The sequence below is a fragment of the Hakea prostrata genome, chromosome 7 (genome assembly GCF_041222555.1).
Source record: "Hakea prostrata isolate BN-2017 chromosome 7, UWA_Hpros_2, whole genome shotgun sequence".
Classification (NCBI taxonomy): Eukaryota; Viridiplantae; Streptophyta; class Magnoliopsida; order Proteales; family Proteaceae; genus Hakea; species Hakea prostrata.
The window spans coordinates 543,668-647,980 of record NC_142606.1 but is presented as its reverse complement, the minus strand read 5'-3'; the positions used below and the strand labels follow the sequence as shown (position 1 = coordinate 647,980).

Genomic DNA, 104,313 nt, shown 5'->3' with positions numbered 1-104,313 from the left:
TCCAGGTGAAGAAGCTTCGATGTGCAAGCGTGTCAACTACAATCTTCCCTCGTTAGCCAAACTGTCCCTAGCTAGTGTCAGATAGAACACGCTGCAGAACTTCCTTTGCTCTCAAAGGCTTATCTTGGAAGAGAAGATGATTTTTGACTTCCCAGATCCGGTATACGACAATTGTAAAACTGAACTTTGGAATTTTAGCCACAATGGTGTCTCTCATGAAATTATCTTGGAGCAAATAATAAAAGCAGAAACTCAAGCATCTATAGAGTGCGAATGGTGATTTATGGAGACTGGTGCTTACAATTTGTAATGACATGATTCTACAAATTTATAAATTCTAAAAACCCTTTGATGTAAGTAAAAAAATTTGTATTTGCAAGTACATCCGGTCTTATTACTGGAAATGCTATCTATAAGGGTCAAAACTATGACCTCTGTATTGAGAAATATGGATCTTACAATTCAATCAACCCTGCATTGGCAAAGCAGCCATCTTAGTGTGGATCATCTCCCCTGACGAGGGGCAATGTTCCTCGCTGGCATTACAATTACAAATTATGTGGGGTCTACAAGTAAAAAATAATAAAATATTTTAAAAGATAAATCACACCACCATAACCCTGTGGGCCCTTTATAATTTGTGCTCAACAGATGACGGGGAGATGATCTGCATTCCAGCCATCTAAGTCTAACACATCACGGCAAGTTCTGACAAAAAAAAAAAAGTGTAGCATGGGCTCCGAATAATGAAAAATGAAAAATCCAGCCCAGCCCAATATAACAAATATCCTCTCTGTTTTCCGGCCCAAATTAGAACGCCAACCGATACCAGCCCAATAACAAATATCCTCACTGTTTTCCGGCCCAAATTAGAACGCCAACCATATCGGTTTCAGTGTTGAATATAGTTTGAGCAGAAAAAAGGCCAAACCAAAATTTTGACCTGAAGTTCCTGAACGGGGAACTAAAGAAACAGACAACCACTTTAGAAAGCTAAACCCTCCCTAAATGCAGGTGAGAGGAATTTCTTGTTGCTATGCTAACCAACAAGTCTCAGCCCTAGTTACTATGGTTTGAATCATTCAAGTCCAAGTATTTCTCAGGTTTAATTTCTTGGATTTCAAATGTAATGATATCTTAGGTTAATGAAACCATCACAAGAAAACTTTGTTGGCTTCTTGTGGTTAGTTAGGTTCTTAACTGTTATGAATGTAACTTGCTAGTCTCTCAACTCTATAAGGAGACTAACAGAGAGGGAGAGTTAGAATTTAATTTCTTGTAAAACTCTTACTCTTTTCTATTTAAAGATAATGAAACTTCACCCCAGAAGGAAGTTGATTGGGGTTTTCTTGCCGTGGATGTAGGCTTCACAATGAATGCCGAACCACGTTAATTGTTGAATTCTTGTGTGAATATTTATAATATATTCAACATTAACAGTTTACATCGCAAACTAGCTTCATGAATCATTCCAGCAAACACAAAGGATGACTGCCGGGAAACGAAATGGTTTATTACAAAACCTAGTGATTAAGGACCTAACTCTTATGTCTCCATCAATAGCTAGCTACCATCCAACTCCAAACAAGATCTGTTTCATCGTCTAGAATCTATCAAGTTGATTAACATGACCAAACTAAAATAAATAAGAATCTCTCATCTTTGAACAAGATTGAAAACGACTTACAAACTTAAGAAAATACCTAGAGCTTTTCGCTTTTCCTATGATTAATTATAGAGTTTACACTTCATTGGCTGCAATCAAGACTTTTTCTTCTCTTTTTCTTCTCCTTCTCCTTTTTCACTTTTCCGTGTTGTGATCTAACAATGGCAAAGAAGTCTAACTAGAGTTACTAATTAAACCTAGAACGATAAGCCACAACTTCTTTAGTCTTTATTATAGTATTTCTTGAAGATTTGATTCCTGTACTTCTGTATCTAAATGCTTTTAGAGACAGAATGCGGTTGGGTTCATAACCCATCTCCACCAAACTAAGACTGACAACAATATGATCAACGATGGAACTTTTCATTATAAAACTCATTTGTTTAGTATACAGGGATGAGTTCTTTTCGTTCACTTGCTGCAACTGGGGCCGCAAAGTGAGCAAAAGAACAGTTTTCAAGTCTTTATGGAAGGTAGAGTGGTAGACTAAAATCTGTCACTTATTGGTTACAGCCTACAAAAGAAACAATGATAGAGAAGTTTAAGCTTCAATTTTAGCCAATGAAATTGAAGAACACATCTGATTAGCTATTCCACTTAGATTCTCAAATTTTCAGATCTTTTGATAGATTAAATTTTTCTTTCATTTCATCTTGTTCTTTTCAGCTGGTTCCACTTGATCGGTAGTGGTCCTAAACAGGAAAAAGAGTCTGCATGCAATTGGGTTCATGGTTCAAGAAATCCAAACCTGGTTCGGGTGTGGTCTGAACCATAGGATGTAAATGGCAGGAGAAGAAAAAAAACCTATTTCTGTTATCCTGGAACAGATTAATTTCTCAACACTAATTCAGAACAAAAATGAAGTTTTTGGGTTTGGAAGAAAAGAAATGACTGTCAAGAAGCAGTATTCCCAGAACAAAAACAATGCCAAACACAGGATTTGTAGTTAAACCTAACACGAGAAGACGCAACTTGTATTTGATTTGGTGCTCATGTTTCTTTTTCTACAACTTTAGAAATATTAATTTTTCATACACAGGTGAGGTTGGGTTAGTATATGAGTGTATTCCATCGGATCTCCACTATGTTAAGACTGGTAAAAGATTGACATCTTCATTAAAATATCTGGCTCGTATCAAGAATCAACTAAACTGAATCTAATAATTGGTGCAGAATAATAATCATTTCGTGCAACTTACCTTCAAGATCATTTGTTTAGCATAAAGATAGTTCTTTTTCTTATTCACTGGCTGCAACTGGGGCCGCAAAGTGCACAGAGGAAGAACAGTTCAAAGACCTTCTGGTGGGTAGATGGCAATCCCACCTGTGACTTGTTTTTTTTTTCTTTTTTCAAGCCTTTAATCTGATTATTTTCGTGGGTTCACACTGATCTCATAATCGCATGGATCGGATCATATCAAAATTAAATAACATTAAACACCCCGTGTAAGTAATTCAAAAGATATGAAGAATCACTTCATACTTCCATGGATAATCATCTCTTACCAACTTTGTTACCAATTAAACCTACAACAATAAGCTGCAAGTTGTTGATGCTTTATCTTGCATTCTGCTCTAAAATAGATTGTATAGATAGATTTGTTGCTAGCTTGTGGTAGCTACTGTATCCAACAAAGACAGAACAAGGGAAGGGGAAGGTGGATATATCCGACCGTTTCTTGTCTCAACTTGCCAAGACTGACCAAATAATCAAAGATACCAGAGCTGTTAATCCTCATTAAAATACAAACCCAAGAATAAATTTAAACAGAACCTGATCCTGAACCCTAATTCGGAATCAAATACCTTATAAAGTATTTGTAATGCTGGGGTTTTCATGGTTACAGCTTACATTAATGCCAAACAACAGGAATGGAGATGAGGCTTATTCTTCAATTTGCTGTTATTATATATAATTAGCTAAAGCACTTGTCGACTTTTATACTGTCTTTATGAAGATCGAATCTTTTACTACCAAAGAAATCAAATAAATACAAGAAGACCGTATCTTTACTAATTTAGACAAATTCAAATCTCAACCAATCATTAGTTTAATATATGTTCATAACAACATACTTGGCTAATTTTGAGAAGAGCTCTTCTCTTTCATTTCAGTTTTTTTTTCTTCTGATATTTCACATAAAATATCTAGATTATAACCTTTATCTTTTGTACCCTTTGCCATTCCCTTTTCTTGTAGATGATTTAGATGTTAGGTGATCTTATCGATCTTTATCTTCTGTGCTTTATGGTTCCCTTGTCTTCCTTTTCATCATTACCTTGTTTGTTTCCTGCTTCTAACAATTGAAGTAATGACAAGTCCCACAATGTTATCATGATTGTAAATATTATTATCAATTGATTTGCTAAAATAAATGACTAAAATTTCAATCCTGCATCTCTTGATACAGTTCTTCTCATCAATTTTGTGTGAATTTCACTGCTATTGATTCTAAATCAATTATTTATAGATGAAAATGAATAGCATTCCTTCACCCTTGATGGGAAGAAATTTTCTGATATCAGTGTTTATGTCACATAAAATTAACACAAATGTGGAAGAGTGGGACTACCCATGCACTCAATTTAGGTACCACTGTAGGTGGAAGCTTTTTGATTCTCCATTCTAAATGCATTAATTTCTTTTAAGATCCTCCAAATAAAACTCCACTAACAGTATATTAGTGGCACGTGCTTAAATTCACCTCTTGAAATTTTCCATATTACACTTTATTTATATGATATTATTAAAGAGGACGTACCACTCTAAGTAAGAGGACTAGTCACTTTATTCCAAGAAGCTTGCAAAACTAGTTGATATTTCATTGTGCAATAAAGTCACAGACCACCACAGTGATGGGTTTTCACTCTTTTGTTGCAGCTAATTTAGAAACTATCTTCACACCATGGATGTGTGGCTTTGTTCCCTTCCTCTTCTGTTTCAACACATTCATTGAATTCAAAACCCAAAAGAGAAAAAGTGTCACAACAGTTTATTAGGTGCTTCTATACAAAGGATTCATGAAGCCACTTCCTATGAGATGTTTAGTTTCACCAAAGGAGGCATGAAGCTTTATCATGACTCACAGAGCAAGTAGAAATGCTATCATTAAGAGGATATGAATGGATTGAATTTAGCAAGTGATATGTCTATTTTAAGCTTAGCTAGCCTATCTCCAAAGCCCCTAGTTGTGAATTATTATTCGGAAATTAGAGGGAAAAGGTCCACATACACTTTACCTTGCCCACTACCAAGTTGATTGATAATTAATGTTATCTGCATCTCACTGAAAATGAAATTAAGGAACCATGTTTTTTACTCTGGAGTGATTACTATGATCAACTTAATGCTTTCCACCATTCACATATTGACTTTAATATGTTTTTCCTTCCTCAGAGATCTTTTGAATATCTTATGTATAAAGTGTAGTGGGTTAAATTTCGAAGAGTTACCATTCACATATTGACTTTAATATGTTTTTCCTTTCTCAGAGATGTTTTGAATATCTTTTATATATTGTCTAGGGGGTTAAATTTCGAAGAGTTACCATTCACATATTGACTTTAATATGTTTTTCCTTTCTCAGAGATCTTTTGAATATCTTATGTATAAAGTCTAGACTCTAGAGGGTTAAATTTAAGAGTTATCATTCACATATTGACTTCACTATGTTTTTCCTTTCTAGATCTTTTGAATATCTTATGTAAAAAGTCTAGAGGGTTAGATTTCCAAGAGTTATTTAGTTGGTAAAAGAACAACTTCGCATAGTATGAGATCAAGGATTTGAATCCCCCTTCAAGGCCAGAGACAAAATTTTGTCTTATATTTAAATTATATGTAATACCTACCTCTAAGAATATACTCAAGATGTGTGTAAATCAGTGTCCTAAATTTTGGCAAAATATGATCAGATTTCGACACCCCATTTCGAGGGGTATTTTAAGTCATTTTGAGCCTACATTTGGTATTTAGCCTAATTTGATGTCAATACTTAATAATTTTGAATTATTTCCTACAAATTCTCATTTTTAGCCATATTTAACATGTTATTTTCTGAGGCCTCAATCATTGAAACATAATTGGGAAGACTACCCGTTGACCTTGAAGATTCCATTATAAAATCCTTTTATAATTTAAATTGTTTCCATAAATTCTTTCATGTTGATCATGTCGCTAACCAATCAAAAATAAAATCTTATACTAATCTAGCAAGTAGAAAGTACGGGATCGAACTATGGGGAACTAAAAGGCTAAGTCACTAAGATTGAATTCAACAAAACTAAATTTAAACTAAATTTACTAATTAATGCAAAAACGTTAACTATGAATACGTGAAGATCTTTGGGATTTCGGATCCCCAATGTTTTTCTCTAACCGATATAACTCTACACTTCAAAGTAGATTAAGGATGGTCTTCCTAGTATGCCCTATCTTCGCAAGACTATCGTCCTTCGCCGAAGCTTGGCACGCTTAGTTCGTTGAGTTATAGAACATCTTTGGCCAAACTCAAACACCATCAACTAGAAGATATAGAACAATCAAATTAATGAAATAAGCATGGTTCATCTACATCCCAAAAAAAGTGAACTAGCTACTCATTATCACAAAGTTTATAAGAAAAATAAAGATGAAACATAGGAAGAGAGAGAGATACTCTTCCCTAACCACATTTGGCACGTTGCTTTTTGAGACCTAAATCAGTAGGATATAATTGATAATATTGCTCATTGATCTTGAAGATTTTGCTACAAAATGTCTTCTTAATTTGAATTTTTTTTCAAAAATTATTCTATGTAGATTATCATCCCTAACGACATTTGGCACATTGTCTTTTAAGGCTTGAATCATTGGGACAGAATTGGTAAGATTGTCTATTCATCTTGAAGATTTTGTATAATCGCAAGAGAAATTGCCAAAATATCACAAAAATCAAGATTTTGACAATATATCGGTTGGTTCGACGATATATCGCTGAATTTTCGGTGATTTTCGGACAAACTTAGTTTTGTCTCCGAAATTTAGTTCGCTCACTATCAAAACGGCCAAATTTCAGCAAAATATTGCACTTTGATGTAAATGGCCCATGCACAAACCTCCATGTCCAAAAAGTCCAGACGGCTTTGTGTTTCTCAATTTTGTAATCATTTAGTGTGAAAATTATTGGAAGCATGTAAGCTATCTCTGTCTCTCTATCACAGTATGGCTGAAAGATAATATAGTCTTAACTCTTAAGCATTAACCTAGACAAAACTTAGAATAACCCAGAAACAACAAAAGGGGAAAACTTATCAGAGACAAGGATTACTCTTATAACAAGGAAAACAACCTAAATTTGAACCACTTCTTCAGTCAAGTAAAGCATAGATCCCCTTGGCCCTTATTATGTGAGGCAAGTAAGAAACAAACTAGGTTTTTTCCTATGAAAACCGAGTTAGTAGGGGAAATGGGCAAATCAAACTCAGTGACATGACAGATGAGTCTCCAACGATTTGAGTGAAGAGTGACAAGATTTTAACGTGTGACTCATGACTACATGTCCTCTCTTCTCTTGTCTGATAAAAAGTGTAACAAAGCCCACTTGGCATGTCTCACCAAAACCATCTTTTCCATGTCATAATGACTAAGCCCATTATTCTTATTTGAAGTGGGTCCCAAGCAGTAACTTCAGCCTTCAGGGTCCAACTTTGAAGAAAAGTTTAATCTTACGTGGCAGTTGTTACGGCGTCGAAAGTGGCAAGGGCCATGTTGATTAGAAAGGCCCATAGAAAAAACATAAGAACCTAGTGGTAGTTCCAGGTGGCGGAAATTTATTTTCTCAAACCGCTATCGAATAATTGAATAAAGCCAAGCTTTTATTCCCTACAAATTAGCTTCTAATGTTTTGAATATTCTAAATTTTATTTTCCCGCAACGTTTGTAATCTTTCTTAATTTTCTAATCTCGAAAAGCTTAACCATTGCAATCTATATATTCTTCCCCTTCTCCGAGAGTAAATTCATCTCCCTTGGATATCCATCCACAGCTGATCAAGACTTCAAAGATGTCTCCTTCTGCTTCTTCTTCTTCTTCTTCTTCTTCTTTCTCATCTTCTCCATTGTTGCTTCAAAATCTTCTGCGAAATGATCACTCAAGGAAATTGTTACTGCACACTCCGCTAAACCATCCGCCTCCGGCTACCGCAGCTCCGCCGAGTAATTGGCTTCATGGTTCATCATCTGAAATCTATCCCTCCGAAAACAGCTTCGATTCGAACGTGGTGATGATTCTGTCAGTCCTCTTATGTGCTCTAATTTGTGCATTAGGGCTTAATTCAATCGTGAGATGTGCGCTGGGTTGCTCGAGCCGGGTGAACTCGGCATCCATTAATAATAACACAGCGAATCGGCCAAAGCTAACTGGAGTCAAGAAGAAAGCTTTAAAGATGTTTCCAGTGGTAACTTATTCTGATGGTATAAAGCTACCTGGGTTAGACACTGAGTGTGTTATATGCTTATCTGAGTTCTCACCTGGGCAGCGTGTGAGAATCTTGCCATCTTGTCACCATGGTTTTCATATTCGCTGTATTGACAAATGGCTTTCTGCCCACACATCATGTCCCACTTGTAGGCACTGCCTGACTGACACTTGTCAAAAGATCGTTGGCCAAGCTAATTCGTCTGCACCGCCGCCTCCACCCCCGCCACCTCCACCTCCACCACCACCACCAACATTGCAAGTGGTCATTGTAACTCATGAAGGACTCCAAACGTCCGAGACGCAACTACCAGAGCAATAGCTTAGCTGATAGATTAGTTTTCTATTGTAATCAAGGGTTGGTGGGACCCCAGCCTCCCCCACAAAGGGGGAAAAGTGTTCGAGTAATTGTACAAATTTCAAATGCGGGATTTCCTTAATTGCCAATAATTTTGTTGTTCCCTAAGTTTGGACAAGGAGAGTGAAATTAAATGTTGCGCATTAAATGCATAGAACTCTCAAGCGACAATTTAGATTAAATCTCTACCGCCCATTTCGCAGGTAAAGAATTTGAAACAGATGACCAAGATCAAAATTTCGATCTCGACCATAGACAGCACTAAAGTTAAACCCCAGATAAAGTTCCAAAGAGAGAGCGATATCTAATGAAATTCAACTATGATTTTATCAAAATAAAAAGATAACAAGACAAATAAAAAGAGGGCTCAACGTTGGATGGAAGGGTGAGATGGAAAGCACTCTAGAGCTTCAATTCAAAAGGACTTTAGGTGGGCTCAGACCTCACTGTAAGAACATTATTAGATGCTAAGCACACAATGTCATCACATTGTGATATTCTTTGTTGTGAATAGGGTGGAAAAAGTAACAATGAATCTTGGTTCACCAACGGTGAAATTCGAGTTCCGTTGTCACATAGCTCTTAACTTTTTTCTTCAGCAAGAGAAAGAGTACTTTTAGAAAGAAAAACAGAGTATTTTTTGGATACTTTATGATAGCATAAGAGTCTAATTATAAAGTCCCATAATTAGTGGTCTAAATTATTATTCCTTCTCCATGGTTGAAGAATAATAATTCACCAAAAAAAAGAATGATTATAAAAAATTAAAAGGTACCATTATACCTACTAATCCTTTAGAAACAATCTCAAAATTTATGTTCACCGGCTGCATAAAAAGAAATCTCATCATCTGATTAGTATGAAAAAAGGTACTTTCAGCGAAGTACAATTACAGGTGAGAGTTGGTCATGACATAAAGAGACCAATTATTAGGTCACATTTCTACTTTCCCACGAGAGAAGGAAAGCTTTAACAAAAATAAATATCAAGTACCATTGTATTCCAAGGAAATAATATCTTAGACATTGGTACAGGGACCAACTTTAGTACCTTTTTTTTTTTTTAGAGGTGATCAATATTTAAATTTTGAGTGCCTATGAATCTTTTACCCAAAAATAGTCACCTACGAATCCTCGTTAGCATGCTTGCTGGGCTGAAAAGTGAAACAGGGGCAGAAAAATCTATAGATTCACCACTCATGACTACCTCTGCCTACCATTTCAAGCTCATGAACCTTACGAAGTTCACCAGCTTCATGGATGTTGCATTTATGATAATAGTCCAGCATTAATTTCTGTATAACTACTGCCATACAAAACGTCCAACACAAACACATAAAATGAACATCAAATTAGCTGACAAAGTCAACTCTTAACACCCTCAATTATATGTCTAAACTCGAGGTTTCAGCTGTTAAGTACCATACAGGAATGGCTAATCCTCTGGATGTAGTTATTACAGATTGCAAATGAGATGGAGTACAGAAAAGGCAATGCTCTAGGAACATCATCTTCATTATTTCAGTCCTGAAAACAGCTTTGGCGCAACCTGTATTCAAAAAAAATGAATTCAGCAGAAGTTTTCTTCTTTTTTTTTTGGGGGGGGGGGGGGTTGAAAATTTGTGTATCAACTATGTCAATGATGAAAGTAAAGCTTACACATGTATCAACACAAGACCAGTAATCGAAGTATTGCCCTGTACAGTGTTTGTGACCAGTTTCATCACTTTGGATCCTCTTAACACAAGCCTGTAACAAACCACACCCACACACCCCAAAAAAAATCCACAATTCATAGCGGCACTCACATAATAATCAAAGAATTTTTTTCAGAAAGGTCAATATAATGTCAATAACCAACGAAGAGACCTCAACTTGTATAAAAGAACCACACAATTTATAAAAACAAAAACCTTTGTGGTAAAGTTAAGGATGCATTCAGCATCTCATTCTATATTATAAACCAAAGATGCCATAATCCCAGAAACTAAGAAACTGCAGACACATTTCCCGGCCCGCAAGGAACCAATTCACACAAATCAAGCATAACCACATCTGTGAATTAGCCACACTGGCACAGTCAAAGGAACCACTTCTGCAAGCTCAGCGTCTACGCATCTTTCACAAAGGGCAACAAAAAGAAAAACTTCATAACAGAAAAATGTCAAAGGAGATCTCTCCTTTGAAATTCTGCCGCTGCTACAGTCTGGTGTGGCCAGAGGCACCATCTCAGCAAGCTACTTATCTATGCTTCTTTCCCAGAGGGCAAAGATATAGTACATAATACAGAAATGGAGAACAATTACCAAATTGTCCAACATTATCCATGAACGACAGAATAGTAGATCCTTTCAATTCCAATTGCTTCATTGTTATGGATACCGTTATGAAATTTCTGGTATATTACCAGTTTGCCACTTGGTTATTAGATTTCAGCAATCTAAGCAATCCGAAACGGGTTTTCATTCCCAAATCACATCAAATTATTTCCAAAGGTGCATCTGATATTATGATACTTTTTATTCTTCAATTATGGGCACTTCTACTTCACTGTGATCTGCCAACTCTTATCTTCTAATTACTAGTGACCATTGCTGATTAGAAACCCATCAAATAAGCCAAAAATAAATTCCAACTCAAAGTGAGCCAGAAAGACAAATTCAACAAATTACCTAGCCAAGAAATGTTGTATCTCCATCGGAGGCCATCTTCTACAATAGGAAGACAGGTTTTGCTGACAGCTACTCTAAGTTTTGACTCATAGAATTAAGGGTTTTGCCAATAACTTAGTCTTTTTTTCCTGAATGACAAATGACTTCATTGATCACTTTCTTTTCTCTTCATTTTCATGTACATTCAACACTTTCATCCATATTTGCATTGTTAAACAATAATTATGCCCCCAAATTTAATTGTTGGGAGAATTAGTATGTAGGACTTCATGGACTAGGCTATTTTTAGCGTTATGAGTTACTTATTGAACCTTCTTTTAAAAAGAGCAAATTACATATACACCGTTGGGTTTGCAACCAATCATGTTTACACCCTCCATGGAATTTAGTCTATTACAAACATCCTCATATGCCTAATACTGTTAGTTTAAATTAAAGTATAAAAAACACATTTGCCCTTACTGAATGTTAGCAAAGAATTTCACATCCCCATAATACCCCAAATGATATTCATCTTTCCAAACCCAACCTAACCTAACCCCTTCTTCTTCTTCTTCTTCTTCCTCCTTGACCTCCTTCACCCATGACCTCGCTGCCCCCATCCTCTACAACCCACCCACCCTGCCCCCTCTATCTCCTTCCACACCAATCTGCAACCCCACCTCTCAAGTAGGAGCTTTTAATTCACACCCATTTTAGTAATTGAGAGGTTTAAACTTTGCTGTTCCGACAGTAAGACGTGTTTTGGCTGGAATAATCCAACCGGAGAGAGGATCAGATCTCTTCAGCAATCCTCCGCTATCCTTTAAAGCGAAAAGTGGAGAAATTTTTCAAAACAAATTAGTTGCTAATGTTCTGCCCAAGTGGCTATCGATTCAGAATTACTCCAAAATTTCATAGAGTTTCATCTGCATACATCTACCTTCTGCTATTTTTCTTCACCTTCACTCCTCCACCTTCTCTTCTTTCTCCTCCGTTTTTCTTCTTACCTGAGTCTCCAAGACACTGGCACCTGCAAACTCCAGCTTTGGTTTCAGTTTTCAATATCTTCTGACTTTGATTTGGCCTTAACCCTGCAACAGGAATAAAACCAGCCAAAGAGTACTGGAACCTACCTGAAACTTTAGTGAATTTAATAATTTTAACAATGGCAGAGGTGGAATCAGGGAGAAAGGAGAGCATTGGGGTCAGGCCAACGGCGTGAGGTGCTTAGTAGCAATGGAGGGCGCATAGTGGGGATTCAATGTGGAGGCAGCGTTTGAGGCAGCAGTGCTCTGCTGCTGCCTCCTTAAGGAGGAAAAGGCAAAATAAAGAGTGAAAGGAGCCCAGTGGGTGATTCTACTGAGATGGAGAGCAGAATTAATTGGTGCAGGTGGACGTTGAAGAGTAAGAAGCAGCAATGGTGGGAGAAAGAGGGGATGATCGTTGGAGGGATCTAAATGAAACAAAGAGCAATACGAACTTTAATAATTGGAACAGTGATATTATCTGATACTTATGAAAATGGAATTAGAGCCAAATTTACCTAGATCAGGAACGAGATAAGCACTAGCCGATTTGTTGATAAATCGTCAAAAGAGTGAATAAAGCATTAATGTTTAACTGGACTTTGTAATGATTACGGGGGGATAGAGAGAGAGATGGCTCCATGTCATAACGATGACGTTGAAGCTCCATGTAAAATCAAGAAAGAAGGAACCTGTGAGCCCCCTGAATAAGTGGAAGAACTTGTAACCCTGAAAGAATGGAAGACTGAAGAAACACCATGAAGGGGAAAGTATCTGCAGAACCCAAACTTTCAGGCTACAGGAGGAGGCTGTTCTTCATTGTTCTTTTCTTTTCTTTCTTTTTTTTTTTTTTAAGGGTTTGTCATAAAGAAAGGAAATATGGGATTTTCAAAAATGAAGTAGATGCTGACTCATCACTTAACCTTATTATTCTAACAGTAGGTGATGTAAACCCCAATTTAGGTAAGGGTAGGATAGGAATTTCCCTGGTATCTAAGGACTTCCCAGGAAATTCTAGCAAAAATAAAGGGCATCCTAGGGTTTATAGGGTGTTTTATCACTCTCAAACTCTGCTGTACTGTGAACACAGATCTGGACTTTTAACAAAAGTCAGAAACTAGGGTTTGGGGGGTTTAGCTAGGGTAAGATAGGTTCTGTCCTTGCTGTTTCTGCCACTTCAGAACTGAATTTCAATGATTCAGGGGCTTGGGAAGGTCTGAATTACATAAACTTAGGGATTTCAGAAGTTTAAAATCTGCAGAATCTTCTAATGGAAGAAGATGAAGTGCAGGAGATTTCAGACTTTAGAGAAATAGGTTAATTGGGTAATTAACAATAGGACTACCGTCTAGGGGTAGGTGTAATCCTAGGGAAGGAAAAGGAAGCTAAAGGAGCTGGGGAAGAGGGGTTGGCAGAGAGGTGGGGTCTGCGGCTATCGCAGGGAAGAAAAGGGAGGAGAGGGGCCCACCAAAGCAAGGGGAGGGGGTTGGAGGTTTTGCTAGAACAGAGAGGGAAGGGAGAGAGAGTGTCTTCGATGGGGTGAGGGTGCTTCCTAAGGGCTGCGTAGAAGAGGAAAGGGGCAGGGAAGGGTGTGATTGAAAGAGGAGGCAGGAGATGGGTGGGTCAGCTTACTTAGCTGCTGCTGGAATAAGATTTGACTGCTTGTGGAATACTTGAAGCTTGCTGGAATGAAGGAGAAGAAGCTCTTAATTGATGGTGCATGTCTTGACCTTCTACAATCTTTACTCAACCAAGGCCCCATCAACTAGGAAACCCTGATCCCAAACTCAATAATTTTATTCAATCATCAAAACTGAAGAATTACAGAGAATACTTGGTTATTTATAGCCTTTACAAAGAAAGAAGAACTTGACACAAAAATAACTAAGACTTAGACAACATTTACTCCATTTAAATAAAAGACTTCTTCTTGGAATAAAGACCGCCTTATCTAGTGGAGTCCTCTTTAGGAAAAGACTCCTCACTTAAGTAACTCACAAATTCTAAACAAAGCAAACTCCTAAAAGATAAGAACCCTCTTTGCTAAAGATTCTTATCTTATTCACAACCTAACCAATTCAAAAAAAAAAAAAAAAAAAAAAAGATAGATCCATTACCCTTGGAGTGAGGGGATTCCAACAAGACCCATCTTAAGCCCTAAAAGGGCTCAAAAATGACCAAAATACCCCTCAAATGGGGTTTGGCCAGAATTTTTGGTGGTTCTTGGGGCCCACTTTGGGGTTTGGGCAAAGGGGGGTGTCCATGTTCACACCAGTAGGTGTATAGTTGACACATAATTTGGAACATAAGGGGTGAATTTGTAAATGTGGTAGAATAAATTCCAGGGGCTGTAAACTAATTGTTTGCAAAGCCATGGGGTGTATATGTAATTTTCTCCTTTGAAAATTATTCTCACAACAAGGTAGGAGGTTTTGTTTGGGAAGTAAGAAGTCCCATACTCAACAAAGAGGGGGGTTAATAGTAATATGTGATGATGGAGCTCGAATTATTATATGTTAGATGCCTCTAAACATTGCCACAAAAACAAAAAGATACCTTTAATCGTCTATAGCTATATGAAGTCAGAAATTTTCCAGTTTCTAGAGCAATGTACATCAATACATAAGCATCCATCATACACTAGAAAACTTGGTCCAAACCACGAAGTATCACATAGGGTGCTTTTTTGTGAAATTAATTCTTGGAACAGGTGTAGAAAATGTTAAAAATTGGCAACACAAAAACTTTACATCAAACAATCATTTTCTGGGAGTCAAAACCTAGGTTTTGAAGCTGGCCCAGTTGTGGCACATCCTGATTCAGGCAAAGGTTGAAACCAGACTCAAAAACCAACATTTAGAACCTTCATATAAAGAACGTTTAAGAGGAATAATTTTTCTAGGTCCTCAAGCTTCAAGAGTTGGAAAGTACCTGATAATCAAGAAGAGGTTTCACGCACTTTGGCTTGCAAGACTCTTCAAGATGTCTCTTTGGATCAACAGGTTCATCGTCCGCCCTATTTGAAACAACATACATTAGCTCCAAATTTGTTGATTTTAGGAATGAATAGAATTAAATCCCATAAAGGACTTTGGGAGACATTGATGCAGATCATCTAGCTGGTCCAAGTCAGCCCACCACCAAAGAAGCCAGATCAATACTTTACTAAAATAAAAATTCTCAAATGAAATGCCCAGCCCAAGTTCAAGCTCACAATCCAACCCAAGTTAATGGCCCTGCCCTGTTAAGGGTATTAGGGGTAGTATGTGACATTGTATTAGGAATTGGGTTATTACTATTGTAACCTTTTCATTATGTACCATACATTGATAAACTTCAGATTTATTGATCTGAAGAAATCAAAACATGGTATCATACTGATCTGAAAAATCATAACAAGCCCAAGTAATGAATTGGCCTAGACCCTTGACAAAGGTCCAATGCTACCCCAATTGATGGACTTGATCCAAGTTGCACTTTTGTGTGTGTTGCTATTATCAAGCATGTGCTATGTATGGGTACTAGGTAGTTAGTTGGTGAGAGTTTGTCAATAAAAGAGACTCCATTTTCAAAGGGGCAACTCACTGTAAAAGGTTAGGTGAAGTCAGGAGGTAATTGAGTAAATGTTATGGACTGTGTAGTAGTTTGTTGTCCAGTGGATTAGCCTATAAATAAGATGGGGTTCTATCAAGAACCGCAAACAAAGCTTGCTTCTCTTGTGAGAGTGATAACTCACCTATGCTAACGCAACTAGTGGGACTCTAAGCTGCCATCTATCCTATTCTCTCTACAAATCTATCATCCACTGGCTTATCATCAAGTTTATCAAGAAAATCAGCAACCACTCATGTTCTCCTTATCCCACTTCAGTAACCTTTTTCTGATGTGAAACAGACCCAGGCCCACTCAAGGGGCCAAAATAGGGCCTAGGGTGGCAGCCCAGCACCCTACGGCCCTGAAGAAAAATTTGCACAAAGGGCATTTTGGTAATCTGGACCGTCGTCAACAGGACCAATTAGTCCTAGTTGGATTCAACATATTAGTAGGAGTCCAACTCTACTTTTATTTTCGGTATTTGATTTGGTTTTGGTCAAGTTATGGAACAGTCCTAGTCAAGTTAGGAGTCCTACTTAGAGAAGGATAAGTAGAAATCGTAGTTTAAATTACTCTCTAACTTTGAGTCCTAGGCTCCTAACATGAATCCTTCATATAAGGCTATAAATATAACCTTTTAATTGAAACAAGACAGCTTATGAATTATTGAATAAACTTGGTTTGAAGGAGAATTGATTGAGTCATTAGTTTCCAAGGAGAAGGCCTGTGGCTGCTGGTGTTCTTATTTTCTGCAAGTTTTCAACTTCCCTCACCTCTACAAGTATCCAAACCCCCACCTCTGCCCCTACCCTTCCTCTCCTATTAGCCCATCATGGACTTCATTCTCTCCCTTCCCTTTCCTGACTTTCTATCCCCATTCCCATTCATAGTTTCTCCTCAAAACCCCAAGAAATTCTGCACTTAATCCTCCCTGAAACCCTAATAACTCTAACCTCCTGTCTCCCAGTTCTCTCAAACCCTTCACCGAATCCTATTTGCTTTTGGGCTCATCAATTCATCACCCCTATCGCTTTTCTACCTTCGGCCCGAACCCTAACCCTAGCCACCTCCTAGAAACCCTAGAATTAGAAAACCCTGATTTCTAGGTCCCCAAAACCCTAAGAGCTTGAATCTGAATTTTAAAACAACTCAATACAGATTTAGATATCCTTAAACCCTAGCTCCTAACCCCTAGCTAAACCTTGCCTACCCATTCCCAAACTCTAGATCCATCAAAAGAGCCATTATACCATAATCACTGGGTTCAAAGAACCCTAATTCTACTTCTGATTCAATTTAATTGATCTTGAAGATGGCCCTTCATTTGGGGGTTACATCTTTTTCCCTCTCTATTTGCTACCATGGTACATTTAGGTTCTCTTCACCCTTCATTATACCAGATTCAATCTTGGCTGGCAGCCTTGTCTTTCTGCACCAGATATATTACTAGACAAACATGCAAATTGGTATCACTCTAAGTCCTTATCTTTTCAAAAGGAAAAGGGGTAAATTTGATAAGCATCCAACCATATAGTATACTAGCATTCCATAATTCTAAATTGGAACAGAACATAGAAATAAAAAGCCATCGTTGTTTTCAAAGGAGACACTTGAGGGTTTATCTTGTCCTGGAAAATTAAAAAGTAAAACTAAATGTGAAGTTGGTTCAGCCATGTAATACAATGCTGTATCTAGTATGGACCAGCAAATGTCACTAACTATGAGTACACCTATGTCACCAAAGAGACTGAATAAAGCTCATAAAAGTGTCAGGCAGATTTTTGAACTTCTTGGAACCAAAAGCACATTGTAACCAACATATCCAACAAAAAGGTCTTCATTTCCACTCTAAAAATTATTTTGTTACTTTCATGGTCCATGCACAATGAAAAGGATGATCCCTATAGTATACACCCACTAATCCCTTGAGGACCTACTATAAAAGCATCCTAGGCAGACCTCAGCATGACAGTAAGGTAGCTCCACAACAACCCAATAGGTGAGGGTCAGGTGGGCCCCCATACATTATGAGACACTCCATACCCCATAGATGCAGAAGCCTCGATCAAGGATGGACTCCCCCCCCCCCCCAAAAAAAAAATAGAAATTACTTCCTCATGAGACAACCGAACTGAGTGTGACCAGTCAAGCGTTTGTGCATTTCAACCCATGAAACTGCCTTTTTAAGGATTCTTCTCCCCCCCCCCCCCCCTCTTCCTTTACAGAATTAGATTTCAATGATGAGGTAAGTTTTTTTGTAACAACAAGCCTAAAACATCTTACCATAATTATGGCTGCTTCTAATCAACCCAAAAGAAGTGAAAGATAAAGGACAGCATCACATCATTAAAGTGCGGCTAAAAGGGGGTCAACCAAGTTGTTTGATCTAAGATCAGCTCTATTTACATGCCTATGATATTGAGAAATACCTTGAAAATGTGTATGACATGAATGTATAAACACAAGCAAGCAAAGAAGTATGAAGCATGCCATTATTCCATGATTGCAACAAACTTGCCATCACATTTTAAGTGCCATCTAACTTAGCCAATCATTCAGGCATTCCTCACTTAGCTACTGTATGAATTAAAGTTGAACAGTGATGGATGACAATCTAATAGACAGTTTATGATAGTTCACCAATAAGATGAAAAGGAATTAGAAACCATGTCGACATGGACAGGAGCACAATACAATGTCCGTGAAGAACATAGTAAGCAATAAACTACAAGGACAATTGAAGAATGTTATTTTTTTATGTTTTTTGGTAAACAAGAATGTTATTTCATGAACTTCAAACTATAGCAAAACGATAATATAGCAACAGAAGTAGAGGCAGCCGTCTAATTCATCATATACTATAGGAATATCATTTCTTTACTTTGGTAAAAGAAAAAAATACTATCAGACAATGGATATGTTGATAAAAATGAATTACAGGAGAAATTACAGGACAGAACAGCATGCAATAATTTGTAGATCACATTTCCACAGTAAATGGGGAAAAAAAGCACATCTAAAAACTTAAATAAAAGTACCCACATTGTTAATGCTGGTGGAATATCAAACCAAACCAACGTTCTTACTAGTCTTGCCTGCACAAAAGATAAAATATATACGATGAGAAACAAAAAGACATCAGCAGACTACCAGAGATCCTTAACTTTTGAGCTAAAACGGCGGCAAAAACTCTCAGGTGCAGAATCTACGTCCGGTAGTTCAAATATACTTTTTTTCCAGGCTGAATTTGATCACAATTACACGAAAATAAATTAATTAATCGACAAAAGACGAAACAATATATGTAATATAGTTTGCATAGATTGTGATAAATAGCTCATCGAGTTTTCCAACGATTAAACATGCGTTGTACAAATTTCCTGCCAAAAAGAATGTAATACTTTTAGATGAATTTCGGAAGTTGAGTTATCAATCTTCCCAGAACGCGGTCCTCTTCTTGTAAACTAAAACACCAATCAATTTGCCAGTCAAATCTCAAACCCCTAATTCATGGATCGATTTAGTTAAAGAAAATATTTAGCAGTAAATAGAAACAGCCGGACAAATCATTGTCTTGAACCTTAGATCTAAAACATTAACAATACAAAATACATTTTAATTTCAAATTAGATGACGCTCCTACCTTCTGAGACGAAAAAGCGTTTGCTGTAAGACCTTGCCGGGAAGGACTTGCGGAAATATGAATCTAATTTGCCAAGTTATTGATTAGTAATTTAGAATCGTTAAGTCCGATTTCTATCGTACGCTCTCCGAGTTGAAGTGTAACGTACGCCCATTGAGGCGATCCAATGACGGTAAAAATAATCTAAGATTCTAAGGTCAGAGGCGCAAAAGTCATCTGTTATGTTGTGTTTGGTTCCTAAGAAAATAAAACTTCCAAAACAAAATTTGAAAAAGTGAGGAGAGAGACCCATCATCATTGCCCTTATCTCTTTTTTTTTCTCTTTTTTTCTTTAATTCTTTTTTCTTTTCTTCTTTTCTTGACCTCACTATGAACATGAATAACTGCCTTTTACAAAATTGCTCTATTTTTTCTTTTACGTTTACAAAATTTCTCTCTTATCATGTATTTAAGTTAGAACTGGGTTCTAATAATGAAAGAAAAACGACCTCCAAAAACCATATGCATCCCTTATTTGATTGCATTTTATCTTAATAAATTTGGTTGGCTATTTTATCTTTGAATGGTTATCATGGCCTCATGGGCACTCTGTTCTCACTTGAAAGGAGGATCTTAGATGGGTTTCTAACCATTTCCCTGGTGGTTCCCTTGTTGGCAAAGTAAAGTGTTTTTAGCTCCAATGTAGCAAACGGCGGTCAAGATGGTTGCTAGAAAAATGCATGCTTCTTGGTTTACATGGGATATTCTGGATGATATTTGCACATTAACTCAAGAATTTGGACAATTTGGCATCGCTCATCGGGTTCAAGAGACGAACCGTTGTGTAGACTTTCTTGCATCATTTGTGTTTGATTGCCGAAATATTAGTTTTGATCAAGGGGGCTTACCGGCGGAGCTCGAGGCCTTGGTGCGTGAGGAAGCCCAGGGTCACCGGTTTTATCCTATGTAATATTTATTTGTATCATTTTCTACGTGTCTAATATATATATCTCACACAATTCTGAAAAAAAAAATAATAATAATATATCATTTACCTCCTATTAAATTATCAAATACCTCCTTTTATTATTATTTTTTTTTTTTAGTTATAGCTTTATCATTAACCCCAACTTACCTTTAACTACAAAGATTTTTAGTTTAAAATCCCAAAATTGTTCTCAATTACTCTATTTGTTAAAATCTTAAATTATGTTCAATTAATATTATTATTAAAATCCCAAAATTAGTTTAATAGTTGAAACCTTAAATTACACTCGGTTAGTTTTATTCTAAGAAGCTAAAATTCTCACTATGTCTTATCTAGACATCTTTCTTTCGTTAGTCGTGGTGTGCAAAGCTGGCCCGAATGAACCTCAAATCCAAAAAAAAAAAAAAAAAAAAAAAAAATTAAACCTAATAAGACATTATATTTTTTGATTGATCTCTTTTTACTTTATTTTAATTATAAAAAAAAAAAACATTTAGATTAAAGAACACAGGGAGTATTTTGAGATTTTAATAATAAATTAATTTAATGGTAATTTAGGTTTTAAATAGTAATTTAAGGTAATTTAGGATTTTAACTCCTATGGTAATTGAGTGTAATTTTTGTTTTAAATTAAAACATAATTTTAAGTCATGAAAATTTGGAGTTTAAAAAAAAAAAAACCGAAAATTTTAACAGAATGAAGATGTTGGATAACTTTGCCAACTAAAAAGGGAGATGAACGATATTATCTAACTAAAAGATGGTCCAAGTGCTATTTGGTCAATTGTAAGGGGAGGTAAATGGTATTGATCCTTTTTTTATTTGGTAAATCCTACCTCCCCTCTTAGGCAACACACCCCTCTTATTATATATCCTTCCTCCCCTCTTACCTGCCTTCGCCCTCCCCCCTCTTCGTTATTACTTTCGATTTTTTCACCCCAAATTCCTTGGTTATTTTTTTTTTCCCTTTCGTCTCCTGTTTTTTCCTTCTTTTTGTTTCCCCTTTTTTTTCTTTTTTTCCCCTCCCCTTTTTTTTTATTTATCACATTAAACCCTGTGTTGTGTTTTTTATCTTCCCTTTTTTGCTTTTTTTTCTTGTTCTTCGTTTTTTTTTGTTTCTTTTTTTTTTTTTGGGTTGTTGGGTTTTTTTGTTTTGGTTTTCTTGGTGTTTTGTTTTTTTTTTTTTTTGGTATTTGTGTTTCTTTTGCCGGGTTCTTGGGGTTTTGTTTTCTGTGTTTTTCTTGCGAGGGGGGTGTTTGTTTTTGCTGGTGGGGGGGTGTGTTTTCCCTGGGGGTGTGTGCTTTTGTCCCTGGGGGGTGTGTTTTCCTATTTTTATTTTTTATCTAGGAGACATAGATTTTTGTCTCCCATGCCAAGCAATAAAAGAAGGCCTTTGGAATTAACTTAGGGCCTGTTTGGTTACATGAATCCAGAGACTTCAAATCTCTAGATTCATGAATCTGATAATTAATACCCGTTTGGTTGTAAAAATCTCTAGTTCATGAAATCTAGAGATTCACCTTTTTACGCTAAAAACGTGAATATGTAGATTTATGGGTAAGGGGTGAAATCTAAAGATTTCAAAAAATATATACATTTGCACATTCACAAAAATCATGTCGATCAAATAGTTTTTTAGGATGAATCCACATATTTCATTTCACAACTAAACATTTAATTTTATAAATTATGACTCCACATATTTGAAATCTCTAGATATTTGAAATCTCCAGACTCATGTAACCAAACATGCCTTTACACAATTTCAACAAGTTGCAAAATGTTGGTGATTTATTGGAGAAAAAAAATGTAGATGATCAAATATGAACAATGTATTTAGATATGGCATTATCAAAGAGTTGATCAGTTGGTAATGACTAGTGTTTTTTCGATAAATCAATATTCAATTGCCACTTTAAGAATGTAGTCAAAGTGTGTGTTAGATAGTTGGAAAGAATCATATAGAAGCAAAGGGGAAAAAAAGTCCAATCGTATCCAACCATGACTTAATGACCCATACAATTACGGACACAATCGTATCCAACCGTGACTCAATGACCTATAGAATTACGTACCCATATGTGTTCAGCCATGATCTAGTGACTTGTACAATCAATTGTGGATTTTTTATTGACGGAATTTTATCAGGTTCATAAAGATCCATCAATTTCCCTCTAGATGAAAGACATTTATCTATCAGTGACATCTAAATGTTGAAATTAAATTAAATTAAAAAATGTATATTTTTAAATATTACTTCAATCTTTAGATGTGATAGATAAATATATGGCAAATGGATGATTCATTTGCATTGGAAGTGAACTTTGATAAAATTCCCTTCGACTGCGTTTGTTTGTTGAAATAAAGGTGGGGTGAGAAAATTATTGAAAAAATTAATTAATTTTTTATACTTTTCATAAAAGTGTATATTGTTTGGGGGTGGGAAAGCGAGTGACGTGGCATCCCAAAATTTTCACCCTAAGACTTTTTAAAATCCCACAAATTTAGTGGAATTTTGTGGAAAAGTTTGGAAAATAAAAAAATGAAACCCATTACTATCATTTTTTCACAAAACTTGTTTTCTTTCATTTCTTTATCTCTCACGGCCTCACCCAACTACACATGGGCCCACATATTTTTTTTTTATTCCCACTCTTTTTTTTTTTTTTTGTACAAAAGTTTTTTTTTATATATAGGGATAGGGATATTACATATGTCCACGATAGGATTTTTTTTTTTTTTTTTTTTTTTGAAATGAGGTTCATCCGGGCTAGGTTGCGTGCACCACGACTACATCCTCAAGACGCTTCGAACTCTGACCTCCTACGTTGAAGCGTTGGGTTTTACCAACTGAGCCACCTCTGGCCCGGTAGGAGTTGAACGCATGACTTCATCCGACTTTCCGTAAAGAAACGTAATCTCCATGATCGCCGAGCGTTCGCACTTTAACATCCAAAATCAGCCACGTGTAGGAGTAGGACCATTCCAAATGCCGAGTGGATCTTGGGAAAGGAGTAAAGACTCGGTGAGATTCCTCCCTTACGATCACGGATCAGGAGTGATGTCGTGTCACAATCAATTACTTCCTTCACAGGGTCCCAGATCCCAACTCCCAAACAATTCAAAATTCAAGATTCGACAAACGCCTTATGTTTTCAACCCAGCTTTAAAAAACACAGATGCCTCATGTGAGGGTGTCCGCCTGGTGGGTATGAGCCTCGCGAATGAGCCACCCAGCCATCACCGTTCAAACGGCATCCATTAAAATTACCTCCGATAAAAAAATGAAGAAAATTAGAAAACGCAATTCCTTCTTATTAATATATTACGATTTACGACCAGATTCCAATCTGACAACTATCACCACATCCGCATGTAGGCTAGTGCTTTATAAAGGAATCACTCATCGGCAAAATAAATCATTGAATCCCGATCGCAACGGCTTTTACGCTACAGTTGGGAGGAGTTAAAGAGTATTTTTATTTATTTATATATTTTTTTAATAGTAATCCTAAAAGTTATTAAAATAGAAAATGAAAAGTCGAGCCGAGCCGAGCAGAAAATCCCGGCTCCAACGGCGACAGCGAACGGTTGGAGAACATGGGATGGCAACGCCGACGCACGTCCAGTTCGGGCCGCCCAAACCAACGTGGCAGAAGTCCAGAGGACCGAAAGGCAAATCGGACGGTCCATACCAACGAGAGAAATGAATCGGACGGCCAAAAAGAAGTGATGGCTGTCAGCCAGGTCAAGCCTTCTTTTCTCGTTGTGGAAATGATTCCTCTTGACTTTAATTTATTTGGCTTTCATTTCATTTGCATTTCACCCTCGATTTGTTAGGTTAGTATATATCACTCCTTAGCCTCTTCTCTTCGCACTTTCAGTGTTTCTGGCTGGTGGCAGAGGACTGGTAGACCTGTTTTTGCGATTTGCGTCTTGGAAGCGAAGGGAAAGGTGTAGCTGCGATCCTTTCTCTTCGATCTCGTCGTCTTCGTTTTCTTACACAAGGTAAGCCAGATCTCTTAAATCATCTGAGTTTGCTATTATACTGGTTTGTGTTGAACTCGATTAAGACTTCCCATGCGTAAAATTTAGAGATCGATTCCAAAAATCAGTTACCTGGCGTTTCTTAAAATCACTGTTTCATGAACTCTACCGGAAATTAACTGAACTTTTCGGTATTTTTATTAGATTTCGCCCTCGATTTGATTGCAAAAACTATTTGGCTTTTGTCTAGATCCGATCTAGGGTTTTGCCATAGCTTCTGCTCAGGTTTTGTGGTTGGAGGTTAGATCTCACTGACGATCTGCTTAGTTTCGGTGATTTTTTCAGACTTGAAATCCGACTGTCCGTAACCTCTTACTACAATCGCCATATCTTTTACTGTATCCGTGGCTTTCAGTTGTTCGCCTGGTTTAATTTAATTGAATCGGTAATTAACTGGTTTGGTTGATCGATTTGATATGATCTTCTCCGGTACTAATTTCATCGGCAGGAATAGTTTTATTTGATTCCACTGTCTTACTGTCCTAGTCTGTTGAGTAGTTGCTACTTTACCTTTTTCGATCATTAGGTTCTCAATTCTTAAGAGTTTATTTTCATGTTCTGCTTAAGTCTCACAGCTTGATTCTGCAGGTCTGTAAAATATGGCTGATGCAGAGGATATTCAACCCCTCGTCTGCGACAATGGAACTGGAATGGTCAAGGTAAGTCAATGGTTGATGTCCTTTTGCTGGGTGACTGGTTTACTTCTTGGTTATTTATCAACATTCTTCTGCCTATTAATTCTTATGTTATACTCTTGTAAATTGCAGGCTGGATTTGCCGGTGATGATGCTCCGAGGGCAGTGTTCCCCAGTATTGTTGGCCGTCCACGACACACTGGTGTCATGGTTGGAATGGGACAAAAAGATGCTTATGTTGGAGATGAAGCACAGTCCAAAAGAGGTATCCTTACTTTGAAGTACCCCATTGAGCATGGTATTGTTAGCAACTGGGACGACATGGAGAAGATTTGGCATCATACCTTCTACAATGAACTTCGTGTTGCCCCCGAAGAGCATCCAGTGCTTCTCACAGAGGCACCCCTCAACCCAAAGGCAAACAGGGAGAAGATGACCCAAATCATGTTTGAGACCTTCAATGTTCCCGCTATGTATGTGGCTATCCAAGCCGTCCTTTCTCTCTATGCTAGTGGTCGTACAACGGGTACGTAATTATGGTTGCATGTGAGATTTCATAATTTTGGTTGTTCCCAGCGTTCTCATTTTATTATTTGATTGATGTTTTCCTGCTGTCATCAGGTATTGTGTTGGATTCCGGTGATGGTGTTAGTCACACTGTGCCAATTTATGAAGGTTATGCTCTCCCACATGCCATCCTTAGGTTGGACCTTGCAGGTCGTGATCTCACAGATGCCCTCATGAAGATCCTCACCGAAAGGGGTTACTCTTTCACCACAACTGCTGAACGGGAAATTGTCCGTGACATGAAGGAGAAACTTGCCTATGTTGCTCTTGATTACGAGCAGGAGCTGGAAACTGCCAAGAGCAGCTCTTCGGTTGAGAAGAGCTATGAGCTGCCTGATGGGCAAGTCATTACAATTGGTGCTGAGAGGTTCCGTTGCCCAGAGGTCCTTTTCCAGCCATCCCTGATTGGAATGGAAGCTGCAGGAATTCATGAGACTACCTACAACTCTATCATGAAGTGTGATGTGGATATCAGAAAGGATCTCTACGGAAACATTGTTCTTAGTGGTGGATCGACAATGTTCCCTGGAATTGCTGACCGTATGAGCAAAGAGATCACAGCGCTTGCTCCTAGCAGCATGAAGATCAAGGTGGTTGCTCCTCCCGAAAGAAAGTACAGTGTCTGGATAGGTGGATCAATCCTTGCTTCCCTCAGCACATTCCAACAGGTAAAGTGGTTTGTTTCATTTCATTATGGGGTAATGTTTTTATCTGTGCTTGGAGTTTATGCCTATTTACTGTTGCATCATTTCAGATGTGGATTTCGAAATCCGAGTACGATGAGTCTGGTCCATCAATTGTCCACAGGAAGTGCTTCTAACTTCTAAGCTATGTGAGTGGCATTTCTGTGGTGAGTACTTTTATTTTCTGCAGTTGGCTTTCCGTGTCGTGTCAAGTGAACTCAATTTGGTTGAGCCAGGTGGAGGTGTGGTTATATACCATAAAAAATTTGCAGCTTTTCATGGTTTTTTTTTCCTTCCCTCTACCCAAATCTTGTTCGAGGGGTTGATGAGCCAAATGGTTACATACCGTGGTGGTAACCTTTTGTGGAGCTTAAATTGTACGCCTGTGTATTAGCATCACCTTGTCACCTGTGATTCAGCCATTGTTGTAGAATGTAGGAGGGAGACTTATGTTTTCTAGTCTTGCATGATCTCTCAGTTTTTCTTTTTTCCCTTTTGGAATCGGGGTTTTGGCAGTTCTGTTTATATTTATTGTATGAGAAATCTGATTTTTAGTGTCAGTTTGCGGTTATGAACTATATATCTTAAACGATTATATATATGATGGTATTGTAAGCTTTCCTTCACATGCTGTAGCATACATAATTCTTTCTTTTTCTGGGAGGTTTGATGTATTGGTGTATCTTGAGGGTTATTTTGTTGTTACCAGACGGTGAGGCAGGCAGGTTAGATTGTGTGGTGAAAGGTTTTAAACGACTTACTATTTCGTTTTGGTGAATTAGATAGTTTGTTTTTTTGGGTAGATTTTGGTGAATTAGATTGCAGAATTAGAAACCATGTGTTTAATGACTTTAATCTGCATGGTTCTAGATATGGGCGCCTTTTTTATATTTTTAATCTTTTGTGGCTTCTTTTTTGCCCTTCCGTTTCTTTCCTGAAGTCTTAACGAAAGCCAAAGGACTGATCTTGCAACAAACAAGATCTACACCGTTTTTCCGATCAAAATGTCTATGAAGTTATATAGCAGTCTATGAAGATATTAGCTGCTTCATTCTGATTCCGATTTCTGGGGTTTTGTTCAGACTTTGAAATTTGGGTTGGAGGAGATTGATCTGGGATTAATTATTAAAGAGTTTCTTACATGCATCTCTGCCCAACACCTATTTTTGCAATGAAATAGGTATTCTATTCAACTTTGCAAACCTTATTAAGAGGTCCAAATCGTTAGGGCATCGTTTAAGACACTGTTTAATATTTATTCCAGTTAATGATTGAGATTTAGACATTGCTCTCGAGAAGATTGAAATGTTCCTTACGTGTTAAAACTTAAAATGGTTTACATGCTCTGAGCAGTGGTCTCGATGTAACTTGTGGAATATGCAAGTAGTGGTAAACTGGTAATACACTAAAATTTGATCGATTCCCAAGAGGAAACAGCTGTTAAATTGACAGGAATATAATTGAAAGAACGCATTGTGAAAGTGTTCTAAGAGCTGAATATAGTCTCTTTACAATTAAAAGACTGTGAAAGAGTTCTAGAGTAGAGTATTATTTCTTCACTTTTCATTGTCAAGTTATTACTGAATTGAATCTCTTCAATCAGCCTACACAGTAATCCGGTGGAAACCATGCTTGGCAATTGGAATCAAACCTTCATTAAGAGCGATGGCTTCTCCAATGAATGCCAAGTCACATTGAATACGCTTTGTTGAATATGCTATAATAAGATTACCAAATTCTTTTGAAGAATAATACCAATATATGACTTGGGTACCAATTAGTATTATAATTACTTTTAGTAATATTCAGAGGATGAGGAGACCAACGATATTGGTAATTATCAATGTGATCATTAGTTTCTGCGGGGACTTGCAATGAAATTAAATATAGGTTTTTATGCGTGGGTTTCTATCAGACTAACAACGTTATAATATTTTGAAATTTTAAATTTAGAGCGACCAAAATACCCATCAGCTTATCTAATACAATGTGTCATGGGCCATATGGCTAAAATATTATTTGCTAATTGACAATATATATATATATATATATATATATATATATATATATATATATATATATATATATATATATATATATTTTTTTTTTAAACCATATGTTGATTAATGCTTAGGGACGAAAATTATCTATTTTAAAAATCATAAATATGTATATAATTGAGCGCTAATTAATATACAATTATAAAAAAGCGTGAATAAGTAAACGAGGGGTAATTTGGTCCCTCTAAATTTAAAATTTAAAAATGCTTAATGGTGGCTAATAGTATTAGTATGGTTGGAACTCACGAAGCGAAATACGACAAACGAAAGAGGAAGATTCGGGGAAAATTTGATATGATAATAAGTGTTTGTTGAGGACATTGAACCTTGAATTGAAAATTGGTTTTGACACTGGATTAAGCTTTTAGAAGGTCGTTATCTAACTCTTGATTTCACAAAGTTCGGGTTGTCCCTGACGCCCTAACGATTGTTGGCCACAAATTACAAGGGGGCCCATAGGGTTAGTGATGGATTTTTTTAATATTTTATTATTTTTTACTTGTGGGCCCATATAATATGTCGTTGTAAAACTGTAAAGGGACATGATCCACACTCGATTTCTTGGTGTTTATATTTCATGTCAAATTGTAACAACGCAATTTCTCAATAAATTTGTTATTAAGAAAATGGATTGAATGTGTTATTTGCATCCGTTGTCATCAAGGTTTAATGTATCCAATGATACCATATGATACTAGCTGATACATATTCATATTTGGCCCAACCGATATGAATCATACGATACATTTCAATGCGTCTCTCCATGAATTGCACTAAAATACACTTCAATGCGTCTCTCCATGAATTGCACTAAAATACACTAGTCAAAGCGTTACTATAGTGGGTTTCGATCAGACTAACGGCGTTAACCAATCTAAAATTTTAAATCCTATACTAATCTAGCAGCGTATCTAACACAATGTGTCATGGGCCTGAAGGCTAAGTCACTAAGATTGAATTTAACAAACTAAATTTAAATATAAATCTACTAATTATATGCAAAAACGTCATATATGAATATGTGTAGTTCTTTGGGTATTTCGAACCCCCATATTGCTTAATCCTAGGACCAATATAACTCTATACTTCAAAATCGTAAATGGGATGGTCTTCCTAGGTTGAGCCCTATATTAATATACAATTCTACGGGAAGCGTGAACGCTAAGTTCGCTGAGTTATAAAACATCTTTGGCCAAACTCAAACACAATCAACTAGAATAGATAGAACAATCAAATTAATGAAATAAGCATGGTTCATCTACATCCCAAAGAAAAAGGAACTAGCTACTCATTATCACAGGAAGATTCCTAAGGAAAATTAAGATGAAACATAGCGGGGAGAGAGAGAGAGAGATGTGGTTTTCTTCTTCAGCAATGGAGTGTTGAGAGCCGGATTCAGCTTTTTTAAGGTCGTTGGCTTCTCTTTTATGTCCCGCATACAAGTCTGAATCCCCTCTCTTTACCTGTTGATTTGACATTTATTATTTCGGAATTTGGAAAAACTCAAAACTGAAAAGTTGTAGATATTTTCAATATCGTTCCATAGAATATTGAATCGTGGGCTACAAGCTCATACGAGAGATATGCCCAAAATACTGAAGGAGGTGATCCACACCGATTTTCGGTGTTTAAATTCATGCCAATTTGTTCCTTAGAACTCCACCTATTTCAATATTTGGCTATAGATCTCACTGATTTCATGATTTCTTGAGCAGCAAGATTGAATGCCATGATTTAAAGTCCACCAATGATCCCATATGATTTGCCAACTTTACTCCATATTATATCTAATATCCAAAATCTCTTTATTCCTGAAAAATGGAAAAAAGTACTCAATTAGCTATCTTTAATTAAATAAGTATGGGGAATTAAATCAAATAAATGATGGTAAATGCATGCTTATCAATACCGGACGATACGTCTCTTAAAATCACCATAGCCGATACGATACTTGAAACCTTGGTTGTCAACTTAGCATTTCCTAAAATCAATTATCAATCATTGTGAATTAAATCTTTTTGTTGTTGGTTTATTTGTGGTTGAATATATATTTTTTAAAAATGGTGGAATTAAAAAAAAATTGGTTAGAATTAATTACCCTTCGGTGGGAAGTTGTGAATTTGTGATTTCTATGTGGGAAATTTATGCAAGAGGTAGACTTACGCCAGCAGACTGAAGCGGCAACAACGAATGTCCAAAATTCAAATGAAAACTTTACCCCAAAAAAAAATTCAAATAAAAAGTGCCACGGAGGGAAATCCCAATTGAGCCACGGATTTCGATCCGCGTGCTTTCACAAAATAAATCCTGAACGTTGATAGACATTATATCCGACGTCCATAATCCGCTCGCGCCATATTCACCAAAAAATTCAAGCAAATCCTCGCCCATCCTGCGCTTTAAATAGCCGCCTTGTGGTTGTAGCAAATCATACGATCTTCGTTCTTTCGAGCTCTCCAGAGTCTGATTCGGCTGTGGCAAAATCTCCTCCGTAACTGATTCCAAGTTCCTTTGTGATGGCGAGAACAAAGCAAACCGCGAGGAAGTCCACCGGCGGCAAGGCTCCGAGGAAGCAGCTTGCAACCAAAGCAGCTAGGAAGTCTGCACCGGCAACCGGAGGAGTGAAGAAGCCTCACAGGTTCAGGCCAGGAACCGTGGCGCTCAGGGAGATCCGAAAGTACCAGAAGAGTACAGAGCTCTTGATCCGAAAGCTTCCATTTCAGAGGCTTGTTCGTGAGATTGCTCAAGACTTCAAGACGGATCTGAGGTTTCAAAGCAGCGCCGTCTCAGCTTTGCAAGAGGCAGCGGAGGCTTATCTGGTTGGATTATTTGAGGATACGAATCTCTGCGCAATCCATGCTAAGAGAGTAACCATCATGCCTAAGGATATTCAGTTGGCACGAAGAATCAGAGGAGAGAGGGCTTAGGTCTTGTACTCATCATTCTAATTGTTCAGCTTCGTTGTTTCACCTTTAGTTCTGCTAGATTAGATTCACGTGCTTCTTTAGTTTTGTTTGTTTACTATGATGGAATCTATTGTATTTAATCACTGAGTCAAGAAGCGTTGTTTCGATTAATTCTGTTTTTTCTTTGTCTCTGTTTGAACTCGCTGAATTGAATTATGTGACCACACCAACAAGATCATATTAACTTTTGTGGTATCGATTTGTTTTCTTCAAATTTAGGTTCGTCCTTCCTTTTTCAATCCGAGGAAATAAAATAAAATTCCCCATATATACCTGTATGTGGATTAATGATTTTTGAATTGGCTTATTACCTTGCACTGAAACCATGATTACTTTTAATTTTAGTTTTATTAAAAAAGAATATATATTTCTTTTTAGTCTGATTTCGATATGTATACTTGAAAGAACAACTATACACTCGTACACAGCCGAATCTGGATATCATTTCCTTTCTAACCATTTGCTACCTCATCTCACCAGAATGATTCTAATTAAATTCAGGACTTGGAAGGTGGTTCGGAAATTTGAAATCTATCCTAAAGTGGAAACATCCCGCCTGGTAATTCCATCAATGACTCCCTCGGTAATTATCCTGTTACACCTCCCCATTCACTTCCTTTTTTTGATTTCTTTTGTCGATGCCAACGTAGAGATATAAAATCCATCAAACCCGATCAAGTAAAAACCTGATTTAATTTTGTTTTGTTTAAAATATTATTGGTGCTATAAGATTGTTGCCATCTTTGAAATTCGTGGTTGAAGGGTTTAGATTTTAGATGTTCCTTTACTTTTTCTTCTTACCTTTCCAATTTGGCTTTCCAGTCGTCTATCTCTGTTCTTTGCAACATTTTGGGGGAGGCCTTTTTTGGGTGCAGGTAGAAGAAGAAATTAGGTGGGTGAAGATTGAAAAAAAGAAAGGCTTCGGTCGAGTGGACCTTGTCTTTCTAAATCACACATTAAATCCAATTTACTCTAGACTTTGGATCTTTTAAGCGTGTTTTCATTCTCAAATCAACCAGAAACAATAACAGTAACAGGGATTTGTTCTTCTTCCATGTTTCCTAAGATCAAGATCTTAAATTCTCAATGTGTGGGACTATTGAGTTGGAAAAAAGCTTGTAGAAATAGGCCACTCAATTGTTCGTTATCAACATTCCAACCCGCCTTCGTACCCTCCCCCTACCCGTTCACCTACTTTTCCTGGAGTTTTTTTTTGTCGGTGCCAATGTAGAGATATAAAATCCATCAAACCAAAGATTAAGGAAAACCCTGTTATATAGTTTTCTTTAGTACCAGTTTATTATATTATTGATGCTATAAGATTGCGGACATCTCTCAAAATTCGTGGTTGAAGGGTTTGGATTTAGGTATTTCTTCGCTTTTTCTTCTTATTGTTCCAATCGTATATTTCTGATCCTTGCAACATTTTGGTGAGACATTTTGCGATTCCAGGCAGAAGAAGAAATCGGACGGGTGAAGAGAGAGGCTATGGTAGAAACTAGAAAGCGGATCTTGTCTTTTTAATTTGCCCCTACACTTTGGGTGATTTAAGCATATCACTAAGTTCGCTGCATAATTAATGAACCAAATATTGTTTCTGCTTAGAATTCATAATAGGCAAAAAAAAAAAAAAAAAAACTATTATTGAATTTTCTTTTTTCAAAATTTTAAATAAAAATAAGATTTGAAATGAATACCAAATATATACATTGTTTGGTTCACGTCAAAGCAGAGTCATGATTCGGTCCTGTGTTAGGATAGGGTGAGTGTAGATGTATGACCGTATGACTAGGCTAGGTGGTGAACATCAAAATTCGGTTTATCATCATAATCACTATGTGTGAGAGAGAGATCCATCCATGGAGTCACCATGCACCCTCAACCCAACCCATGGAGTCATCATAATCACCATACACCCTCAACCCACCACTTAAAGGCTAGAGCAAGTGGCGCCGCTACCTTCCTCGTTTCTTGTGGCCCAAAGATGGATGGGTTGGATTTCTTATTATAGAGAGTAGGGGAGCAGTACCAGCAGTTGTTTTGGATCCAATCTCCTCTCCTGTACTTCAAAGCGAATCCATCACTGTAAGGGAAGGTTTACTTCAAAGTTCAAACAAGCTTAGAGGTGATGCTCTACATGCTGCTAGACTATCTATCCCATTTTGCAAGACATTTTCTGCTTGTCAACTCATTCTCATGGTTTCTTGGAGAATCATAATGCTGTTGACTCCTGGCATGAACTGCCGTTCTTGTAATGTGACGACAAAGTGAGGTGTCCAAATTCTCCGCTCCCAACTGTCTCTACATCCCTGCTCCCATCCTCACAAGGGACCATTATCATGTCTATTTCTTACGGAAATGATTGTCCTTCTTGTGTCGTGCGTGCGATTTTTCAGGTGGGTCCTTCAGTCGCTCTTAAGGTTGTATAACATATGGTTTCTTTGTGGATGTTGGCCTGTCTCTACAAAGAAATGGATGGTCCATTTTTTACAAAAAAATGAATGGTCCATTTTTAACAAGAAAATGAACTGGATAAAATTCCCCCTAACAAGGGTGGGGTGTTGCTCGACTTGAAGCTGGTAGGCTTGATACAATGAGGGCCCCACCTTCTTATGAGGGTGGTAGCAAGAATGTAGGGGGCAGGGATAATATGGAATTTTATGGAATTTTATCAAGTTCATTTTTGACAAATGGTCCATTTCCTTCTAGAGGAAGTCATGTCCAAAGGTTTAGATTAAATTAAAATAAAAATATTTTATATGCTAAATTTTACCTTAACCTTTGAATATAATTGATGGACATGTGTCCTTCATCTAAAGGAAAATCGATGATTCATTTTCTTTGACTTGATAAAATTTTAGATAATATGGGTGGACGAATTATATAATCCTCATACCAAAAATAAATAAAATTATGTAATCCACTTCCTCCTTTCCCGTTTGATAATATGGTTCTTTTTTTGTAGGACCTGATAATATGGGTTCTGCACTCGTATAAGTGTGGGGTTTTGTTTGGAAGCAATGTCTACATGGCATTGCTCCAAGCAGCCAACGGTTGGATTTTAAGTTTGGTATTTAAATTAAATCTCCATTGTCTATTATGAACATGTACATTAAACATCAACTTAAATGAGAATAAACCGTTATTGTTTGAAGCGAATAGAACCATCTGAAGTTCAACTCAAACAAATTTCTTTAATTTTGAGAGGCCTGAGACGCATAAACAGTGGCAAGTTCGGAATCTTAGGGCTGGACTTAAGCAGCTTCTTTTGAACCCAGAATTGATGAAGAAGGCCAAGGACAGGGCCAAGCATGGATTGAGTGAAAAACATGCCAGGTGGACAGAATTTCCACTAAAATTGTTGTTCCACATAATGAGGGCGGACAGGCAGAGAGGCGGCCAGGCGGGTAATTTAAGGGTGCAATTGACCGAAGGGTCGGAGAAGGTAAAAGTGTAAAACGTGGGGGAACTGGGAAGTCGGATGACTGAAATTGCCCAAAAACATCTGACCTGTGGAGAGGGTGTTTTGGGAAGTGAAATTTTAAAGGATTAAGAGATTTGTAGGGTTTTAGGGTTTCTCTACGAGTAGAGAAACGTGACTGACTGTCTAAGACTGTCAGCTTGGGGGAGTCGGATAAAGAAGGCAGGAAGAGCTCTTCTTTGTTTGCCGTCTACCCTAATCGCAACAATGGTGATTACTTTTCTTGATAATGTTTGTGTTTTTTTTTTTCTTCTTCTTCAGTTAATGTTGTCTTCCGTGCTCATCTTCTCTGGCTTTCTTTGCAGATTATTCCAGAGAAGAATCGCAGAGAAATTTCTAAGTACCTCTTTCAAGGTTACCTTTTCTACCTGTTTGTTTGATTGTTAATTCTCACCATGTTACATTTCTCAGATTTGTTTTTTCTGCTTATTTTCAGAAGGAGTTTGTTATGCGAAGAAGGATTTTAATCTGGCTAAACATCCCGATATCGATGTTCCAAATCTACAGGTCATTAAGTTAATGCAGAGCTTCAAGTCGAAGGAATATGTCCGTGAGACTTTTGCTTGGATGCACTACTACTGGTACCTCACAAACGACGGTATTGAATTTCTTAGAACATACCTCAACCTCCCATCTGAGATCGTTCCGGCCACCTTGAAGAAATCCCTTAAGCCACCCAGTAGACCAATGGGTGGCCCTCCTGGTGATCGACCCCGGTAATTACTTGTTTGTTATACTGGTCTTTTACATGAATTGTGTTTACTAGTTGAAAAAGAAATTAGGGGAAAAAAATTGGAAAACTAAGATATTATAAGTTTGTAATCCGATTTGTGAATTGCAGCGGGCCGCCTCGCTTTGAGGGAGATAGGCCTAGATTTGGTGACCGTGATGGGTATAGAGGAGGACCTCGAGGACCTCCAGGAGAGTTTGGAGACAAGGGAGGAGCTCCAGCCGAATATCAGCCGGCATTTAGGGTAAAATTATTGTCACTCTTTTGTTGCATTCATAATGAATGTCATATAGTCTGTGTTTTTCAATTGTAGCAATATGCTTCTTTTTTGTGGCTTCATACATTTTAGTAGGGGTTTTGTGCAAGGATTCATTGTTTGAGAGAATGTATACAATTATTCTGTTGTCCCTCTTAATTCCTTTGCAACTTAAATGTAGGGTTCCTAACCATAGTGTAGATTGATATGTAGCGATACTACACCTATATAATCAGTTTCTACTGAATGAATCTATACAATATATGGTACGGAAAGTAGGAAGATCATTTTACTGTAGATGTGCAGAATTTATGTGACCTATGCATTTTTTTTTTGTGAACATTCCCCAATTTCTTGTTTGTGTTTAACTTGTATCAGCAAATCCTAATTGTCTTTTTTGCACAAGAACAGTAAATAACTTTATGTGAACTAACAGTTTGAAAAGTTAGCTTGTTTCAAATGTTATTGATTGTCTTCTTTTCATTTTGAGAACAATAAATAGTTTTTGTGAACTCAAAGTTATGAACGGTTAACTTATTTCAAAGGTTTGGTCTCTTTGTTTTATGAAATAGTTTTTCACCACACTAATTTATAAGCAAAAGGAAGCAAATAAAACCAAAATAAAAAAAAAGGTAGCACCAGAGTTATAGTTGAATCATAAGAAATTGTGCCTTTAAAGGTTTTGTTTTGCGTCTTCCTGAAAAATTTATTCGCTAGATTAAGATTTTTCTGAATCACTAGTCTTAGTTTGTGAATCATAAGATTCAAATTGTGGACCTTGAAAGTACTCTTAACCATTGACTTGCTCGCTTGATAGAAATAAGTTTTAAGATATGATTGAGGGAAACTTGAAAGTGCTATATTGTTGCACTTGCTGTTTTCCATGTTTTATCCCCTCGAGGTTTTCTAATGCTACTTTTGATGGAGTAATTTTACATTAGCCTTCATTTCCAAGCCACATCTTACTATGATGGTTTTAAACCTATGATGATAGGGACCCATTCTTATGAATTGACTAACATGACATCTTATTTTTTATCTTTTGTTCTTTGACTAGTTCTGCAATATTTATTTTTCAGGCAATTTCTGATATACTTCTATCTCATTTTTCCTGAGGGTGTTTAATGTTTACATGACTCATTATAGAATTGATACCCAGTGTTTGACCCTTACGAATGATTTGATACACTTCATTTGCTTGTGTTTGAGTGGGGAACATCTGGTTTCATTCTATCCTTTAATTTGTGCCTTCTGGAAAGTGCTTGGTGTCATAGCACTGGTAAAAGAAAAAAGGTGGCAGTGCATAAGGTCCTGCATTTAGCATTTTCTGGGGATAGTCAGATGAACTAGTCCTTTTCCTTTAAGAAGGCATTTAGGTATGATTGGTTAATATGGCAATGCTTCAGAAAGACATGGATGTAGGTGCACTAACATGTATTGGCTTATCCATTTGGAAACCCAGATCAAAGATGTGTTTAGTCTGGTGGCATTTTAGGAATTTACTTCATTTAGGAGGATAAAATCATTTTTCTCAGAAATGATTCAGGTGTTAGTATTTACTTTTGGTTAGAGATCTTATTTTCTTTCTAGTTTTGTAACCAATGTATTAGAGACAGGTTGAGAATGAGTTGATGTTGAAGTTGTGCGGTATGATGCAATTGTGTTAGGTTTTTCACACACACACTTACTATTTTGTGGGATGATACTATTGTCTTTCCTCCCATGCGGATAGCAATCCTTGTCTTCAATGAGCGTTTAGGAACGGCAAAGGGAATTGCAGACCTCCAATATATATGAAGGGAGGACAATTATGTTGGTTGATTCATGGGTGAAGTAGAGACTTTTTGCATTATTGTTACACTGTTGTTTTTATGTTCTGTAAATTCATTTGGTGATTTGTATGTTCAAATTTCATCATCAGCCAGGAATATTACATACATCAGCTTAAAAAAAATCCCTTCATCAATTTTCTGACAGTCGCACTGAATGTGCAGGGCCCTGGTGGAAGACCTGGTTTTGGCCGTGGAGGTGGCGGTTATGGCGCGGGTCCTGCTAGCTCAAGTCTTGATTAGAAAGCAAATTTCTTTTTTTGTGATAATCGGTCAAATTGACCTGATATTACCAACTGCTTGTTACTTTTTAGGTGTCTAGACAAATCCGTAATGGTAAATGATTGATTTGTGTTTCTATCTTTCAAATTCCAAATTTCGTTGTTCCCGGCCCTGACCAAATCTTATAACTGTAGACAGAACCTTACGTACAAGCACTAAATTGGTGAAAGAAAGTAACAATTCTCAAATTCTGACATTCTTATTCGTATAATCATGATCAGTGCTCAATGTGTTCTATATGTTTGTCTTTTCCTCAATGGTTAAGATGTATCACAAAATTGAACACATGTTTCCTTAGCCTGGTCAACACATTCAATAACCAATTTTTATACGCAAGCGGAGAAAAAGGAGCATGAAAGGAACATCACAAGCTCAATAGCCTAGGGGCGGAAGAATGGGTGCGAAACTGATGTCACAATAACTAAACAATAACCTGACCAATCTAGAACATGCAGAAACATCAATGAAAACAGGGAAGAGGCCGGAATCAATAAAATTTTATACCTCTAGTTTCACTATGACACCTATAGGAATAGACTAAATAGTTAAATGGAAGTTACAACAATACACGGTACAAATGACATACAACAGATGTTCCTTGGATCACTCACGGTAGCGATGAAATTCAGTCTGATCGGTGATATCCTCAAGGCAGATAAGCAAATCCCACATCTGCAACATGTTCCACATCTTGCTTTTCCATTTGTGCATTGTATTGAGTCTAATCAAAGGCAAATCCACAGCTACTCATATTGTGATCTAGCAGAGAATTATCCAACCGCTCAGACTATACTTGGCGGATCACCATCCCAATTGCAAACAGCCCGTGGCCAGCGGGTTCTGATGCAGTCCACTAATGGAGCATGCTGAGGAGTTTCCGGGCAAGTTACTTCAACCACCGTATCTTTATCAGCTGGTTTTTCACTGCCTGCATTAGAGGTCGCCCCTACATTTGCCATGTATTCCTCAGGTGTCCAACGTGGAGGAACTGAAACTCTCAATTTTGAGAGCCTCGGTCTCTGCACTGAAATTACACTTCCAGAGTTTGATTGATTGCCATTCAGAACAGACTTTGCAATCCCGTTGAAATGGTAAAGATCAAACAGTTTCTTGCCCATCGATCCTGATGAATCCTTCAAACCTCCCAGGCTCTTATCCAATGCAAGCAAAACCTGCCAGAATTCACTCCATACAATAAAGCCAGAGCTACATAGGTGATTAAGCTTCTCAGCAGGGAGGTTCACATTAATTTCCCTAAGAACTTGATGAAGCCCGTCCACACTGATGAAACCTCCTCCCCCACTTTCGTCTTGGGCATCAAATGCTCTCCGAATCTGTGATTCCCTCTCCTCCAGTTCATTTTCATTCTGAACTCGAGTATCAAAAGCAAATAGGACAGTGTAATGGGATTCACTCCCAACTACCCAAATTGGCCATTTTGGGCATTTGAGATGCTGACCGACCTTGCAGAAATTAAAAGATTCCAGAAGTGAGAGGAATCCAACATCCACACTCGTCGGAATGCCCTTGAGAAACATGCCACCCCCAAGATCCATCCTTCCATCAAAGACGTTAGGAACAGCCTGGCCGCAAAGCAATAGGTTTACAATTTCCTGTTCCACAAAAATCCGGAATTTCAAGAGGGTGGGCCAACAGCTGCAATTGGAAGTGCAAAAATCCAACAGACAAGTGTTAAAGCAAACTGGAAGTACCTGTGAGGCATGTCCAAATGGAGCAGTGACTAATGGAAAAGAAGTATCATCTCTGTCTGCTTGGACAGACTCCTGCAACCAGACAAGTTTCTTAACGGTTCAACAACAAATAATAAAGCTGGAAAATAATCACAAAAACAATTTAATTACTTAAGAAGAAGAATTCCAAGGTGTATGCATCAACCAACAGAAGAAAACATAACATGTTGCTTCACCATAATAATAGCTATTAGAATCCTATATACAACGAATCCTTAAATGATAAAAGGTGGAAGATAAACAAAATGAATAGCTAACAGAAATAAATGAACTATTCAATGAAATAAGGGTCATCCACCTTATATAGTGTTCTGCATCTAGTCCTTAACCTCTTAGATGTCCAATTCAGTCATCATAAGTAGACATGGAGATTTGAAAAGGAAAAAGGGGCTTAGGATGGGGAGGGGGGTATAAGACAAAAAGTTGAGGCCTGTTAAAGAGTAAATTCCAACAATACACATATGAACAAAGATACATGCATTAAGACATGATAAAAGATCCTTCAACCAGCTTGGAAATCATTACGAGGGGCATAGTAAACCAATATCATGGCACTAGCTAGAAAGCATTTAACTGGTGCATATCTTAATTTCTTAAATAAACCTCACAATTTCTCAGGTCCAATTTCTTCAGTGTAGTTGTCTCCATGAGTGTATGGCTAATGGTCTAAAAGGAGGACCAAAACTGCAGGCTTAGTAGTTAAAATCTGTAATTAGTGCCCCTCTCAATTAATCATTCAGGAATTTTCGGTTAGCTGAATTACACATTTGCGACTGCTTCAAGCTTACTCTACAGTTGCTTATTCTTCTAACACTGTTTTTTGAAGTTTAAAGCCCATCACTCTATTTTTGGGTTTAACAGATCATTATTTATGACGAAATAAGTATGAAAATCTTAAGTTTTGAGCCCATCAAGAACGAGGGCAGGAAGACAAATTGAAATAATAGACTAAAAAAATGAAAAGTAACAAGCAAACCAAATGGAATGAAAGCGCACAGAGAGAGAGAGAGAGAGAGAAATACCAGTCCTCGAGAAAGTAATGCAGAAACTAAGAATAGCATTGCCCCCATACGACTTTGAAAAACAGGAAGCATTCTCTGGAGCGAATGAAAAGCACTCATCTCAGAAGTGTGTGTGTTCACTCGTAAAACCTTCTGCATGTCTGAAGCTGATTCAATTGAAAGACCTTCCAACGCTTTTGCAATAATCTTTCAAAAAGGAGAAACAACATAACCATAAGCATAGTCAAAGGAGGAGGACGGAATTTCAAAGGAGAAGCAGACAAATGCTTCCAAGTTTCAATTCTACAGCAAAGAACAGATAAGAAGTCAGTAGAACCCACCTCATCTTTCTCACCAAAATCAGACCCCTCCTCAGAGGGCTGGCCAAGAATACTTAATGTAGCAATTGTAGCCTGTTTCTTACTTCCACACAAAAATAATATCTCCACCATACTTTGAACCAATGCCCTGCAGAAATGCAGAAAAAATGTACTGTCATAAATCAATGCAGCATCTCCATTATGAAAGTACCATAATGAACTCCAAACAAAGGAAAATGTAATTGAGTATTTCCATTAAAGAAATGGTGATAATTTCTTCTAATTATTGATCTACTGGAGGGGGAAAAAAAAAGAAACAGCATCACAATCAAAAAGAAAATCTCACACCAATAAGAAAACTTGAACAGAAATGAGAACCATGATCAACAGACAAAATTCTTATTTTTCCAACTCCACCACTCCTCTTCTCTGTTAAACAACAGCTGCTTTGAAGAGTGAATTTGCTTTTGACTTGCGAAATTAGATTGCAGGTTGCCAATTGATGGAGGATGTGGAATCCTTCGCCAATTCAGTGGCCATGGATCTTAGGTTCCCCGATTGGTCATATTGCTATCTTGGACAACTCGACCAGACCATCCTTTTGAGAACTGATTAAAGGTTTGATCCAAAAGGACCACAAGCCAGTATCCTAGAAAATGTCTCCCCCCCCCCCCTTTTTTTCACATCATAGACATAGGGTTCCATTCTTTTTATTAGAGTTTTTACGTGTAGGTGCTCTTAGTAGAGCATAAACTAATGTTGGGTCCTCTTAATGCAATAAATTACGTCTGGGTCCCAAAGCAACCAACACCGTCTCCCACCGTTAAGTTTTTTCAAATTTCAAATCTAGAAGGACAAAAATACCCCTCAAATTTTTTAATGACCAAAATAGCCCCTCTACCTATCCTATTTTCATTCTTATGCCACCGATCCTAATACCAATTTCGCAAACCTTTTCGCCCATAAGAAACCCAACAACATTGTCTTATACCTCAATCCCAACCAAACAGTCCATGACACTTTCCGGGTGCGAGTGTCTTGGAAAAATGAAACGAAAACTGATGGAAAAAACCCTTATAGGACATTCATCCTGAAGATCAAGAAGCGAGACAGGTGTCGGATCCTCCGTCCTACCTCCAACACATCCATTCCGTCACTAATGTGATCGAACTGAGGAAGAAAAGGTTAAACTCTATATGAATGCCGAAACAGAATATCGCTGGAAATCCGTCCCATTCATGCACCCATCCACACTTGACACTGTCGCCATGGAATCCGACCTGAAGAACAAGTTAAAGTCTGATTCTGAGTTGTTCCATCCACACTTCCCTCTCTACAATTTCTCTGCTTTCAAAACTCTGGTCAGCAGTTACTTGGGGCTCAAAGATCACAAGCTCTTCCCTCAACTGGAGGAGATATTCCAGGGTGGAGCAACTCTGAGCCAAGCAGAGATCGGAGAGATAATAATTGTAAAATCTCTCTCTTTACAGAGGTCATGAATTGTACCCATATAAAAGAGTTACATGGGATTACAAGGATTTGATATTGTATTGGTTAAATATTCTTAGCTCCTTGAAGAACGCACCTGCAAGTTCTAGGTTGAGCGAGTGAGGAAGGTTCACTCTGACTAGCCGGTATAGGCATGAACTCCTTAAGAAGATATTGCTCGAAAACTCAAGAAATCCTCCCCCCCCCCCCCCCCACAGCCCCCTCTCAATAGAAATTTTACAGTATTTTTAAAAGGAACTTCAATCAAACCTAGGTATTGCCTGAGAATCAAAAGCCATGATTTTGCTTAGGTATTAGGATCAGTGGCATAAGAATGGAAATAGGATAGGTGGAGGGGGTTATTTTGTCATTAAACAACATAAGGGGTATTTTGGTCCCTCCAGGTTTAAAATCTGAAAAAAACTTAATGGTGGGAGACGGTGTTTGTTACTTTGAGACAATGATGTAGTTTAATGCATCAAGGGGACCCAAAATTAGTTTATGCTCTACTACGAGGACCCACACAAAGAAAACTTGATACCAACTCCAAGTAGTGCTCCCTAATTTCTTTTTAAAATATTTAACGAAAAACCTACTGATTTCTAAGGTTCCAAATAAGAAGCTAGCCAGAGAGTGACATTCTCACAAATTGGCCATAAGCCCATAACTTCCCCAACATGCCTCTGGTTTACGAAATCTTGTTCTCATCAGAAAGATATTGAATAAGCTTTCAGATGGCAGCCACATCATGGGAAATAGATAAGTTTTGAGCTTCCAAATGTAAAACCTATTAACTTGTGAGAACACAACTCATAATGACTGAGAGAAGCCATCCCCACAACCTGAAACAGATTTCCATGAGGAACAGAAAGGAAGTGCCATCTTCAACTGTCCAGGTGAGGGAAACAGAAGCAAAAAGCAAACCCACTGGGAAAGGAAGCGGATGAAAGTCAGAGAAGGGAGCAACTGTCCTCTGTCCTCTGATAATGAGATATTGCAACTTTCCATGTTAGTGCCCTGTCCCCCCACCTTGTATCATACCTTTGCACTATGAATCTAAATCATTAAATGGTACCATATTTTAATAAGAAAAAAAATGCAGTGGTGCTATCAGGGCTGAACAGGCAGGACCCAGTCTAGAAACCCAAACCAAGACTAACCAATCCCAAGAATGCGTTTTTCTCCAACAAGGAAGACTTGAGTTTGCTGGAACTACTTGATACAACTCAGAGTGATCAGATATTTCACAGGATAGGTTGAATTTCTAAGCAGCTCACGCCCTAAATCCATGCCTCCTGTTTCTCTATCATAAGATTATTCAACAGAACATTTGCACCTAAACCTGTAACTTCTAACTAGTTTGCTTCCAATGGATAGATCTCCTTTAGCCACTATGCATTCGGGTGCCTGATAGCCAATTATTAGAAGCCTAGGCACAAGAACCTAAAATCAGGAATTTCAGACAAAACTATGGCCGTGTGAAGGAGTTTGAACACCTTAACTGGGATCCATTTTCCACTTCTGATTCTCGTTCAAAAGAAAAAGCTGACTTCATGTTGTTATTATCTTCTTTAGGATACCTCTCCCCTTCATTTTAAATCACCTGCCTATCCTTCATTTATGTTAATGCCTAGTCCATCCATCCTTTTACTTAAGAATTCTGTGTCCTAATCCTTAGAGATCCACCAAGCAGCCCTTAATCTTCTGTTCATTCATAATCCTGCCCTCTATAGACTTTGAAATGGTTATAAAATTGCCATTGTCTTCAATTTGTTTGCTATTATGTCCTTCATGGTGAACAGTCCGTGGAGGAATACTAGCAATCCAAACTGGCTAAACAAAGTCCGTGGAGAAATACTAGCAATCCAAACTGGCTAAACACCCCAATTTGCAGAAATATTTGAAAAAACAGTATAATACTTGCAACACTGGAAACCTGATGACACAAACTAAAATAGTAACGAACTAGCTCATTGGTTTAGAAGAGATCCACAACTGACTCAGCCAGCCAAGCTATAAATCCGTCAGTCTTGATTGTACACCTTAGTGAAGGAATGAGTCAGCCAGTCAGGAAACCTGGAGCCCAATCATGGGTTATATGGACCAACTGACTAATCTGGAAGAGAAGAAAAAATGGAATTCCTGAAGGGGCTTTGAAGCTAAAATCCTTGACACTAAGCAATAGATTTCTATGGCTTAATCCTCAATAAATGATAAATCAAAGATTCTTTAAAGATTATATTAATCAAGTAGGATCGGGAAGTTACTGAAGGAAAAATAATCACCTTGTCTTTCTATTGTCAGTCAGAGACAATAAATTATCCACTGTGGTGGGATCACCCTGAGACAAACTCCCTGAACCCAAATTTTGTTGTGGCATGCTGGGTGAAGGTTCACCTATTTCATCTGGGCAAAACATAAGGTATTTGAGAACAAAGGCCTGCATAACCACAGAAAGAATATTATAAGAAAAAAGGCCTTCAGATGCGATATGAGAAGGTACTGAAATAACGGATCACATGACTTGAAAGACAACTAATAAAAGAAAAACGTAGAACATTTACACATAGGATTGAGGTGAACCTCACAAGCAGACATATATATACGGAAGCATAATAATGCACATATAAAGCTGCATGATAACAATGTGCATATAAAGGGACTCTTCCCATTCATCCAAATCCTGAAAGCACTCACCTTCCACAAACCCAAGCTGACCAAATGAGCTAAACCAACGTCACCATCCCATAGTTGTGACACTGCTATGGATTAGTTTGGTTGCAAGGGGAAGTAAAGGGAAGGGAAGTGAAAATTTTGTAATCATGACCCCATGTGAGTACATAAGCTACACATATTTTATACCATATTTAGTAATGAGATACTTTAACATGTAATCTTTATTTACTTTATAAAATCAAAGGGAAATGGATACAAAGTAAAATGAATTTTTATGACCAAATATGGAATGATGTGGAGTTAGCTATGTAATCACATAAAGTATTAATACAAGTGATTATCAAAGTTTCTATTTTGAGTATAAAAATTTCCATTCCCTTCCCTTAAGTTCCCCTTGCAATGAAACAAACCCTACCTGGAAAGCAATAGGAAAAAGCAGAGACAAATGACAAGATATGTTTCAACATTGTGGGGCACTACAATTAAAGACCACCTTTGTTTTACCCCATAGCTGTATAAATGGAGATACAACTACACAGCTACACTAGACTAAAAATTGAGTAGAAAGGTAGTTAACAGGAAGATACAGAAGAATACTACATTATCTAATTTGAAGAAACATTTAACTTGGATAGTTAAAACGGGGGCCTAGTACAAAAGGACTGTTGCACACTTGCACCTATACACATTAAATTTACTTTCCTTTTTTACTTCTTCTTTCTTCTTCTTCTTCTTTTTTTTTTTTTGGGGGGGGGGGGGGAAGGGGGGGACATTTAAGATTATATTTACATATTATCCAGGAAAACTTTAAATTACTTAATGTTCATCAAAATTACCTAAATATCCAAAACCTTAAACCAAAATTTGTTTGAGCTGTTTTTGAACAGACCATTTGAAACAGTAATGAACCCTTTGAGCTTCTTAACCAGCAACTTTCTAATAACTACTTCCCCAGCAGCTGCTTTACAACATTAGTACATAAAAGTTCTGGGCCAAAATTAAAAATCACAAAAATAATAAAAAGAACTACATATAATAACAGTCATTTGTCCATAATGAAATGACATGTGACTGCATAAATCCTTTAGTCATGTCCTCATCAGTTCTCCCTGGGTGGGAGAATTCACCAGTGGCAAAATTATGCTTTAACATCTTTCTAAAAATCAGGTTTAATGCGTTGAAGCCCGTCGTCAATGAACCCTGTACAAATTGTAATATACTGGCACTGATACCAAAATTTGACATAGTACAAGTGCAGGAATCCACATCAGAGCACAAACCAGTCTTATTATAGCCTCAAAGTATGATTATTGGGATTTACAAACTTCTGTATCTGAAGGAACAAACGGAAGGCTCTTGAGAAATGAAAATGTAGATAAGGAAAAATATGATGGAATAAACAACCATGGATTTGGGGGAATAAAACAAGGATAATTTGTTAAAGATATAGAGTCTAAAAAGAGAAGTGGATAGAAGATCGGTTTTACACCATCTAGGATTCCTTCCATGAATAAACCCATAAAATAACTTATACTTACATCCCTTGCTTGCTTGTCTTCCATAACTAATAAACATTAAACCAAAAAATAAAGTAAAAGAAGAAGAAAGAACTCCCTAGCCACTATTTTTCCGGCAATAGCTATTCTCTGTTCTTTAATAACCAATTTTCCAGCCATAATCCCCAAATAATTCCTTTACAACATTAGTACTCGAAATGTTGGCTCCAAATAAAAAGAACTACACATATTGCTGTCATTATCTATATTCAGCAGACCAAGTGATTGCATAAATCCTTCAGTGATGTCCTCATCCCCTATTCCATTATTATTAAATGCTAATAGAGAGTTTCAGTAGCTGAATTAGGTCTCTATGAGTCTAGCCTTAGTTCAAGTAGTTTTTTACATTATCTTATTCTTATAGTTTCCTAGTTAATTAAGACCACCTCCAAGGTAAGCTATTGGCTGTAGAAATTGTAGGCCTAGTTTGAGTCCTTCATATAAGTCTGTCATGGTGGACCACCACCATGCACACGAATTTGAAGAAATAAAAAAATTAGCTTCTGCCTTTGGTTGCATGTGATACAAAGTGTCTCCATGCTTTAGTGATTCAGCACGCTCTTTGGCAATGATTCCAGCTTAGCAGATCAAATGGAGATTTTGGATCATGTACTTTCTACTTGGTGTCAATTTTAGTCTCAGTTTTAAAAACCTAAAGAATCCTCTCATTTTCAAGACTTTTGTTTGTTTCTGCCCCTTCAAAATCAGGTTGACCTTTAAACTCTGATTTCTAATATCAGCCAAGGACTCCGTTTACAAAAATGAGGTGGAGAAATTTTATGATAAGGAATTCCTCAAAAGTGATTTATTTAGGTACCTTGGTTTGGTCATAAATAAAAAAGGTGATATAGAGGATGATGTTTCTCAAAGAATTAAAATAGGGGGATGAAATGGAAAGTGCGTCCGAGATCTTGTGTGATCAATGTATTCTTTTAAAGCTCAAAGGAAAATTTTATAGGACCATCATTCGACTAGCTATGATCTATGGTGCAAAGTGTTGGCCTATTAAAAGCATCATATTGATAAACTTAGTGTGGCAGAATTAAAAATGAGGACTCTAAGATGGATGATTGCCAAAACTATTAAAGATAAGATAAGGAATGATCATATTAGAGTTGGTCTAGGAGTAGCTCCAATAAGTGATAAGCTACAAGAAAGGTGTTGGAGGCAGCATGGCCATATTCAACAGAGGCTTGTAAAGATATGATAATTCAAATTGAAGGAATTAGATGAGCTAGGGGCAAACCTTAGTGGACCTTAGTGGTGAGAAAATATATGCATAGCTCGGGCCCTATATCTAGCATGGCCTTAAACAAGGCTGCTTGGAAAGCAAGAATCCATGTAGCCGACCCCATTTAGTTGGAATAAAGCTTCTTGTTATTGTTGTACTACATTTACAGGTTAATCAACACACCGATACCGTAACTGATTCTGTTCTAAACTCCTTAATTTCTGTCGTCAAATTTAGGTTCCTATCAGAAATTTCAGTTTCATATCTTAAGAAGGATTCCGATTGAAATCTCACCGTTGGATTGTTTTATAATTTTCATGGTTTGTCCCATATACCTTGTTAAGAGTTAGACCAGTATATTGAGCAGACCATATCCTTTAATATTATGATATTTAAATTCTTTCAGTTCTGCTTATCCTTATTCCCTGCAATCCTGTCACAAGCTGATCTACCACTGCCCACTCCTGGTTCAGGGTTAGCAATGCAATATGCTTCCTTCAAACATTCTGTAGGTTCGAGAGCTAGTTTAGGTCCCCAACAGCTCTTTGTTTCTCAAATTGTGTAGAGTTAGTAAAGGCTCTAGTCTCCATCAAGAAATTCATCTATTAGAATTCTATTAAATTACACAAGGCACTAAAAAAATGAAGTTTGATGAGTAGTTCAGCCTTTTCAATATGAAAGAGAAGTTGAACCGGTTTATGTTCTTGCAGTTGCAGTGTATCATTTGAGTTTTCCCTATTCTATGAGGTTGAAATAGATATTTTGTACTGTACTCTCCCATTTTGACCCAAAGGGAGGGGGCGGGGGGAGAGAGGGAAACGGAAGTGTTCAACATACTAATGCTGAGTTATAAATACACAGCCAAGCCGTGATCTTTTCCAGTTATATATACAAAGTCAGCAGACAAGTAGCTTATTTATTTTAGTTAATACCACATGGTGCAGTAAATTTATTTTTACTTTTGGAAGACACAGGAAGCATACTTAAAAACAAAAAGACCAAAAAAATGAAAGAATGGGCTATCAATATAAAAGTAGAAGTAAGAGACATAATATTTACCTGAATGGTTGCTAAAACACCACAGGGCCCCCCTTCATGTTGCACTAGACCCATACACGTTTCTGGATCAGCGCTAAACCTATAATAAAGTTTTTTATATGATAAGCCAATAGAGGAATTAAAAAGGAAGACACTCATATTTAATGAATTAACCATAAGAAGAAACTTGTACAAAACCAGTACCAAAAAAATAAAGGCAAATCAAGACCCAATGGGAGATTTATTTAAGGCATGGTTGTCAAAACATCCGCTTAGGCACCTAGGCCCATATTTGGGCCAAGGCAACCTGGTGTCACCTTGGTTTTCGTTGCCCTGTATCGCTTTGTCGCCTTGACAACCATGATTTAAGGTATAATATATCTGCAAAACAAGCATTCTAACGACTATTAATATCTGTATTTCTCCATTGTTGTCCCCATTGGCAAATCAATCACATCACCTTTCGTAGAATGTAGTTAGATGGGGTCCAAGTTAGGCCCCAATGTCCTGAACCCGTCCTAAGCCCAAACAAGGTCTGGGTTTAATTCTGGCCCTGAAACGGGTCAGAGCTGGTTCAACATGGCTGTGGATTAAGGATAGGGTTGGATGTTTGACCTAGGCCAGCCTGACCCTGCCACCTTGTTGGATATTTGTAGTAGAAGTAGGGGAACAATATGTAATTATGCATCATTTTATTGTGTCATGATTAGAATTTGGGAAAGGTCCAGGTCAAGGTCGAGTTATAACCGGGGCTAGCATGGCCGTGCCCTGTAGGGTAGGAGTCCAGCTATGGTATTCAGGGTGAGGGTCATGGTTATCAGAAGCCTGGCCCAAACAACCTGTTGCAGGCCCTAGTAGTTTGTAACATAGTAATGCAATAAAGAAAAACGAATGAGGATAAAATGACAGAAAGAATTCCCCTTGAGCACCAGGAAAAGGTGGTCTCAAGCCCCAACATATCAGAAGTAGAAGCACAAATGGGGTCTCAATGGGATCAGAAACAGTAATCTCTGAAGAAAGGAATAAGGAAAAGATCAACAGATAAAGAAGAGGTATAAAAAATTGTTGTAACAGCACCAGGAACTAATTGTAACCTTATTGCTCTCCAGACATATGATATCACAGTGACTCTAGTTATGCAGTTCCAGATGTCCTCTCCATTTCTAATAACAACTTTAGTCTTGCCAACGCATTATGTATTTTGTTCAGAATCTCTTGCAAAACTTTACCAAGAAGCCACAATAACTGAAGACAAGGTACGAAGTACATCAGTTCATTCTAATTAAAGCTTTCATCTTTTTGACTCATCAGAATTCTACGCTTGTTACCCAAACAGAGACTAACATTATAAAGGGGGAACTTCTGCTAAAACCTTTGGTAGTATTGATGTCTATATGCATACAGAGAAATTTTATTGACCATACTGTTAGCTTGTCTAAAGGGAGGATGTCAAAGCTAACACAATAAATCAAGTTACAAATTTTATCTGCAGGCCCTAACGCAAAGCACATGAATTGACAACTAACCTATCTAATTGACAAAGTGAACATTGAAAAAAGCAAAATCCGATATGTGTGCCAACCTTATTCCCTGATTAGTCCACTGAGCAAGAATATCCTTCGAAACACCGCTCCCGAAAATCATCGAAAACAATTGATTCGCAACTTCTGGTGATAGCTCTTCCCCAAAATTCAAATATCTTCCTCCCTCCTGAGAAGGCAGTGCCTCGGATTTCTGGCTTAAAGACCTTGTAACCACGTCTTTCTCCTCCTCCTTAACAACAGAAATGCCCTTAACTGGTGCAGCAACTGTGACGCTCGTCTCTGCCTTTGCTACTGCGAGGCTCTTTCCCATCGTCATCCTCTTCTCCGCAGCAGCAGCCCTAAGCTCTCTTTGCAATTTCCTATTTTCCGCTTCCGGGGATTCTTCAGGGGTGGCAGATACGATTGGAGAGCCAACATTCTCCCTGGGTTTGCTCCTTTTGGCCTCAGGAGGAGAATTTTGCATACTCATCCGCAACGCCATTTGCAAGTCGTCCTCCTCTTGATCTCCCATCATATATATCTCGTCTTGTTGAATTCCGATCCAAAATTTGCAGAGAGACCAAATAATTCACGAATCATAACAAGATTTTAATGGGATCTGAGTCGATGAACTAAGTCGAAACCCTAAAAGTTACAAAGAAATCGTATTAAAATAGAAACCCAGACAAGGTTAAAGCTACGATCGTCTCATATATTCCTTTTTTTGTGTAAGAAATGATCTTCTCATGCTATTCTCCCATAATAAATGTGAACCCTCTTCCGTACTTGGCTCAGGCATAATTCTGGAAACGGCAATACCCAGTGACCAACTGCGGAAAATGCATTCTCTCTTGCCCATCTTACGTTTAAGAACTTCCATGGCAAGGAACGACAAATGGAACCCTACCCTACCATTTTCCGTTTCATATTCATAAATTTATCAGTAACTGCCATCTTCCACTGGATAATCGAGCTTTTTAAAATCTGGAAATCTGGTAAGAGAGAAAAAGAAAAGTGAATCGAGTCTGGCAAGCCAAGTGGTTGGCTGGGTGCACAGTTAGCGAATCTTTGCTGGGTGGAGATCACGTTACGTAGGATCAAAGGTGTAACTGATACCTTGACTAAGCGTATCCGATACCTTGACTCTTCAAACCCTAGAAAACCCCCAAGAAAAAACCGATACCGTTGTACAGTCATACAGGGAAGAAGCTGTCAACAAAGGCTGCGTTCTCCATTTTCTCATCATTGAGCATTGACTTTGATTCATCTTGAAGTCATAAATAATGGAGTAGATATCATCAAATAAGAATGCAATTTGTAATTTTTATGCGGTTGTGAATGTGGTGATTGGATATTCTGTTATTAGGTTTTTTTTTTTTTTATCAATTCTTATTCTATGTCTATTTAAAATAAATAAATACAATAATTCATTCTTTATTATAAAAAAATTAAAAAAATAAAATAATTCATTATGGGTGAATAATGAAAAAATATTTGGTGAATTTTGTCGAAAATAAATTATTCAATGAAAAATAAGTTTGGTGTCAAAATAAAAAAAATTGTTAGTAAATAACAGTCCACAAGTGATGAAAGAGGGGAAAACAATACGGTTTTTATTTTAAAAATGTATATTGATTATTTTACCCTTATCTTCACTATAAAATTTTAAGTAAACTTATGCATAAATGAAAATAATGAAATTCTCACCATAATTCATAATAGATAAAAGGCTCATTATGAATTTTAGAAGTTTTTTTTATTATTTTAAGTACAAATAAAGCTGATAATAGATGTTAAAATAACTTAAAATAATGAAGAAAACTTCATAATTGATAATGATAATTGATACCAAAAATAGCCTAAATCTATGGTAGTTTAACCCAAGGATCGGAAGAAGAATTTTTAGATGCATTAGAGAATGTAGTAAGACCAACGGGGGTTGGTCAAAGTGGTAAGCAGCTTGGTTTGCTTAAACAAGGTTCCGGTATCGAATCCTTGTGAATGCAAAAAATCCCCACTGGGAGACTCACCCACCACAGTCAGGTGTGCTACGCAGGTCGAAGCACCAGTTTATAAACTGGGGTTGGCAGACCAAAAAAAAAAAAAAAAAAAAGAGAGAATGTAGTAAGTACTTATTACCCATCTGAATTGGACGCCCATAACCAAAGAAGCCCGTTATTTTTTGGGTAACCACCAAAGAAGCCCATATGGACATCATCATGAGGCCCAAAAAGTAAAAAAAATTATGAGAGTCCATTTGCTTTAAGGTCTGTTGGGTAGTAAGTACTTATTACCCATCTGAATTGGACGCCCATAACCAAAGAAGCCCGTTATTTTTTGGGTAACCACCAAAGAAGCCCATATGGACATCATCATGAGGCCCAAAAAGTAAAAAAAATTATGAGAGTCCATTTGCTTTAAGGTCTGTTGGGTTACATGAATCCAAGATTTCAAATCACTAGATTTATGAATGCAAGACTTATACTCGTTTAGTTGTGAAAATCTCCAAATTCATGAAATCTAAATATTCATCTTTTTACACTAAAAACGTGAATATGTAGATTTATGGGTACCCCTACTATAAAGCGCTAAACATTTGCGTATTTACAAAAATCACGTCGACCAAACGATTTTTTAGGATGAATCTACATATTTCATTTTACAGTTTCAGGTTAACCAAACAATTAATCTTATGAATTATGACTATAAATTTGAAATTTATAGATATTTGAAATATTCAAACTCATGTAACTAAATAGGCCTTTTAAAAAATAATAATAATAATAAAAGAAATTTTATATACAAAATCAATTCATTTCCAAAGCTTGAGAGTTAATCTAGGCATCTCTTTTATTGCTAGTGATCGTTAATGTTTTTTAAACCATTTTAACTAGTAGCCACTGTCAAAAAAACCCTCTCTTGTAACCCTAAAATAAAAAAGGGAAAAAAAAATACAAGAAGATTATAAAGAGAATTTTCATACCACTGTTGTAGATGAGAAACAAAAGGTTTCCATTTCCATCAATTTTCGATCATAACCACCCCACATTGGAGAGGGCAATAAATTTTAAAAGGAAAAAGAGCTTTAAAGATGTGGATTTCTAGGAAAACATCCCATAAATTTTTTTTATTATTTAATATATTATTTTACAATCTAGGGACTAGTCAAAAGACTCTGTAACACTTTTGTTGAAGATTTACTTATAATCTTTTTAATCTCTTTATTGAAAATAAATGATGAAATAGGAAATAAATAATAGAAGGGATGACAGAGAGGGTGGGTTTGTTACAATATAGATGACCAAAATAATAATAAAATAAATTATAAAATGTTAGTTTACTCAAGTTTTAACTAAAAAAAAAAAAAAAAAAAAACCCTAAAATCAACCTGCTACATATAACCACTCTTCCTTTTTAATTAATCTTTGAAGTTTTGCCTAGTTGTGACGTGGTAGCAAGAAAAAAAGGCAACTTAAAAGGGTCAATGTTGTTAATTTTTGTTTTTCATTTTATTGATCAAGTCTAATTATCAGTGTTTTATTTATTTATTAATTTTCAAGGAATTAATAATGACGACGAGTTGAGTCGTGTAATAAACTAGAAGTTTATTGTTATTATTTATTCATCTTATATGGTTTTGTCTAAATGAAGATAATTTGGTCTCTTGGCTTATTAATCTTAACGCGGCAAAATAAACATTATACATACAACCTTAATAGCTTTTTAACACTTTTATAAGTAATATAAAAAAATAAAAATAAAAAGAATAAAACAATAGTAACTTTATAAATAATATTATACAAAAAAAATCATAAAAAGTATGGACCAATAAGTTCTCATCTCTAGAACAAAAAATAGAAAAAGCGATAGCTAGCAATTAAATGATTAATTATATAAAATGCTTTCAAATGAGACGTGCTAACCATGCTAGAATGAATAGTAGGCAGAAAGCCGCGTTGGAACTTGGAAGGTAACATCCGGCAGCCGATATATGTATGCCCATTGTTACCAATAAAAACATATGTATGGCTATATTAATTATATAAAAAGCGCATTGAGGATGTAGTCGTGGTGCCACGCAAGCTATTCGGATGAACCTTGTTCATAAAAAAAAAAAATGTATGGCTTGGATTACATGAGATTATTAATTACAAATTATAACATTTTATGGAAATTTTGTTTCTCTTGTTGTGCAAAGCAGTGCATTTTTATACTAAATAAGTGGTTGGAACTAAAAGTTTAATTCTAAATTTAAAAGTTGAAAATAATTTCTAATTTCTATTTTTTTTTCAGCCACTTATTTGGTATATTTGTGTAATACAATGCAAAGAGGAATAAATTATAATATTTTAGTCAAACACGCATCAAAGCATAATATTTATAACTTCTTCAATTAATTATTGAGGTCCAAATTAATTTTTATACCCTTTTACTACTAAACCTCTACGACGTGACTTTATTTATTTGTTTATTTTTCGAATAGCATTGATCTTATTTAAAATTTAATTGAAAATAATGTGCAAACTACAAAGAAACTAATTACTATTTTTTAACTTTTTTAATTTTTTGGTTGGAAGTTGCAAATTCTTATCACTACCTGATTGAAGCTTGGAGAAATTTAGGTTGCGTTTGTTTGGAAAGAAAGGGTGAAAAAAAAAATGTGAATCCCATGTGTAGTGGGATGAGGGAGAAGAAAATGAAAAGATTTGGTGGAAAAGTGATAGTGGTGGGTTTTACTTTTCCTAATTTTTTCACAAAGTTTTACCAAATATGTGGAGTTTTAAAATAGTTTGGGTAGAAAAGTTGGACTATCACATTACCAGACAAATTTCCTTGATTTGAATCTCTCACTTTCCTATCCCAAGCAACCAAACAATCTACCATTTTGGGATTCAGGGGAAAAGTAAAAAATCTACATTTTTTTCAATAATTTTCCCACTATTTTTTTCCCACCCCACCTTTATTCCAGCAATCAAATGCAACCCTAAAAATGAAGAGGGGTTTTTTGACATCTAAGAAATTACAATTGCTTCAGTGCTGTAGCACAGTACAGCCTACCGTTGAGATAGAAATTTATGATTGAGGAAAAATTTTATTCACTCGTTTTACGTAAGTGGATTTTTTTGGTTAAAGTTGAACTGCAAAATAAGTAGTCGAGATTTCATTTTGACAAAAAGTTTTGATCTCAACCGTATAGACTGCTAAGTAGAGTTCGTAGGAAGAGGGTAATGACATGGGGAAATACTAGAAACCGTAACGGTCTGAGATCCTTATTTCCGTTATTTATACGTATAACCATTCATACAGTTAAGCACTTGCAACTAACGAAGTGGGGACCTTAATTTTCATTTTCATTAGCTCCCGAGGCCTTGTATCCTCCATCTCTTCCCTGATTTTGGGAATTGAATTCAGAATTTTAAGAATTTGAGATACGTTGATTGAGTTCGACATGGATCCTGCAGCAGAAGCTTGTAATACGGATTTGATGACCATCACTCGATTTGTTCTTAACGAGCAGTCCAGATACCCAGAATCACGTGGTGATTTAACCATCCTGCTCAGCAATATTGTTATTGGTTGCAAGTATGTCTGCTCTGCCGTCAACAAGGTTACACTTTTTTCTCTTTCCTACCTCTTCAACTCTTCTAGTTTAATTTGTATTTGTTGATCAACAGAATGAGTTTTTCGACTCTTGGTTCAGAATTTGGTTAATTGTGCAGGCCGGTCTTGCAAAACTTACAGGACTTGCTGGAGACACCAACGTTCAGGCAAGGGTTCTTTTTCTTTTTATTAAATGGATTATCAGCTTTCCACTTTTCTATTATATTGTTTTCCTTTGTGCTCTGGTTTTGACTTGTGTATCCTGATTCCAGGGTGAAGAGCAAAAGAAATTGGATGTGCTCTCAAATGAAGTATTCATCAATGCTTTAAAGAGCAGTGGCCGATCGGTAAGCTGTATTTCATCTGATCCCCATATGAGTTCAGAAAAGCTTGACTTTTTCCACTGAAGCTTTGAACCTTCTATGGCAGTGCATACTGGTTTCTGAAGAGATTGAGGAGGCAATATTTGTGGAACCCTCAAAACGTGGAAGGTGTCCCTGAAAGTTCTCTTTTTTCTCAAATTGTTTCATTAAATACTTAAATTTGTGGACTTTTACTAATCAAGTATCTCAGAATCTCGCTAATAGTGCAGGTATATCGTTGTTTTTGATCCCCTAGATGGATCCTCTAACATTGACTGCGGTGTTTCAATTGGAACTGTATGCCCTCTTATCCTAATTAAAGCTTGATTTTCCTTTCAAAATTTATTTGAAATCAACATTTTTTCAAGAATTTCCTCTTGCTGATAGTGATTGATTAGTATTTCCTTTCTTCCTTTTCAACTAGATATTTGGGATTTATATGATAAAGGATAAACATGAACCAACTCTGAATGATGTGTTACAATCTGGGACTAGCATGTTAGCAGCCGGTTACTGCATGTATGGAAGCTCTTGCATGGTACACATATTCAACCTTTGCTGGGTTTTGTCTATCCATTTCTTCTCCAATTAGTATTAAGAGTTTTGTCAGTTTCACCCGTGAAATTCTCTCAAACAGAGCATCATCTATCAGTCCCACCCCTAAATTTGGCTCTGTTGAAGGCGACTGATGTTTCATCAGTTGTGCAGCTTGAATTGCAGTAGCAATATTCTTCTGCCTTCACTGACAATTTTGCTCAATCTTCTATCATAATACTGTCACAGCTTGTGTTGAGCACTGGATTTGGCATCAATGGGTTCACGCTTGATCCATCTCTTGGGGAGTTTATACTGACTCATCCGGAGATCAAGGTATGCATAATCCACAACTTTTCAATAATTTCAATCATCTTATTATATCCCTTCCTGGAAGTAAAGACCCTACCTTACATCTTCCCAAGTGTTGTCTCTGGTTTACATTGTATAATATCATTTGCTGCGACTGCCTTGCAGGTCCCAAAGAAAGGAAAGATCTATTCAGTAAATGAAGGAAATGCCAAGGACTGGGATGCCCCAACTGCACAGTATGTGGAAAAATGCAAGTTCCCTAAAGATGGTTCGTCCCCAAAGTCCCTTAGATATGTGGGAAGGTATGTGGAAGTTAAATTAACTCTTCTTGTTGCTGCTGTCAAATATTTATGTTGGATTGCCTATTCGTTCCCTCCTCTTTTTACTGTTATTCCTGGAAAGGAGAAAAGAATGATGACCATAATGAAAATTGTCTGGGTATCAAAACCAAAAATCTAGACAGAGATCAGAGATGTGCAGTATAAAAAAGACATCCAATATTCCCTGACAAACAAACACATAAACATGCCAAGTTGCATAATGTCCATGTCAACAAAAGAAATGTGAAATTTTCACTTAAAATTTCCAAGGGGACATCCAAGAATTTGGTGGGGTGAACCCATATGAATGATGTTGAGAAGATCTCTTCACTAACACTTCTGTTTCTCATTAAATGCAATACTGCTGCTTCTCATTAAATGCCGCTGCTTAGTGCACACGAAACTATCTTCCATAACATACCAACCATTTGCCCAGGGGTATGTTTTTTCTTGCAATATGAATATCTTTCAACTTCACAAGCCATCATCCAGGCAGCTTGGAAAGGTAATAGCTCACCAAAATACTCCACTGTCATCTCAAGAAATGAAATGCCTAGCTATTAAGTGATCAAGTGGTAGAACCGTAGAATTTTGTCCAATGTGAGAGTCAAAATGAAAGCTTCTACTCCATGGGAGCAGTTATTCTAACCAAGAGGAAATACAACTTTCTCCAAGACTGCTAAGAGCTGCAGAATGATAAAATTAAAAAGCCCTTTGCACCTACCTTCCAAATTCTTTCGTCACTATACTCCCAAGCTTCTACTCCTGGGAGAAGTTATTCTTGATCATACTTTTTTACAGTTTTGTTTATCCTATTTGTTGTCTGCTGAGACTCGTAAACTAAATAGTTGTGTAGTCAATTACATTCAAAAGCAAATATTCACTATTTCTAACTATATGGCATTTGCACGTACCATGGACAATTTCATGAATGAATTTGGAGTGCCAATCCAAGATTGGCCACACAAACAAGGACCAACTCCCCCTGATGCATGTGTGACATGCTTATTGGCATCAACATGTTATCTGCATAATAACAGCCAGCAATGTGGAGTTAGATCCCAACACTAACCTACTGAGAAACATGCATAGAATCCCTTAGGGCATCAATTATGGTACCCCATATCATGCCATAATTGTATATTTGAAAGAAAAGTCATATTTAGCTATGAAGTTTCCTAATTCTCATAATGCTGGGGAATCCTGACCAAAAGTATGTTCAGTTATGCTAAATTGGACCAAATCAAAAAATTTCTATTCTCGATTTTTGGAAATTAATTGTGAAATAGGGAAGAAAATTTAGCCCAAAAAAGATGCTACAACACAGTCCATTCTTTCTCCTCTAGCTAATTGTGCATACATATTGTGTTAAATTTAATTCCACTTCTATACATAGATCATCTCATAAGTAGTGTTTTCTCATTTTCATTACTGTCATACTTTTAATGTTCCACCCGATCTTGTTCTGAACAATGTCACGGTTTCTAATTGCACGATAAATGGTTAACAGCATGGTAGCTGATATCCACCGCACATTGCTTTATGGAGGTATCTTTTTATACCCTGCTGATTCGAAGAACCCTTCTGGAAAACTACGGTATGTTCAGAGAGTACTCAAAGTTTAATAGGCTATGCTTACCAGTCCTGCATGCTAATATGTGACTGATATTGATGTCACTCGGATGGACAGTATTCTTTATGAAGTCTTCCCAATGTCGTTCTTGATGGAACAAGCAGGAGGTCAATCTTTTACTGGCAAGCAACGGGTATAGACTAATTCCTTGATCAGTTATATTCTAAACCATATAATTTCAATGGTTAATAGCTCACTTCTACTCTGCATCCTAATAACAATATATCTTGTATTCTATTTACTCAATATAAACAATATTTGACCTGTCAGATTAAACTACAGATCTTTCTAAAAATTATACTCCCTAAAACCATATAATTTCAATGGTTAATAGCTCACTTCTAGTCTGCATCCTAATAACAATATATCTTGTATTCTATTTACTCAATATAAACAATATTTGACCTGTCAGATTAAACTATAGATCTTTCTAAAAATTATACTCCCTAAAACCATATAATTTCAATGGTTAATAGCTCACTTCTAGTCTGCATCCTAATACTCAATATATCTTGCATTCTATTACTCAATATAAACGATATTTGACCTGTCAGATTAAACATAGATCTTCCTAAAAATTATACTCCCTAGAATTCCTACCACCTGCTCAACCTCATAACAAGTGAAAGTTGAAACCACAATAAGTCCGTCAACAAGCCATCACGACATCTGCCTGTTCATCATTAGGATAATTTCCTACCCAGAGCTCTTCTCTTTGTGCTATCATAGATTGTTAACTAAGTACGATGATCATATTTGCAGGCACTTGACTTGGTCCCAACACATATCCATGACAGGGCTCCTGTATTCCTTGGGAGCTATGACGATGTTGAAGAAATCAAAGCACTCTACTTTGAAGAAGAGCAGAAACTTGAAAAAAAGCAAAAAGCATAATGTGCAAATTCCCTTCCCTCTTAGTAGTGATTTTTTTTTTTTTTTTGAGTGAAATAAATTTTTGTTGTTTTGAGTTCATGGTCTAAACCTTTCCCCGGCCATATCTTCATTTGTTATATTTCCTTCTTGTCCACGTCACCCAATTTATTGAAGTGTTCAGTCTCATTTTCTGTTAGTTGGAACCCTTTGATGGATTGTATAAACAAGCAGGAAGATGTTCACACTTAAAAATGCTACTCTTAAGAAAAACGGAGATTCAGTTTCTGTTTATGCTAGTGAAAAAAATAACTCGATGGTGACAACCTAGCATTAAACATGCATGGAAATCGGTGTGCAATAAATGTACATCCCTGGACAACCCCCTTTCAACTCATGAAAACTAAATTTCATTTGCTTGGGCCAGTAACCTGGCTTGCTAACTTAGAGACTGAACCTACTCAGACAATCAAAGTTTTCGGGGCATATTTTTAATTGCTCTCTAGGTAAAACCCAAAGAAGCATCATAATACAAACTACAAAGATCATCACAGAGTTCAAGCTGGAATCCCTTTTAAATAGTCAAATTAAGGCTATAAAGGCACACTGTGAGTGTATTCTTGGAAGCATCTTGGCCATCTGACAATCCTATTGGCTTTTGGAAAGCCAAATTTTCCTCAAAATGCATATCCAAAAACATGTCATCATCTCTCTCCAACATACAATCTATTCGAAGAATGGAAACTGCAGTGATAATGTCTCCAAAAGTTCAATAAGAGAAAGTTAAATCTGGAGAGTTCGATAATCCAAGTAAAGGTCTGTCTAACAAACACTGTTGTCATCAAAATCAATTTCCCATGCAGTAATTGTAGAGGTAAAAATATTGTTTGCGATGGTAGACTTGATTTTTACAAGAAAATGCTAGTGTTAGTTTAACATTGAGCACACTAATATTGCATTAGATGACTCAAGTTGTTTCTCTCAAAAGGCAGACAATCAGTTGATGCTGAAGAAAGGTGCCAGGGCTCTAAGTCAACCTATCTTGTTTGTAAAATCCCGCACCATGGGTATACAAGCTGGCAGGTCTTCTCTTTCTGCTGAGTTTCAAGTACAGTGCAAGGAGAAGGATCCCTCACAAGTAACTTATCATCTCTATTGCATACTCAAATGGGCATATTCTGCAAAAGAAACTATCAAACACCTTTAACATCACTTCAGCATAAAAAACTTGGCTGCTACCCTCGCTTGCAGCCAATGAAATGGAATGATTCAGTTTTCCTTAGGTTTTGTGTTTCCAAAGTACCATTTTAGACTCCATTTCATTGGCAGTCAGCAGAGTAGCAGGAAAATTTCTATCACCCAGGTAGCAGCCAAGTTATATCCTATTTCAGCTGAGGCTGCAACATAAACATGACAAGCTAAATTTCTCATAGACCAACAGGATCCTCATGGAAAAAATGAAAGGCTGTACCATGTCATGAGATATTTAGTGAAGATCTAAGAACCACCAAGAAGATAATGTAATCATGATAAGCAGAGGAAGTGAAACATTTTCAAAAATAAAGCATAAAAGAAGAATAATAATTAGCTTGATGGATCTTTCCAAGAGAAGATTCAATAATATCTGCTAATGGTGTCTTTGAGCTGGAAGTTACTCACCCTTTTAACAGCTTATCAAATCTCTAAGTTTCAAACATAGAACAAGAGATATATTTCTCCAATGTCCTTCCCCGTTCATATTCCTTGCTTCTTGATTTCCAGAGACTTTACAGCCCTCGTCAGGATATTTTTCAAGCAACTGAGGCGAAATAAACAAGTTAAGCCATCAGCAACATACAGCAAAAACCATGAGGATACCAAGAATAACTTCTGAGAAAACAGAACGGTCATCAAAACCTCGTCAAAACAGAAAGATAATCATGTCCTTCCTGAACATTCTATCGAGTATAGAAATGCAAATAGAGATTCATATGGCATGACTGCAATACGTACCTGGATCCACTATGAGGCGTCATCATCAAAGAGAACCTCATAAAATCGCTTTCTTTCTTCTGGGTCATATAAAGCACTCCCCTCCCCTGCATGATCATCTATTTCAGGTGTTGCACGGATGCTCGTGTTCTCTCTTTTCTGTGATCTTACTAACACCTCTCCTTTCTTTCTCTTCTTCTCAATATTCAGCATATGCCGTCTTTCATTGTATTCATAAAGCCCTTCCTGCATCAATTCTCCAAATTTCTCCTTCACGACAACTAGGGGATCCTTATTAATGAGCTCTGAGCCACAGTATCCTTCTCTCAGAAGAACTGTATATATCTGATACTTATTCGAAACATAGAATATCCCTGGATGCTTAAGCAGCAGAACGTTTAACCTTTCTGGCAAGCCAAACTCTCTGCTAAAATGCTGAAGCTTCACAATTGAGGCTTTCTTCCATAACGTCAGAGAGAGAAATTCATGCACCAAACCCACTGCCCTCTTCTCAAACTCTTTAGATCCCTCCAGGAAACCCCTGCTGTGGATGTAAGGCGATATATATGGCGTCCCGTTAAACGCATTAAATCTATCCCACGATTTAACCCAGCTCGAGGGCAACGTACAAGAAAAGCTTGGTTCATTCTGCTGTTCCCGAGCTCGACTTTCTATCGCTGAAATCGCCAAAGCATCGTTCCAAGAAATAAGTTCAATCTCCATCGAGTTTCTTCGTCCACTGTAATTAACAATCCGAAAAATATCGGAGTACTTGGGAACAATTCTGACCAAATAATCATCCGGAAACCCAAAATTTCTCTGCATTTCACTCAACTTCACTACATTGAGCTTCCTCCGCAAGCTCATCATCAACATTTTTGCTAATCTCTCTACGACCACTGATTCCTGTTGATCTTTTACGGATTCTTCCTCTTCCACCAAAGACACCATCCGTTTCGTTAATCGGCAATACAGGTCATCATTCTCGCGATAGACTTCGAAGCAACATGGGTACTTCATGAGCCAATTGAGAGCTTTACCCTGTCGATCAAGTGACTTGAATTTCTTCTGGATGAACTGGACTTGAGCGACCTGGTTTGGGCATCGAAGAATAATGTTCTTAATCTGGTTGTTCACGATCCAACGACGGTTCCGAGAAAGAGCCGACTCGAGTGCTGGGTCCTTCTTCATTGACCACAAAGAAAAACTGCGGTAGAGACATAAAAATGACGATAGAGTTGAAGTTTTAGGGTTTCGAACCTTAATGCTGATAGCAATTCCACCAGCTACCATTTTCGGTCTTATGAAGGTTTTACTTCCGATAAGATGAGGACTGGGAGAGGGTGAGATTCGGATGAAAGCCACAAACCCTTGCTTGCGGTTTTATGTCTCAGAGGCCAATTGCTGACTTTGAATCTTTTGTTTATGGCGGAGAACAGCGTTACCCGGCACTCCGCTAGGTAGCCAACAGGCCGAAATATAATGGGGCTTGCACTCTTTGAAAGACCAGGAAACCCAAACACCATATCTTCAATTTATGGGTTGAGTTGATGTTTAGAGGAAATCGGTTCTCCGTTCGCACTCCGGCATTTCATCATCAGGGGCTTGCACTCTTTGAACGCCCAAACACATCTCTTCGATTTCTGGTGTTTGATGTTGGCATCCCCCGTTTTCGCCCTTTATGTTTAAAAAACCTGCTTCATGCCCGTTCCAAATACCCTTCAAATCGATAAACAATAAACCTTGGTTGCCGGGTTTCCTGCTCTTTTCTCCAATACTCCCTTTCTCCCCCATCTTTCTCTCCCCCCCCCCCCGCCCCGCCCCTTCCGTTTTTTTTCCCCGCCCCGTTGTTCGGTTCGTGTTTCCTCCGTTTGGCTCGTGGGTGGCGTTTCTGTGTGGTATTGCCTTGGGCTCGTCCGAATCCCATCTTGCCTCGCGTTTGCGGCTTGTTCTTGCCTCGGTTGCTTCCCCCTCCCTTGGTTCATCATCTTTGGCCCTCCGCTCCCTGTCCACCTCGGGTTCTCTTTCTGACCTATCTCACTGGTGTTGGTTGTTTTCTCGGTTTCTTCTTTTTCGTTTACCATGATTTCTCCTTTTTCTTCTTTCTTTAATTCGGGGGGACATACATCGGTGCTACATTGTGAATCGGTTCTTGTTGGGTTCCTTTGTGGTTTTATCCCCATAATGTGTGGTTTCCAGCTACTATTCTTCGCACCCCGGGCGGGTGCGTCGCTGGGCCCTATTTTGTGGCAACTACCTTGGTGCGGAGCCTGTTTGTGCTTTTGTTCGTTATTTTCCTTTGAATGAGTCTGGAGTTGGCGAGGGTTGGTGGTCGGTGGTCGGTGCCGGATAGAGGGTGAGGAGGGAGGGCCGGGGGAGAGGTCGGTGGGATGTGGTGGGGTTTTGTCTTTGTTGTACAACTAACTATTTTAACGGAATGGCCGTATGTTTTTAAACATAAGTGGGGTGTCGGTGTTTTGGCGGGCTGGGGGGGGGGGGGGGTTGTGTTGGTTGTGTTTTTGTTTTGTTGGGGGTGGGTTCTTTTTTTTTTTTTTTTTTTTTTTTTTTTTTTTGGGTTGGGGGGGGGGGGCCCGCCGCGGGGGGGGGGGAAACAAGGGGGGTTCTCCCCTCCCCCCCCTTTCCCTCCCCCCCCCCATTTTTTTGTTTCCTTTTATGTTATTTATACAACAACCTATTTATCCAACCAATGTGAAATAGTTGAGGTTTTTCCTTTCAATAACATTATTTATTTCCTACCAAAAAAAGTACAATTGTTGAGTCTAAAATCTGGATGAATCTGAAAATTAGATGATATGTGTATAAAATTTATTACTCAATGAATGGGATTCGGGATTTAATGGATGTAATCGTATAAAATTTTCCTTCGCCCTTTTTTGTTTTTTATTTTTTCAGTTCATTTGTTTGAATTTGTGATATACGCAAGGTTCGTTGTGTCGGAGCCTGGCGACTCGGCGACTCCGGCGACATGTCGCCAAAAGTCGAGTGAAGTCGAGCGAGACAGAGGGAGACGGTGATTACTTTCTTCTCTTCAACAAGTGGGAAAGACAAGGAGACGGTGCAGAGCAACAGAGCTAGAGAGTTGGAGAGAGATTAGAGGATATAGTGAGACAGAGGGAGAGAGATAGAGAGAATAATGAATTGCAGGTTGCAGCAGAGGCGTCATCATCGGAGTCGACGGTGGGAAGAATTGCAGGTTGCAGGCTTGCAGCAGAGGCATCATCATCTGGAGTCGGAAAAGGACTCAGTCTTTTTATGGTGAGACTGTGGTCAAAAAATCGCACCGAAAACTCTTTATGTTTCTACTTTTTCTCACTCAATTTATCACTTGACATGGGTACATCTATGTTTACCATATTACAAATATTGAAATGGAAATATCGAAGAGAGTGATCAAAAAGAAGTTGGAAATTTTGGAACCCAACCATTCCTGTTGCCGCCTGTTGGAGTCAGAGAAGGACACTCATTGCCCTGGTCGACATCGACGACAACATCATCGTCATCATCCATTCTCAGGTGATTCAGATCTCTGCAGTGCTGCCCCAAGTTTCTTCTCTCAAGCCGGCAACTTGTTGGAGACCAAAAGGAACTCATTCCGCCGGCAGAAACACTTAGTTTCGCTGCATTCAACAGCACCAGTAGTGGCCGAACTCACACCGCCGCAGAGAAAAATCTTCATTTTTCGCTGGTTTGGCAACAAATAGCCGATTTTCACCTACTTTTCGACGATTTTTTGTTTTGTCGGTGTCGCTGGGGAGTGTCGTGTTGCCCCCCAGCGAAAGGTCGAAATATCGCCTCGTGTCGACGATATATCGCCGACATGAGGAACCACGGATATACGTAATATTGAAGATGATCAGAGAGGCGTTTGGATCAATAATGGTAGTGGTGGCTACATTTGATTGGTTGGATTACATAGAGGACTTAGCAGAACAAGATTGAAATACGTTATGGGCGCGCAAATGCTTATAATTTGAAACGGTGGTGGGTATTTTTCAGGCCAAGGAGTTTGTTTGTAAATATTGTTTCAAAGCTCAGGTGAATCGGCAAATAATATTTAATATTGGACATTAATTACTATATTGAACAATATTTAAATTGGCCATTAAGTGAATTGACAAGAGTTTGGACATAGCTTAAATGGACAAATGAAAAAAAAAACTAAAAAATCTTTTTTTTTTTTTGAAATATTACATTTTCGCATTTATCCTACCCGCTTTTATTATAAAAAGTATACAAATATTATGTTATAAACCAACGTTGGTACAACTTTTTTATCAGCTATAAATGGTAATATAAAAATGGAAGAGCCTTCGTCTGTAGATCATCCTAGATTCTTGAACAATGTAACAAGAATTTCTTAGATCCTTTTCACTCAAATTGATAGTTTTTTCTTGAAAAAAAGAGGGAGAGATTTGTTTGCCCTACTAATGAAACTTGGTTTTGATTTAGCATTTACAAGGAAATTCCTATTAAGAATACGTAAATTCCTATTAAGAATAGTTAATAACATAAAAGTGTTTGAAATATTTATGATATATCAATTTCTTTTATCGGTAGTCATGTACAAATATTTTATCGTATGATATTTAGCGAATAGATCTTTTAATTAAAGGCACGAACACATTCTATGTCAAATTTTAAATATTAACATAATTGATTATTAATTTTTTTTAATGCATATCATGAGGAATGCCAAATTGATGAGCCCTTTGATGATGGTAATAACAAATTTCAAATGGTATGACTTCATACATTTGTAATGTCACTTTTTTTATACCAAAAAAAGTAATTTCATTATTTTTTTCAATAAAACAAAATCGGTAGGAAAAAGAGAACGAATGGAAATGTCAAAAAAAAAAGAAAAGAAAAGAAAAAGTACGACGTGTTTAATTTACCATTTTGGTGACGGCAAGAAATTATTATTATTATTATTTTATTTTAAAGAAGAAGATTCTCGAAACGTGACAGGATTCAGGAATAAAAAGGTTGTGGGGTAGTGGAAAAGCCTTGTCGTGTACCCCACACAAACATGACAAAGCAAGGCCCGAGTGGAAAGCAATCAACGGTGGAAAGCGTGATATTGTCCCCGATGAGCGTTAGATTGGAATAGTTGCTCAAGCATCGTCATCAATGATTCTAATCAAACAGTAACAATGACAGTCTAGGGTTCCCCCCTAAGTCCCTAGCCTGTAAGAAAGAAAGCGCTTAGGCTGAGTTTGTTTGCAAATGTGGGGTGGGAAAAAAAAAATGTGAATCCCATGTGTGGTGGGGTGAATGGAGAATGAATGGAAATGAAATGATTTTGTGGAAAAGTGATAGGGGTGGGTCTCACTTTTTACTTTTCACAACTTTCCCACAAAGTTCCACCAAATATGAGAGATTTTAAAATAGCATGGGGTGAAAAAGTTGGGCTGCCACATCAGCAGAAACTTGTCTCCCACTTTTCCACCCCAAGCAACCAAACAATGTACCATTTTGGGATTTAAAGGTAAAGTAAGAAATCTACATTTTTTTCAAGAATTTTCCCACCTCACCTTTATTCCAGCAAACAAACGCAGCCTTAGTGTTGTGCACTGTCTTTATGATTACCTCACTATCTTCTACAAAAAAAAAAAAAAAGAAAGAAAATTACTTCACTGCCACCATACGCCCATTACTTCCGCCTACGACCCTTTTCCTGTCCGTCTATGGCCTGAGGGGAAGGCATAGATTGGGAGACGATCAGACGAATTATACAATTTTCGTTCATCAGATCTAAAGCAAGGAGTGATCAAGGAGAAGCCGAATCAAAATGTCAAGCGACGACGATATTGACGAAGACGAGCTTCTGCAGATCGCCTTGCAAGAGCAAGCTGCGAGAGACACCAATTACAAGAAACCCCAAGCTTCCAAGGCTTCAAAGCCAGTTGTCAACCTTGTTCAGGCAGTTCCGCCTCCTCATTATGTCAAAGACCAGAGAAAGGGTGCTCCGCCCAAAAACCCTAGCTCCAATCCTGCTCCGCAGCAGAAATCTCGACGAGGCACCGACGTTGACGATGATTCGGATGTCGAGATGCTCAGTATTTCATCCGGCGACGAGGATGATTCGAAGGATCGTGCTTCCTCTGCCAAGAGTCGTGCTGCTGGTAGTTCTGGAAGAGGGAGAGATGTTGCGGGTGATCCGGGTTGGGATGGTGATGAACCACCTTGCTGGAAGCAAGTCGACGAAGCCGAGGTACGTGTCTATGTTCATCTCAGAATTTTCAGTCGAAAGTGTCTGAAAGACTTTATATAAGTTCAAGGAACTTTGTTACTTATTACTTGAATTAGTGCCCAGGCATACGAATTGCTGGACATGCATTTCAGGTGAAGTATATTATCACACTGTGTGACATTTGTCTTTGGCGATGTTCAAAATTCGCAGGCTAGATAGTTTAATTTATTATCTAGGTGGTCCGATCTGCAAAAGACAATAGTAGGTAGCCTTATCATTATTTTGAAACCATAATCTTCGTACTGTTTGAATTTTTAATGCATATCTGAGAGCTAGTAGGAACTGATAGAAGTGGTTGATTTGCCCCTCCTTACACTAGAAATGTAGTATCATTAGACCATATCTTCATGGAAACTCTGTGGATGCGAATTGATGGCAAGAGTTCCGTAACTAAAACCCTACTTGAGATAGATACAATGTCATACAGGCACCACTGTGAGCAGCAGGAAGAAAAAGGGTAGTCATTTTTATTAGTTTAAAAAAAAAAAATCCCACCAGCAACAGAAGCTAAACAACCCCGAATTACAAAAGCATATAAGGTGGATGGACGGATTGAATGAGAGATTGGACTACCAAATAAATTCTTATCATTTTATGTTCAGTATACAGCTCCCAATAAAGTTGTGGTATTGGGGTCGAAAGTTTTAAAATATGGAAACAATCTCTGCAGGGGTTAAGGCTGAATAGATTTGGCAGTCCCGTGTACTGTGACACTCTTTCATGTATAGTTAACCCACTTAGCATCTGGCTCCATTTTAATTAGTTTTAGTTCGTAAGACCCAATTATTATAGGAAGAATATGCGAATACTTATAAGAATTCAAATGATCTGGTTTAGAATGTATAAGCATTACCTTTTGTTGAATATTACAATTGACTATCACTGAGGCTGGATGAATCAGGGATACACAATAGAAGATATGTCTCTATAAGCAGAAAGAGTAAGAGAGTAGGGGAGGGGATATGTTCCCTTGCACATAATTCACCATTTCCCTTTTTCCATTGTTTTACTATTGAATATTGAACATTGATTATTGATTTGCTTGTCCTTTTTGACAGCTTGTTCGTAGGGTTCGTGAAATGCGTGAAACAAGAACAGTACCTGTAGTTCAAAACTTGGACCGGAAAGTTTCAGCAATGGGTCGAAAGGGGCTTAACAATTTACATTCCTTCCCACGAGGGATGGAATGCGTAGATCCACTAGGCCTGGGGTAAACTTCTCTTGCTAATTTCAGTCTTGGGTTACTTGCTCCTTAATATGAGTAACATGAGATCTACTATGTAGCAAAACTAACTGCAAAATTTAACTAGATCAAACTTTTGACTGATACCACTTCTGACTTCTTGAGCTTAATGAAAGCCTTAAAACATTGAGTTTCTCACATTCTGTTTATTGATTATTATATGGAGTGCAGTTAGTTTCATGCATGTTGAGGTTGATAAATTTTATACTATGTATCATTTGAAGGTAGATACTTTTCTCAACATAGCTGGTATAATTCAAAAGGTTCTTCATGACAGTTTGAATAAGTTTTACAATGGCATATGAGATAAGGGAGGTCTTGACTTGCAGCCTTTGATGTTCAACTCCCTCCATTCTTAGCTCTTGCACTTCATATTTGAGTGACAAGGTTTGCCATATGTTATCAACTTTGTGCCCTAAACTGGTGTCTGTCGGCAATAATACAACTCGACAATTCTCATCCTTGTTTAAAGAATTATATATTTTTTTGGTAAATTTTGTTTTAGAAACCTGAACTGTTTTAATAACTTTGACGTAGTTTGGATTTTGAATATGTGAAGTTCTCATTTCAACTGAGGGATCTACCTTAAAAATGTTGAATGATTCGTAAGAAACTAGCATATAAGTAGGTACCTGTTGCAACCTTGTGCTTGTATTTTGAAATTCATATTTCTGTTACCTTTCAATATGAAATGAAACTGAAATACATTTCTTCTGTAATCTATTACAGTTAGCTTATTGTTATTCCTTCCACAATCTGAACTCTTGTTATGGGTTTTGGCAACTCAACAATGATTATATACAAGTGTGAGATGTGCCCTGTAGGGTTAACAGAGTCGCCATCTTTAAATTCATTGTGGAGAGAGTCTATATGTTCTTCGGGTTTATGCTATGGATAAAAGGGGTTTAAAGGAAAGTAGAGGAGGTCAAAGGGTGTAGTTGATTTAAAGGTGTCTAATTGTGCCTTTGGATGCTTTATTTTGGCCCATGGTTGAGTTCTATGGGCCATTGGCTTGTTAATTTTGAGGTTTTTTTTGTCTATATATCTTTTTAATGCAATGGGCTGTTTTTAGAAGACTAGAAGTTGGGATTTATGGTTGGGGGGGGGGGTACATGGGATAAAGATGAATAAGATAGTGTTGGTCCCGTGTAATATTAATTCAATTTAGTTTAGTTAGTCTTTTTAACTTAAATGACTCTTAAATCTTTTATTATGGGATGGTTAAGATTCATACTCATTAGTAGAGTAATTGTAGGAGACTTTATTTCTGCTTTAGTAAGCTGGGTTACTGGATATTTGGAAGTGCTTGTGTGGTTGTACTCATGCATAATCAGCTTTGAAAGTAATGGCTTAAATGTCATAGCTTTCACCTTAACATTTGATTTGATTTTCTTTGTTACTGGCAGGGTAATAGATAACAAGTCGTTGAGGTTAATCACTGAGACTTCAGAAAATTCCCCAGCGAAACTTGACAAGGAGCATTTCGATTTGAGCACTCGCGGTACTGTTTTCATTTGGATTTCATTTGATTATGTACAAAGCAACTTGTTCTTATGTATAGCTCACTTTTCTCTTTTTAGGACTTCTTTTTTGGGTATAATTGTTCTGTTTTCTTTTTAAGAGGAAAATGTGTGAGACTACTCTGTCCCCCCCCCCCCCCCCCTTCCCCCCTTTGTAGTGGTGTAAGTGAAATGCTAACTGATGAAATCATCATATCAAGTGCATGAGGCTCCTGCCACTGTGCAGTCTGGCCCTGGGGAGGGTCATAATGTCTTACCCTTGCTTTTGCAGAGAGTGTTTCTAGACCCAAACCGGTAATCTTAACCATTGTAGAATTCACAAGGAAAGCTTGTATTTCTGACAAATTCCACTAATGAAGTGCAGCCTGCATGCTTGACATTTGTGATAATTTAAATTGAAGCTGCTGGGAGGGTGGGAGACATGGTATTTTGACAAAGTTTGCCAAGAGGACCAGGTTCAAGATTGACTTGGAATTATTCTTTTTTTGGGTCAAAACTTGGAATTATTCATGTCTTTTTTTTTTGGATGAATAAATAATTGAATTAACTAAAGGGAAACAAACAAATACAAGACAGCCTTTTAAGAGGAAGACCGAGGAGAAATGTTGAGACCCCAGGAGACAACAATAAGTCTGTTCCTTGGGGTATCAGGCAATCCGGGATGGGGAGAAGCTACAAGCCTAGAAGAAACATAAAAAGGATGGCATTCCAAATCATATCTTTCATGCGGGATTTGGCAGTCCATCTTCGAGGGTTATGCTCCCACCAAAGATGATGGACAATGGCATTAAACACGAGTTTACCAACTCGGTCGCAAATGGAAGAGCCTGGAAAGTTTCTCAGAATCCAAGACCACTCATTAGAAAAACCAAAATATTGCTTTGAACGGGGCCAAATATAGGATATGGCTTTTTCCCAGATAGATTTGGAAAAAGGGCAAGAAAAGAAGAGGTGGTCAAGGTCCTCCAAGTCATTCCAACAAAGGATGCAGTTGGGTTAATAAGGATATGGCGGTCAATAAGGAAGGATTGGGTGGGGAGGGCAAGGTTAATGGCCCTCTAAAGGGTAAGAGAGTGCCGAGGGATGTGATTTTTAAACCAAACCAGGGGAGGCCAAGGGGGCTTTGGGTTATCAGGACGGAGAAGGTTCCAGGCTGAAGATGTGGTAAAGGTTTTGGCCTTGGTTGAGACATTCCTATGGTTTTTCTCACGATTGGTCTTGGATTATGAGAAACTTTTCTGGCTCCTCCATTTGCGACCAAGTTGGTAAGCTTCGGAGCCACCATCCACCACTTGTGGTGGAAGCGGAATCTTAGGAGATGGACCTCCAAATTTTGGCCTCTGGACACGATTTAGAATGCCATATGTTTTGATTTATCCTCAGATTTTTCTCTATTCCCCCCCCCCTCGGTTGATGATACCCTTAGGAATAGGCTTATTCTTAGCTCCTGGGGTTTCACCTCCTCCTTCCGGTCTTCCTCTTGATAGGCTGGTGTCCCCCCCTTCTTCCCTTTCTCTTTGTATTTTCTTCGCTTTGTTTAGCTTAATTTAATTATTTATTCATCCCCACCCCCCCCTAAAAAAAAAAAAAAAAACTCAGTTATACCTGAATCAAGATTGATATAAAAATTTGTTAATTCCAAAGTTAATGTAAAAAAAGACTAAATACTCTATCGAGTTAATGTTGATAGCTGTTGAAGTTATGATATAATAAATGTATTGGAAGGTGTACTGCTTATGCAATTGCACTACATTCTCTGTCCACTCTGACTTAAAATTTAGTGTTTAATAGACAAGTGATAGCAGTATCTCGGTGCAAAGTCTCATGGAGTTCTGGTAGTGGGTTTGATTGCATTTATTTCAGTTGCAAATTTAGCATATCTTGCCTGGTGGTTTAATTATGTCATTGATTTTAGTTCAATTTTTTTATCACTGCTCAGTGTTATGGATTGATTTCTGAGTACCATTTTTGAGGTTGTAACGGTTTGCTGTCAATCCTATTTGGCAGAAAAATTGATGTATTTCTCTGAGAAGTTTGATGCAAAACTTTTTCTATCCCGAGTGCATCAAGATACAAGTGGACCAGACTTAGAGGCTGGTGCCATGGCACTAAAAAGTGATCTTATAGGACGAACTCAGCAGCGAAAACAATTGGTAAAAGAAAATTTTGACTGTTTCGTCTCTTGCAAGACCACAATTGATGGTATGCTACTACTACTTTTTGGTTGGATTTTTTTTATGTCAATCCCATTTAATTAGTTACTGGCTCTGTTTACTCAGGTTGTCATTCAGTTGTTTTTGTTCTTTTTCCATTCTAGTGTGGCCAGTTCTGCCTCCTTGTTTTGCATTTTGTACTAGTTAATTAAATGCCTTTAGATTCCCCAAGTTGTGAAATTCTTAATTCTTGGGCAGATATTGAATCAAAATTGAAGCGAATTGAAGAAGATCCTGAAGGAGCTGGAACCGCTCATTTGTTTAATTGTATTCAAGGCGTTAGTTCAGTAGCAAATCGTGCTTTTGAGCCTCTATTTGAGAGACAGGTGGGAGAAATCCGATTTTTTTTTGTTTGCATCTATGAACCTGTTTGGCATCATTTTGGGTAGATAAACCTCACTTCATTTTTTTATTACTGAAATAAATGTAGGTTCAAGCTGAGAAGATCAGGTCTGTTCAAGGAATGCTGCAGAGATTCCGAACTCTATTCAATTTGCCAAGTGCTATTCGTGGGAACATTAGCAAGGGTGAATATGACTTGGCAGTCAGGGAATATCGGAAAGCAAAGTCTATTGTTCTGCCTTCCCATGTATGTTAAATTGCTTACATTTTATTTTACTTCCTTGGTCTTTGATGTCAAATTCTCCCCCAGGAGGAATTTGCATAACAATGTATTTGCAGCTGAGAGGTGTTTGGGAAAACATTTTTGTTTTATGAGCTAATATTTTTTCATCTAAAACTTTAACATAAAAGACTCAGTTACGTTCTGATGAATTTCTATTCTATTTCTTAATTATCCTTTCTGCTCTTGCCTGTAGTCCTCCATCTGGCTGTTTGATCTATTCACAGTAATTGTTATTTACTTTCAGGTGGGAATACTAAAACGTGTTCTTGAGGAGGTGGAAAAAGTAATGCATGAGTTCGAAGGCATGCTTTACAAATCCATGGAAGATCCACAAATTGACTTAGCAGATGTATGTTCACTCTTTGCTGAGTTTATATTTATCACCAGTTTCAATTGGTTCTGGGCTTGAGTTGCATGGGCAAATAAATTTAATCTTCATCCTAAAGACTAGTGCACAACTACCAACACAACCCCCAACCCCCACTCCAACCACCCCAAAAAAGAAAAGCCCAAAAAAAATGAAGAAGGGATGATGGTAGGAGATAGCTTTCTGATATATTTACATATTTGTGCTTGCTGGCTTCACGGGTATATTTTTTTGTTGGTTAGAAATAATTTGGGAACAGGTGAAAGGCTTGGAAAATGTCATTCATGAGTTATGCAAAATTTGGTCTTTCTTGTCTCTTTGTTGTTCATCTGCTGCTTTTATAATTGATTTATCACTGCATGCTTGTTGCTGCTGCTGCTAATCATGCTCTGTTTTCCCACACAACTAACTTATTTCTCTGCTACTCGTAGCTTGAAAACACTGTGAGACTGTTGTTGGAACTGGAACCTGAGTCAGATCCTGTATGGCATTATCTAAATATCCAGGTCAGATATGCTCTTTACTGTATGGCATCATCTAATCATAGGGATCTTTTATTTTTGTATTACATCTTATTCATGCAGCAGATACTACTTAGCTGTGAATCTCCTCACCGGCTAGGCTGAACCTCATTCCTCGTACTTCTGTATTCTCTCTCCCTCTCCCTCTCTCTCTCTCTCTCTTTTTTTTTTTCCTTTTCACCCATCATTTTTTCCAATTTCCTTTTCTCATTTCGTTGCCATCCTTTTGTCTGGGATCCTTTTAGCCAACCCCATTAAGCTGATTTTGTTGTTGTTATTGTCACTGCTATCAAATTCTTATAGAGTTTGGTTTATCTGTTGGCAGAATCGCAGAATTAGAGGGTTGCTTGAAAGGTGCACCTTAGATCATGAAGCCAGGATGGAAGCCTTGCATAATGACATCCGTGAGAGACAACTATCTGATGCAAGATGGAGGCAAATGCAGCAAGATTCAAACAACTCTGTATGCATTTTGTCAAGATGGATCTTATTTGATAAGACAAAACTAAAGGGTTTTTGAAAGCTGTGAAAATGCATATAATTCCTTTTATTTTCTATTATTATCAGTTGGATGCCTCCCTATCCCTACCTGGGGAGTCTCATGTGCCAGTAGATCCAGAAGTGCTAGACCTCAACAGCGAAGAAGTGGATGCCCTACGAGGAAGATATATCCGCAAGTTAACTGCTGTGCTTATCCATCATATACCTGCCTTCTGGAAAGTAACACTTTCTGTGTTCAGTGGGAAGTTTGCAAAGGTATCTTGACTGTTTTTTCATTGGAGCCTTTGCTTGAAATTTATTGTATCTGTGCTGCTGTTTTTGGTACTACTGACAGCTTTTATAGGGTAATGTGGTTGCTTACAGAATGCTTAATTGAATGTGTGGTTACATGGATTGCATTTGCATAGTTTTTACCAACCCTTTGTGACTTCTTCTCATATTGCAGCTTGGAGATGCAACTGCTAATAACGAAACATTTGAACAGTATTATTGTGATTGATGACTTAGCTCACTTCTTTCTAGGACTTACTATTAGAAAGTCAGAGTAATCTGAAAGTTAGTAGATGTATTGGGTACCTCCCTAAATAATATAAGTGATACTTTTATTGCATATATTGTCTGTTTCTTAACCTGCAAAAGAATCATCCAATTCAGAATAGGATGATATTTAGCTTCTTCTACAGAGTTCATGAAGTGTTAAGGAAATTGTTGAGAATCTAGTAACTGGCTTCTATGTTGTTTGTGTGCAGTCAATGATTGTGGTTGCAAAACCTGTCCCCTTTTTTTCTTGCCTGGATGATAGCCATCAGGCCTGGTTTATTCGTGTGGGCTTTTTGGTTTTTCTAACTCAAATATAAAAAATAATTTTTTGCTTCAAAGAATTGGTCGTCTGAATTTACCTGTCACCTCTGTTTTGTTACTTTGAATAGCAGGCATAGTAATATTATCTTTTATTGCTATTCTGTGGAGTATGGAATTTCATTTTCTTTATTTTTTCCCATTACAGGAGAAATGAGTTTCTTTTTGGGTGAATAAAAATATATTATAAACAGCCCAACAGAGAAAGAATACAAGACAGGGGGGGGGGGACTAGGCTATCAATGCCTAGGAGGGGAGAAGCAAAGAAGAATCTAATCCCCATGTTACAACAATGAGCCTGTTCCTTGGAGAACTGATAGTTGGTTGTTGTTCCTTATGTTTCTTGCTTGATTTGAGACCAGTTATAATCTTTCACTGACATTTATTAAAGTAAATGAGCTCCATATTGAAATCGTACCCTTTTGTTGGACTAGGTTTACTGTTTTGAAATCTTGCCCTCTTATTTGTGCTGAGCATTATTTCGAAATCCGTGTGATCCTTGATACAGTCATCCCAAGCCTCTGCTGATATGAATGTCAAAGCTGCCACAAATAAGGCCGATGACAAAGTCGGTGATGTGAAGTACTCAAGTCATTCTCTGGATGAAGTCACTGGAATGATACAGAATACAATGTCAGCCTATGAAGCCAAGGTACTTGCGCACTCTTTTGTTGATTATATGCCTGGAAACGATTGCTTGACCACTTAATCAGTAAGTGATTCCCTTGCATACTAACTTCAATTACTTCAACGCGGTTGTCATCAAGTTATGCGATTACTGTGGACTTGTTAGCTTGATATCCAACTATACTAAACTATTCTGTTTAGCCTTTGCAAAGTGATGTGCCTTCCCTACGCTGCTGAAAATTCTGAATTGCCTTCTGCAGCCTGTGCTACCCCTAACTTTGCTTCCTTTTAGTTTTATGTGATTATATTTTTTTGTTAGTCTGACACGGTTATCATTCTGTTCCACAGTTTCCTTAATTTCTTAGAATACTTTGGAAGAACAAGAAATCAAAAGAGATGTTCCTTGAGTATTTCTTTTAAGTTCCTTTTAGAAGTCATAATACGAATTCTTCTGTTTTTGATTTCAAGTCCATCTTATGGTGTTATCTGCTGTAGCCATAGTTAGGTGCATCACTTAGTCCCTTAGTGGTTTATCTTTTCTCAAGGTAATGATAGAAGAACCCTGGAGGAGAATGGCTGTTTATAAACAGGCTGAAAAAGAAGAGATTTTGCATGCCAATCTTGGGTTAGTATTACAAGTTTTGTTATCTTGATAACATCCAATTGCTGATGCAGAGAATGTTACAGCAGACCATGGTTAGCTTGGCCATGGTGTTTTCTTCTTTGCTAGGTTATCTTGGCCATGACACAGTCCTAGCCTTGTAATAATTTAAGAAATGTGGAACTAGTGTATAAAGATTTGTTTAATAAATTTCTTGCAAATTGCTTTTGGGTTGGTTAATCCTATTCTAGTTTTGGCCTGGGTTGGACTTGAACATTTGCCAACTCAGGATTAGCTTTTGCTCGGTTTCCGACGTTTTGTTTTGGCTGTTTTCCAACTGTTTAGAATCTGGGCCAGTGTTCCTGTTGCACATTTCTCTATGGGTCTTGAACTGCTGATAACTGATTGCTAACCTTTGGTGGTATTTGATTCTCTCTTCAATCTGCTGCCTTAAGCTTGTGGTCTGTGATCTATCAGCATTATTTTATGCATATATCTTAATTATAGTGTCACCATATTTTATTCGGTTACATGGATTTCAGTTGAAGTGAATTCATTTTTCTTGGTGAATTAAATGAATAAACTGTGTTTTGTTGGTTACATGGATTTGAGTTGAAGTGAATTCATTTTTTCTTGGTGAATTAAATGAATAAACTGTGTTGATGATCTGACTTAAATGCCCTATGTTGATGCTGCTGTTGCAGGTGCATAGCACTTTTTGTGACCTTGAAGAATCAAATATTCTACGCCCATACATGAGTGATGCCATAAAGGAACTATCAAAGGCATGCCAAGCTATTGAAGGAAAAGAGTCAGCTCCTCCTAGTGTTGGTACTTAATAGCACTGCATATTTGTAGGCTGATGTCTTGTCGGCTTTTCAATTCTAAATGCGTGACTTTTTGATAATGGCAGTTACAAGTTTACGAACACTCCATGCTGAGATCACGAAAATCTACATTCTGAGGCTCTGCTCGTGGATGAGGGCAACAACTGAAGAAATAGCAAAAGATGAATCATGGATTCCTGTTTCCATCCTTGAAAGAAACAAATCCCCATACACAATATCTTTCTTACCTCTAGCTTTCCGCACAATGATGGGTTCAGCAATGGATCAAATCAGCTCGTAAGTCTTCCATGCATATTGTCCCTCACAAATTTTTTATTATTGTATCCTTGATGTTTGGAATTAGTGGGACGGGAAGCCATTACAGGTTCCTGTGTTGGAGTTTACTGTGAAAGCTTCAAGGAATTTATGGACTGAGACAAAAAAAAAAGTTACTTCAATTTTTAAAGTAAATAGAGAAATATTTGAAATGTTTTTGTTGTTTTGCTTTGACCAGTTATATATATATCCTTCTTAGGATCATGTAGGAATTGTATTTAGCTTGTCATCTAAGGCTTACAACCTTCCAATTGAGATGCATTTCTAAGGTGTTCCATATTTATTATTATTATTATTTAGGGTGGGGGGGGGCGCATTTTTCCTGAAGTTGTTCAAAAGTTTATTACATCATTGCTTGAGCTTTGTTCTGAGGAGTAGTTATTAGTGGGAACAGATTCTCATATATATATATAAAGGTTGGTTGTTTATTGTCGAGGTAAAGGGTTGAGTACTTTACCATGTATCCTTAGGAACATGTCATTGTTTTTGACTTGTGATGAAGTATGCGCTCTTTTCTTTCCCTTTCTGGCATAAATTCTTACTAACATTATATTAAGTTGTGGAAGGAATATGTTTTGTCCTTCTCTATTTTCTTTCAGGATGCGTGGATATGTACGATAAAGTTATTTAAATACAGGAAAGGCTTGGTATTCTGCCATTATACAGTACGCTAACACCCTATGTCCCTGTCTCGCTCTCTCTCTCTCTTCCTCCCCTTGTGAGAGAAGGGGAGACCACCCCCGGGGGGGGGGGGTTTCAGAGAGTCATTTCAGATAAGGAAGAGAGAAAGACTCAGGCTGCTAGTATACCTACCCCTCTCCGTTCAAGATATAAAAAAGAAATCAAGCCAATTCAACTAAACTATTGATGGAACCTTTCTATTTCTTTCAGGCAGTTGACCATGTGTTGGCTTTTGAATTGGCATTATAGCGGTCATTCAGCTCCTTTGTCAACAATGAAGGACAGTTTGGCCTTCCATGCACAACTTAATAAATTCTTTTGGGACAAATTTTCCACCTAATAACCAAAATGAGTCGGTTGATTTGGCACATATCAAACCATTCAACTATTTAGGCCACAGAAATTAGTGGTGTCATCTTTCTTTTCGTTCCTTTTATTTGGGGGGGGGGATTGAGCTCGTGAAATAATCATAATATCTACACCCACCTTAATTTATCAGTATCCTTTGGTTCAAAGCTCTTTGTTTTACCTGCTGAAATTGTTTCTATCTTTAAATCAAAGGAGCATTGCTTTTTGGAGTCGCAATTTGGATCATTCTGAAATTCTTATGCTGCTGAAGGACTATTCTGCTATTCTTTAAGTTACATTTTCCCATCATTTCATTGGTATTCCTGTTTGTGCATTCCAGGATGATTCAGAGTCTATGGAATGAGGCTACAAAGAAATCAGATAACATTTTTTTGCAACTTCAAGAAATTCAAGAATCTGTGAGGCTTGCATTTTTGAACTGTTTTGTGGATTTTGCAGGTATATTGATTGGTCAGTTTGATGAATTCGTTTATTATTTTGACTTGAGTTATGCAGTGGTAAAACATGAGTATTGCTATATTCACATTTGTCAGGGCATCTGGAACACATTGGAGTTGAAGTCTCTCAGAATAAATTGAATCAAGAAACTTCAAATGTAGAAAATGGATATTTACAACCTCAAGCAAAGGCTTATGGTCTTCACCCTGGCAATGTTGTTTGTGATCCGCATCAAAAGCTGTTGATAGTATTAAGTAATATTGGATATTGCAAAGATGACCTTTCACATGATTTGTACAAAAAGTACAAATATATTTGGCTGCAGCCCAGGTAATCAACTCTTTCATGCTTTTTCCTGTTTAAATAAAAAGACACCGAATGTCAACTATTACTCCCTTTCTTTTCCTGGATAGAAGAAGTTATAAAGAGGGTAAACAAAGAATTACAACAGAAAAATGAATAATGAAGAACACAATGCCATGTGAGTCCTTAAAGGAAAGAACTCCCTACTCGATCCCTGCAGGAGCTAGAAAACCTTCGAATCCACACACCCCCAAAAAAAAAAAGGAAAGAAAGAACTCATCGGTTTTAGTGGCTTTCCTGCTGACATATATGCTGATTTTTCCATCTCTGATGATCTCCAATGCTGCAGGGATAAAGATGAGGGGGACAGTGATATACATGATTTGGTAATGTCTTTCTCAGCACTTGAAGAGAAAGTCTTGGCACAGTATACTTTTGCAAAGGTATAAATACTCAAAATGCCTTTAGAAGAGTTATTGACTGTTTTTTTTTTGTCTCTCCTAACTTACCGATGTGGGAATCGTTTGAGAAGTATATCACTAACAACAGTTCCAAGTTAAGCCTTTTACCCAGTCAACTTGTTAGCCTCATCAATTTGAGTGTAATTATTTTAGTTGCTTAAGCATCGACTATTTCTTGTAGTATCTGTGTTTGGCTGACAAAAACTAAGATTTGCAACTGATGCTAGGTCAACCTGCCCACATTTAGCCCACATGATCTTTGCTTGATCTGATCTTGGGTTTTTGTGCCTTCTCTTTGTTCTGTGTTTGTGGGTATAAGTTTTAGTTCAAGCTCATATTTGATAAAGGAATGGTTTTGACCTGGGAATCCTGCCAAGGTACCTAATTACAATCTATCTACAAGAAAACACTATGGCAAGACAACACTCACTCTAGTTCTAAAGAGGTTAACTCAGACTCGATTTCAATCATGATAGTGACACTTCTCCCTTTTGTGTTTATTGTTTAACCCCCAACCCAACTAAAATCGAGTCCAACTATAACTCTCTGGTATACGCTATAAACAATTTTCATGCTTCAAATTATTTGTTATATATTTTGGATTGTTATGCAAGGGGTTGGCCTTGGTGCAATGGTCGGTGGACCACAGTTGTAGCCTGAGCTCAAGGAACAAAAGCAGACTCCCAGCAAAAGTTTTGGGGGCAAGGCTATGTAGGAAAACCATTACAAGTCTCTGCTTGTGTGGAAGCCTTTGGCACTGGGTTCTCTCCCTTTTTATGTTTTAGATTGTTGAGCAATGTTCTAACAAATCAGAAACTCATGTTAAGTACTTCATTACTGTGCATCTTAGAGTGGCTAAATGGATCGTTTCTTTTGGGTTGTGGTCTTTATGTCAGTTTTACTGTGTTCTTTACCAGGCAAATTTGATCAGGACAGCTGCAGTAAATTATTTATTGGATGCTGGAGTTCAATGGGGAGCAGCACCTGCTATCAAAGTAAAGAGTTACCAGAAGTCACATTTGTTGGATTCTTTTCTTTTCCTTTCTTTCAGATAGTTCTATTCTGCCATATTCAGTTTGATCTGTAAAATGCCAAAAATTTGCACTCTTTTGCAGGGTGTGCGAGATGCAGCCGTAGAGTTACTTCACACTTTGGTAGCTGTGCATGCAGAGGTACTTTGTGCATACTTTTCTGATACTCCATCCAGCTATTTACTTGTATTTGTTTCATAGACTAGTATTGTACTAACTTTCTCCATATGAATGTTAGAAAATGAAACTCTGATTGTAGTCGTAGACTTATTTTGGTTGGCTGTTTCAGGCATACTGAGATGACTTTTAAGTACTGCGGTAACTGTGTAATTTTTGTCCAACTGTTTCAGTTGTGGCTGTTTTGGTGGGAATTGACCATATTAGGTCCTGATTCTAATTTAAATCTTGTTTTAGCCTATATAAGCATGTAAACCTTTATTACTTCTATCTTTTGCTTTTTCATTCATTTCCCCGGCCCCGGGGGGGGGGAGGCATTTGGTTAAATGACATGCAAACCTTCATATTGCAAGGAAAGTCCCATGAAGTGGTGTTGTGGATTTGGACCCTTGGATGGTGATAAAAATTGTTCTCTGTTCTGTAATCTTCACACTGGCAGTCCAAGCTTCTTACAATTGCATGAGGCAGCATGACTTTTATGCTAATTCTTATATGACTTAAATGACCACTAAGGGGGGCTAATAATGGATCAATTTCCAAGCAAAAACCTATAGCTTAAGGCCATTCACTTCAGCTCTTAAGATTAATATTTAATGATGACAATGGAGATCAAGATCTATATCATAGGACGCCTGGAGAATAAGTTCCAAGAATCCCTATTTGCCCTTCTTTTCATGGTAGAATAAGTTCCAAGAATCCCTATTTGGCCACTGGCACCTTGGAGGACTGACCTGCATAAGCATAGTATCTTGTAATTTTCTTTTTCCATGTTTCAGCATGTTTGGGATAAGAATATGAGATTGCCATCTCCGTGTTTTTCTTGCTTTGCTCATTTGCAGACGCATGTAATGGTAAGCTACTTCTGCATTTGGTCCTGACGGTGGAATCTTCATTGCAGGTTTTTGCTGGTGCCAAGCCCCTGTTGGATAAGACACTGGGTATTCTTGTGGAGGGCCTGATTGATACTTTCCTCAGCCTTTTCCATGAAAACAAAGACAAAGATCTCAAGTCGTTAGATGCGAATGGTTTCTGTCAGCTCATGCTTGAGGTGAGTGAATTATACATGCACATGACTCCATTTTCCACACAAAATATGTTAAATGAATGGGGAAAGAAAAAGAAATTGGAGAACGAGAGACCGGAGTCTACAATTGGTCATTTAGAATATGATCTGTTTCTGCTGCATCCATATATTTGTTTCTAGGGATTAATATACTTCATGTTGTATCTGATATACTTGATATTCCTTTCTGCACTTGCTCATCGAGAAAAACACTGGGATGCGACAGAAAAAAACAGAATGGAATGCAACGACTGAATGTCTAAAAACACCCTCTGTTTGCAAAGTTCTAATGTTTTCATGATTTCTGTAGTATTACTTGTTATAAAAATGATAAGTCGGTATGTAATCAGGTTATCTGAGAATATTGAGAGTCCCCTGAACAACTGCTTTGCGAAAACAAAGTAGTTCAAAAGTGTTTAAAATTTAATAAAACTGATAGTGTTTTGATGTTAATAGTTGATATGATCCTTGTGTATACATGTAGTCTGAAATCTTCTGTGAGCATCCTTTCTCAAAATTCTCAAAAGCAAGAATCAAAATGTGATACTTGAGTTACTCCTTTACCTTTATTTTCAGTGGAAGTTATTTTGTTGCTGAGAGTTGTTATTTTTTTAATATATGCAGCTTGAATACTTTGAAACCATATTAAACCCATATTTTACGCCAGAAGCTAGTGAGTCTCTTAAATCTCTACAAGGAGTCTTATTGGAAAAGGCGTCTGAGTGTGTGACAGAGTCTTCTGAGAATCCAGGACATCCAGGACATCATCGTCGTCCAACCCGTGGAAGTGAAGAGGCACTTGTGGATGAAAGACAGCAAGGAATGGGCGTGTCACCCGATGATTTAATAGTAAGAACTTTCACCCTATTGCATTCTCGTGGATTCTCGAGACAGCAATAAAAGTGGATTTACAAGTGCCACTGTAGATGATCTTGGCTTCTGATCCTACTGTGTGCTTGTGTATTATTGTATATATTTTTTTTAATAAATCAATCCATATATGGTTTGTTTTTTTTGGATGAATCCATATATGGGTTGTTGGTATTGCTGGCTTTGCAGTATTCTAATGTGTTTCATGTTCGCCACAGGCACTCGCCCAACAATATAGCTCCGAGCTGCTTCAAGCAGAGCTTGAGAGGACACGCATTAATACAGCATGTTTTGGTGAGTCGATTCCATTGGATTCGGTCCCAGAACCAGCTAAAGCTGCTTATGCTTCCTTTAGGGGATCAATGGATTCTCCTAGAAGTTTCAAACCACAACCTGAATCCCCAGTTTACTCCCGGCAACGACGTAGATGATTGTTACTTCTCTAGTCATCTTTTCTTGTTTTGCCAATGTAATTTATGTTGTAATAATAATAATTTTTTTATTTTTCCTGTCATCATTCTTTTGGTGCCCTGGTTCCCAGTTGGCCGTGTTGCTGATTATCCGATGATGTTGTGCTAATATATCAGCTTTTATCTGAATGTTGGTGTCCCTTTTTTGCCAACTACCGTTTTTTCGTGTATAAAAGTGATCATGAACTTTGTATATCTAGTTCACCCCCCCATAAAAAAACCTTTGTATATCTCCAGGGAGAAAATAACGAATATTATATTGGTCTCTGTTTGTTCCTGAGTTGTTGGGAGGGTCGTTTCTGTAAGATATTTTAGGCTCTGAGGGGTCGATAGATCCTTGCGGATTGAGCTGATCCGAGGAATATTTGTTTTGCTGCTTTTTTGCAGACTTTGGGGCGTTTGCTCTATATGTAACTTGAAGCAAAAGTGAGCAAACTTAGCCAGAGTTCTTCCTCGAACTTTGCTTCTTTGATGAATTTTCGCACGCCAGTTTCTTCCATTGATGCATGAGATGTTTTCCATTTCGGCACCCATAAATGGGTTTGGGAGATAAAGAAAACATCAAAAGATGTTTCTGGCTAAAGGTGTTTCTGTGCGTGGGGGATTGAAACATACGGACTTTTAACTTTTAAAAACCGGTTTGCATCCCATTTAAAAAATATTATAAAACAATTTACATCTTTGATAAGAGCTGACAAATCTATTTTCAGTTTTATTGAAGATGGTTACTGTTGATTTTTTTCTTCCAATGGAGCAAAAATAAGAATGAAAATTAATACTAAAAAAACTTAAAATAAAGTGAAGTTTCTAAGGAAAATTTTAAACCAATCATCAAAGATTGGCTCAGTTGACAATGACTAATAATTATTAGTGAAGAGGTCATGGGTTTGATTTTCTTTAGGGGTATAATCCTTCACTTTGTATATAAAAAATTCAGTACCAAAAAAAATTGCAGACCAGGAAATTTTTTTTTTTTAAAAGAAGTTCAAATGACAACTACACTAGCCAGTATATAGGATATATGAACATGCGAATCATTATTCTCTGCTTAATATTTTCTTTTTTGGTTAGTTTCTCTACTTAATTTGGATATCATAGATATAGGATATATAAACATGCCAATCATTGGCCCATTCACTTTATTCTCTATTAATTATATATATAGGATACATAAACATGCCAATCATTGTGAATCATGCCAATCATTGGCCCATTCACTTTATTCTCTATTATTCTATACTTATTTTGGATAGTAATGAAATTCTCTTCCCACTCTGCTGCTGTCCATGATGCTACTGGGTTTCACTGATCCACTTCAAGAACTTTTTAACCTGCACACAAGAAAAGGGATGTTTAATACTTTAATCTAATTAGTTAATTCATCTGCAGATATCAGTCATTACCTTGATTATTAAGGTAGAAGAGAGAATCAGGAACATATTGGTTCTCAAATTCCGGGCTGTTTGTTTCTAAAAATGACTCTCCCAGCTGGTTGAAGTTCTGTTGAACCCCAGTTTGAAGTTGCTGCTCCTGGTTATGCCCAAAGAATGGCTGCTGATCATGACCTGAACTGGGGTTTGCATGAAGCGTCAAATGGACCATTGCATTCATAAGTTGGCCTTGCTTTCTAACATATTTCCTGTACTTCTGTAAAATGGATTGCAATCAAGGAAAGTGAGATTTTGTACAGTGAACATAACTAGTAGTTGTTGTAAGAAATATGTTCAACAATGAGTCTAAATCACCTTCTCATTAGGGAGAGGAATGTGCCTCTCTACTCGGAAGTAGATCTCATGATCTCACGATGTTTCTTCACCACAAAATAAGATGGGACCCATGTGGGACCCGACTAGCGGGGGCCCACTTCTAATTTTTTATTTATGATTATTTAGATTTAGACATGGGAGGCATACTAATTCTGTGTGAAGAAACATCGGAGAGCAATATGTGCTCCCCTGATGAGGAGGTGATCCCGATTCCTCAGTGGCGTCCAACCTTTGATTCACTTTATCAGTAGTTAGAAGTGGGTGCCCAACCGTATTAAATGGTGAAGAAATATACAGATCCTCTGCCCCACTACCTGCGTGCCTTCAAAATCCTCTCTCAAAGCCCACTTGACACTGACCATCTTGGCCCACTTATGTCAGGTAAACTGTGAGAGGAAAATTATGGAGACACACGGATTTGGACTCATAGCTGGTGAAGAAGCACAATCAGTAGGAGGATCCAGACTCGAAATGAACTACCATAAACCAAAAAGATACCTGCAGATGACTGGCAACTTGTTGTCTAGTCAGTGTTGGGTTTTTCATAGCCTCCAGGATGTTTGATGGTACAGCATCTGTAGAGAAACAGAGATAGATCATAATTAGCCAGCAGAAACTGCACTAGCAAAATTCAAATCAAGCATAGGTGACAAGGAAAGATGATGATGAAGAAGAAGATAGCTTTCAACTTCATGCAAGATGCATGCATTTCATCCCACTTACTTCTGAAACCAATAGTATCAATGGCTTGCAAGAACTGTAAGTGAAGCTCTTCAGTCCAGTCTACTTTAGTCTCTGCAGGCATCGCTGTAGTATCACTGCTCTTCCCTTTCTTGGTTGATTTGACTCCTTCCAAAGATGAAGATGAAGACCCAGATGCATTTCCCATTGATGGAGAAGATTCTTGTGAAACTTGCATCTTTCTCTTCGCTCCTATTACCTTATTCTTGGCTTCTTTTTCCATGATTATGAACTTCCAGAGATCTCTAATGGTTTTCATGGACAAAGGTTTCCTCAGATAAAAGGATGCCAAGTTTTGCAAACATTTCTGTGCTGCTTCAAATGTGTTGTCTCTGGACATCACTGAATCACACAAAATATATAGCTTAGATTCAAGTCAGAAGCAAAGAGCAGAGACCCTAAATGAAAAAGAATATTTACCCACGACGGGGATATCAAAATTAGCCTTGATGTGCTTAAGGATCTCAAGTCCTTCCTCGAAAGGTGGCATGTGAAGCTCTATCAAAATCATATCAAATTCAGCTGCTCTCACACTAACAATAGCCAAAACATCCTTTGGATCATCTACTGCAGTAACTGCAATAAACACATGTTAGAATTTTTTTTTTTCCCCTTTTTATGGTAAAACATATTAGAAATTGGAAAGTTTATGAGAAAGGAAAGGCCCAAAATAACCAATCCTGATTCCGGTCAATTCGACCGTTTGATTCTTGAACAAAAAACTCTAAATCACTTCCACATCTGAGGATAGGGTGCTCTCTTGACATTTTTTCATTACAGTATCACACTATAGGAGTGGACCCCACCTCTGACTCATTTTGTCAGTATTGAATGGGTAGACTCCACCCCTATTGTGTCAAGGAAGCACATACTGATCTCCTTCTCTCCTCTGATTAGAGATGATTAAGCTTTGGAATTAATTTCTTAATAGAAATCATTTTTAAGACTTGGATTTTTGCATGCATGGCTTGATTCCATGAAGGATCATATAAGCATAATAATATGGCACTATAGCGGGACAACTCCATGGATATGTAAGAGTTCCTATGGCATGCATGGAGAAAATTTTAGAGAAAAAAAAGAGAAAATCATGTGTAATCTCTTCTAAATTCCTGCAAAAATGAAATATCAGTAAAACTTGAATTTTTGGGGGGAGAAGAAGAAATAAATATGGTTAAATGATCTACAGCTCCAATAGATCTCTATGGAGTGAATACCCATATAGTTGCATGCCTGAAGCATGCTTTTGACATTCTCAAGCTCTCTGTGTTCAGCGTCCACTACCATGACTCTCAGTCCTGCAGAAAAAGGATTCACAGTGATTGACTCCATTACTCCACTGCTTCCAGCTTCCATCTCTATCTCGAAGAGAAACAATGCACTCTCTCTTCCATCTCTTAAGAGGTATTTATAGAGTGGGATAGAGAGAGAGAAAGGGAGCACCTGGTTTTTATGTTTTGGGGGAGATAGAATCAGAGAAAGAGCCGCACGCGGTATTTGTGTTTAATCTGGTTTTTGGTTAAATCGTTTCATGGGTTGATTTATAGTTTGAACTAATTAAATGCTTTCAATTTAGTTATTTCCTTTCTTCTCCATAATGAATTTCTTTTGGGCTTTGCCAAATTAAGTTCTATTATGAGATAAGTTAAATTTTCAAATGTAATTTGATAAGAGTTAGGCACTTCCATCTGTAATCTAACAAAATTATCTTTTATGTAATTAAATAAATCATACATTGCTAATCATAATTAGACCTTATTTCTTAGTTCAATAGAAGTTTCAATTATTGTGCATTACTTAGACCTTGCTAGGAAGGCCTTCTTATCATATATTTACTTGTTTGATGCTATTTGTCCAAATCTCCACTTTCAGACCTTGCAAGAGAGAACATGTCTTCTCCTCTTACTTTCTCTCTCATTTGCAGAGTGAAGAAAATAGACTTTGTTTTTGAGTCTTCGACTAATAAGTGATTAGTGATAATTGAGTGGTGAGCGACCGTTATGGTGAACTGTGGATTATAGATGTTCCAAGGCTTATTGGGAGGGTCAAGAATCTATATGATCAAATTACTTATGAACTCCTCAATCATCTGGAAACTATATTTGATTTTTTGATTTTTCGTTTTTTAAATTTAATGTTTTAGTTTTGACTCTTTAGGGACCTTGGCACACCCACACAAACCATGAATTAGAGTGCATTGAATTTCAGAGAAACATTGACGTAGTAGCTCGTTTTATCATAAGAAGCAATTTAACTAATTTCCGACATCTCTTTTTACGTGTCAATGAGTGATCTCCCTCGTACAACAAAGACCATGTTTAAATACAACGCGACATTAATACCATGTTTAAATAATTTGCAATATAAATCGATGAGCTGGTGGTGAAAAAACTATTTATAGCTTTCATTTTTTGGTAAAAAACTATTTATGGTTTACATCTAACCCATAGAAGGAATTGGACCCTTCTAATCATTTTGTAAGGTTGGTTCTTTCACTTGTAATTTTTAGAAATAATTCGTGACAATTATATTCATGTGAATCTATCTATAAGAATAAGTGCCACGTGGTTTAATGCATGTTTCATGCAAGTGTGGAGTCAATTAACGTATGACCTAAGTAATTAGTCAAGTCAAAAGCTTGGATATTCTTTACAAGGAAAGAAAGAAATCATCTTTAACTTTTTTCAAAATTTTATCCATGAATGACACATTCTTACCTTATTCTTGGACGTTATTAATTAGTGGGAAAAAATGGAATGTAATGATTAATACTGTAAACCAGTGGATTTTTTTCTTTTTAAAACCAGTGGTTTTGAATTCGAAAGAAAAGAAGGAACCAATGGTTTTGGCAACTTAGAATGCATGAATGACACATTGTTTTTTTCTTTTTGGAACAAGCCGAGGATGATATAAATATAATAATTAAGGGATTACAATATTAATAGCGGAAGAAACGTCTACCTTTCACTTCTTCACAGGCCAATTGTGAAGCTTGTAAGGTGAATCGTTTGTATCCAACCGAATCTTCATAGACACTGAAATCAAGTTCGCCAAAAGGTCAGCGCACCAATTAGTCTCACGGACTTGGTGAAGCACGTGAAATTGAACCAAAACACGTAAGTTTTCTATAAGATCTACATGTTACTTAATGTTTTCTTTGGATGCTGATTTTTCAGGTTCTCCTAGCGGCTTAGTGTATTTGGAGTCTTAATATTCAGCCGAAGCTGAAGTCCTTCTTATGAAGGTGGGGCCACGATATTTTCTTCAGTAACAGTGAACCTCCACCATCGCAATTTGATTTCCTTCTAGTCATTGCCAGGTATGTCTTGACCAAGAGGAATCAGTCATTTATATGCTTGTGAAGTGTGATCACAACAAGTGTTTGGAAATCCTCACTCTTAAGAGTGGATGTGTAGAAGTTTGTAGGGCCTAGAGCGCAAGACTGGGTGCTACTTTTGAATTAGATGTTCAAATGAGCTCCTGAAGATGGGTATTTTGCTATTTTATGATCTCAACTTCTATGTCAAATCTGGAAGGAGAGAAACACAATAGTCTTTGAATCCTGAACACAATCTCCAGCAAAGGAAAAAATCCTGAACACAATCGATTTACCTGATAAAATATTATGAGTGCAAATGGATAATCGAAATCCACTCTCAAATTTACATCCGAATCCATTTATAGATATTTGAATCAATCCAATTACTAATAAGATGTGGATATGAGATACCCCTTTTCTACCTATTATTATCCATCCGATTAAGTTACTTATTTGGATTTATTATTCTTAATTTTGTAAGTTTTTATTTGAGATATGTGATTTTTTTTTTCTAGATTTTTTACTAAAATAATTACCAAAATTTTTAAATTTTTAAATTTCAAATCTAATTCTCACAAAAAAAAAATGGTAAAAATGTTAAGAGGCAGTTAAAAACTTGTACTCAATTTGTATTTATACTCATTTAGAAGAATCTATTTAAGAAAATAACTATTTGATTATTATTCGAATTTGAATGAATCTATCTGAAACTAATAGAACATTATTCAAATCTGTTTGAATATAACAAGATACTGATACGTATTGCCATTATCCGATCCGTTTACACCTTACAAAACATCACGCTGACCCGCACCGGAATATCATGTGGTTTAGGAAAGGTTCAATCTTCAATGTATCGAATTATATCGCCCGATACAATAGTATCGCTCTTCGCCGACGCGTCTGTGAAGTTTTTATTTTGTTCGTATCGTTCCTTAGTGCTCTCAATGTATCAACCGATACATACATCCTACATTTCGATGCGCAACGAACCAACTTCAAAAGGGTATAAAAAAGAAGGGTTTCTTCACAGAGGCGGAACACAATCTCTCTTGTCGCTACGAGTTGTAGAGTTGCAGAGTTGCAGAGTTGCAGCCTCCTCTACCTCTTCAGCTGCTGCTCGGGTGACCTTTCCTGCAGTAGTAAGTAGTAGGCTCCTCCTCCTCCGCCTATCCTCTTTACTTCATCGCCTCCACTCGCTTCTGCTTTCACAAGGACTTTACTTGATCCAAATTTAGGGCGGTCTACGATCTGCAGCAAGCGAGAAGGCGGAAAGCCATTCGTCTATGGACGTCACGCACTTTTGACTACAGTCCACCCTGTAGTTTTCTTCGCTTGCTTTCCTTCCGTTCAGTAAGAATTCCAATCGGCCAGTGCATGTTGGAGGTGCAAAATCAATAGGATTGATCCGGAGCAGGATCTATCGGCATTAGCTGGAGCGGCATTAGGCTTTTCCTCATCCTGCAACCCCACCGCCCACGCACCTTTCTAGGCTCCCACAGGTATCTCCAGCGTTTAAAGACAACCGCATCTCAGGGTTTCCTCCTAGAGATCTTCAGGTGAAACTTGAAATTGCAATCATATATCTGTGCATTATTAGTTACAATAATCTTAATTTTGTCACTTTGGTTGTAATTTTTTGTTCTTCGGTTTGGTGGTTTGAGGTCTGTATTGTGATTAGGTATTCCATGGTAAGTAATACGGTTTGGTGGCTAGATATTGGTCCATGTTTTTGTATACAGTTGGGGATTCTTGTCTGTAAGCACTTGTTCAGGCTATAATGTTATTTACGGAACTCTGGGGGATCAAACCCGAATTCCTGCTTTTAATGTTTATCTATATTTTAGTTTTATTGTGATTCTTTTTCCCTATGTCAGTCCATCAATTGGTATAATCAATTTAATGGTTTTTGAAAACCAATAGCAAAGGGATATTTGATTGTAAAATAGACCAGTAAAGAAACTAACTATTGGCTAAAACCAATCGCACCAGTGGCTGATTGGTTTATCCATGTATAGTGTGGTGGAGAATTCGAAGGAGTATATTTGCAGGGAACTAGTTACTATGTTGATTATCTGGGAAGTGTTTCGACAAACCTTGAATTTAGGCTTTCTAAGAGGAATGTGGTTCCAGAGGCATAACTCCCGATTTATTATTTAAGACAGGTTTGTGTCATCTATCTAGTAAAAAAATTATCATTTAGTCACTACATGTTACAAAAAAGGGGGGGGGGGGGGGGGGCTAAAAAATGGCTTAATTACTCCAAATGCTTGTTCGTTTGGAATAAGATCTTTCATAAATTATAAGTATAAAGAGGTGTCATGTCTTTTTCGTGGTTATAAACTATACATGTTAAGTAATAGGTGCATGATAGAATGATTGTTTATTAGTTATATCTATTTTTTTTTGGCTTTAAATTAGACTATTTCCTTACATATTTTGATCCTTTCCATTCTATTTCACACCTTTGAATAAATATCTATGATACAATATGACACGAAGTGGAACTTCTCTTAAAATCACCCGACTGATACATTGCTGATATGCGATACTTTAAACCTTGGACATTGGCCCTCTGTCTGTTTTGTATTGCTTGATTCGGTCTTGCACACGTTAAGGGTCAAAATACTTGCCTAATGCCTACCTTATTGCTTCAGTCAGATGCTTGTTTAAAGCACTTATTGGACTGGCTCTCCTTTGCTTGTCCATTTGCTTGAATTGGTCCTTGAACTAATAGTGATGTTCACCAGCCATTCAACTTCCTTTTCCCCCATTCCCCCCCCCCTTTATGCGTGTAATGTCTCATCCAGTCATTTAGATTGGGAAATATGATTATTTAATTCCTAGGATATTTCATCAATTCAGATCATTGGTTGTCTTCAAAATGTTTTTTCACAAATTTCATGGCATTACATTCACTTGTGGTCACAAGGTAAGGGTATACAAGAGAAGGGGATCTTTTATGCTTTCAGCGTTTTTCAATTGTTTTTAACCTAAGAATTTGGATTTTCAGGGTTGAAGCATGGCTCGGAATGAGGAGAAAGCTCAGTCTATGCTAAATCGTTTCATAACATTAAAAAATGAAGAGAAAAAGAAACCAAAAGAACGTCGCCCATTTCTTGCATCTGAATGCCGTGATCTTGCTGAGGCTGACAAATGGCGGCAGCAGATAATGAGGGAGATTGGTCGGAAAGTTGCTGACATCCAAAATGAAGGCTTAGGCGAGCACCGCCTACGTGATCTGAATGATGAAATCAACAAATTAATCAGGGAAAAATGGCACTGGGAACGCAGGATTGTAGAGTTAGGTGGTCCAAATTACACCAAACACTCTGCTAAGATGACAAATTTGGAAGGAGATATTGTTGATGTGCCAAACCCTGGCGGAAGAGGTCCTGGTTATAGATATTTTGGTGCAGCAAAGAAATTGCCTGGTGTCAGGGAGCTGTTTGAGAAACCACCTGAGCTGAAGAAGAGAAGGTCTCGTTATGACATCTTCAAACGAATTGATGCCAGCTACTATGGTTACAGGGATGATGAAGATGGTATTCTTGAGAAGCTTGAAGGTCCTGCAGAAACGAAAATGCGATCTGCTGCTCTTGAAGACTGGTTGAAGATGGAAAATATTAAGAAGGAAGCAAAGATGGCAGTCAAGAGTGGTGAAGTTGCAAGTGCAGCCCCTATTCTATTTGAAGAGGAGGAAGATATTGTTGAGGAGGAGAGAAGAATAAAGGAAAAGGAAAACAAGAAAGAGCAAGAGTTTATTGTCCATGTGCCTCTTCCTGATGAGAAGGAGATAGAGAGAATGGTTGTTGAGAAGAAAAAGATTGAATTGTTAAGTAAATACACGAGCGAGGATCTCATGGAAGAACAAAAGGAAGCAATGGACATGCTTAATATTCAGAAGTAATGGATTTTGCCTTTTTGTATCTAATGAATCAGGTATTAGTTATTATGCCAGACTGAGAAATTCTTCATTAGGTTTTATTTTCCTTTTTCTTATGGTTGAGTTGCTACAAGAAGAAACTGCCACATCTGTACTATCTTTTTCAAATCTAGTGCCATAAGACATGCTCTAATATTCTTTATTTATTTCTGCAAGTGGATATAGAATAAATAAATTTGAAGAAACCACTGCACTTTTTTATTTTGAATTTGGCTTGCTTGAATAGCTGTAATTGATATGGATTCCATCACATACAAGTTAGAATAGATGTTCTCAGTTTCTGTACTTGCTAGTTGTTATATTAAAATTAAATATTCAGTGCGGATGGAAGCATTTTCTGACATGCTGTGAGTGCTTATTTCGTTATCATGCATTATGCTGATTTTAGATGGGATGGAATTTTCCCCGTTTGTGATTCTTTTTACTACTTCCTAATAGAAATTTCTTTCTATAAACGAGGAAAGGAATATGAGATTTAGTGTACTAAACATTTTCCCTTCCATCCTATTGGTGCAGGACAGCCCTAGGTTAGGATATTCTATGAGAAAAAGGATCCTGAATCAACAAGGGAGGGGTTTTGCACAGCACACAATGAATTTTCATACTCAAGAGAACTATATTAAATTAAAATTCCAGCAAAGAAAATTATAACTAGCATGCAAGAATCAAAGTTAAGGGCTGTGGAAGTGCAAATCAGATTTAAGATTTAATCATCCAATCCACAAGACTAGGCTAGAGGGGTTGGGGCATTACATTCAAGGAAATAAAGAAATTCACACAAAACATAACATAACCAACTTTTATTTAATATAGGAGTGAGTTGCAACCAATGTAAAACATAAAGACAACTCACATTCCCAACCCAAATCAACTAATATGTAACCAGAGGATATTCTTATGTTGGGCAAGAAGGTAGCACAGTAGATTTGCAATATGGATGTAGCAGAAAATATAAATAGATAAAACTACTAGGGACAGTGCTGCAGTAACAATATAGCCAGCAGGTAATAGCAAGGGGCAGAAAAGATGAATGCCCAAAAGCACAAGAGTGAAATAATGGTAGCAAGTGGGACTGCTGTAGGAACAAGAAGATAAAAAGAAAGAAAAGAAACAAAGAGAAGGGAAGGGAGACTAATGACAGAAAAACAGAGACTGTCGTAGGGTAGGGAAATAAGAGAAAGAGGGAAGAAAAAAGAAAGCAGATTTTTCTGCAGGAAAACAAGACAACCGTGGGGTTTGGGGACGAAGAAAAAGGTTTCCAGGAAAGAAAATATTGCTTCTGAAGTAAGAGTAGATCTTTTTGGAGGATAGAAAGATGAATTTTTCTAGTGGGAAACAAGGGTGAAAGGAGGGAAGAACTTATTTGGAGAAGAGGAGGAAGAAGGCTCCACGTGAGAGAGAACCAGAATTACCACCAAGAGAGAGAAAAGGCTGCAGTTGTGCCTTTCTTTTTTTTTTTTTTTTTTTTTCATTCGTGCATTCCTCTTGTGGCTGGTTACATATGAAATAATTGAAACTACTACAAATACCCTCAGTAACTCAAAGAAATCAAATAAAGCCTAATAACTCTAAACTGTGGAAAAAGGTCTAAATTACCCTTACAAAACAAAATCTGAAAGAATATGAATGCTAATATCTATATAAAAAAAAAGTGGCATGTGGACCACGGTCCTAAGGGTCTAGATGACCCTCTCTAGTAGCCGAACCATAGGGAAATGTTCCACCGCCTCCTCCCTTGGTAGAAACAAGTGGTGGGCGGTCGTGGTATGATGTCCCTGTCACCTATTCAGTGTCATTTGTAGAAAATTGAATATTTGGTTGAAGAGGTTGACGTGCTCATCAATCTGAAAAAGTTGGTGGGGGGAGACTCTGGATCAATTACATGTTTGGTTGCCAACAGTAATTCTTTTTCAAGTCTTTCAAGTTTTTGCATGGAGTATGTTAAGATATGTAACACCCGTCCTCTTTTTGTTGTTTCCTTTACTGCTTTGTGTCTTTAATTGTTAGTTTCCTAGTCTAACTATGTTTTCTTTAGCATCAAGGTTTGGAGTTATTTACAGGGTATGAGAGCAGTTGTATCTTGTACCTTATTTAGACTGCATATATTTGAATTTGGGTCCTATGTGAAGCGGAGTGAGGGACAATGAAGGGTAGGAAGGGACAATTAGGAAAAAGTAAAATTCATACTCCATAATCGATCATTTTCAGTGGGACTTTTTTAAGGCATTTGGGGGGGGGGGGGGGGGGGAATCATTGCCACTTCATTACACAAATCCTTGATTTTTGGAAGCTTGTCCCTTCTATCTTCTATCACACTTAACCAAACTCACGCACATTTTGGTATTTTGTTGGGAAAGGTACACTTGTCCCCCCCCCTTTTACATCTCTTCTTATTGTTATTAAAATTTCATTTTACATAGAATAACTCTTAAATTAAGTTAGACTGAACTAAACGATAAATGAAGCCTAAACAATAAATGAAGCAAAATCTACTGAAGTTACTCTAGTACAAAGTACAAAGAAGAATGAATTTTCCTCATTTCCCCATCAAAGAAATGAACTCTTAGGGTTTTTGGTTTGAAGAAAGAAACCCTAGCTCAATCAGGATGAATTCAGGTTTCGTCTGCTTTGTTTCATAAACTATTGCTGGTCAATGGAAGTGATGCAGTTTTTGGGCATTCTTCTTGATCATCCACTGCCCTTTTCTGTGAGTCTTGATCCACTGAACTCTCTTTGTTCTCCATATTGGTTAATGGTTGCTTTTATTTTATTCTCAATTGTGATCTCTTGCCGAAGAATTTCTATTCTCCTGCTGGTTGAGGGGTTCGTTTGCTGGAACAAATCAAATAGGACCTAGTTTCCACCTTTGGTTTGCTCTGATCGAAGAAGATGATTTACATATTGCCATGCTGCTGGTTCATTTCACTGGTTCATGCTGAAGTGATGTTTTCCCATCTTGACTGCTATTTTATCTGCAATTGCTAATCCTGGCGTCTTCTCGTCCAAGACTGAAGAGTACCACAGACAGTGTGCTTACAACCTGGTCCCATTCTTCTTCTGCCAGGCATACCATGATTCAATGCCTTCTGATATTTCATTCTTCTTGTTGGATGCAGATTTTGTTGTATTTCCACCTTGTTATTGAAACCCTTTGATACACCTGCTTGCACGGTTTGTTTTTGCTGGTTTCAACATCGGTTTCTTTTGTAAGTTTGTTTCCTTTTAGTAGTTTTTACTTTATTCCTCGAGTTTACCTTTCTACAAAATACCCATTCTTATTCCTATTATTCTTTGTTGTCAACTGCTGAGTCCTTCATTTGTTTCTGTTCCAAAAAACTGGAGTAAATCCCAAATGAGTGTTTCCTCACAAAGCCTGAGAGGCTGAGAGTCCATCCTTCCATAATCTATTTATGTTCTTTCACTTGCAAACAGAAAATAAAAAAGAAATTTAGAAAAGAACATGGTTTTATACAATTCTGTTCTTGTTTTATTGATACTTTTGGAATTGATCTCCCATTGGTTTTTTCCCTGGTTTGAGTTCAAGTTTGCATTATTAGTATTATGAGCTGTTTCATTAAATGTCTTACTTGAAAAGCATATCCCTGTGAGCAACTTGTTGAAATCTGCTGGAATATGTATTGTTCATTTAGACATTGTCATCAGATCCTAGGTTAGCAATATATATGGCTAGATTCCATACATCTGTTTCTAATCACCCCTGCTTGGATTCAGCTGCCAGGCAAGATAAGTCCATCCAGTTCTCAAGCCTTTGCTTCTTCAGCTCCTGTGGATGGAATTCTTTGTATCCTTCTTGCTGCAATTTGACTGGAAGAGCATGTTGAGTCCAGGTAAACACACCATCATGAGCTCCTAGGTTAATTAACCATTTGAACCAGATTCTGTGAACTATTTCTGAGATGACCCTGTTTAAATTCAACTGCCAGTGAAGATTAAGTCCATCCTACTGTTTTTCAAGCCTCTGATTCTTCAGCTTCTATGGATAGAATTCATATCCTATCTGGCAGTGTGGCACCCGTTTTGCATGATTAGTGACAACATTTTCATGGTCAGAAAATGTGTTTTTTTCTTTTTCATTTTGGGAAAAAGATCCCTGTGCCTAGGGTTGGGAATGCATTCCCACGCCTCACATCAGGCCCTGTGGTCCTACCTGTTGATGAACCTGCCTTCTGCTCCCAGATGAGTTTGGCTTGAGAGATCCTTGCCCCTTAACGTTATCTATAGAGTAATTTCTTTGAGGCTACCACATTTGATTCCCATCAAACTTGTTTCCAAACCCATGAATCAAGTACAATTATGTTCACTATGCTTGCAATGTTTAGGCAGGAAATTGGGTCATAATCCATTAGCAACATAAGTTTTGCAGTCACCATTCACAGTTAGAATAAATTTAATCTGATTTGCATTGCAAGTAAGAGAGCGTTGGAAACTGGCATTCAGGAAATGGGTGATGCCATCTTTAGCTTGAGAGTCATTTGAACTGAGGGGAGAAGATTTGACTTGGAAATTGTTAGATCCACCAGATAAATGGCAAGGACTGGCCAAGAAGAGTAGTTCATTTGCCTGGATGAACCAAATCAAGGAAGACTGGAGGAAGCATTCTGGTGTTAAATTGCAGATACAAACAGTGATATTCTGGAGATGAGTTGTGATGCGGTCTGGAATTTCAGATCCTATTGGAAGAATAACTTTGTATATGTTTCTACAGATGTTTCTGGGTGGTAGACAAAGGTGCCAGTGACTGAACAGTCCTGAAAGGAAAATCAGAGGTGGTTTCTCAGGATTTAAGTCATCGAATTTCTTTCTTTCTTTCTTTCTCTCTCTCTCTTTTCTTTTCTTGGAGCGGGGTGGGGGGTTCTAAATTTTTGAATTTCACCCCCCCCCCCCCCCCCCCCCAAAAAAAAAAAAAAGAGAATGTTAAGAGTTTCTAAACATTTTTCAAATATTTCTGTTGGACACAAGGTGAAACTTTGCTGAGCTGAAACACGCCATTGAGTTCAGGGTTATTTGGTCTTAATTTTCATGAAGTCTGGCATTTGGATTTGGTGTCACAGATATAGGGCCAAGTATTGGCAGTGGAGAAACCTGTGACCATAAACCGAGAGAAATCAATAGAAATTTTTGCACCTTGGCGTAGAAGTGTTATTATTAACTATATGTTGTTAGAAATCAGGTAGGCAATAAGCAAGATGACTTAGCATATGCAACTGGCAATTGGATTAAATGTTAAATCTCTGCTAGAAGATGCATTGGCCTTCCTTGGTTCTTTAGTTAGACTGGCCCTTCAGTTTCCTAAAGCTAGGGTGTTTGTAACCTATACATATTACTCCACTCTCTCTCTCTCTCTGGGGCAGGGGTGTTGAGCATGGTTGTTTGAAAAAGAATTTCCCTAATTATATCTACCCATTGACGGTTTTAAGTCATTCACTGTTGTGGATCCTTTACATTTTGGCTCCTGTAGAAGTGCTTGCCATGGAGATGAAAGCTTCTTGCTTGATTTGTCAACCTCTTAAATTGTCGACGGGGCATTGGGGGTCGGGACCCCCGGCCCCGGGTGGGGCGGCGGTGGAGCCTTGCATCCTCTTCAAATTTGGGGGCTGTCTCTAATTTGGGTGTGAGGGGTGGGGGTTGTTTTTTCCTTTCAATAGCATTGTTCTTTCTTCAGTTGATGGAATAGTTATTAAGCTAACGGGTTTTCCCCATTGTTGTCATTTTAGGAAACGGTGTTCATCGGTATTGTCCACTGGATTCAAGCTGTGGAAGAGAATTTGATAGTAAGAAGCTGACTATTTTTATTGGGTTTTGTATACCAGCGAACAGAAAGTTGGTGAATCTTTATTACCTCATTGTATATTTATTTTTCTTAGAAGTGGGTGTCAAATGATCAACCTGTTTGAATCTGTAAATTTCTGTTTTATGTAATACTTTTAATCGACTTCATAGTGACAGGTTAGTAGCCTGTATGGCTTTTCTTCTTTTAATGAGTATTTTACCTCCTTGTTTGGAAAACAAAGAACTAGAGAATTAGTTTTAAGTTTGAAATTAAATGCGATCATTTTGTAAGGGATTACTGAAAATTGAATTGTTGAGGGTGACGCTCTGATCTTTCCAATGGGAATAAACTTCCTTTATCATCCCTCTCAGTCCTCATAGATCCATCCACAATACAAGAACCTAGAGTCAAAGAACCGGAAAGTTGTAAATCTTGCAGAAATCATCCACAGAATAACTTCTATTAGCCAATTGACTGAGGGCATGGAGTGACTATCTAAACCTGCTGTGGTTCCATGTAGTTTTTGAATACTATTTTATCTGGAGATTTCCAAATTTCATCATTCACATTGTTAAGATGATGAGAATGATATCCTTTCTCCATGCTAACAATGTCTGTTTCCGCCAAAGGCTATGTCTCCTTCGAACCTGGTGACAAATGAAGAAAATTTCCATCACGAAAAACATCAAACACCCATATTGTGCTTTTTAAATGGGATCTGATCACAGGCAGATGAACAGTATATAAAACAAAGTACAACTTACCGTATTACTATCATAAACCAATATACCAAGTTTCTGTCAGTAAAATCTTCAACCCTAACCAGCATATAGACTCTCTCTCTCTTTCTCTCCCCCCTTGTCAATATATTTTCTTTTCAGAAAGAGCGTAGTTTTCTGCCATCCAACCATCCTAACTGTAGAAAAGTGGCTACCGGAGTTTGCTGATCCTCAGAAACCACCTGAGGACCTACAGGCTACAGTGTAAAATTAAATGTAAAATTCACACGAGCCGTTCGCACAAACAAACCCTTTAACTGAGCATCACGGCATTCAAATTCACCATTGTATTATCAAATTCAACTATTGCAAGACCAGAAAATCCTTCACCAGGAAACACAATTGCCCACCCATGGCACATAATCAGACTAGGTGAATAAACTGGGCTACAAACCGGCAACCCAGAACGTTTACCAATCTCTACTCAAACAGGTCCTTACCATGGTCATGTTACAACATATTAGCAGCTCTGCTGCCCAAGTCAAAATACGAATGTTAATAACACCATGAAAACTGGTATATGGCACATGATGAACATGGATTACGTGAATTCGAGAGAGAGAGACCGCTCACTCACATGCTCAACAGTGATCCACCAATATAGCTACAGCAGAAAGCTTTAAGTATAAGACCAGGTAAATATAAAATGTAAGTAACTGTTAAAAACTCCAAACTAGATGATAATTCGTTGAGGAACAGCATGCACATAGATGTCTGAAACATTTTAGAAGACCACTATGCGGACTGAGTATTGTTTGACTCTTGAGTCTTGTTCGACTCTTCTTGTTGTTTCCATTGTGCAGGGGTAAGAGATTTCTTTATTGAGAGTGCATGTATGTGTTTCATCTCCTCTGTCAATGCAGTGTTCACCATCCGATGCCTTTCTAGCAACCGCTTCCCTTCAAACTGTTCCGATACAACCTCAACCTCAAAGCTTGCTCCACAACTGAAAACAAAAATGACAAAAAAAAAAATTAGGATAACTGTGCCTCTTAAGTTGAGAATAAATCAATTACTAAGAAGAATCTTACCCTCCAGATGTATCAGTTACTTCCTGAACCAAGAAAAAAAAATTTAATTAGTTTTACGAAAATGGTGTTTAATACATACCTAGCAAGTGTCAAACAATGTTAAATAATGATTAATTTGGAAACTGAAAAGAAAAAATCAGAGAGTAATCCAGGGACCCTGCTCGAAACAGGGAACTGGATAGGAGCACAGGCAAAAAACTGGAAAGTCCAGCTGATGAACAGTCGCAGAAACGTGAATACGAACGACTAGCAAACAAAGTCCGGTTCTATGATAAATGGCATTTCAGCGAGGTTATAACCGCTAGGTTCCAGCCGATGAACAGTCACAGAAACGTGAATACGAACGACTAGCAAACAAAGTCCGGTTCTATGATAAATAGCATTTCAGTGAGGTTATAACCGCTAGGTTAAGTAAGAAAAATATTTGAGTGGTAGAAAACAAAGATAAAGAAAGACATGAAAACAGTGGCATGTCATATAGACAGATCAGTAGGAAGAGTATGCGCTCCTAAAAGAATAATGAGAATTTACTTTCTCAGAAAAGGAAGAAGAAAAAAATCATTTTAACAACCTTCGCTTTTACCTATAAAAGGGAAAAAGGATAAATCTAAGCAATGGTTCGTTTTAATAGGGGAGAGGGACTATGGATAGCCTTTTGCAAGTTCAAAAAACGTTGGGCAAAAAAGGAAATTCCAACTTATCATTTCTTTGGAATGCCTTGGAAACAAGAGGAAGTAAAAACCAGTGTAAAGAGTACATACGAAGCAGTAGCAAGTCCGTACACCCAGAAGGAAAGAATTCAATGTTGGGAGAGAAAAAGAAATTCTACTGACCAACAAATTATGCAGATCTTTGGACTTGTACTCTTATGGACTTTGAACAGTAAAGAGCATAAATTTGTTTTCATGGACCAAGCGATGCTAATCACCTGTCCTGATTTTTGACTAAATGAGAGAAGCTGTATTATTTCTAATGTGGATGTGGATCCATGAAGTGTATAGCTCCCTCTATATTTTGACAAGAACCTTACTTATCATTAAATATTTCTAAAATAACTTCCAAAATTTTCTCTGAAGAAGTAAGTAAAACATATTCCAAACTTATAAAAAGAAAAAAGTAAGACAGCAAGCCTTCTTCTAAGCACTAATGACAAACCATGAACTTCTCAAATAAAGTAGAAGATTGATGTGTGTTAGAATCAATATCATTATAGACTGGGAGTCACCAATTCTATTAATTTTTACGGGTCACTAAAACAACCCATGTCCCCACTCAACTTCCTCTAAGACTTTTCTCCCCAAAATTATCTCATCTCCTGTAACTCTGTCATCATAATTAACTAGTAATTGAGATTTTTGGAGTTCCTAATTCTTTGTCTGTGTTAAGCCATGGGAAGCAGGGAGGGGGATACTGTCATTTATTTGCTATACTGTTTTTCCACATAAAGTCTTATTCTCCCTCTCCAAAATAATAAAGAACAAGCGTAACACAGTGACAACTTTTTTTCCCCAGAAAGGAGTCAATGCGGCATATCATTGGCAGACTGGTTTCAGAGACACAAAACCCTAGTTAGATGATTGGACCAAAAATTCCAAGTCTCTAACACCATTATTAGTTCTCCACCAACCCAATTCCCCCTTCCCAAAGAAAATAAGGGGAAAAACGGGACTTCTAATCAGCAATTCTACAAGCATCGTACTCAGGATAATCCAAAAGGAACAGCAATCTTCCAAAATTTTCATGAATCCTTTCCAAAGGTTTCGGGCATATAATTAGGGTGGATAATTGGGATTTGGAGGACACCCACCAGAGAATTATAACGATCGAATTTTAGGTCAAAGTCGAAACCCAATTCCGAAATTTTGTATATAACACATACGTTTAAAGAAACTCAGAACGGAGCATACACATTTATCAGCTGCTTGTTGCTTAAGAACTAAAGCGGATGCGATTTACCCAGACAGAGATGATAAAAAGAAAGAAGAAACCAACTCCATCACAGAACAAAACAGGAATGAAAAAAAAAAAAAGGAAGAGAGAAAAGGGTTTTGCTGAAGCTTACGATGTGAGTAGGGTTCAATTTCGAAGTCAAGGTAGCTTCAACCTGCTCCTTCGTCACTCCCATCTTTCCTCCTCCCAAGTTTTACTCTCCCACGCTTTAACTCCGAGGGTATCGAGAATATAAAAAGTTTCAGAACCTCACGTTTGGTTCTTCAGTTCTTGTAGGTCTTTTTCTATCGAATTCCTAACGACGGCTAAACTAAACTTGGCCCATATTCTACTGGGCACTAGGCACTGGGCCAAGCTTAACTGAGTCAGCCAACGAAATAATTGGATTGGATCGTTGGGCTTGGGCTGATAAATTCTACTGGGCACTAGGCACTGGGCCAGGCTTGACTGAGTCAGCCAACGAAACAATTGGATTGGATCGTTGGGCTTGGGCTGATAAATTCTACTGGGCATTAGGCACTGGGCCAATTG

General features: G+C 37.5%; 11 protein-coding genes and 1 pseudogene across 15 annotated transcripts; 7 read left to right on the top strand and 5 right to left on the bottom strand.

The window, feature by feature from the left end:
- Window positions 1-7,682: 7,682 nt before the first annotated feature.
- On the top strand, window positions 7,683-8,569 carry LOC149008765 (RING-H2 finger protein ATL78 pseudogene; annotated as a pseudogene).
- A 1,215-nt stretch (window positions 8,570-9,784) lies between these two features.
- Window positions 9,785-19,189, bottom strand: LOC149008764 (cytochrome b-c1 complex subunit 6-1, mitochondrial-like). Its single transcript, XM_089163196.1, has 5 exons — window positions 19,152-19,189; window positions 18,793-18,845; window positions 15,088-15,172; window positions 10,137-10,226; window positions 9,785-10,026 (listed from the first exon to the last, which is right to left on the bottom strand). Coding segments are annotated over exons 2-5 (210 nt in total). The 5' UTR covers window positions 18,795-18,845; window positions 19,152-19,189; the 3' UTR covers window positions 9,785-9,993.
- A 5,031-nt stretch (window positions 19,190-24,220) lies between these two features.
- LOC149008763 (actin-7) lies at window positions 24,221-26,918 on the top strand. The gene is made up of 5 exons (XM_089161583.1): window positions 24,221-24,368; window positions 24,996-25,066; window positions 25,175-25,568; window positions 25,664-26,277; window positions 26,364-26,918. Exons 2-5 carry the CDS (start codon window positions 25,007-25,009, stop codon window positions 26,427-26,429), a joined length of 1,134 nt encoding a protein of 377 aa, XP_089017709.1. The 5' UTR covers window positions 24,221-24,368; window positions 24,996-25,006; the 3' UTR covers window positions 26,430-26,918.
- Window positions 26,919-30,796: 3,878 nt separating this feature from the next.
- LOC149008762 (histone H3.2) lies at window positions 30,797-31,429 on the top strand. The gene has a single exon (XM_089161873.1). It carries the CDS (start codon window positions 30,869-30,871, stop codon window positions 31,277-31,279), a length of 411 nt encoding a protein of 136 aa, XP_089017999.1. The 5' UTR covers window positions 30,797-30,868; the 3' UTR covers window positions 31,280-31,429.
- Window positions 31,430-34,601: 3,172 nt separating this feature from the next.
- On the top strand, window positions 34,602-38,114 carry LOC149008761 (small ribosomal subunit protein eS10z-like). Its single transcript, XM_089160829.1, has 6 exons — window positions 34,602-34,763; window positions 34,908-35,009; window positions 35,105-35,153; window positions 35,236-35,515; window positions 35,641-35,773; window positions 37,780-38,114. The coding sequence occupies exons 1-6, from the start codon at window positions 34,602-34,604 to the stop codon at window positions 37,855-37,857; spliced, it is 804 nt and encodes a 267-aa protein (XP_089016955.1). The 3' UTR covers window positions 37,858-38,114.
- A 242-nt stretch (window positions 38,115-38,356) lies between these two features.
- Window positions 38,357-51,552, bottom strand: LOC149008760 (uncharacterized). The gene is made up of 7 exons (XM_089160819.1): window positions 50,540-51,552; window positions 48,979-49,057; window positions 44,742-44,896; window positions 40,990-41,116; window positions 40,670-40,855; window positions 39,609-39,680; window positions 38,357-39,509 (listed from the first exon to the last, which is right to left on the bottom strand). Exons 1-7 carry the CDS (start codon window positions 51,013-51,015, stop codon window positions 38,679-38,681), a joined length of 1,926 nt encoding a protein of 641 aa, XP_089016945.1. The 5' UTR covers window positions 51,016-51,552; the 3' UTR covers window positions 38,357-38,678.
- A 4,229-nt stretch (window positions 51,553-55,781) lies between these two features.
- Window positions 55,782-60,136, top strand: LOC149008759 (fructose-1,6-bisphosphatase, cytosolic-like). Its single transcript, XM_089160828.1, has 11 exons — window positions 55,782-56,088; window positions 56,201-56,248; window positions 56,354-56,428; window positions 56,511-56,572; window positions 56,674-56,740; window positions 56,868-56,981; window positions 57,227-57,313; window positions 57,455-57,591; window positions 59,120-59,206; window positions 59,300-59,375; window positions 60,005-60,136. The coding sequence occupies exons 1-11, from the start codon at window positions 55,930-55,932 to the stop codon at window positions 60,134-60,136; spliced, it is 1,044 nt and encodes a 347-aa protein (XP_089016954.1). The 5' UTR covers window positions 55,782-55,929.
- On the bottom strand, window positions 56,340-63,565 carry LOC149008758 (Ubiquitin carboxyl-terminal hydrolase family protein). 3 transcript variants are annotated; one of them, XM_089161674.1, is made up of 3 exons: window positions 62,105-63,565; window positions 61,772-61,910; window positions 56,340-61,290 (listed from the first exon to the last, which is right to left on the bottom strand). In XM_089161674.1, exon 1 carries the CDS (start codon window positions 63,374-63,376, stop codon window positions 62,114-62,116), a length of 1,263 nt encoding a protein of 420 aa, XP_089017800.1. In that variant the 5' UTR covers window positions 63,377-63,565; the 3' UTR covers window positions 56,340-61,290; window positions 61,772-61,910; window positions 62,105-62,113. The 3 variants fall into 3 exon arrangements, with proteins under 3 accessions (XP_089017800.1, XP_089017802.1, XP_089017801.1); XM_089161676.1 differs by having other exon boundaries at window positions 56,340-58,635; XM_089161675.1 differs by having other exon boundaries at window positions 56,340-57,683.
- A 4,175-nt stretch (window positions 63,566-67,740) lies between these two features.
- On the top strand, window positions 67,741-85,229 carry LOC149008757 (exocyst complex component SEC5A-like). The gene is made up of 21 exons (XM_089160662.1): window positions 67,741-68,318; window positions 69,416-69,567; window positions 71,007-71,101; window positions 73,128-73,322; window positions 73,532-73,659; window positions 73,764-73,922; window positions 74,203-74,307; window positions 74,757-74,831; window positions 75,172-75,309; window positions 75,414-75,602; window positions 76,714-76,857; window positions 78,138-78,264; window positions 78,347-78,557; window positions 79,966-80,084; window positions 80,180-80,414; window positions 80,737-80,830; window positions 81,766-81,843; window positions 81,964-82,020; window positions 82,955-83,104; window positions 83,744-83,968; window positions 84,208-85,229. Exons 1-21 carry the CDS (start codon window positions 67,896-67,898, stop codon window positions 84,418-84,420), a joined length of 3,312 nt encoding a protein of 1,103 aa, XP_089016788.1. The 5' UTR covers window positions 67,741-67,895; the 3' UTR covers window positions 84,421-85,229.
- Window positions 85,230-85,785: 556 nt separating this feature from the next.
- Window positions 85,786-88,322, bottom strand: LOC149008756 (two-component response regulator ORR26-like). The gene is made up of 6 exons (XM_089160827.1): window positions 88,184-88,322; window positions 87,387-87,542; window positions 86,949-87,308; window positions 86,724-86,800; window positions 85,863-86,106; window positions 85,786-85,790 (listed from the first exon to the last, which is right to left on the bottom strand). The coding sequence occupies exons 1-6, from the start codon at window positions 88,320-88,322 to the stop codon at window positions 85,786-85,788; spliced, it is 981 nt and encodes a 326-aa protein (XP_089016953.1).
- Window positions 88,323-91,308: 2,986 nt separating this feature from the next.
- On the top strand, window positions 91,309-101,249 carry LOC149008755 (pre-mRNA-splicing factor ISY1-like protein). Of its 3 annotated transcripts, none has more exons than XR_016174369.1 (4): window positions 91,309-91,787; window positions 93,299-94,227; window positions 97,964-98,079; window positions 99,967-101,249. XR_016174369.1 is itself a non-coding variant. In XM_089161118.1 (3 exons), the coding sequence occupies exon 2, from the start codon at window positions 93,308-93,310 to the stop codon at window positions 94,193-94,195; it is 888 nt and encodes a 295-aa protein (XP_089017244.1). In that variant the 5' UTR covers window positions 91,310-91,844; window positions 93,299-93,307; the 3' UTR covers window positions 94,196-94,227; window positions 99,967-101,249. The 3 variants fall into 3 exon arrangements, 1 of the variants encoding a protein (XP_089017244.1); XR_016174368.1 differs by having other exon boundaries at window positions 91,310-91,844; XM_089161118.1 differs by lacking the exon at window positions 97,964-98,079 and having other exon boundaries at window positions 91,310-91,844.
- A 232-nt stretch (window positions 101,250-101,481) lies between these two features.
- Window positions 101,482-104,044, bottom strand: LOC149008754 (BolA-like family protein). The gene is made up of 3 exons (XM_089161119.1): window positions 103,895-104,044; window positions 101,833-101,855; window positions 101,482-101,747 (listed from the first exon to the last, which is right to left on the bottom strand). The coding sequence occupies exons 1-3, from the start codon at window positions 103,955-103,957 to the stop codon at window positions 101,537-101,539; spliced, it is 297 nt and encodes a 98-aa protein (XP_089017245.1). The 5' UTR covers window positions 103,958-104,044; the 3' UTR covers window positions 101,482-101,536.
- Between the last annotated feature and the right edge of the window lie 269 nt (window positions 104,045-104,313).

Bases quoted from the DNA above. Each gene is read 5' to 3' on its own strand.
- LOC149008764 (XM_089163196.1), bottom strand. The intron at 10,227-15,087 runs GTACTTTCCAAC...GGTTTGTTACAG, and splicing joins AACCTCTTCTTGATTATCAG to GCTTGTGTTAAGAGGATCCA. The intron at 10,027-10,136 runs GTAAGCTTTACT...TTTTGAATACAG, and splicing joins GGTCTTGTGTTGATACATGT to GTTGCGCCAAAGCTGTTTTC.
- LOC149008763 (XM_089161583.1), top strand. From the start codon at position 25,007: ATGGCTGATGCAGAGGATATTCAACCCCTCGTCTGCGACAATGGAACT. The intron at 25,067-25,174 runs GTAAGTCAATGG...TGTAAATTGCAG, and splicing joins ATGGAACTGGAATGGTCAAG to GCTGGATTTGCCGGTGATGA. The intron at 26,278-26,363 runs GTAAAGTGGTTT...GCATCATTTCAG, and splicing joins CCCTCAGCACATTCCAACAG to ATGTGGATTTCGAAATCCGA.
- LOC149008762 (XM_089161873.1), top strand. From the start codon at position 30,869: ATGGCGAGAACAAAGCAAACCGCGAGGAAGTCCACCGGCGGCAAGGCT.
- LOC149008761 (XM_089160829.1), top strand. From the start codon at position 34,602: ATGAAGAAGGCCAAGGACAGGGCCAAGCATGGATTGAGTGAAAAACAT. The intron at 35,010-35,104 runs GTGATTACTTTT...CTTTCTTTGCAG, and splicing joins CTACCCTAATCGCAACAATG to ATTATTCCAGAGAAGAATCG. The intron at 35,154-35,235 runs GTTACCTTTTCT...GCTTATTTTCAG, and splicing joins TTCTAAGTACCTCTTTCAAG to AAGGAGTTTGTTATGCGAAG.
- LOC149008760 (XM_089160819.1), bottom strand. From the start codon at position 51,015: ATGATGGGAGATCAAGAGGAGGACGACTTGCAAATGGCGTTGCGGATG. The intron at 40,856-40,989 runs GTGGGTTCTACT...CCTTTTTGAAAG, and splicing joins ATTTTGGTGAGAAAGATGAG to ATTATTGCAAAAGCGTTGGA. The intron at 39,510-39,608 runs GTACTTCCAGTT...TTTGTGGAACAG, and splicing joins CATTTGGACATGCCTCACAG to GAAATTGTAAACCTATTGCT.
- LOC149008759 (XM_089160828.1), top strand. From the start codon at position 55,930: ATGGATCCTGCAGCAGAAGCTTGTAATACGGATTTGATGACCATCACT. The intron at 56,741-56,867 runs GTATGCCCTCTT...CTTTTCAACTAG, and splicing joins GCGGTGTTTCAATTGGAACT to ATATTTGGGATTTATATGAT. The intron at 57,592-59,119 runs GTATGTGGAAGT...AATGGTTAACAG, and splicing joins TCCCTTAGATATGTGGGAAG to CATGGTAGCTGATATCCACC.
- LOC149008758 (XM_089161674.1), bottom strand. From the start codon at position 63,376: ATGGTAGCTGGTGGAATTGCTATCAGCATTAAGGTTCGAAACCCTAAA.
- LOC149008757 (XM_089160662.1), top strand. From the start codon at position 67,896: ATGTCAAGCGACGACGATATTGACGAAGACGAGCTTCTGCAGATCGCC. The intron at 73,323-73,531 runs GTATGCTACTAC...ATTCTTGGGCAG, and splicing joins TTGCAAGACCACAATTGATG to ATATTGAATCAAAATTGAAG. The intron at 83,969-84,207 runs GTAAGAACTTTC...TGTTCGCCACAG, and splicing joins TGTCACCCGATGATTTAATA to GCACTCGCCCAACAATATAG.
- LOC149008756 (XM_089160827.1), bottom strand. From the start codon at position 88,322: ATGGAAGCTGGAAGCAGTGGAGTAATGGAGTCAATCACTGTGAATCCT. The intron at 86,801-86,948 runs GTAAGTGGGATG...GTTTCTCTACAG, and splicing joins TGATACTATTGGTTTCAGAA to ATGCTGTACCATCAAACATC. The intron at 86,107-86,723 runs GTATCTTTTTGG...TCCATTTTACAG, and splicing joins AAGTTGCCAGTCATCTGCAG to AAGTACAGGAAATATGTTAG.
- LOC149008755 (XM_089161118.1), top strand. From the start codon at position 93,308: ATGGCTCGGAATGAGGAGAAAGCTCAGTCTATGCTAAATCGTTTCATA.
- LOC149008754 (XM_089161119.1), bottom strand. From the start codon at position 103,957: ATGGGAGTGACGAAGGAGCAGGTTGAAGCTACCTTGACTTCGAAATTG. The intron at 101,856-103,894 runs GTAAGCTTCAGC...TTCTTGGTTCAG, and splicing joins AATTGAACCCTACTCACATC to GAAGTAACTGATACATCTGG. The intron at 101,748-101,832 runs GTAAGATTCTTC...TTTTGTTTTCAG, and splicing joins GTAACTGATACATCTGGAGG to TTGTGGAGCAAGCTTTGAGG.